The sequence below is a fragment of the Dermacentor variabilis genome, chromosome 5, assembly GCF_050947875.1.
Source record: "Dermacentor variabilis isolate Ectoservices chromosome 5, ASM5094787v1, whole genome shotgun sequence".
Classification (NCBI taxonomy): Eukaryota; Metazoa; Arthropoda; class Arachnida; order Ixodida; family Ixodidae; genus Dermacentor; species Dermacentor variabilis.
In genome coordinates, this window is record NC_134572.1 from 433,474 (window position 1) to 577,652 (window position 144,179).

General features: G+C 47.6%; 1 protein-coding gene across 2 annotated transcripts; it reads left to right on the top strand.

Moving 5' to 3' along the window:
• The first annotated feature begins 7,022 nt into the window (after positions 1-7,022).
• Positions 7,023-79,526, top strand: LOC142582167 (inactive peptidyl-prolyl cis-trans isomerase FKBP6-like). Of its 2 annotated transcripts, XM_075691561.1 has the most exons (6): positions 7,027-7,221; positions 13,130-13,263; positions 40,218-40,467; positions 43,256-43,459; positions 57,075-57,298; positions 79,123-79,526. In XM_075691561.1, exons 1-6 carry the CDS (start codon positions 7,183-7,185, stop codon positions 79,430-79,432), a joined length of 1,161 nt encoding a protein of 386 aa, XP_075547676.1. In that variant the 5' UTR covers positions 7,027-7,182; the 3' UTR covers positions 79,433-79,526. The 2 variants fall into 2 exon arrangements, with proteins under 2 accessions (XP_075547677.1, XP_075547676.1); XM_075691562.1 differs by lacking the exon at positions 43,256-43,459 and having other exon boundaries at positions 7,023-7,221.
• The last annotated feature ends 64,653 nt before the right edge of the window (positions 79,527-144,179 follow it).

Below are 144,179 nucleotides of genomic sequence, written 5' to 3' on the forward strand. Positions count from 1 at the left end.
GATCCCTCTTGCGACGCAAATTTCACGGTCGAGCAGTAGATGTTGGTCGCCCTCGATGACGCCTTCTACGTCAGCGGGTGTTTCAGTGCCGACGGAAATAATAATGCTGGAACGCGGCGGGATGCTCACTTGATCTTCGAGCACACTCAAGGCGTGATGACTTCGACAGCTCTCCGGCGGTATCGCTTGATCTTGTGACAGCGTTATCGATTTCGACTTCAGGTCGATGACTGCGCCATGTTGATTCAGGAAGTCCATGCCGAGAATGACGTCTCGTGAACACTGTTGGAGGATAACGAAGGGTAAGTCCGGTCATGAATGGTAATTCTTGCCGTGCAGATTCCAGTCGGCGTAATGAGGTGTCCTCCAGCGGTCCGAATTTGGGGGCCCTCCCATGCAGTCCTAACCTTCTTCAACTGGGCGGCGATGTGTCCACTCATTACGGAGTAATCGGCACCTGTGTCGACTAAGGCAGTGACTGCGTGGCCGTCGAGAAGCACGTCGAGGTCAGTGGTTCTTTGTCTGGCATTGCGGTTAGGTCGTGGCGTCGGATCACGGCTGCGTCGTGTTGAACTGAAGTTGGAACGTCGCGTCGTCAAGTCGTCGTTCGTCGGTGTAGTCTTGCCTTCCTGACTTCGTCGGGACGGCGGCGTGTCGTTATATCGTCGAGGTAGTTTCTTCGGCGTCTTCGTCGGCGGCGGAGGATCTTCGTCAGTTCGACGAACAGCAACCGCACCTCCATCGGTTGCTGCTTTTAGTTTTCCGGATATGGGCTCGCTGACCGGCCCCGGACTGGGCCAGTGTATGGTCGGCGCTGCGGCGACAGGTAGCGGCCTGGTGATGGCGAACGCGATGGTCGTCGAGTGCTCCACTGAGTAGCGGCGAGGTAATCGGCGATGTCACGAGGTCGTTCACCTTCCCTTGGGCGCTGTGCGTTGACGGCGAAGCCTCGCAATCCCAGGTCGCGGTATGGGCATCGGCGGTACACATGGCCGGCTTCGCCGCAGTGGTAGCAGAGCGGGCGGTGGTCGGGGGCGCGCCAAATGTCCGTCTTCCTCGCGTAGGTGCGCTGGGAGACGGGTGGGTGTGCTGGCGGCGGCGGCGGTGGACGACGGAATTGCGTCGTTGCAGGGCCCTGGCGTGGTCGCGGAGGGGGACCTGGACGGCGTGGGACGGCGGCGTATGTCATCGCTTCTGGCTGGGGCTGCGGTAATTGTGGTTGCAGTTCAGGAACTCCTAGCGATCGGTGCACCTCTTCTTTCACGATGTCGGCGATCGAGGCCACTTGAGGCTGCGACGATGGCAAGACCTTGCGCAGTTCTTCGCGCACAATGGCCCTGATGGTCTCGCATAGATCGTCCGTGGCCAGTGATTGAATTCCGGAGTAGCTTGTTGGCTTGGTGCGTCGGTCGAATTGCCGGTTCCGCAATTCCAGTGTCTTCTCGGTGCTCGTCGCCTCACGAAGAAACTCGTCGACGGTCTTCGGTGGGCTTCTTACCATACCGGCGAAAAGTTCCTCTTTTACACCACGCATCAGTAGACGTACTTTCTTCTCCTCGGACATTTCGGGGTCGGCGTGGCGGAACAGACGGCTCATTTCCTCAGTGAAGATCGCGATCGTCTCGTTCGGCAGCTGCGCTCTTGTCTCCAGTAGAGCTTGGGCTCGCTCTTTTCGCACGACGCTTTGAAATGTTTGCAGGAAGCCGCTTCGGAAGAGGTCCCACGTCGTCAAGGCGGCTTCTCGATTCTCGAACCACGTCTTGGCGGCGTCCTCCAATGCGAAATAGACATGTCGTAGCTTGTCGTCGCTTGCCCAGTTGTTAAACGTAGCGACCCTCTCATACGTTTCCAGCCAGGTTTCCGGGTCCTCAAATGTGGAACCGCGGAACGTCGGTGGTTCCCTGGGCTGCTGCAGCACGATGGGGGACGCTGGGGCTGCCATTGGGGTTGCCTTGGCCACAATCTTCTTGGTCTTCTCAGGTAGAAGTCCGTGCTCCGGGGGCAGCTGTTGAAGACGGCGGCTTGCTCGGTGGTCCGGGACTACGTTGGTGTTCTGTTTGCGGTCTGGGCTGGGATCACGGCTTGTCGGGGGCGTCCCGTACATGAACGAAAAGCACCTCCACCAGATGTCACGTGGTAGTGACGGTGAAGAAAGAAGCAGTACGGTGGAATACAAAACTAGCTTTTATTGGGCGAACCTGTGCCCACAAAACAGGCTACACTTATAGCACAACGATAGCGGCGAACACGGTCGGCGATCGTCGGAAATCTGATCAGCGGGTCAAGCGCGTCGGCTTTTATAGAGCAGTCGTCGAATGTTCCACACTAATCGTTCGGACCCGCGTGCCTTCCACAACGTTCTACACCATTCGCGTTACGCGATGGAATCAGATAACACAAGGTTCGGCGACAACAGACAGCCGGGTAGAAGCATCGATAACTTTTCCAGAAACGTCGGATACATGCAGGCGCGTCCCACGCTGTGCGATTACATTTAATAATATTTGGGATTTAACGTGCCAAAACCACTTTCTGATTATGAGGCACGCCGTAGTGGAGGACTCCGGAAATTTTGACCACCTGGGGTTCTTTAACGTGCACCTAAATCTAAGCACACGAGTGTTTTCGCATTTCGCCCCCATCGAAATGCGGCCGCCGTGGCCGGGATTCGATCCCGCGACCTCGTGCTCAGCAGCCCAACACCATAGCCACTGAGCAGTGCGATTACATTTGTTAAGCGGCGAAACATGGTCGCCCGATAAAGATAAGTACACGTGTCAATAAACAGGAAATAGCCATGGACTCATTGCTTATGTCCGCTCATGTCTTAGTCTTTAGTGAAACTGGATATTACCCAGGCGAGTGTCCTTTGGATATGCGTGGTTTCAACTTTGTGGGTGCAGCCAGACGTGTTGACCAGACTAGAAATGCAGGAATGGCTATATATGTAAGACAACCTCTGCAAGCTACCGTTGTGACGCCTCCAGTACCGACGGAACAAGGAGAAGCACTGTGTATAGCAATTTCTGCCTTTGACTTAGTTGTGGCTGGTGTTTGCATCTCGCCCCAAACAGGAAATGATGCTGCTCTTAACATCTTGGCCAATGGTCTACCGGAACGAACTGACAGAAGAATGCTCGTCTGTACAGGAGACTTCAACAAAGATCCTACAAGAGACCCATCGTTCATCGAAGCCCTCGACACCAGATATTCCCTTGACCTATGCCCACTACAGCCAAAGTCTACAACTCAGTGGGGAGAGAGAGAGAGAGTAAAACTTTATTCAATGGAAATAAAATAAGGCACGATGGTTGGAGCCCCTATTCCAGGGCCCCACTGGCACGAGCGGCTCGCTGGGCTTGGTCCAGAAGAGCCAACTGGCTCTCCCGACCCTCGTCCGCAAGCCATGCCTCCCACTGCCTATTCCTCATTAGTGGATGTTGGTGTAATATGGGACTGTCTATGTGCTGAGGCCTCCTGGGGCACTCCCATGTGATGTGTTTTAGTGTGGGTGTGTCTGTGCACCACGGGCACTCGTCAGAGAACCTCGTGGGGTGTATTCTGTGTAGGTGGTGCAGGTTGGGGTATGTATTCGTCTGGATACGACGCCAGTCCCTCTCCTGTTCGCTGTTTAAATCGGAGTGAGGATGTCCAAAACGTCTCCGCTCCTGCCTTTGCTGTAGGAGGATGTCACGAGAATTCGGTGGAAGGACGTCGCTAGGCCATGCCGTTGCTCGGACGTTCAAACCTCGAGCAATACGGTCTGCCCTAGCGTTTCCTGCCAGTCGCTCGTGTGCCGGACACCAGACGATAGTGTGGTGCCCCTCTAGTTGAGTGCCTAAAATTTTGATTATTGATTTGGGTGCCGTTCCTTGTAAAAACAGGCGGCAAGCCGCTTGTGAGTCGGATAATATGACAGCCGAATTGGTTTGGCGCTCGGCGTCCTGAATGGCCAAGGCAATGGCTGCAGCCTCTGCCACGCATGCCGAGGCGGTTTTGAAGGATGCCGTTGTTACGTTGTTGTTGCATGTAGAGACTATGGTGAAAGTGTTTGAAGCAGTTTAGATTTAATCATGTACAGACATTCTGACAAATATGTAATAAGCGATGTACAAATCAAAAGTCATTACTTCACAGATCACCAAAGCGTATTTATAGGTTTAAATAAAAGATGAAACAAAGTAACACGTGTGTGTCGTCATTCTTTACTACGACTTGGTAAAAACTCCGGCGTTGGGCAGCGGGTGCCATTCCCAAGATGAAATTCAGCTAAAAACGCGCGTGGTAATTGACGTTCTAGAGATAATCGCACAACTCTACTAATACGTTATGACAGACCCAGGGCCCACGATGCTCGATTACTACTACATCAATAAATACGCCTATCAGAAGTTGCTCGAACATCGGCGCGCCAAGGGAATCGACGACTTTAAGTTTTTCGGCGACGACGCCGTAACGTGGGAACCCCTTCCAGTGGATTACCCGTGCCCGGACGGTTTGACGTGTAGCAACGGTCGATTCGTGTTCACGAAAAGTGGGTGTGAAGCCACGTCGTGCACGCCGTTCGAGCCATACCGTCGTCTCGGCGGTCCGTCAAAGACGCCGCCCAACCCCATAAAGCGGTCTACTCGAACCATGTTCAACAAAAACAAAATAAAAACGCGTTTTGCTACCTGGACGAGGTCTCTATAGGCGACGCGTACGAGCGCGTACCGCGCTACAAGAACTACATTATAAGACGCAAGATGGGTCTACCGCCGGACCCCGGGGCAACCAGCGACACGCCGGACACGCAGATGCACAGGTGGGGCAAACTTAAGATGACCGACGAACGATGGGGGTGTTATGCAGTAGTGATTTTTAAGATGAAAGGAAGAGAAAAGTGCAGTGCCGTAACTGTCTCTCAAGGGAGGGCACCTCAACAGCACTGCACGTGGTAAGGGGAGTGGGGAGAAAAAGATTAGAGAGAGAACGAAAGAGAGCGAAAAAAAGAAAACCAAGAAGGTTAAAGAAGAAGCAAAGCGGGGCTTACAGCCGCGCTCTCAGCTGAGTCTCGTCACAAAAGCCAAGGAGGGCAGCAAGCGCTCTCTTGGCGATGGAGGCGGGGGCTGCGGGAAATAGGAGATCACCCTCCGTGCTGCACGGTAGTCCGACTCGGCGATATGAAGCACAGAGCGCGGTGCGCTCAACGTCGAAGGATGGGCAACGCAGGAGAAGGTGTTGCAGTGTCTCATCCTCGCCGCATTCCGCACACGCGGGGCTGCCTGTTCCGTGCAGTCTGTGCAATCGGGCGGCCAGACTGCACGGAACAGGCAACTTGGCCATCTACAACGTGGCCGAAACATACAAGCTACCGCTAATGCATCGTGAACACGACGAGGAGGCGTACAACAAACTGTATCGCATTTTGGACGGGGACAATAACCCCAACATTTATTACGGCGCAACGCTAGCGTACTTTAACGAACGCTACTGCAAGCACCGAGTGGGCATATCTTACGACGCGGAGAAAATGGAGTGTTACCGCACCGTCGGCCAATCGATACTGGAAGATTTTGTATTGTCGGCATACACGGATTCGACGGATGACTTCCTCTTAGATGATTCACTGTAAGCCGTAAGACTAGCATAACCCAAGACTACCACCAGCCATACTACCAGCTGATCCGAGAATAACACACTATTGCTTCGCAATCACCAGGCTTAACCAAGCTAAGCCACGGCCGTTTTTTCTCTCGCACCCTCTCTTACTCGCGCCTGCGCAGAAACGTCGAGCGCCGTCAAAAGCGCCACGCCCCGCTGTACCCGGCCTGGGGCTCGGCCCATGTGGCTGGCCGCGTGCCGATGTAGCTGGAAGTAGACATCGGGCCGACTGTTTTCGGAAGTCGGGTGGCCAGTGAAGCCGGCTTCCGACTATTTCTCAACAATCGGCCAAGCATCGGCAGTCGGCTAGGGTTGCTTGGGTACCCACTCTGATTCCAAAACAATTATCTCCGACTCGCGAGGGGTCTGTCGGAACGTCGAGCAAGGCTGGGCTCCATACTTAGCCCACCGACTACTTCAATGTTGCACCTACACCGGGGACCCCGCTCACCGGAACATAGTATGGGATAGTATGGGCTCCTGCTCATATGGGTCTCTAGGGGAACGAGGCAGCCGATGCCGCCACCCGCACGCTCTCTCTCCGGGCCTCCTTTCTCGACTCCCTAGATCAGGATCTCGAATTCAATCCCGCGTATTCTTTTAAAGACATTGTCCTGCATTATCAATCTGGCCATAGCCATTACCCTCGCCCGAGTAAGGGACTATCGAAGACGGAGGAGCGGCTTCTACTCCGTCTCTACACGAACACTCTGATGTGCCCGGCAGCATGCTCAAACATTTTGATCCTACCACAGCTACCACATGTTGTGGGCCTGCCCATGCAACGCAGCTATTGCCCCTCACCCCAACCCCGCTGGGGAGGACTGGGCTCTAGGCGACCCTGCTCGGCTGCTATGACCTGCAGGCCCAAAGGGCCTTGGTCAAGCGCATCCGGGCAGCAGCCGAAGCCACTGGGGTCCCGTACTAGGTATCCCACCTAGTATCTTAAGGGCCGGGACCTTAAGGACCGGCTCATGCATACCTCCATGTGCTTCTCTTCTGAGAGCAACAAAAGTTTTTCACCACCACCACCGCGACGCGCATTTAGCCACCCCAGATCACGATCTCCCGACGGTTACGAAGCGCCTGCCGCTCTCGGCACGGACGGACTCGAGAGTCGAGTCCGGCGTTGGCCGACGCTTGTTTAGGTGGTGATGTGCTGGCGCTTCTTCCATAGTTGGTACCATAGAGTTTCGTAGTTTCGTAGGAAACTCTGTGGTTGGCACGGTCAGCCGTGCTCTCGCTTAGCCACTAAGATGATGATGATAGTGATCTAAAGAAAGGAAGGACGCATGGTAGCCACTAAGCGCACTTCAGCTGCTGCAGCATACTCCAGTGAGAGGAGGAAAGCGGCGACCAATGGCAGCTACGCGATCCTGCTAGCTCCTGCCAGTGCCTCCTCTGTCGTGTACCTCTCATTTTCCTCCTCGCCCGCGAAAAGAACCGACAGACAACGACCGCGAAGGACGAGACTTACGTCCTTATTGCTTCAAAAGAAGCGTTTTTACAGTAGCTGCGAGTGGTGGAGGTGCTTAATCAATGGAACAGTTGACAGAAGACGGCGGGGTGCTGAAGGAGGTGGGTGCCGACGTGCTGTCCTTTTATCGTTACGCGCCGTGCACAACTGTACACGCAGCTCGGTTCGGCTCGGTCGTTGCGTATACGTTCAGGTTGCGTTTCTCGCTGTGATTTCTACATGGTCGATTTAAATGCATGTGGCAAGGAGGATTGATGTCATCTTATTACAACTAAATGAGAATTTGTACTATCATGCAGGGGTAGTTGCAGCTAGGTCGCATTTAAACCTTGTAACTGTGAAAGAAAGCTCCACAAGGATTTACCCGAGAAACGCCGATCGGCGTTCGAGGTTCGACAACCAGCTAGCACATAGTTGCTTCGTTTTTAAACTGCAGCGACTGCCCATGTTGGTTGACGTAGTGATGGTCAATAAGCCATCATAAGGCGGCAAAGTCAAAGCGCGCGTCACCGTACGGTTTCAGCCCCACATAACTTGTCCCCCGTAACTTGAGCGAAATACTAAAAATATGCAAATGCCACGTAGCTGGACAGAACCAAGGGAATGTCGTTTGCCGTAGCTTGGAGATACTCAGATTATTTCTTTTTCATTCCGCCTAATTAGATAATTAGCATTAATTAATTAATCACCTTCTCAAATATTATAATTATATAAAAAGTGTCGATGAGAAAATTGCAGAGCAACATGAAAAACTCCAGATACAGCTTTAAGTTGCTCAATACGTGCTACATAAAAGTTTTTCCGAGTGCGAAAGAAGCAATTGCAAATACACGCAAAATCGCCGCGCCACTTGCCGCTCGAGCACTGCCGCCTTTACATTGGCTCGAGGCACCTCGCGTGTATTCGCGGGCCTCATTCACGCTCGGAAAACTCAGGTGTAAGAATGCGGAGAACACTTTCATGTAGCGCGTATATCTTGCAACAGAAAGCTGTTGTTCATGTTCCACAGGTTTCTCATTGACATTTTTCATCCAATTATATTTTAGAAGTTGATTAATTAATTAGTCTAGTTATCTAATTTGGCGGAATGAAGAACATAATTACAGGGTCTTTTAAGATCCCTCATAACTGGTGAACGGCGAAAGCCTACGCTCTTAAGCAAAGTTACACCCTTTGGGGTGTATCCCTGCCACACAACGGTAATCGTCATCTGCCTTGCTTGCGCTTCCTTTCTTGAAAACGCCGCGCCCGCTACTTTCCTGTGGTAAATGATATGTCATGCTGATAACGCGCATACCGTTCGTTACTGGGAAGTACCGGGCTAGCCGCGTTAAAGAAAGGAAATGCGGACAAGACAGATAACGATTATTGTTGTGTGGCAAAAGGGTGTAATTTTTCTTAAGAGTGTACTTGACTACAATTGGTCATTTCATACCCATTACAAGTCATTAAAAGCCATTTCAGTCATTTTTAGTAATTACTGCTCACTACTAAGCATTTTTAGTCATTTGTAATCAATTGTGATCCTTACAAGCCGTCATTAGACATTTTGGTCATATCATTATATATAGTCATCTTAGTGGTCATCACAAGTCATTTCAGTCATTACTGGTCATCACTAAACATATTAAGTCATCTTTAATGAATTGTGTTGGGTTGCTGAGCACGAGGTCGTGGGATCAAATCCCGGCCACAGTGGCCGCATTTCGATGGGGGTGAAATGCGAAAACACCTGTGTACTTAGATTAAGGTGCACGTTAAAGAACCCCAGGTGGTCGAAATTTCCGGAGTCCTCCACTACGGCGTGCCTCATAATCAGAAAGTGGTTCTGGCACGTAAAACCCCATAATTTTTCTTACATTTAATTTGTTTTTAATGAATTGTAGTCGTTACAAGTTGTCGTTAGACATATTGGTCATTTAGTAGTAATTACAAGTCATTTCAGTCATTATTAGTCATTACTGCTCACTACTAAGCGTCTTTAGTCATGTTTAATCAATCCGCCTCTTTCATTATCTTTCATGTTCCTGTGATGCACTCTGACGCATGCCGCTGGAATCGTTTTGGAAGGGTGCCGGGGATTTCGCCCATGTTGAGTGTACGTCGGTTGTGCGTTTTGTGGATCGCGATTTATTATTCATGGCTTCTCCGGGGCAGCATGTCGTTCACCCATCGACTATACTGGGTGAACAGGCCCAAGTGCACTGTTGTGGTAACAGTGTGGCCGATAAAGGTACGCTGAGTTACGTCTGCCGACGCGGCTGCCTTAGAGTTCATTGTTGCTGATGTCAGCGCTTGCACATCACTTTCTGTATTCCTTTTACTCATTCACTAAACAGATTGCATATTCAAGAAGCCTTTGAGCGCAGCCTTCCATGTCGGATTTGCCAAAGCGGTGCATTTGTTTAGATCTACAGCTACAGATCGCTGTTAGCTTCGGATGTTGTAGAAACGGCACGTCACTTTCTCAAAACATAGCAAAACATACATATCTGCGCATATGAGGCGTATTGTTCCACCTTGAGACGGATCAATATGAGCAGCCGAGCCACTGAAACAACTGCAACTGTCATCTGGACACATGTATGTTACAGGCTGTTAATACTGATTCTTAATGCTTTTGTTTAACTTCATCATACTTACAGTTTGCGAGTACCATAACCTTTTATTAGAGAAAACTGTGCTCGGCATAAGCCCTCACTCATAGGCCATGTAGTTTTCTTGCGAAAACGTGGATGCCATCGCTGACACCATTGGTAACTGAGCGAGTTTATGCTGCTGTACTGAATGCACCGTTTTTTATTTCCCATTTGACGTAGAGGTAAAAAGTGCTTCTCTGGAATTAAGAAATGTGTCAGCATAACAACACACACAGACTCACCATCTGCGCGACTGCGACCGGCAGCGTCAGGGATGGTGACCAAAGTGCAAGATATTTTATTGTCGCCGCTTGCCGCTTATTGTGTGCGTGCCGTGTGAAGTGAAGAGTAGTTGTTAAATCCCACAAATGAACTATGAGAGTGGTTTCTTCATCCTGACTGCTTATTTTTTAAGTTCAGGTCCATTGGTAGCGAGTGCACGAACTCGACGGGGTGAGGCCTAACTTAACCTTCGCTAAACAGGATCAACTTTGGCTCAAACTTCATGTGCAAGGCTTGAGAGGACTGAAGCTCGTGCATTTCAACTTCGAAGGCATGTCGACGCATTTTGAGGGCGAATAATTATATATACAAGGGAATGAGCGCTGCAGCTATCGCATTGTCGGTTCGACGGCTGATTGCGTAGGGTTCTGCAGTCAAGCTATCATATGGTCGGCATGCTGATTTTGTCAGTGCCGTTGACAAGAAAGCCCGTCGCGCTGTATGGCAACTTGCACCCGTCTGTTGCGTCGTTGTTGGCCTGTTATGATCAGATGGTCTCAGTGACACTATGCCTGGCTAGTCATTCGCCTGTTGCTAGGCGACGGAAGTAAGCTGCAAAGTTTAATTTAATTTATTGCAGATATTTTTACTTTTGCCAGGAAATAATGAAAAAAATAAAACAATTTCTGTTAATCTCATTTCACATTCTTTTTTTTTTTTTTGATGCTCGCGGCAGCAAATGGTTGTTGTTAGTATTATAGCGTGACATATTACCTGTTGCCGCTTTTTGCCGAGTGTCTCCTCTTGTTATATTTCTTTCTGTATGGTGACACAGTGCTGAATAGTCATCCAATCGTCGCAGTCAGCGTCTTGTCGGTCTTGTATCGACCGAGTGTTACCAGGCCTTAAACGAGTATGTGCAGTCAGGCATGCGCTGCCATCACCAGCAAGAGTGTGCTGATGCTGCAAGAAAGCTGTGTCAGCAACATGTTTATGAAGTGTCGCCCAAGTGTAATGCAGGGATTTATCGATAAATTTGACAGCCGTCAATGCAGGACGGCAACTACGTGCTTCAGGGTGCAGTCTGGACGAAGCCCTTGCCCTTTTCTGTTTTAAAGTGGAGTTGCAGTCTTACGCTACGCATGTTTTCTGCACCGCGCCGACGTCGAGCTACCAGTAGAGTTTCAACGCGGTACACAGCACAAGTGTTCGCTGCAGTGAGCGTCCGTGTGTTTCTATTTCTTTTTCCGGGGTACCTTCTCTCGAGATCTGGCCGCTAGGGCAGGTATCAGGAGGGCAGATATCTTCATTCTTATGCCTTATGGCATAAGAATGAAGATACGCATCTTATGGTAGAGGCATGGCATATCTATAATGGTGGAAGTGCATGCGAGAGTCAGCCTTCGATTACTTTACATAAGGAAGAGATTAAGTGCCTTAACAGTTCTCTCACGTAGACCGGCACATGTACTCGACTGACACGTGGTGATACCATTCCTGAGCTTGCGCAGATGAGTTTTTTGTCTTTTTTCTTTTTCCGTCTCAGTGCTCCCTTCAGTTGATAGTCGGCGTTCGTGTTGTCCACTTCTCTACTCTTGCGTCCTGTCTGCATGCCTCACCTCTTTTCTGCATAATGAATCCTTGCCAACTAGCTCAGCTTTCTGTCGTTCGAAGAAGTAACAAAATTGAACTTTGACCATGCGACAATTCGCTGCTTGCAACGATGTCTTTCCTTTTTTCTCTTGTGGGGGGGGGGGGCACCAAAATGAAAGAAACCTGAAGGAAAGCATGTTGGTCACAATCGAATGCCTACTTTGGGCACATAATGTGATTACCGAAGGAATAAAGAAGAAAACGTCAGACACTTGGTCCACAGAGAACCATATGCATACTACTTGGTATCCTACACCGGCAAGACTAGACTTTCCGGAGAAGTTGCACTCAAGAAAGCACGTTGCAATCCGTCCGTCACAGTGATGGCAGTGAGCGACCATTATTTCTTTTTCTCGTCTGCTAGCCGGAGAGCATGTAAAACTTTGCCAGGCAAAAATCCACTCGGCCAGACAAAAACGAACGTGCACCAAAGTGGCCACGCTGTAGTTGGGGCAACACTAGAAAAAGGTAAGTGCTCTGGCTGGCTCTGGCAGCCCGTGGGTACCGAGAACAAGAAAATTAAGGAAGCTCAATGTGTCCTCGTGAATAAAAGTCAAACTACAAAAAAAAAAAAAAGGAAGAACGTAGGTACCTTTGCTGGCTTTAATGTCTTGACATGGATGCTTTGGCGCACGTGAAAAAAATGTTGATATTCTTTTCTGTGACATGACGGCACAACTGAACCACCACAATGCTTCATCTAATCGGACCTCACTGCATGCTTTGTCAAGTTGTCTGACAGTGTGTTGATTTGGCTTGTTTCGTTGTATGGGCGTTTGTACAACTTTAGAAAACTCAATGCACCTTCGGCGTGAAACGTTTATAACAACATTAAACCCCCGAATGTTCCAGAAATTAAAATCTAAAGCACAAGTCAATGCACCTTTTACATCAAAAGTTTATGGGAACTTTATACCCATTAAGTTTCAGAATTGAAATCCTCGCGCTCCGTAGATTCCATGGCCTCTGCGAGACACCGTGACGAGCCCGCTTGCCATCAAAACGCCCTTGAAACTTTGTGCTTTGATGGGGCTTCTTGCATTATGCGACTCCAGGCACATGGGCATTGCCACAAAATCCAGCCCAAGTTTGCAATGTTCGAGCTGAAATGTCTATGTCTTTTCGAGCACGAAAAAGACATTCTAGATAAAATCCAGAATGATTTCCAGCACTGGGGGTTGTTTTGGTCTGCGGTGCATGGCAGCACGAAAAAATTTCGGGAGGGTGGGGGCTGAAGCCCCGTAAGCTGTCCCGCTGGCTACGCCCCTGCATCTTGCCTAATCCTCAGATCATGCCTCTTCCTTACTGCAACATTACCCTACCAACACAATGTTTTCCTCTTTGCAATTGTTTCTTTTCAGTTTTGCTTTTCTTTTTCAATTTTTGGTGTTGTGTTCATTTGTTCTGACACTTTCACATGGAATGAAGCCCTCCCATATGTAATGCCTCCGGGCCTTTAAGGCAGAAATAAATGAAATGCAATACTTTTGTGCAGGTGGTTCAACCTGGTGTGGGCCCATTGATCCCTGAAAATTGCACCGTCATCTTCCACTACAATGCCTATGTAAGTGACAATGAGAGTGAGCCCTTCGACTCTACCTGGCTGCGGAACCAGCCTCACAGATGCAGGTCAGTACGCCTGCTGCACATCATAATTCCACATAGAATCTCCTTAATCATAAAACACTAGCTTACTCATTTGTGTATGTCACATCTGGCCAACCACTGCCTATAGACAGCAAAACTCGTGCATTGGTGGCTACTTATCATGCACTTAAAAGGCATTAATTTTTACCCTGCATTGGCTTTGTGTCCCAGCGGTAAATGATGCCCACTATTCATAGTGACTGTAGTACTGATGCCTGTATTTTACTTGCTAGCTGGGAACTAACTAGGAGCTTTTAGCTTGTGCTATTTCAGTACTTCACAATCATCTTGCATTAATTAGTCACTATAAAATCCTTTTTCTATTGAGTGGAAACGTTTCGAGTTGGTGCATTGATTGTGGAAGTGTTTTTGTCACTGTCAGTTTTCAAGCTTGGTCCCAAAGAACGATGTTATTAAATAAGCCCAGCAATAATTCCAATACAAAAGCTAATAGCCCATCAGGGTTATTGATGCCAATAAGCTACTAGTTTAGCATACATATTATTAGTCTACTTTTCTTCTGTGCACAAGTTATTTCAGGACGTAATGACAAGTTTAGGACTAGCAGCAATAGTTCAGGCAAGATTAAATATGTTCATTCCAAATATATTACAGTGATTCTTTTGCTGCTTTTTTAGTAGACTGTTAAATAAAACGATCTTTAGCCTCAATTATTGACTGAATTCAGCTTTTATAATAGCTGCATGCCCACATCAAATAATGCATGTTGATGTTGGGCAGCGCTTCCGCAATCACAGCCTTCTTTGAGTTTTTATCATTGTGTGGCTGCTTATTAGTCTCCTTTTCAGTGATACCTGGCACACATAGTAGCACACATTTAGATATTCGGAATTCGGAACTAGGAAGCTTATGTACATAAAGGGTGATGTGACCGCGGAAGTTCGCAACCAGACATCCTTGGATTGTGAGGCACTGTTGGAGAAAGCAAACCCATTACTTAGGAGTGGCGCCTAATGAAATCGTGCATAGGAAGCTTTAATATTGACTCTGGCACTTGAAGCCGCTTCGAAATGCCTGTAATCAATCCTTCAGGGTTCTCACTCATCACGACCTCCACCTGCTGGAGAAACTCAATAGCCTGTATGGCTATTGAATCTCACCAGTGGTAGGGCCTATTTGTCTTTTTCACAGATTATATTGACCTAAAGCTCTTGTCTCACATCAAAAACAAAGGACTTTGTGACATTCAAGAAAGTCGCAATCTCCAAGTCGCCGTGGTCAGTGTGTAAGGAGGCTACTGGAATGCACGGCTTCATCTCCAGCATCAGACTGAAAGTACATACCCTGGAATAAATGTGCTAGATAGATGACAGAGGAGTTGGTGTGGACCATGGAGGAAAGAAAGCGTAGAAGAGGCCCTGGCTAACACGGGTCAGTTGAAGAGAGTGTGGCGGAAGTCACGGGGTGTTTTTCGCAAAGGGGCACTGAAACTGGTGTGCCAAACATCAACGTTGCCATAACAATAGCGCACCTGAAGCTGTTGCTGCCGCTCTCAGCCTCTGAAAAGTGAGATAAGGTTTTCCGGCTTGTGTCTTTCTCTCAGCACACTCTGTTCGTGAGCCAAGCTGACTTTGGAGTGTGGTGTGTAAGCTTGAACGTTGTGTTTTGGGCCTGTGAGTGCGAGTGTCAGCTAGCAACACACACACTCAAGTAAGCACAGTGCGGGTCTTCGTCATCATCTTCAATGTGCTGCGGAAAAAAATGGGGTTGCGTCTGCTTCACTAAAATTGTTGCAGAACTTTCGTAGGTTTTTTTCTGATGCGCTTCAGCAGCAGACACTTCGGACAGCTCATGCCAATGCAAGTTCAAAGCTCATACCTACCTGCTCCAGCGAGCTGATTGGAGGTGCAAAGAGAGATGGCACACCAACATGGCTGCACTTCCGGCTTCAAAAACGTGATGTCAGGGCCTCTCCTATTTTGTTTCTTTCCTTCATGGTGTGGACGGAGTAAAGCACCTAGGCAGATGGAACACAATGTTTATGTTTATAGGAATTCGAAGTTGTGTCCTCAGAGACCCTCCGCACCCAGTAAGTGCTGTGGGCATGTCCAACAGGTAGTGCACATATGAATTGTAGCTGAAGGGCGATGAAAAAAAAGCAGTGTTTGGATGACCATGTTGTTATACACTTACAATCTTCTACCCTAGTAAAAATTCCAATAGAAATACTGGTAGCCTCTAAGTTTAATGACAACTAAGAGCTTACTAACAAGTCATAAGGAGAACCTAAGTTGCTACAGGGAGAACCAATAGTCCATTTGCTTGTTGAAAGTCAATAGCCCCCAGTCAAAGAAAACACCGATATTTCTAATTCGTCATCTTAACACAACTGGACACACTGATCCCAAATGGTCCAACAGATGTTTGACACCCAATCTGAGATGCTTGTATACTCATATGCATGAACACATTATGGCAATTTGCTTCAGCGACTTACCCACCATTTCCCTATGTGCACTCTCTCTCACATGCTATATATGGAAGTTAAATTTTGGTCACCAAGTACTGCCAGTGGTGCAAGACAAATAAGTTTTATGGCAGATTTTCAACTTTAAGGAGCCCTGAACCACCCCCTCGGGTTTGGTGAAATAACACAGCCTGCAGGTAGCATACGCTGCTGTGAACATCTCAGCCAAGTTTCGCTGTCGTATGCGGTGCGTGGAGATCGCAAGCAGATCGCAGTCGCTTTTCTCTCAAACGCTCTCTTTTAAGGAAGAAGAAGAAGTGATCATAGCGAGCAGCTTCAGCTTCGAGCTCTCTGCATTTTCTATTTTATTTTCTGTGATCTCTGCAATCAGTGACAAGAAAACTGGGGGACGTCGTCCTCTGCAATGGGGGACCCAAACCCCGCCCAGCAGTTTTGTCCTGAACGGCCAGTTCATTATGCCGGTGACGTGAGTGACCGCTTCGACCCCAGCATGGTCCCGATTGAGTCATCTGATGGCTCCTCTACTGATGAGATGGGCTCGGACAGCGATTTTACCGTGGTGTCAAGCCGACGCCTGAAGAGAAAGATACGAAGAACATCACCGACCAGTCGCCAGGCGACGAAAAAGGCAAGTGGCAAGCAATCATACACTATTGCATATGTACCAACAACGACAACAGACAACCTCAACTCACTGAACAGGCAGAGCCTGTCGGAATATTTTGAACGAACTGCCCATGGTCACGTAGAAGAAATACGTATAAACGCTCGAAAGAACATCCTCTCGGTGGAAGTCAATACACCGACCATACTGGAGACACTGAAAAACATCACTCAGTTGGGAAGCATCCCTGTTCGCGCATTCCCCACATACGGCAAGGAAGCGACGACAGGCGTCATCTACGATGTGGACATTGACATTACAGACACTGACCTGGCCAAACTACTATCATCGTCAGCTCCTGTGCTCAGCTTTCACCGTTTTGGACGTTCCCGATGTGTGAAATTAGTGTTCCAATCGGAAACTTTGCCAACACACGTCAAGGTTGGATATGTGAGGCATCCGGTACGTCCTTACGTGCCGAGGCTTTTACAGTGTCACAGGTGCATGAAACTTGGGCATGTCAGCGCAGTTTGCAAGGGTGCAATAACATGCAAACGATGTGGTGGACCTCACGGAGACAGCAATTGCAACGTTGCTGCGAAATGTCCAAATTGTTCTGGTGCTCATGACGCAACGTCAAAAGAGTGCCCAAAGATCAGGAAGGAAATGGGTATTCTGAAGAAGATGGGTAGAGATCGTTCCACGCACAGGGAAGCGGCAAGGGCTATCCGCCACCGCAGACGTCGTTCACGAAACCGACATCAACGGGATCGCAGCCCTCCTCGCGTTGGAGGGACGACAGCTCAAGTGCAACATCCACCCCCTCTTCGTCTCAGGAATGAAGAAGCACGTGCCTCAAAGCCTTTGTATGCCGCGAAAGTGCAAGGCGACCCATCATCGGCACTAGCCACATCGGAGACTCAGTGGCCCTCGTTACCGTCAAGGTCTGTGGGAACGCCCTTATGCACCGCTCCTACACGTACTGAAGAAAACGAAAAGATGGATGACATTGACGTCACGAGTATGGTGAAAAATTTGATGGGCTCCATGCGCAGGATTCTTTCCGGCCTAAATACCCCGGCTGCCAAGGCTGCCGTGCAGCTACTTGAAGTCTTGGAACCACTGCTAGTGGTTCTTCACTAAGCAAGTATGGCGATAATGTTTGAAGAACGGATGCGTCAATCGTTTGTTATGCAATGGAATGCTCGCGGTCTGCGTGGTCGTTTGTCGGATTTCCGACAGCGGATATTTAAATACCAATTTCCAGTTATTGTTATCTGTGAACCTAATATGGATTCTTCTTTCCGTATTTCTGGTTATGTCCAGATGTGGTCTCGTAACGACCAAACCTCGAGCAAAGTATTAGTTTGTATACGTCACGACCTGGTGTATTTCAGACATGACGTCCCATCGCATACTACTAATGATTACGTATGCCTCACCATAAAATACAGATGTCGCACAGTTACAGTGATTGGAGGATATATCCACCCAAGAGCGAGGATCGATTGCTCGCACCTGATGTCTCTGCTGCAAGCATCGCAAGGCCCTCATATTGTGATTGGTGACTTTAACGCGCACCATCCCCTGTGGGGTAGCACTTCGATGAATCCTCGTGGCAAATATTTGGCGGACTTTATGTGTAGTCGGGGACTAAATGTGCTCAATGACGGGTCTCCTACATTTATTCGTGGCACGTCCTACAGCAGTTGTCTTGACCTAACGTTTGTATCAAGGAGCCTTCTGTCTTCAGCATCCTGGTCGACGGATCTAGAGACTCATGGTAGCGACCACCTCCCCACTTACGTTCACTTTAGCTGGTTTCGCCGTTCAGCCTCACGTTGCATTCGTCAAACAGACTGGATTGCATTTAAGACCTCCGTCGACACCGCCTGTCAGAGTATGACATCTCCATCCGAAATAGAGGACATCATTGCCTCTACCCTGCGGGACAAAACTAGAGAAGTCAGCATACCGAGGCACAGGTCATCGGTCGACATACAATATGAGGCCCTTCGTGCGATCCGTCGCCGCGCAGAACGGCGATACAGAAGAACAAAGTCACCGTCCGATCTTTCGAGCAGTCGCCGAGCTCAACGACATGTTCTTCGACATCTGGAGAAGCTTGACAGACAGCGTTGGAGGGCTTTCTGTGGATCCCTAGATCCAAGACAGCCTCTATCTAAGATATGGCGGGTCATACGAAGTCTCCAGGCAACTCCACAACAAAGACACCCATTCCATGCGGTGGCTCTACATCAACGCCGGACCGAATTGGAGGTAGCAGAGGACTACTGTAAACTGATTGTGGACGCATCTAATGCAGTGACTTCATCCCTTGTCACCATCGCACCCCCGTCACCTGATGAGCGGCTCGAAGTACCGTTTACGATGCAAGAGCTTGACGCTGCGCTTTCAGTTTCTCGACGCTCCTCGGCACCAGGACCAGACGGAATCACGTACGCTGCACTCTGCCATCTTGGCACCGAATCACGACGTCTTCTCCTATCTTTTTATAATACGACGTGGGAGAAAGGAAATGTTCCAGATGGTTGGAAATGCAGTCGCGTTGTAGCGCTGCTTAAACCGGGAAAGTGCCCCAACGAGCTTTCCTCCTACAGACCGATCGCCTTAGCCAGTTGCGTCGGCAAAGTAATGGAAAGAATGGTTTTGTCAAGACTGGAATGGTTTCTAGAGAGAAATAATTGCTTTCCTGATTTTATGCACGGATTTAGAAGAGGCCGTTCTTCGATTGACGGAGTTATCGACTTGGTCTCCACTGTTGAACAGGAAAGAAGTCGACGTCGGTTAGTTGGAGCTGTCTTTCTGGATATTAAGGGTGCATACGACAATGTACTACATTATGCAATCCTTGATGCACTGGAAGATTTAGACATCGGTGGCCGACTATATACATGGATTGTTAGCTACCTCAGTGGCCGCACGGTGTATATGTCGACAAGTGATGGCGACACCGGACAGTACCATATACATCGAGGTGTTCCACAAGGGGGAGTTCTCAGTCCAACTCTTTTCAATGTTGCATTGATTGGCCTTGCATCCGAACTTCCTAGCACGGTAAAGATTAGCACATATGCCGACGACATATGCATATGGGCATCTGGAGCCACCCGTCCCCAAATGCGTGCTAGGCTTCAACGTGCAGTGACAATCACAGCTAAGTATCTTCGGCGTCAAGGCCTCCGACTCTCAACTGAAAAATGTTCTGTGATTACGTTCACGCGAAAACGAATGACCAGGTATCCGATCATTGTTGACGGCGTAGCGATACCTACGGTTACACACCACAGATTCCTTGGCTTAGTCATAGACCGGGGATTATCTTGGTCAAGACACGTCGCCGCACTGAAGTCAAAGCTGAAGACTTTTGTTCACGTCCTTCGCGTCGTGGCAGCAACAAGATGGGGCCCCTCGGAGTCGTCATTACTCCAATTGTACCGAGCCCTATTCGTAGGGTATATACGGTACAGCATGCCGGCGCTCTCAAGCATGGGACTTAGTTGTGTGCGCGCGCTCGAGAGCATTCAAGCTCAGGCGTTGCGCACATGTTTGGGCCTCCCACGATGCACGTCAACCAATGGAACAATAGCGGAAGCTCGTGCTTGTCCTATTCGGGTGTACTTGCTCTGCGAGCCTCTTCGAATGTACCTCCGCGTGTTGACCCGACACAGGCACCATCCTCTGTCATCGCTCCCTACCACACACCCAGGTTCCAGCTTTTCAATGACTATATCGCGGCATCAGAGTGTTTTGCCGTCGAGATTCTCTCCCGCCTGTATTCCGAGAACACCCCCGTGGGTTCTGCCTAAACCTGTCGTTACATTGCAGATCCCTGGAATTACTAAAAAGTCTTTCATTGCATCTATTGGCCTCAGGCAACTCACCTTGTTGCACATTTCTACAGAGTACGGAGATACTGTACATGTGTATACCGATGGCTCTGTCACACCATATGCCTCCACTGCAGCCTTCGTCATTCCACATATGATCATCGCTCGCCGGTTTAAACTAGACCATAGCTCAACATCAACTGCCGCAGAACTTGTTGCTATCCGGGAAGCACTTCGATTTCTCTCCGAGGAGCGTCCTCACGCATGGACGATATTCTGCGATTGCAAGCCAGCTCTGCAAACGATTGACTGTGTCCTCAGACGGGGCCCGTATCATTCTATGGCTATAGAAATTACAGAGTATCTCGACCACGCAACTAGAAATGGCCACAATGTCACCTTTCAGTGGATACCGTCACACTGTGGCGTGATAGGGAACGAACAGGCAGACGCTGAAGCAAAAACTGCTTTAGATAATGCTTGTGAAGTGCGCATTCCGTTCTCACGAACAGACACAAACGCCCTACTTCGTCGCGTAAACCACAACTCTACGTTGGAACACTGGGCCCAACCTGATCGACGACACAAGCGATTACACAAATGGGACCAAGAAATGCGATTTCGTATGCCTCAAAAGTTCAATAGAAACCACACGAGCATGGTGCACCGGATTTGCCTTGGTGTCGCATTCACCAACCGTTATAGAAATATGATAGGTGCCAGTGATACTAGCCCAAACTGTGAATGCTGTGAGGTGCCAGAAACACTTGAACATATATTTTGCTTGTGTCCCGCGTACGCGCAAGAACGACAGCAACTTGTCTCTTCCATAGCAAACATCCATGAGAGACCGCTATCGGACGAGTTTCTTTTAGGTCCTTGGCCTAATGCAACCAGCGCAGCCCTGGTCACAAGAGCCGCTGTAGCTTTTCTCCAAGCCACTGGGCTGGACGCACGCCTTTAGAGATACCACAACTCTGTGAATTTGTATATACGCATCTCTTCCTTATACCATCATCATTCATCAGCCCTTTCCCTCCCCGTCCCTTTTCCCCAGAGTAGAGTAGCAGGCCAGAGCAAGTTATAGCTCAGGCCGACCTCTCTGCCTTTCTGTAAATAAATTTCTCTCTCTCTCTCTCTCTCTTTTAAACAGAAGGCACTGTCCTCAGTCTCTCCTATATGCTTTATTTCATCATCAGACACTTTATTTCGTCATTCCTTTAGACGGCTGCTATTGGCCGATAGCTGACATGAAGCTGCAATCGACTACATGGGTAGATACAGTGGCCGGCACAGGGTGCCACCATGAGCCCACTGGCTAAGCGCACTGCAGCTCGCTGAGGACAACCGCGTTTGGCTTGTGTTTAGCGCATTGTAGGCACCAAAGACAGAAATTGTGGCATCTAGTTAACATCCAAAATGAAATTTGAACTGCTCGCCACAGTGACCTCTAGAAGGAGAAGCGTTGTGGGCATGCCCCACCACACCGTAATCTTCGCAATGCAAGGCATTGAAGAAGGAACGGGAGCACAGCAGAAGCCGTGTTTGATTGCAAATAACTCCACTTCTGCTCAAAGCATTGAAGTACGTCTTGCGCAAGGTATTTCTAACATAGCCTATTTAATTCACTTCAAATGCCTTTCTCCACTTCGATAAAAAGAGGTTCAAGGCCCCTTTAATAAAAACCTAAATGCTGCCCTTTGCTGATCATGCCAAACTACAAAGATCTCTTATGACCACTTCCTTCTTTCCTGTGCAATCGTTTATTGGAATGCGCTCCCTGACAACTTCGTTACCTGTACTGACCAAAAAAAAATTCGTGAATACCTAACAAATCACTTTGAATAACTTTCTGTTCCCAGTGTACATTGTTCATGAACCCATCATAAACCACTCGGAATAGTCTATTCTTGTCAACCCTTCCACCTAGTTTTTTTTCTTGCGAATGTATTGCGGTGTTATCTCTTTAAATTCGAAATTTTTCTTTGATTGTTTAAAGTCATGCAAAATCAGCAATGTTTCTTTTCTTGGTTGTTTTGTACGTAACCACTCTTACATGTGTTTGTATTGTCCCCCCCCTTGTGTAATGCCTTCGGGCCTTCAAGGTGATAATAAATGAAATGAAATGGAAGACTCATATTATAATTCTGCTGTTATTATTTATGTGTTTTATAATGAACTATTTTGTTGTTTCATGGCATTAATTATCCAGTGGATTCCATTTGGGACCTACTGAAATTAGCTGACATATCGAGATTTATCAAAAGTGATTAGCATCGATAGTCGAGCCCAGGTATAACACCTTCGTTGTACTAAATGTGTTCCATATATCAGAAGTTTGTTATAGCTGAACTGTCGCTCCGTACTGCTGTTTAAGATTCATCTAAGATTTGGGCTGGTCCTATTAGACAGGTCAAGGTTTATGCTGTGCTGCAACAATATTAATTATGAGATTCTGCTGTCATACGGATTGTGTTACATCGGCCAAACGGGTCAATGTTTCATAAGAGGTTGTAAGAGCATTCTTTTAGAATTCAGATTGAAGAATGCAGGTCAGGCACCCTTGGCATCGCATTGCTCAGTGTTTGGTTGCACGCCTGTATATTATTCTACTTGTGTGCTTTGGAGGAACGAAGACGAAAAAGCCTGCCTCATAGCAGATGTATACCGAATCTAAAATATGCGACAAGCACATAAGTGAGGTGTTGATAGTACATAAGTACATAAGTGAGTGCTACACTGCAAATAAATACACTTCCTGGATACATATAAGGATTGAACTTGCAATCGTGTCTCTGGGGTGTCTTTATCATATTTCGAGTATTTTTTTTTTGCCACTTTCAATTTCGTTTGTGTGCACGAGTGAGTTGTTTTGTTTATATTGGATTTATTAGCAATAAACATTGACTTGAGTCAACACTCACATTGCGTTGTCCTTTATTAGTGTCCAGTATGCTTAATTAATTTATTTATATTCAAAACCTACAGTACCCATTGGACTTGCCAAGGTTGAAGACTGGGCGTGTTGGTATAGCATGTCAGAGGGCAATAAAGCTATTGTTGCAAGTAGTGCTGTATGGTGCTTGTTTCTCTTCTGTGTGTCTCGTCAAAATGTTGCGCAATCCAACCTCTAAAAGCCCATTGGACATCATAGTAGGGGGATTTTGTTTGTGCTGTAGGTAAAGATGCAATTGCATTGAATCATCCGAATGACTACGATAGCTTCACTTGAACAGCTGGCAGTAACCCGAAAGTAGCAATTACACAGCGGGAAAAGTACTGTGTGGAGGTCACAGCGTGCCAAGTGATTCTCACTTTATACCTGCACAAGTGCTGAGGGTTGCATGTGAAAGCACCACTGAAGGTTAAAACACGTTGGCGGGCTAGTTGGTTAGAATCCATGATAAAATGTGCAAGTGTGACTGAACGAGGACGTAGGATGGAACAGACACACAGAGGCAGTGCTACTCTCAACTATAGATATTTATTTTCGCGTGACCTGATAAATATATACCGAACGAATGGAAACGAAAAAGCACACCAAGTGGTGCGTATCGAAGAACTGTTCATGTGTCCAAGGCATGATCAAAACATACACTGCAATAGTTAAAGCAATACACCGAGGAATTGTATCTCTTTTTCAGATAGTAACACTTAAGGCTTGCTTATGCATCTTTTTTCTAATTTTGCAATTTCATAGGCCTCCACAATCTCCTGTGTCATCCTGCTATGAGCCCTATACAAAATAGAAGTACTTTCAAACATGGAATTGCAGCCACAGTCTCAGCAGTGAACACTCAAATGTCATGTATTGCTCCCTGCTTGGGACTTATATCTAGGTAACTATGACCATGTTCTTGAACACCTGAAAAATAACACCGATGTCCTGAAAGTATTCGACTGATGTCTTGACGATCTTTTTATTCACGAGGGACGTTCCGAAAGTAAGTTTCATAATTTATTTTCACTTGGAAACTTTATTGCCAAAAAAAAGATACACCATGGCATCATGGACTATACACCTTGCACTATTTTTCCACATAGTAACCACCGACATTGAGACATTAGTCATAGCATGCAATCAGTTTTAAGAAACCACTCTGGTAAAACTTGGTGCCCTGCGATGCAAGGCATCAGGCTTGATCTCTTCATCATACATGATCTGTAGGCATTCATGGATGATGGACACACCAGTCCTACGTGCCCATTCATACCGGATAACAGCACGCACTTCCATTAGCGACCACGTTGTGAGGACACGTCTGTCTGCCATTGTGTTTTGTGCTCGAATAACCTTGGGCACGCTGGTCTGCTGCTACTCTCTGGCGCTCTGTGCATGCGTCATTCCTCCTCCGCTGGTGCTTCTTCAGTCCTTGAACCAGCAACGGGCATGGATTCTTATGGCGATTGTTTGTTTCACCTGGTGTACCATCTTCTCGTAAAAAAAGAGGCAATGAAATTTACTTTCGGAACGTCCCTTATATCTTGAATAATGATTTGGGTAATTTTGACTCGGTGGTTTCAAAAGCCCTAACCTCATTCACTGAAGTGATGCATGAAGTCTCCCCGTAGGCAATTTCATAAGGTTTTTAGACTTGGAATTGTACTTTTCACCACAAAAGGTCTGCTGGAGTCATCAGCCAAGAGGCAACAAGCCAGTCCTACCATTTTCTTCAGCTCACTCAAAACTTGTAAAATGTGCGATAGTAGCATCTTGTTTCAATAATTTTCTCATGAAGTCATGTGACCACGAAGTGGAAACAAGTTCCAGGGATCAGGCCAAGTGCCTGGCAGATTCTGGTTACCCGTTGCATCTGCTCACCTTGGTCGCAGAGGGCTTGAGCAGGAAGTATAAAAACGCATGAAAAGGGAGCAGTAGCACTGCTAGAGCAAGGAAAGTTGCTGTGGAATTCGTTCTATTTCACTTAATCTCGGAAGAATAGCAGGGAAGTCTGGGGTGGACATGGTTTTCTTCTGCTCCTTAGCGTCTACAGAAGCTATGCAAACAGGTTAATTCAGAGAATAACAAGACGAACACATGTTCTGTGCAACATTGCAAACATTTTGTAACCTGCGTCCATAATGTTGTCTATGCCATTCCGCTTTCACGAAAAAGAATCTGTGTTGGTTAAACTGGCAGATACATCGATCTGAGACTAAAGGAGCGTCAATATAGCATCACTAGAGTATTCTTGAGCCATTTGGGCATTCATTGCCGAGATTGTGGCTACGATCCCATGTTTGAAAGTACTTTCATTTTGTATAGAGCCCATAGTAGGATGACAAGGGAGATTATGGAGGCCTATGAAATTGCAAAATTAGAAGAAAGGTGTGTAGGCAAGCCTTCAGTGTTGCTATCTGAAAAAATTCAGAGCCACTCCACTATGTGAAGGTGGATGACTAGCGGAGCTGTATATAACAATAAAGAAAATAATATAAAACAATAAACAATATTGCACAAGTATGCACTTCTTTTATGTTTATTTGTATTAACGTTTATCTCGTGACCACAGTAATTATTGCTTTATGGTCACTATGATAGACGGCCGTGGGCTCTGTGACAACATTGAAGATCTTACTGAACGTTAGGTCTATGCACGACTGATGGTGCGTCATGGAGACATTGGTCTTGGGGTAACATTGAAGGCTGAACCTTCCCAAGAGAAACGCCAAGAACCACTTTCTGTCGGGAGGAGACACATTGGATGTTAAATTCACCCACAATGGTGATGGGATTGGGGTCCACCAGGAGGATCCACCCAATTGTGTCATTCATGAATTCTTCAAAGCCCCTCTTTGAGGTTCCATTATGAACGTATACGGTGGCAACAACGATTCTGTCCCCAGTATGTATGGTGACCGCACTAGCTTGAACGACCAGAAACTGCCTTCGTCAGCAACTCAATTCAGTCTTTCCATCCAGGGTGAGGCGAAGGTATGCAACTCGATGGGCACCCAGTCAGTCATGATCTTGATCCCCCATCCCCGAGCAGCATGTGTGAGGGGCTTGGCTTTGATCTAAGCCAGATGGCCAGTATGTGGCACATCAAATTTTACCCAAATGCACACTGCATCGCGCTAATCACCTTCTATGTAATTGATCTCTCGAAATACACCGATGGCACCGTTCATGAGTTTGACCTTCATGTCAGTGTTGGATGTGACCACATAGGGCTTGTCCCGAGCAAGCACTATCATATGGGGTAAATTGCCCATTTTGACATTCGTCATACCGGCCACCTCGGCCTATGCCCGAACACACTCGTCGTTGGATCTGTATCCGAGGTACACATCAACTGCTCTAGCCTTGTGTACGTCTCCCACACCCTATAGGGCAACATCGGTGTTGAACGCATCGGCGTCCTTATTGGAGTAGAAGATTCGCACAGCACCGGGCACAACCACCAAGGCTCGATCAGCGCTGACAAACCGACTCTCGATGATGCGCACCTCTTCCGGTTGGAGGGCCCTCCCATCCCTAATTTTCGTGAGGATTGCCGAGAATGCGGCATACTTTTGATGCACAACCTGCTGCAACTGGAAGTAGGAGAGATGATGCCACTTCACCTCTGGGCGAAACACCTTGTTGTGATCACCGCTTGAATGCCTATAAAGACCGGAGGCAGTTGTCGCAGACAACCGAATGGCTTGTCGTAGTTGTGCATGATCTGTCCGTTGTTCGCTATAGAGTCATACCCCCTACAGGCTCGTAGCCCCTCAAGCCATGGCTCATACCCCAGTAAATGTGGCTCACATGATGATAGCTTTTGCACACACACATCACAAAATGCTGGAAACTAACCTAAGACAGCTCTGCTGTAGAAGAGATTTGATTCTTTGGTTTATCGCTGTAGCTATTGCAGTGTATGTTTTGATCATGCATCAGGCACATGTACGGTTCATTGATATGCACCACTGTATGTTCTTATTTGTCTATTTTGTTTTTGCTCGGTCGCTATATACTCACCGGTTCAGGCGAAAATAAATATCTATAGTTGAAGAAAGCGCTGCCTCTGTGTGTTGGTTTCTTTCTACGGCCTCGTTCAGTCGTGCTTGCACATTCTATCATCCACCACTGAAGGCTTGCGAGAGGACACCTCATTACAACACAAACACAGAAATAGCAGGTGCCTGCATGTAAATAAAAGTTTGCAATCAGCAGCAATATAGCATACATAAAGCTCCATACATAATGCAACCATGCTCAAACTGTGACTATCAGAGGATTGCTATAAAAGTTTTTCGAAGTAACCTTGGAAGCACATCCTTTATCCTGCTGACTGCACCTAACCCACGAGTGAGACATTCTTCTGTATTCTTCAATGCTCATAATACCATATTTTCTGGACTCCAGTCCGTGGACATATGTGTTTACAAGTGTAAATTTCACATAATGCAGACTATTGCTCACTGTGGGCTCAGGGTGTCTACCAACCGGGAAAACCAGGAAAACCGGGGATTTTCAGGGATATTGAGTAGTCTGGAAAAAGACAGGGAAAACTCAGGGAATTTGGGCCTCTATCAGGGAAAATTAGCGCCAATTTTATTGAAAGGGTCGAAAGTCGCAGTAATGCTGGCTCGAGCAACAGACAGGAATCGTAATGAATCGTCTTTGACGCGCTGTCGTCGGCTGGAGGAGTTGCCAGTGTGCAGTTAACGACCGACTTTCCGGATTCCCGATAATTCGGACGGCTTCGCGGCACCGCCACGTAACCCATAGAGTCAACGTATCAGAACGCGTGAAATTTCGGACGCAAGAACTCTTCGCCGTCCGATTTTCCGGACGTTTTGCCGTGACCGCGGGTCCGAAACGGTAATAATCAAACGTACCACCGCTGTCGTTTTGATTACTTCGCCGCCTCGAACCGGCACTCTCGCACGTAGATCCGCTGGCAGCCGTTGCCACCACTGCGGCAACGCTAGGCCTAGCTGCTTCGACGTTCGCTATGAAGCTTCTTGCCGTTGGATGCCGAGTTTTTTATTGAAAGAATTAGCTGCTGTCAGCAATGGCACGGACTCTGAATTTGTGGTCCTTGTGATTGGCTTAGGAACTTAGAAAACACGGTGCGTTGCATAATGCCGGTTCCCGAAAGTGAGCTTCGCCTCTGTACAGAAATGTTACATGGTGAAGCATACGCAGAAGTATTGCAGTGAAGCATAACAAGCGTGGGAAGGGGCTATTGGCACGGAACACAGTACGCATTCCTTAATTATACACGCGTGCGCCCTGTATTTCCTGTCACAGTACGAGCGCCGATATGCCTAATATGTGTACCGACAGGCCTTCAGAGCGTTTTCGAACGTGCCTGTCGCGGTTTGAGCCCCTAAGGGCAGTAAATGACACGCATTTATTCTTTTCCAACTGGCCGATTTTTCGAACGTTTTCCCGACCCCTAGGGAGTTCTAAAAATCGGTCGTGGACTGTGCAACTGGCCAAGATGCTTCAAATGGTCCTTGGGGTGAACGAGTGGCAGAAGGAGGACAAGAACAGGAATGATGTATGCATTGAGGAATAAACGGGAAAGGAAGCTTGCTGCCGCCGTTTTGAAAAAGTTTGAGCTCAAAAAACAAAATTTTGGCTGATGCCGAGATGCATGTGTCCCTCATCCAAACCAAAATAAACTCTTTAAAGCAGTGAAACACAACACTCAGGCGTCGTGCGCGGGCTGAGAGTGTGTCAGGACAGTTGAGGTTGAACTACGAGCGGTTAAAAGAGAATCTCAATTGTGACAAAGTTCGGGCCTCATACCACTGCATGAGCTTGCTATCAGCTCATAGAAATAGCTCATATTTGAATATATTTGCTTCTATGTGCATCTCCTTTTTTATTCGTATTTGTGAATGTCCGACTTCATTTGCAATTTTTTTCGAAGACACTTTATTTGCTGCGCATTTTACTGCCTTCTATTCTCTTTTTGAATAACATAAACACTACTCCTTAGTATTCAAATTGGATTAAGTCACTTTTTTATTTTTTTCATGTGCTTATTAGAGAGTGACAGCATCAGGCGATATGATTTCAGCCCGTCTTGACATAAAACATAGTTCTGCGTCACTCAGTGAAGTGTGCAACGGCACTCAGGGAAAACCTGGAAAACTCAAGGAATTTGGAAATGTCAACTTGGTAGACACCCTGAGGCTGTACTTGATTAATTTTTTTTAAGATTATAGACACACTTGGAATAAAACATTCAGCATAGACGCTTAAGACTGCTTATGTGTGGGAATGTGAAAGCATTAGACCATTTGTAGACCACGGGACATCATGAACACGCTCATTGCACGTGTCAATGCGCTCATAAACACACGCACTAGGCACATCTTTTGTCAACCGGAACTGTGGAGCTGCCATGGCGTTGGGGAAATGTGCTCATCTCACACCTCATATGCCCTGGTTCAGTTCTAACCCAGACCAAAATGTACCAAATTTTCTTTTCAAAGCCACTTATTTACCTTGTTTACTAGAACTTTCCTGAGAAAATTGACCTCAACCTGAGCATTTTTTTACATGTTTTTACCCATTGCACCGTCGACCATTTTTGGTACAATCTTTGAGTCACGCAGACACTGATGGATATTCGTGTAATGTGGGCTGATAATGCTTTCGCATTAAAACAAACCCAGGCTCGACTAATTCTGAAACATTTTGCTGGTACGTGCTATACACATAGGAAAGTTAACTGTATAGCTGGTTGCTGACAATCTATTTAAAAGTATACATATTTCCAGACAAAAGCCCTCCTTGCCCAGGAAGGAAACAGGTGCAAACTATCTGAAGAACTTTTTTACTTTACACCCAGATTTGTCCCTGTGGAATATACACCAGGAGCAGACTATTGTCCAGAAAATATGGTAATGCTTGTATACAGTAATAATTGCTTGCACTGTTAAAGCTACAAAATGTTTTACATATGCACCATTGTATCACCAGTTTTGTAATATATTTGATGACAAATGAACTAGTTAAGTTTGCCTAAATGGAATGCACACGGATAGAAAAGCTTATCTCATTTGTGCACAGCTTCATGTGAGTGAAGGACAATCAATGCGTAAATTAAAGTATGGCTTTCTCCTAAAAGCATTGAGTGATGCCACTCTTACTGAGGTGGGGAAAATACATAGTTGTGATTTACTTTCGGTTGCACAGATTATTTTGCACACAATGCGTGCCTGTGCTTGAAAAGTGTTATGTGCATGCAAGGTATCGCTATTGCAAACATTATTGTTGCTAACCTCTTGCTCTTCTTCACATTCATGCCTTGTTAGCTGATTGCAACTAACTGCTTTGATATTCGTTATTGTAGGAAGGATAAGTGCTTTGGACATTTCTTTTCGTTTTACTTTTCCATCGGTCATGGTTTTGTGACCATGGTATCCTAAGTAAAGTTAATGCTATGACAGAGCTGGCATTGCAAAATGGGATGGGATGGATGAGATTTTTTTGATAACTTCACATTGTTTTAATAAGTGTTGGATTACTGCTGTTGTGATATCTTAGTGAGAACAGTACAGAAAAAAATGGTGGGAGAGGGAAAAATACAGGAATATGCACCAATGCTTACTCACAACTGAACAGTTGACTGGACACAGAACATCACATGTAGGTTACATTTATCACTGGTGCATAAAAAATAAAGTTTCAACAGAGGAAGTACTGCATTAACATCAATTCACTTGCAGCCATCCTTTATAGACATATTGAAATGAATTAAATGTCTCAGTAAATGATAGTCTTTCCACTGTTAGAGTGATGGATGAATTTTAAATGTGTACATGTTTGTTATTCTCAATGTGATACCTTTCAACAATAAGGCTATAACATCATTGTTGTCATTCCTTCCATGTCTTTTGTCTTTATGGCTAATGCTCTTTGCCTTTATGCCAACACTCTCATTTTGGAAGGCTTAGCTGTGATCACCATGTCATATGTGTGAAAGGATTGATACATTTATGCCTGAACAGAGTTTCTGCATTAAAAATAACCGGTTTCTCATTGCAGCAGAGATGTGCAACTATGGTCTGCCTGCATCAATACTTTCAGGGGATGTAATATTCAATATTTATGAATCTAAATTGCTGGACAAGAGATAAAACTAATTTGCATTTGTTTTTGTTGATACACTTTCTTCTCCACTGTGTCACTGACTTAAAATGATTGTGCAATGCAAAATGCATAGTCTCATGCCTTTTTCAAATGAAATTTATTATGTGGAACATGCAATGCCATGCAGCTAATCAGTTAAAAGTAGGTGTGCAAATGTAAAATCTTCTATTTCGAACTGAACTCGAATAACAAAAATCAAGTGCGAATTGAATTTAATATTTTTCGAATATGAACACTATTCATTTTGCAAAAACTTTCCACCAACCAGAGGTATGAAAAAAAGAAAAAAAACTCAGTGCCCTTCCACTCTGTGAAGAAGGATGACCAGCAAAGTTATGTAGAATATGGGCTCCTTAATAGCGAACTGCACGTCTACCATGGGTGGGCCCGGTATTGCGCTATCTTCGAGACCGGCCCATGTATGGAGAGTGCTTAATGCCTGCTTCACCTGTGCTGCGGATCGGCCCAGTATTGCACTATCTTTGGGATCATCTCACGTATGAAAAATTGTTGATTCATGCGCAGACGTAATCCGCTAGATCCTAGCCATAGGCAGCTTCGCTGTAAAAAAAAAAAGAAAGTTTATTGCACAGTAAATGATGTACAGGAAAATTATGCTTTGTGGTCAACAAAATTATCTAGTACAACACTTTTGCTTGATAATACCATAACTGCAATTATTTAATGCTGTCATGAAGGAAGCATAGCTGGTCAACAAGTTTGGGGAGCAGCGACACCTATTTGCATGTCATAATTCCTTCAGACACCAAAAAGAGCCCCTCACTGGACACATTATATATTGACACGTACATGTACTTGTCTTTATCGGGTGACACGTTTCACCGCCTAACAAATGTTATCGCACAGTGCAGGACGCACTCGCATGTGTGAGAAGTTTCTGGAATGTTATCGATGGTTCCATCCACTGTCTGTGACCAAAACTTGTGTAATCTGATTGCATGTGTGCACGACGCGAATAATGTAGAACTTTGTGGAAGGCGCGCGGGTCCCAGCGATTAGTCTGGAACATTCGACAATTGATGTATAAAAGCCGACGCGCTTGACCCGTTGCTCAGATTTTCGCCGATCGCTGACTGTGTTCGCCACTCTCGTGCTTTAAGTGTAGCCCGTTTTGTGGGCACAGGTTCGCCCAATAAAAGCTAGTTTTGCTTTCACAGTATTGCTACTGTGTTCTTTAACGTCACGACCACGTGACATCTGGTGGAGGTGCTTTGCGTTCATGTACTGGACGCCCCCACAAAGCCGTGACCCAAGCCCTCACGCGGAAGACAACACCAACGTCGCCAAGAACCAGCGAGGTAGCCGCCGGCTGCAAGGACTGCCCCTGGAGCACGGACTTTTGCCTGAGACGACCAGGAAGATCCCCACCAAGTCCACCCCAATGGCAGCCCCAGCGTCCCCCGTCGTGCTGCAGCAGCCCAGGGAGCCTCCTACGTTCCGCGGTTCAACATTCGAGGACCCGGAAAGCTGGCTTGAGACGTATGAGAGAGTCGCTACATTTAACAACTGGAACAGCGACAAGAAACTGTGACATGTCTTCTTCGCATTTGAAGACGCGGCCAGGACGTGGTTCGAGAACTGAGAAGCCACCTTAACGACCTGGGAACTGTTTTGAAGCGGCTTCGTGCAGACATTTGCAAGCGTCGTGCGCCGAGAACGAGCCCAAGCGCTATTAGAAACCGGGGTGCAGCTACCTAATGAGACAACCGCGATCTTCACGAAGGAAATGGACCGTCTATTCCGCCACGCCAACCTTGAAATGCCCGAGGAGAAGAAAGTCCGCCTACTCATGCGTGGAGTGAAGGAGGAACTTTTTGCCGGAATAGTACGAAGCCCACCGAAGACTGTCGACGAGTTTCCTCGCGAGGCCACCAGCATCGAGAAGACACTCGAGATGCGAAACCGACAATTCGACCGCCGCACGAACTTGACAAAATACGCCGGAGTTCAGTCACTGGCCACCGACGTCCTACGCGAGGCTATCCGAGCGGTCGTGCGGGAGGAGCTCCAGAAGCTGTTCCCATCATCACAGCCTCAAGTGGCTTCGATTGCCGATGCCGTACGTGAGCAGCTCCAACAGCAACTCCAAGTAGCCCTGAATCGCCGCAAGCGATGACCTACGCCGCCGTCACCCGTCGTCAAAGTCCCCCTCCACAACTGCGCCAGGGCCCCGTAATGCCGCAATTCCGTCGACCACCACCGCCGCCGCCAGCACGCCCACCCGTCGCCCAGCGCAGCTACCCAAGGAAGACAGACGTTTGGCGCGCTCCTGACCACCGCCCGCTCTGCTACCACTGCAGAGAAGCGGGTCACGTCTACCGACGATGCCCATACCGGGAGATGGGACTGCGAGGTTTCGCCGTCAACGCTCCGTGCCCACAGCAAGGTGAACGCCCTCGCGATATCGCCGACTACCTCGCTGCTACTCAGTGGAGCTCTCGACGACCGTCGCGTTCGCCATCACCAGGCCGCTACCTGTCGCCGCAGCGCCGACCATACACTGGCCCAGCCCGGGGCCGGTCAGCGAGCCCATATCCGGAAAGCTAAAAGCAGCAACCGATGGAGGTGCGGTTGCTGTTCGTCGAACTGACGAAGATCCTCCGTCGCCGACGAAGACGCCGAAGAAACTACCTCGACGATATAACGACACGCCGCCATCCCGACGAAGTCTGGAAGCAAAGAATACGACGACGAAAGACGACCTGACGACGCGACGTTCCAGCTTCAGTTCAACACGACGCAGCCGTGATCCGACGCCAAGACCTAACTGCAACGCCAGACAAAGAACCACCGACCTCGACGTGCTTCTCGACGGCCACACAGTCACGGCCTTAGTGGACACAGGAGCCGATTACTCCGTCATGAGTGGACTCATGGCCGCGCGCTTGAAGACAGTTAAAACTGCATGGGAAGGCCCTCAAATTCGAACCGCTGGAGGACACCTCATTACGCCAAGTGGAATCTGCACGGCAAGAATTACCGTTCATGACTGGACTTACCCTACCACCCTCGTTATCCTCCAACAGTGTTCACGAGACGTCATTCTCGGCATGAACTTCCTGAACCAACACGGCGCAATCATAGACCTGAAGTCAAAATCGATAACGCTGTCGGAAGATCAAGCGATACCGCCGGAGAGCTCTCATAGTCACCACGCCTTGAGTGCACTCGAAAATCAAGTGAGCATCCCGCCTCGCTCGAGCATTGTTATTTTGGTCGGCACAGAAATACCCGCTGGCGTAGAAGGCGTCATCGAAGACGACCAACGTCTACTGCTCGACCGTGAAATTTGCGCCGCTAGAGGAATCGCTCGACTGCACGGAGGAAACAAGAAAGTGTTGCTGACAAACTTCAGCCAGGAGTTCAAGCACATCAACAAGGGCACGACGGTCGCATGCATCGAGGAAATTCTGGAAACCAGCAATGCGTTTGTCCTCTCGGATTCTGCCGCATGTACCCCGACGACCGTAGTTCCCGAACCAGACTTCAACATAAATCCAAGTCTCCCCATGATTAAGCAACAACAGCTGAGAAGCTTACTTCGATGATACAAAAAGTGCTTTTCGACGTCATCAAGGATTCGACAAACGCCAGTCGCAAAGCATCGCATAATAACCGTAGAGTGTGCTCGACCACTCCCCCAGAGCCCTTATCGAGTTTCTACATGAGAACGTGAGGCTATAAGGCACCAAGTTGATGAAATGCTGCGCGACAACATCATCCAGCCGTCCAAAAGCCCGTGGGCATCTCCTGTAGTCTTGGTGAAGAAAAAGGACGGAACCCTACATTTCTGCATCGATTATCGTCGTCTGAACAAGATCACCCGAAGAAGGACGTATACCCCCTGCGCGACTAGATGACGCATTGGATCTGCTCTGCAACGCTAAATACTTCTCGTCGATAGACCTCAAGTCTGGCTATTCGCAAATAGAAGTCGACGAAAGAGATCGCGAAAAGACGGCCTTTATCACCCCAGACGGCCTGTACGAGTTCAAGGTTATGACATTCGGGCTGTGCTCGGCGCCTGCAACGTTGCAGCGCATGATGGACACGGTTTTAGCAGGACTGAAGTGGCAGACCTGTCTCGTTTACTTGGAGGACGTCGTTGTCTTCGCCGGAAATTTCGACGATCACCTCAGGCGGCTTGTGGCAGTACTAGAGGCCATCAAGTCATCAGGGCTTACTCTGAAGCCGGAAAAATGCCGCTTCGCTTACGATGAGCTTCTGTTCCTAGGCCACGTAATCAGCAAATCTAGTGTCCGTCCAGACCCGCAAAAGGCAGCTGCCATCGCACAGTTCCCGCAACCCATCGACAAAAAGGCAGTGCGTAGATTCCTTGGCATGTGTGCCTACTACAGGCGCTTTGTCAAGGACTTTTCCCGCATCGGTGAGCCATTGACACATCTAACGAAATGTGATGTTAAGTTCAAGTGGGGAACGCTGCAGGGCAGTGCATTTGAAGAACTCAAACGACGCATGCAGTCGCCGCCGGTACTTGCGCACTTCAACGAGTACGCCGATACAGAAATCCATACTGACGCCAGTAGCCTAGGCCTCGGTGCCGTTCTAGTCCAGAGGAGAAACGGAGTCGAACAGGTGATAGCTTACGCTAGCCGGTCGCTGTCAAAAGCGGAAGGCAACTATTCTACGACCAAAAAGGAATGCCTCGCCATCGTTTGGGCTACAGCCAAATTTCGCCCTTATCTTTATGGCAGGCCATTCAGTCATCAGCGACCATCACGCGCTATGTTGGCTAGCGAATATAAAGGATGCTTCAGGACGACTGGCGCGGTGGAGCCTCAGACTACAAGAATACGACATCACTGTAACCTAGAAGTCCGGACGAAAACACTCCGATGCCGATTGCCTATCATGCGCCCCCATTGACCCGTTGCCGCAAGATGACGAGAATGACGACGCCTTCCTTGGAATGATAAGCGCGGAAGACTTTGCTGAACAGCAACGGGCAGACCCGGAGCTAAAAGGCCTCGTCGAATATTTGGAAGGGCACACCGACGTTGTCCCCAGGGCATTTAAGCGCAGATTATCTTTCTTCACGCTTCAAAACAATCTACTCGTGAAGAAGAACTTCTCACCAGTCCGCACCAACTACCTTCTTGTTGTTCCATCGGCATTGCGTCCAGGAGTACTGCGCACCCTACATGACGATCCGACCGCCGGGCACCTCGGCTTCTCCCGGACCCTATCGAAGATACAAGAAAGGTATTACTGGCCGCGCCTAACCGCCGACGTTGCCCGTTACGTCAAGACATGCCGAGACTGTCAGCGACGCAAGACAGCATCCACAAGGCCAGCCGGATTACTACAGCCTATCAAGCCTCCTTGCCGACCTTTTCAGCAGATCGGGACGGACTTGTTGGGACCGTTTCTGACGTCACTGTCTGGAAATAAGTGGACAATCGTGGCGACGGACTACCTCACCCGCTTCGCTGAAACTAAAGCTCTGCCAAAAGGCAGCGCAGCCGAAGTGGCAAAATTTTCCGTTGAAAGCATTCTGCTGCGACATGGCGCCCCAGAAGTCCTCATCACCGACAGAGGAACGGCCTTTACAGCAGAGCTCACCCAAGCCATTCTTCAGTACAGTCAGACAAGGCACAGGAGGACAACTGCCTACCACCTACAGACGAATGGTCTTACGGAGCACCTGAATAAAACCCTCGCCGACATGCTAGCAATGTACGTCGACGTCGAACATAAGACCTGGGATGCCGTCCTGCCATACGTAACATTCGTTTACAACACGGCGGTGCAAGAAACAACACAGATCACGCCATTGAAGCTGGTTTACGGCAGGAACCCGATGACGACGCTCAATGCTATGCTGCCGCACATCACTGAGGAGGAGAATCTTGACGTCGCTACCTATCTCCAGCGCGCTGAAGAAGCCCAACAGCTCGCCCGCCTACGGATCAAGAACCAGCAGCGTACCGACTGCCGACACTACAACCTCCAATGACGCTTCGTCCAGTACCAGCCCGGTGACCGTGTTTGGTTTTGGACCCCAATACGTCGACAGGGACTCAGTGAGAAACTGTTGCGACGTTATTTCGGACCCTACAAGATCATCCAACGTGTTGGCGAACTGGACTATGAGGTCGTGCCAGACGGCATTTCGCAGACACAGCGGCGCCGGGCGCAATCTGAAGTGGTCCACGTAGTGTGTCTGAAGCCCTTTTACACACGCTGACGAACTTCCTTATTTTTGTTTTCTTTGCTATGAGTGCTTTTCTTTATTACTTTTGTTTGTTTGCAATATTGGGTCGATGCTTTTGAAGAGGAGGGTATTGACACGTGTACTTGTTTGTAGATATCGGGCGGCACGTTTCAGTGCCTAACAAATGTTATCGTACAGCGCAGGAGGCGCCTGCATGTATCGGAAGTTTCTGGAATGTTATCGATGCTTCCATCCGCTGTCTGTGACCGAACCTTGTGTAATCTGATTGCATGTGTGCACGACGCGAATAATGTAGAACTTTGTGGAAGGCGCGCGGGTCCCAGCAATTAGTCTGGAACATTGAACGATTGATGTATAAAAGCTGACGCGCTTTACCCGTTGATCAAATTTCCGACTATTGCCGACTGTGTTCGCCGCTCTCGTTGTGCTTTAAGTGTAGCCTGTTTTGTGGGCACAGGTTTGCCCAGTAAAAGCTAGTTTTGCCTTTCACAGTATTGCTACTGTGTTCTTTGACGTCATCACCACATGACAATATGTAGTGTCTGGTATCAGCAGGTATTTCTTTGCAAGCCAAGCCAACAGTGGGCGCCATGCTTGCACCACCAATCACGTGGATCTCTTTTTGGCCTGAAATTTCATTATGCAGCTATCTTTTAACCTGTGCTTGTGGCAGTGAAAACTGATGCTACAAGCGAGTGAAATTTGCTGCTGGTTGATATCAATATCTTTCCAAATTGCTGATGTGGAAGAAGCCTCTTCAGAAGCTTTCATTGCTGAGGACATAGCTGGGTTCCTTGCTGTTGAAAGTTTGCTTGCTTCTTCTAAAGCCAGGTTTTTAATCCTGTTTGCCACTGAAGCGTCCTGGTGGTACTCAATTAATTTAGAATGAGGGTCTAAATACATCACCAGGCTTGCTACTTGGTCAAATTTGTAGTTTGAAAACTGTGTCTTTAGCTACTTAGCCAGATTAGTAGCAGACACAGAAGTTTACACTTAGCGGCTGGTATTGTCCAAATGCATGAAGAGGCAGCACAGTGTGCGTACTTGAGCTGATAGTGTCAGGTAGCCATAAGCACCAGCAGGGGCCCCTTGAGTGTGTCCATTCTTACTTTTTTATATGCTTCACTGTACGGCAGATATGTTTCACACAATGCAATTTATATGCTTTGCCGCATAACATAGTTGTATGCAGCGAAGCGGACAAGAAATCGACGTCAACAGTTTTCAGGAGTTCAAATATTTCAAATAGTAAAACTGTCTTCATGAGTGTCGTTTGACAAGTGTAGTAAAAAACAATTAAAGATACCATGTTTGCAGGAAGCAATATTTTATTTTTCTACATAGTTCCCTTCCAGCTCCACACACTTCTTCCAGCAGTGCTCAAATTTTTTTTATCCCTTCAGAAGAAAAGGATGGCTCGAGGCCCTTGAAGTAGTGATTTGCCACTGAGATAACCTCTTCATCTGAAGAAAATGTCTTTCCACCCAGCCAATTCTTTAGGTTTGGAAAGAGGAAAAAGTTGCATGGAACCAAATCCGGAGAATAGGGTGGATGAGGCACAACCTCAAAGCCTAACTTGCGCTATTAGGCTATTGCAACAAGTGATCTGTGGGGTGGTGCATTGTCTTGCTGAAAGAGGAGTTTTTTCCGTGCTAACCCAGGTCATTTAGCACGCAATTCTTTTCTCACTTGATCTGGGAGTGTTGCATAATATGGTCCTGTTATCGTTTTGCTATTTTGTAAGCAGTCTACAAAGATTATTCTTGTAAATGCCAAAAAACATGTCCATTAACTTTCCGGCTGAACAAACAGTCTTTGCCTTTTTTTTGGAGCACCTTCATCAGGCCCAGTCCACTGCTTTGACTGCTGTTTAGACTCTGGAGTATAATGATGCATCCATATCTCGTCAGCTGTCACAAATCAACGCCAAAAGTCCTGCGGATTGCAATCAAGCATCGATAAACACTGCTTCGAGATGTCTGCCCTCATGTGCCTTTGGTCGATCGTCAGCATTCGTGGCACCCAACGTGCACAGACTTTCTTCATCTGCAATATCTTATGAAGAATATTGTGAACTTTCTCTGCCGAGATGCCTAGAATTTCAGCTCACGTACCTTCACCCGGTGGTCTTCCATGACAGTTACATGAATTTTTTTATACCATTCCTGCTGTGGTGACCTCCACTGAACACCCAGGACGTGCTTCATCTTGCGTCTAAGTTCAGCCATGTTTGAATTCATTTATCCGGTAGTAAATGGTCTTCAGTGATGGCGCAGAGCCTCCGTAAACTTCGCTGTACTCGGCTGTAATTTGGGCAGCCGTCCAGTGTTCTAAATAAAAATGTTTGATCTCTGCTCGAAATCTACCTTTTTCCATTATGGTGGGAACCACCACACAGTGCAGTGCCAATGGCTGTTAAAAGCTTACTAACTGTTGGTACGAGTGTAAACAAAGCTCTGTGGTCATATGAAGAGTGCTTCTCGCGTGCCACCTAGAAGCAAACAGAATTGTAGCGCCATCTCTTGTATTTTTACCATACATCAAATGACCCTTGTAGAATCGAATATACTAACCGATTCGAATAGAATATTTGAAGTTTTGAATATTTGCTTACTGCTAAGTAAAAGTGATGGATTGGGTTATTGATATCAATCATTGGCACAGCCTTGAAACATGCCATTCTCTCTTCTCTCTCTCTCTCTCTGCAACAGTCTCGAAGAGCTGGTGGTCCCTGGTTTGGCAGTGGCAGTACGAAGTATGCGTCGAGGTGAACAGTGCCGTGTAGTCGTCTCACCTAAATATGGGTTTGGCGATCTGGGTTGCCGACCTCGCATCCCGCCACATGCCACTCTGCTCTATGAGTTGACGCTGCTTAATTTCATAGAGATCGAGTTTGATGGCGACATGGATGGTTTGGAGCGTGAAGACTACAGGGAGCTTCCCTATAATGTTGTGTATGAGGTAAAATTATTGTCCTTCTGCTTTTTCATGCTGCACAATAGGCCTTTCCTGTATAGCTGTAGGGGCTAGCTGTTCATCATATTTATTAATTAGAAGGGAGTTGGGTGACTAGAAAGTGAGTGTGCTCTAGGGGAGGAGCCAAAAAAAAGATATTAGGCAGATCCGCTGCAGTTGTAATCTAAGTGAAGCAGAGCTTTGTTTGGGTGACAAAGAGTGTGGAAACCAGTGTTTATGGCTGTGTCCTTACTCAACGATAATGCGAGGTCACATTCAAAGCCATTTACACAGTCTTTTAGGAGCCCAGTAGATTGCCTTGTGAATGAAATAAGCTGTCTTGTGAATGCTCAATGTTATGTGTATTTGGCACCAACCTGTGTGAGGTATCTGATGCATCTTCTCAGGCACCTAGTTTTGTATGGGCTATAGAATGTGTGCATGACGTAAAGCTGCCCTTGCTGTCACCATGCACTATCCCTCACCTAGCCACACCATCCACGTTACAGCCTACAAAGCACAAATTGCGTGCACGTTTCTCTCACTTGGTGCCCCTCCGCACCTATAACTGCAGATCCCTTCAACTCTTATGCATAGTGGTTGGAAACATATGCACCAAAAAAACAAATAAAGCACACGTGTTTCTCCCTGTTGGCAACCTGCAACATCCTTTTACATTCTTGCCCATGCATTTTATTCACTCTTGCATGTAGTGCTTAGAAACATGTAGTAGTGTTTTTCTGTATCCTGAGCTTGAGCCACACTTGCATTGCACTGTTTTGATATAAAACCTGGCCGAGATGCAATAGGCCGTGGGGTAGGCTGGGAAAGCCTTGCTTTAAAAAGCAAGCGTGTGTACACAAATATAAGGCAAAGCAAGGACATGCAAAGCCACAAGCATCACAGTACAGGTTGACCTGTTTCAGATTGGAGTGGGTCTGTAGGGCTCCCGGTTCTGCTTTCTGTATTGGTTAGAGAGAGAGCCACACTGATTTACTCTGTAGCTTGGTGTACTAGCCTAGAAAAGTTTCTTTAAAAAATACATTCTATTAAAAATTAAGAAACTGAAATTAAATTGGTGCATGGTCTACAACTTTCAGGCACATCCCCCACTGATGTCAACCTGCTGTCAAGGCAGTGGCAGATTTAAGGGTGGGTGGGGCAAAGGGCAACAGCCTTCTCTGACATACCTTCACTTTTTCTAAAAGAAAAAAAGGTCATCTGTAATGTATGATAACATGTAATAGCATTCTCTCTCAGGTATTTGTGGCACCTGTTTAATTAAGCATGAATGATTCACATCGACAGAATAAATCGAACCCTAAACATGATTCATCTGTGTTTGTCTAAATGTTTATTCATTGTATGAGCAGTGATAGTTTCAAATAGTTTATAGTTGCATACTTTTACTTTCAGCAAGTGTATTGCAAGAGATGTGTGATTCAACTATAACACCAACCACAAAGAAAAACGCAGTGTATTATTTTACGTGTTAGAGATGAAAATTTTCCAAGGGCAGCAAAAAGAGAGGTTTACAACCCAATCATACATCACTTAACAAACAGGTTTTCTGTATACTGTAATGATGTGGTCAGCATTTGAAAGTAGATGAGTTTTAATATATATATATATATATACGTGCTACAGGTCTTATTTGCTTAAACTTATTCGTAAAAGAATTTGCTGATGATTTTGTTACTCTGTAATGCGAAATTTGAGTGCATCTCTATATGTGTTTTCATTTCGCGATATATTGAGGCAAAGAAATTGAGAGAGACATGCAGCAGAGTCAGCAATCGTCGGAAATCTGATCTTCGGGTCAAGCACGTGGGCTTTTATGCGTGATTTGTCGAAGGTTCCAGTGTAAATGCTGGTGCCGCTTGGGTTCCAGAATGTTCTACACAATTCGCGTCGCACATACAATCAGATTACAAAACAATCACAAACCATGACGGTTGAACAAGCGCGAACGAGACCAGACCAAGCAAACCAAACAAGCGTATGCGAGAGCTGACGTGAGCAGACAATGGTTTTAAACTAGTGGTCCAGCTGAGACCAGATACGAGTATGCATCAAGCGGTTGGCCGCGTCCGCATGAAACCAGTTTCCAGTGCCCACATCACTGAAGGGCCGCTCTCATTGGTGTCTGCCATTCGCGGCTCGCGTCTTTCTTCATCTGCCACTCTGCATTTGCTCTTTTATCCTTAGCTGTTGTGCTCATTCGCTCAGTTATGCTGAGACCGACGCTGACGCTTGCCGCAGGAACGGGCACCTAAGATCTGCACTCTACAATCAAACAATTGGTGTAAAGACAATGAACAAACGAATAAAGACAGTTCCTGTTGCCCCCACTTGGACGCAGAAAAGATTTATTGGTTAGTCTATGTCAATTAAGATATGATGCCTGCTTCAGGAAAATGTTTTTTGGAGAAGAATAATAATAAGGATTAATAATCTACCTTATAGAGCACGTTTTCCTAGGCAAATTGAAGTGTTATACCAGAATGTGTACAAAAATGTGAAAATTATTTATTCAAAAATTGTTGACAAATGTGAGTTGCGTGCCGGCACTTATAACATAAATTTAGCTCAACATAATAAAAAATGTGTGGCAGCCACATAGGAGAGACATTGATCTGTGCAACGAACCAAAACTAACGAGATCTGAACGATCTTGGGATAGTAATGATGAAATAACCAAAAAAAGCATGCTTCTCTGACAGGCGCGCCTTGCAATTTTAGACAGAGCCTGTTCAATGACTGGACACCCATTGCTGCCCCTGTTTGAGTGCAGATGTGCTGCCGCAAGCACCGAAATGGAAACCGCTTCTATGATGCTGATGAATATGCAAGTGCAGCACGCTGCTATGCTGCGGCTACCAAAGTTTTGGAGTGGACACAGGAGAATGCAGACAGCATGGACCGCCAGCGGGAGCTGCTCTTGAAGCTCTACACCAACCAAGCACAGTGCGCACTGCGGATGCGTAATGCAAAACTGGTAGGTTCCGGAGATGGGGGCTTACAATGGAATGGAATACCTATTAACAACTGAGATAACCAAGGCATTCTACTTATTGTAGCATGTAGTAGTGAAGTACCAATTCAATGGACCGGTATGACCACAGAGCAAGGCCACGTGTCATAGCCAGGCGAGCAATTGCACAGCTATTGTGTGTTTGTGCTGTGCGTCTCTAGAGTACTATAACCACCTCAGGTGCTGCACATGCTGTTTGTTGTACACTTCAAGGTAGTATTTAAAGACCACAAGCACCAATAAAGATAGTGATGTTTAAAATGCATCGCATACATCTCGCATACATCGCACCATCTACAGTTCAGAGGACGACAATGTTTTAGCTCTGACTGGTGCTAGCAAAACAAACTATGCCACACCAGCTGTGTTTTGGAGATAAAAGAAAAGGGGAGTGCTGCAGTGGATTATCATTCGGTGGACACAAGAGGAACTTGCAGGCAAAAGTCTCTATGACCTTCGAACTTTTCATTCCGATGGTTGCGGTAACATTAATTCACTCAGGATAGTGGGAATATGTGTGTGCATTGTAGGTATACAGGGTGCACCAAATAGTGTTAGGCAACCCACTGAAAACACTTTGTCCATAGGACATCTAAGTCATGTCCCAATGTCTGTGCACCATTTCGGAGGCAAATAGAACATCTGCCAGACGTCTAGAATTGGATATCCTACCACGGATGTCCCAAGAATATTGCACATAGACTTGTTTTGGATATCCTGTCCGAACGTTATCCCCCAGACACCTTTCTTCGCCACACACATGAATGTTTGTCCTCCAATTGAGACTTTTTCAGACTTTTTCCTCATTACAGAATTATGTTTTTTCACATGTTCAAATTACAATCCAAAGCTATCATGTATAGCTAGTGTGTACATTGTATTTTACGAATTGCCTGGTGAAATTTACTTTGGAAACTTCAGTTCATTGAATAAGCCACTTGCGCTTGGTGGAAAGCCTAGAAGAATGAAGAGTATACTGCACTGCCGCACTTGTGTGTGCATGCATAACATGTGCGCACAATATCTGTTTAGATGCGTGGGCACTCTGCCTGTTGCATCTGTACATAGCCTGTGCTGCAACTGAAATATACATTATAATAAACTATATGCAAAGCTTTCTGGCTCATGTTCATCAAATGTACTGTCGACCAAAAAAGTAAACGGACCACGACTTAGGTGGCTGGAGTGGCTGTGGGGCTACACCAGGGCGCTGCTATCTCGCTCCGCACACTGACGGCGAGAGTGCCCCGAGTGACGCCAGACTTCGCCCCCACTCTCATGCGGGGCCTTGTCATGCTTAATAAATTTCTAGCGCGCCGTTCGGTTGCTCTGGTGCGACAAAGGGGACCATGCATTGCCGGTAGTCTAGCATATGGTGCTGTAGCAACAGTAGCGGGCGGCAGCGGGGCATCAAACCACGGCACTGAGAAGGAACGAAGACCAGTTCTGATTGCTGTTTTGCTTATATTCACCTTATGTTTCATATTAGTGCATGTCGCCAGTGTCCACTGCTGCTCGATTTCAGGCAACATAACGCAAGTAGCTGCGACGGCGGCTACGGTGACGCGTGCTCTTTCATGATCGCAATGACTTGGCTTACTCGCCTTGGCATCGAGAGCTTAAAACCGAGCAACAGTGGACGCTGGCGACATGCACAAATATGAAAGATAAGGTCAATATAAGCAAAACAACAATCAGAACGGGTCTTCGTTCCTTCTCAGTGCCGTGGTTTGATGCCCTGCTGCCACCTGCTACTGCACGTCAGCGCCATGTGCAGGACTACCGGCGATGCATGGTCCCCTTCGTCGCAACCGTCAGCAGCAGAGCAACTGAACGGTGCACTAGAAATTTATCAAGCATGATGAGGCCCTGTGTGAGAGTGAGGGCGAAGTCTGGTGTCACTCGGGCTCGTCATCAGCGTGCGGAGCGAGATAGTGTTGTGTTTCGAGGGAATGTCTCGGTAACACAAGCGGAAAAAGCCTCTTTTAAGTTGCGTGGATCATCTTTATATGCTACTATGGTGACGTCACGGTGATAGGCAGTATGTTGTCACTCGAGGTGTCATCACGAGATAAGCTTACTGCTGTCGGTTGATGACATGCTTGCATGACGCAGCATATCTCTCCCTTTTACCAATTAAGCCTTTGAGGTCGCCATCGTTGCCTGATGGACCAGCGAAGCGGCTGTGGCTCAGAGCTACAGTGGGTGGGTTGGGGGTGGCGATCTTGCCGGAGCGGGGTTCGCCATGCCGGCTGGCTTGGGTGAGGTTTGGTCAGTGGTGGTGATTGCTGTGGTGCAAGCTGGCTGCTTTGTGTCAGAGTCCTTGGGGTTGTGCGGTCACAGCTGGTCCACATGACGACGTTGCTCGCCGTTTGGTGAGGACACAGTCGTCATCTGAGCCCTTTGGGTGCTTGTGACAACTCCAGGCAACCATCTCGGCCAGCAGTGGAAGCTTCTGAGTCACACTGGCTGTCCTGCAAAGAACGGCATGGTAGACGAGCACGCATCAAAGTGCGGTTCATTGCCTGCATTTGGAAGGCAACAGTCCAGCCTGGTAGCTGGTAACCCAACAGCACTTCGGATGGAGACTTCCCAGCCTTCAGAGGTGTCTGTCGGTAGCGGAATAAAAGCTCACTGAGGCAGTTAATGAAGCTGCCCCTTGAGCTTTTTGAAGGCCTTCCTTGATTGTGCGGACTGCATTTTCTGCCAGGCCATTGGACTGCGGATCGTAAGGCGCCGTCGTCACATGGTTGATCCCGTTCATTCTTACGAATTTCTTAAACTCTGCTGAGACAAATTGAGGCCCATTATCTGAAACCAGTGTATGGAGCAGTCCGAACCTGGCAAATATGGCCCTTAATGCTTCCATGGTGGATTCAGACATCGTACTCTGCATCGGTATGGCCTCTAGTCACTTGGTCTCGGCATCCACGATCACCAGCAGCATGTGTCCCTCGACGGGGCCTTCATATTCAACGTGCACCGTGTTATGTTGTTTGGGTTTGTTGCGTAGGGTTTCAAAGATGCAACGGCACGAAGCCGCGAGTGACAGACTCCATTTCTTGAGAACAACAACTCTGGCGGCCACAACTGGCCTAGCCTTTATTAAAAATGTCGGATTTGTAGGGGGCGCCAGGAGATACATAACACGCCCCTTTTTGAGTGACGATTACAACAATAAAACACTCACTTCATGACGTTCAGTTCTGAAATCTGGCCAGTGGCCGTATGGCTCTTCCAGCCCTTGTCACGTATGTCGAAGCATGTCTTGCTTCTTCAGGATAGTTGTGAGGCATAGCATCGTTGGCACTTGTTGGCCCCGATTCATCCAGGGTGTAGTCTTCTGCTGTGCGAGTGGCTTCACGGACCACCTGAGTGCGTGGCCTCAGGTGCACACGGTTACGCACATAAATTCCTCCACTTGTAGTTTGCACTGTGTAGCGCCTTGGTTGAGGACTAACCTGTACGTGTGACCACTGCTTTTTTCCAGTCATTCTTGTGCCTCACCCATACAGGTTGATGTTTCTTCAGAGGTGCAAGTATGCGAGTGTGGTTGTCTCCATATCTGTGCTGTGCACTCTGTCTGCGTTTGAGGAGCTTCTGATGTGCATCTGTGGGGTAGTGTGGTTTCAGATTATTGGGCAAGGTCGGTATGAACGTTCTCAATTTCCTGCCCATTAGCAACTCTGCTGGGGAAGATGCTCCAATGGTTGGGGTGGCACGGTAGTTGAGGAGAACCAAAGACAGATCTTTGCCATCGCTGTGCGACTTGATCAGCATGGACTTAACAGCCTGTATTGTTCTCTCGACCTGCCCATTGGACCTCGGGTAGTGGGGTGATGATGGTTCATGAGCAATATCCCATTCTTGCAGGAATGCTCTGAATGCCTGCCAGTCAAACAGTGGTCCCTGATCAGAGATAAGCACATTGGGGAGTCCAAACCGTGAAAAGATGTCCTTCAGGACCAAAATAACTGAAGTTGACGTAGTGGTTTCCATACGTTTCACTTCAACGTACTTTGAAAAGTAGTCAACAACAAGGATATATGTATTGCCTTGACAGTGAAAGAAATCAACGGCCAACTTTTCCCATGGTCGTGCTGGCAGATCTCTGTCAAGCAATGGTTGCTGAGGGTTGCCTTCTGGGTGGATTGGCAGGTGTCGCAGCTTGAGACAAGGGTGGCAATGTCCTTGTTGAGTGTGGGCCAATAAACACTCTGGCTTGGTAGTCTTTTACAAGCCACTATGCCACGATGTGCCTGATGGAGTTTCTCAAGAACATCAGCCTGGAAAACTGCTGGAATGACAAGCCGTTCCACTACAGCAAATGAAGCCGTCTGTGATATACAGTTCACTTCTTATGTGAAAGTATGGTCTTGCCATAGGATGAACATAACTAGGGCGATCAGGCCGTCCTTGTTTAATGTACTTGGTTAGTTGTTGCAATACTGGATCCCGACTTGTTGCTTCCTGGATCTGGTTGAGCTTGGTGGGCGACGCTTGAACCAGACTGGACACCAACAGTCCTGGATTACTGTCTGCAGTTTCCATCTTGGATTCGGAGTTTGGGGATCTTGACAAGGCATCAGCCACAGTTAGCTGTTTCCCCGGTACATACACTAGTTTAGTGCTATAGCACTGTAGCCGGAGCAAAAGTCTTTGCAGTCTTGGTGACATTTTTGTTATATCCTTTGTCTGCAGTCCAACCTGAGGTTTGTGGTCTGTTTCCACTGTTAGAGCGTCCAAAAGTGTAATAGTGGAACCGCTCGCATGCGAACACCACAGCTAGAAGTTCTTTCTCTATTTCAGCATACCGTTGTTGGGGAGGTGTAAGGGCTGCAGAAGCATATGCGATTGGTCTGCCTTCCTGCAAGTGAACCGATCCCAGGCCGTATGAGCTGGCATCTGTTGAAATTGTGATCGGTTTGGATGGGTCAAAATAACGCAACACAGGCGCTGTTGTGAGCTTCTGTTTGATGAGCTTGAAAGTCTCTGTGTGCTGGCTTGTCCAGTGCCACGCTACATCTGCCTTGAGAAGCTCACGCAGAGGACTGGTAGTTGCCGAAAAATTAGGGATGAACTTCGTGAGATATGTCACCATTCCTAAGAATCTTTGCAGTTCTGACTTGTTTGATGGAAATGACATGGCCTCAATTGATCTGACCTTGTCAGAATCTGGGGATAGCCCATCTGAGGAGAGCTGGTGACCCAGATATTTTATGGCTGAAAGTCCTAACTTCAGTTTTGATTTGTTAAGCTTCAGGTTGTTTTGTCTAGCTATGGTCAGAACAGTTCTGAGATGGGCTTTGTGTTTTTCTGGAGTCCTTGAGGCAACCAGTATGTCATCAAAATACGGCTTCAGAATGGCCTGCCCTTCAAATACCTTGTCAATGGCCTGCTGGAACAGCTCGGGGGCTGTCGCAAGCCCAAATGGTACTCGAAGAAAATGGTAACAGCCCCATGGTGTTGCGAATGTGCAAAGCCGTGAACTTGGTTGATCCAAAGTCAGTTGCCAGAAAGCACTCTTGGCATCAAGGACAGAGAAGACTGTTGAGCCATTCAGGCTTGCAAAAAGCTCTTCTGGTACTGGTATGCGGTAGTGTTGGCTTTTTATTGCTGCGTTGAGGTTCCGTGGATCCAGGCACAAACGAACAGTTCCGTCTTTTTTGGTTATCACCACTATGGGATGGACCCATTCACTATGTTCTGACTCTCGCGTGATTACGCCATTCCTCTCCATGCGCTTCAGCTCTGCTTTGACCTTATCCTCGAGTGCACTAGGTACTCTGCGAGGAGCACAAACTGTCGGCACTGCACCTTCACGCAGCTGGATGCTATAACGTCCCGGAAGCTGGCCGATTCCTTCAAATATGTCAGGGAAATCATTCAGTACTTTCTGAAACTGTTCTTGCAACACTGTGTCAGTGGACTTTGTCGTTGCTTGAAGGGTCTTCACACGGGAAAGCAAGTGCAGAGTTGTGCATGCAGCGGCCCCTAGTATCGGCTTGAAGGGCTCCTTGTCGCACTTGTCACCGAAGTCACATTTCTGCGCCTGTCGTCGAAGGTCAGTAACAAAATCGTCAATTGACTGACCTGGCTTTTGTACCATCGAGTTGAACACTGCCGCTGCTTGTATGACGTTCTTGTACGGGCGATATAACTCGTCAAACTTGTCAAGTATGTATTTCACTGGGTCTGCGTCTTCGTTTCCGGCAGCAGGGTCTGGAGGGAACGTCTGTGCAATGCGATGAGCATGCGGGCCAAGTACATGAAGCAACAATGCCTTCCGCGCTGATTTAGGCTTAGTGTTCTACTCACAAGCCAGTTCATATATGGTGAATGCTTCCCGCCATTCTTCCCATGCGGTCTGAGGAGTGTCACCAGGTTCGAAGTGAGCCGGGGGCTGGATGAAAACGTTGGCCATTTTGTTGATTTCAGGCGTTGCGGGGACGATCTGCTTACACTTCTGACACCATGTTATGTTGTTTGGGTTTGTTGCGCAGGGCTTCAAAGATGCGACGGCACGAAGCCGCGAGTGACAGACTCCATTTCTTGTGAACAACAACTCGGGCGGCCACGACTGTCCTAGCCTTTATTAAAAATGTCAGATTTGTAGGGGGCGCCAGGAGATACATAACACACCGAAGACCATTTCTGGCCTGTTTCAGGTCACGGTGCTAGTATCTGCGCGGGAGGCATCGTACTGGATTGTGCACATGTCTCACACTCGCGTGCCATCCTCTTGATATTGGCATCCAGCCCTGCGTACCAAAAAATTGTTTGTGCAGGGTTTTTCATCACAGCCATTCCTGGGTGTATTTCATGAAGGAGCCTCAGAAGACCTCCAGCAGCCGCTGACGGCACTACTATTCTATGTCCCCAGTAAATGAGGTCAGGGGTCCTATAACGTAAAACTATTCCAATATTCTTTTATTCCAATCTCCTGACGTCATATTTGCGTAATCGCCGACGCAAGCATCAGGCAGTCACCCGCAGGGTCGTCTGAACAGACCAATCAAATGCTGTCCTCGTTCATAGGAGGTCACTTTTGTTTCCTTGAAAAATGAATAAGATTGCCTACACTGAGCGGCTTGTGTTATCTAATTCGCTGACAAGAGGTGAAGAGCACGCTCAAGTGGAGAGGGATTCGATGGGGCCGAGCCACTGTACTGAAAATCGATAACCGGATTAAGAGGGTGATGCCGGCATCCGCATTGGTCCGCTTTCCCTTACTGAGCTTGAGGTGGCTGGTAGAAAATTGCGGCGGCGTGCAATGGAAGCTTAAGAATGACACTAAAACGGATCCTCAGCAAAGAAGAGTTGGCAGAGCGAGGTCGTAAACTTGCCGAAAGTGCTCGAAAAGGTTACACGGCCACACAGAAAGATTTATTGTACGAAAATAAAGTGATGCTCTCCGGCAGGCGCGAATAGCCAGTGCCTGAGCGATCGACGGCAGCCATCTTTTATTCCTTTTGGAACGGGGCAACCTGAGGCTATTCAGAAGAAAATTCAGTTTTGTTCGGCATATTAATGCTTCTTTAATGCATACACATCACTTTGACGCAGTGAGTTTTTGCGGTTTTGTGACGTTGCATGACAGGCAGGTGAAGTGGGTACAGCCCGAAAACTTTTTACCAATAGCCGAGGGCTAATGGCGAAAAGGTGTCGAATCAGAAATAACTGTGTTTCTTTGGTTCGGTCAAATCATGATAATCAGCGTGTACACGTCATATCAGATGGGGAGCTATTGTGGTTTTCGTGACGCTGCGTGATGGACAGGTGAAATGGGGATGGTCCAAAAAAGTTTTTAACCAATCGCGGAGGGCCAGTTGCAGAAATGGAATAGAAAAGTTTGGAATAGTTTTACATTATAGTGCCCCAGGACTTACAGTCAACTCACACTTTTTCTGAAAGAAAGGCTGGAACCGCCCCTCTGTCTCTATCAGGTAGGTTGGCCAGCCCTGCAGGATTAATTTCCACGCTTGCTGTAACATAGGATCACGGATGGTTATAGCCGCCAACTCTTTGGCACTGATGGGTGCCACATTCACAGTCTCAGCGTAGAATACATACTCGGGTGCATGTTCCTGTTCCTTATCGGGCTGCCTCAGGGAAATAGGGAGTTGGCTGAAGGCATCGGCATTCACGTTTTCGGATCCCTTATGGTAGGCCAGACTGTATCGATATCCGCCCAACAGCAAGGCCCAACGTTGAATGCGGGTAGCGGCCATTGGTGGAATCGCCTTGTCCGGGCTGAACAGTCCCGTTACTGATTTGCGGTCTGCTATCAGCTCGAAGTGGTTCCCATACAGGTAGTCTCTAAACCTTGTCATGCTGAACACGAGAGCGATGGCCTCCTTCTCTAGCTGGGAGTAGTTATTCTCAGCTTTCGTTAGGGTTCGTGACTTAAATCCTATAGGGTAGTCAACGCCGCCAACTCGATACGACAACACTGCTCCCAGACCTACTGCTGATGTGTCACACTCTCAACGAAGGGGCTTGTTTGGGTCAAAATGCACCAGAAGTTTTGCATTCTTCACTGCCTTTTTGGCTGCTTCGAAAGCAGTCTGCTGCTGTTTGCCCCAGAACCCCTTCATGCCCTTTGCCAACAATACGTATAAGGGCGCTAGTAAAGTTGACACATGCGGCAAGAACTTGCCTTAGTAATTTAAAAGTCCCAAAAATGCTTTTAGTTCACTCATTGTGGTGGGTCGTGGGGCATCAAGCAGCGCTGTGATGTTATTGATTTTAGGGCGCAGGCCGTTGCTATCAGTGCAGTGGCCAAGAAACATAACTTGCTCTTGCTGGAACTTGCACTTCTCATGCCTTAGACGCAAGCCGTGTTCCCTCAGACGCTGTAGCTCTTGCTCCAGGATCATGTAGTCGTTCGCCTTTTCGGCTACAATAATGTCGTCTAGATACACTTGCACCCCGGGGATCCCGCTGAGCACGGCTTCCATGCGTCGCTGGAAGATTGCCGGCTCTCACGACACCCCAAAGGCCAGTCTGTTGAAACAGTATAGACCCTTGTGAGTGTTCAGAACGGCTAGCTTCTTCAATTGTTCGTCTAGGGGCAGCTGATTATAGGCGTTCCGCAAATCCGTGGTGCTGAAAATTTATCCGCCGTTGAGATTCGCAAGGATATCGTCAACCCGCGGCAGCAGATATTGGTTCATAAGGGTCGCAGCATTCACCGCAAAATGGAAGTCATCGCACAACCGCAGCCGCCCATCCTTCTTGACTACAGGCACGACAGCTGTGGCCCATTTAGAAGATTTCACCGATGATAACACCTCTTCGTTGACTAGCCTATCTATCTCTTCTGACACCATTTGCTTGAGCACGTAAGACACCATCCGAGCTTTACAAGACTGAGCCCTGTCGTCTTGTCTGATGGTCAGGTGGACCGGTGGCCCTCGAAGCAAACCCAGACCTAGAGCAAAGACGTCATTCTACTTTGATAACAAGGTGTCCAACCTTCGGTCTGTATTGTCTGCTTGTATGCATGTCACAGCATTTTCAGTGAGTACCGGTACACCTGCTGTATTGAAGCTTTGGGTAGTGTCACGGCCACAAAGCCTTGGTCCCAAAGAATCAGCGAAGACCAGTTCTGCTTGAATTGTCGCGCAACCCATGGTTGCATTGAGTTGTAATTTCCCAGCGATAGGAAGTGGGCCCTTGAAACACGACAGCTTCATTGTTGTTGCCTGCAGATGTGGCCACTTGCCTCGATGTTGCTCGAACACGGCCCGTGGAATCACACGCATAGGTGACCCCCTGTCTACCAACATTGTGAGCGGCACTCCGTTCCAACTTATTTGACAAAGAATAGGCTTAACGTGAGCCGTTCGTTGCTTGATGTGCAATCAGCGTGTACAAAGCTTCGCAGTTTTCTGAATTATCTTCTGGGCTTTGAGAAAGCGCATACGCTTGTCGTCTCCCCTTAATGCCTTTGTCCGACGCTCTACACATCCGAGCTAAGTGGCTGCATTTCCAGCACCGTTGGCACACTGTTCTGAGATGACAGCAATCATCTGCTTGGTGCGAGGACGCGCTACATCGGGTGCAAGGCCGGTGCTCATTGCAAGGTAGCCTGCTTGGTTTCCTAGACTGCGGACGTGAGTGGACCGGCCGAACAAAATTAGCTATGCCTGCCTCCTGGGAGGGTAGTCTCTGCATGTGCTGCACGTTTTCTGCTGCAGCCTCAGCAGAAATTGCGAAGTCTTCTGCTTCCTTCAACAACAGGGACCTACATGTCAACAATAGACGTCTTATGTCTATGCTTCTATACTATGCTGTCCCGCAGCATGATGTGGTGCAGCATGTTGCCCAAATTACAGTCTTTGGCCATGCGACGAAGTGCGGCTACGAAATCCCAAACTCTTTCACCTTCTGCTTGTGTGTGCATAAAAAAACCGGTAACTGGCTGCTGTTTCGTTGACTTGTGGCTCATAGTGGCTCTGTAGATGCTTACGACATCGCTGTATGTGAGGTCATTCACGCTTTTGGTTGGCATCATCCCTGAAGTACCTTGACAGCGGTGTTGGACAGAGCGGCTACCAGCAGTGCTCTTTGTTTTGCTGTAACCATGATTTATTGTGCTTGAAAGTAAGCATCTAAGTGCACCTTATAGATGGACCGGCCTCCTTCCTCTTTGGTGAGTGCGGGCGCTTGCCCTGGTGCCATCGCTGCCTGTTTCAGTAGACACACTTCAAGGCACTCCCCTACCGCGTCGATCCCACCCTCGTTGCCACTGTTGTGTTTCGAGTGAACGTCTCGGTAACATAAGCGGAAAACGCCTCTTTATTTTGCGTGCATCATCTTTATATGCTACTATGGTGACGTCACGGTGATGGGCAGTATGTTGTTGCTCGAGGTGTCGTCACGAGATATGCTTCCTGCTGTCGGTTGACGACACGCTTGCATGACGCTGCAGATAGCAGTGCCCCAGTGTGGCCCTGCAGCCGCTTCGGTCACCTAAGCTGTGGGTGGTTTACTTTTTTGGCCGATAGTACACATCATGTCCCCACAATGTCGCTCGCAGACATGCTAGGGATGTCCACGGGACACAAAAAATGTGGCCCGTTAGATACGGACAGCAGAGCATCTGCTTCCACTGCTTCTGGCCAGGAATCACCTGCTGTCGCAACTGCACTCCCAAGTATTCGACACGGCTAGCCAAGTGACAGCTGGGCACTTACTACCACTGCTCGTGGCCAGGAATGACTCGACGTCACACTGCGCACCATTGTTCATCAGCAACCTATGCTTGTGTGGTTTGTCAGGCTCGCATCCCCCTAAGTGCATATGCTCTTGGATAAGTGGCCTGAATGTTGACCCCACTCCGTTGTTTGCCTTCCAAGAACCACCCAGAGAGCTGGAGGCCACCATGACTGCTGGGCTGATGTCATGTGTGGGGGAGTGGGTGGAGACCCCAAAGAGAAAAAGCCCTTTTTCCTTCCGGCAGGAGAAAAGGGCATAAAAAGCTGCAGCGCGAAGGTGTGAGGAGGCACTTCCTGAAAATTTTCAAGCCCAGCGCGCATTTTGCTGCCGTCTCATATTTCTTTGCATATTTATTTTCCTTCTTGACCTAATGCCGGCAAAGTTGTGAAATAAACCAAGTTAATTTTTCCTTCACCAAGCATCAGCGCTCTTCAGTACGCAGCATCTCTGTCCGGAGAGCATTGGAGGTTTCTGGACAGCGACCTGGGCAGGGGAAACTACCGTGTGTCCTGGAAGAAACTTCCAACTTCAGAAATCCAACTGGCCAAACAATTGTGAGGGATGTCCGCTGGACATATTCAACACATCCCTAGGATATTTATGTCCCAGCACTGGAGGTCCATAGGATATCCATGGGATGTCATAGTTGTCACTGGGAAGTTGCTGAAGAGGCTAATACAGTATACGGTTTTGGGATAAATAATGCTTTTTCAGGAGGTCTCCTCTGCCACCAAGATAATATTTGTGTACTGATTGCCTTTATAATTAGAAAAGGTTATGTGAACAAGTTTCTCATTCTTTTTATCTGATCGAAAAGCTGTTATTGCTTCCTAAAGCATCCCATTCAGTGGTCACCACTGCACTGCATCCTGTGTAATTATTTTTTCCATGCTTTACTGGTAGCATGCAAAATATATGAAAAGTGCCACATGTTTGAGCGCCCTTAGCTACAGCATCAGAGGCCTGAAAAGTTATTTGAAGCAACTAACTCCGCTCATTGCCTGACTCAGCAGTTGCCTTGAAGTGTGCAGTTGTCAGTGTTGGTGCTGGCTTCCATTGATTGTGAGCTGCGCCCTCTGAATGTCAGTAGCAGTTTACACAATGACCACACAATTGCAGAGTCAGGCAATGCGTGGTGTCAACTCGAAACAACTTTTTGGGCTACTGCTGTCGTGGCACACTAAATCATGCGGCACTTTCCACATTTTGCATGCACGGTTCTAGTATAGCGAACAAAAATAATTATATATTTATATAATTATATATAATTATATAATTGTATATGACAATTATATATGAAATAGCATATTGAAAATGACTGAAAGGGGTGTTTAAAAATAACGGCTTTAAAATAGGAAGTCATGCCCTCTAACTTATAAACTTAGGTAATACTTGTTCAAATATTATTTTCTAATTACCATGTAATTAGAACACAAACATTCTCGTGGCAAAACACAACTGATGACTGAAAACTGTTGGTCTTGTAATCATGTATTGTGTGCTCTGCCATGGGCTGCTTTAACTCTCACTTTGGTTAAAGCTAAAAAGCTGGCACTGAAACAGAGAAGTTGCCCAGCTAGGATTGAGAAATAAGCTTAGTGCTACCCAGTGTGGTTCGCACTTTTCTATAAATGAGCAAGCATGTAATGCATGCAGGTCTGTACAAGAAGATGTATGCGATGCATTTTAGACATTGTTATCTTTATTGGTACTTCTGGTCTTGAAATGTCATCTTGAAGTGTACAGCAGTATGCACAGCACCCGAGGTGGTTATAATACTCTGGCGGTGCTAAGGCTGAAAGACACTGCACTGAAAGTCATTCCCGTACTGCCTTTAAATGTGGCAAATGATTTTCACAGTCAGAGTGGCATGCCTGGGAATTCTTGTGATACATGCACATAGAATTGCTGCTGTCTCTAACAGTGCAGGTAACTTAGAGCAACCCAGCAATAAATACGAAGAGAAAATAAATAAGTGCTGCCATCGAAGTAACAAGACAAGGTGCTCCACTTTAGCCTATTGAATTGCAAGAGTGTTAAGTGAATGCTTGATCACAACAGCCAGAGATTGTTAGGGTTGTGTGGACCAGCAGCTCCTTGCCTTGCTACTATTACAGTGGCATGGAAAAATTTCGCTGAAAACTGCGGCATTGCCCTATGCCAAGTTTGCAATTGAGGTCAAGCAGCTGTGAAGCCGCCCTTGCCGATAACACATTTGGCGGTAGGAGCTGTTGGCATTTAGTTGCTCTGCATCCTTTGTCACTAGAAACATGGAGAGCACAACAGGTTAGCTCCACATGTACTCTTTGAGTGTTTGTCACGCTGGAAAGACACACGGTTCCTCAATTGCCTGCAGGCAGTGGCCAGTGCGCGGCGTGCACTGCAGTTGGACCCCGATTCTGCCAAGGCGCTGTACCGGTGTGCGGTAGGGCTGCGCATGCTCGGAGAGTTTGAGGAGGCGGCTAAGCTGCAGCGGCGAGCCTATGCTCTGATGCCCAACTCGTTGCCGATAGAGCGCGAGCTCTGCGCTCTCAACAGAGGCCTCTTCAACCAGAAGCAGGAGGTCGCTCAGCTATGCCGGTATGCTCACTTGCTGCATGCCCTTTGCGTGTCAGCAGAGGCTTTCTGTTACATAAGAGCACCCACCAGAAGCAGTGTTGTGTCTGTAACATTCAACAAAATTTTTGTTCTATTCCACAGTGCGGGTTGCTGTATGTGTAAGGAATGAAGTTAAATCTGATGTCTTGTGTTGGTAAAAGTGTTAGCATACAAACACATATTAAAGCAAAAGCGTTAGATGATTCATGGGACAAAAAATCAGATGTCCGGTGTTACACCGTCTGGCGTTATGGCACCAAAATCCATAGGGAGTCGAACCCTCTATCTTTGGTGGGAGTCAAATCAACTGCTTGTGGTGTTAATTAAGGCAAATTTAATTAAGACCCTTGGCTTTTGGTGGGAGTCGAATGCTCGACCTTTGGTGGAACAAAAATGCAATGGTACCAAAATTGATAGAGCCACCACTGACGGTCGAACCCACAACCTTTGGTGGTAGTCAAACCCATTACCTTTTGTGCTAATTAAGGCGAAGCTAATTAAGATAGAGTTCATTATGGCACCCAAACCCACAACCTTTGGTGGGACCAAAAGTCAATGGCACCAACATTGATTGTGCCACCATTGATAGTTGAACCCATGGCCTTTGGTGGGAGTCGAGCCCACGACCTTTGGTGGGAGTCAAATCCTTGACATTTGGTGGGACCAAAATTCAATGGCACCAATATTGATCATGCCACCATTCATGGTCGAATCCGCGACCTTTGGTTTTAATTGGTACTGTTGGAGGTCCCTCCCCAGTCTTTGACTATGGGACCTCCTAGAGTTACTTTTTCTGTAAAACATTTCAAGCGCATCAATAAACTGAAACTGAAACTGAATTAAGGCACTCGAACCCATGACTTTTGGTGGGAGTCGAACTCACAGCCTCTGGTGTTAATTAAGGCAAAGTTAATCAAGGGCAGATAATCAAGATAGAGATAGTTAAGGATCTCATGTCCACAACCTTCGATGGTAGTCAAACCCGCTTGGAGATATGAGTGAAATGGCCGTTTCTCCAAGTTGGATTCCGATTGACATTGTGAAGGTCGAGAGTATGCAACCGCCAAGGAAAAATCTCAATGACGCTGTCCTTTGTTTCAATGTGTTGTGCAGGAGTAGCTGTCTCCGGTTGTGTATTGTGAGTAATTGCACCGAAATTATAGTCGCAATGGAGCACATAAAGAAAGCAGGAGTTCTGCAATATATACGAGGGCAAGTCAAATGAAAGTGAGAAAATGTGAATATGTGACAAACGAGGTACTTTATTTAAAAGTGGTCTCCATGAGCAGTTAGACATTTGTCCCACTGACTAAAGAGTCGTGTGATTCCCATCTCATAAAACTCTTTGGGTTGCTGCTTCAAAGAGTCTGTTACTGACTCTTTCACGCCATCGTCGAACACGAATCTGGTTCCCTTGAGCTATTTTTTTCATTTGCTCCAAAATGTGGAAGTCGCAAGGCGATAGGTTTGGGCTGTATGGCGGATGCTGCAGCGTTTGCCACTTGAACTTTGTCAGTTTTGTGTTAACCACATCAGCGACGTGGGGACGGACATTGTCGTGGAGCAACACGACCCCATTCTTCAATTTTTCACATAGTTTGTTGTTGATTGCGACACGCAGCCGACCCGGTGTTTCACAATATCGCAAGCGATTAATAGTCTCTCCAGGTTTATCAGATTCGATCAGTAATGGCCCCTGACGATCAAAAAAAAAAGTCAACAACACCTTTCCGGCGGAAATCTTTCTTTGGAGTGGTGAATTCGAATGTTTCCACTGTAAGCTTTGTGTCCTGTTTCAGTCTTGTAGTAGTGGCACCGTGATTCATCCCCGGTCACAACTGCATACAAGAAGTCGTCACCTCCATTGTGATACCGGATCAGATGAGTCAAGGCAGCGCCGAACCTCTCCGTCTTCTGGCAGTGCTTCAAAACCTTGGGCATTCATTGCGTGCACAAGAGCAGATAACCGAGAGAGAGAGAGAGAGAAAACATTTATTTATCATGAGTTTGGGCGACTTCCTCGCAGGTTAGAGCCCTTAGTTCAGGGCCCCAGTGGCTCACGCCATTCCGCGTGCCCGCTGGATCAGCCGTCGCTGCTCTTGCGGGTCTGAGCTGGTCAGCGCAGTCTCCCAGGAGGAAGGGGAAGGTGAAGGAATAGGGGAGTAGCCTGGAGGGTGTGGGCACTGCCAGGTGCAATGATATACTGTGGGCTTTGCTCCACAATTGGGACAGTATGAGGGATATTGTGTGGGGTGGAAGAGGTGAAGATAAAAGAGGCAGGGAAATGAATTAGTTCGAAGCTGTCGCCACGCGACGGCATCTTCTCGATTAAGGGAATTATGTGGTGGAGGGAAGTGTCTCCTGGTATCTCTGTAATATTGTAGAGTTTCAGTGTAGTTCAGTGGTTCTGTCGGTGCGTCGTCTGTGTTGGACAGCTCTTCCAATGGCGCCCGGTTTGCGAGCTCTCGGGCTACCGCATTAGCGCGTTCATTACCATGGAGAGAGGTGTGTCCAGGTGTCCAGATGATACGCACCCTGTGTAACGCTGTGGGGTGTAATGATGTAAGGATGCGGTGTGTGTGTAGGGTGTCATCCTCCCTTGTGCCAAAGTCCTGCAGGCGGTCTGAGAATCAGTGATCACTGTGATAGGTCCATCCGGCGCCGGCATGGCTGAAGCGTGTACGATGGCTAGGGCAATAACAGCCTCTTCCGCCGTGCCACTGTCCGCAGTGTTGAGCGTGGCCAAAGCTCTCAGAATGTCTGCACTATCTAGTACGACTAGACATAGGGCACGTTTCTCTGGGTAGCGCGCCACGTCGGTGTATAGGACTGGAGTGTTTGATTTGTCATCGCCAAATAAGCGAGCCAGGGCTTGTGCTCTTGCCTTTCGTCGACCTTTATGACGGTCAGGGTGCATATTCCGGGGAATTGGGGCCACGCGAATTTTGTTGTGAATGCTAAGCGGAAGAGGTGTGCGGTTTTCCTGTTGTGGTTTTCATGGCATTTGGTATCTTAGCCGGGATAGAATGTGGCACTCTTGCATTGTTCGTTGCAGAAGTTGCAATTGGCTGTTAAGATGACCTTCCAACTAGTTCGCGGATGGCGTTGTGCACCCCCAGTCGTAGTAGGAGCTGCGTAGACGCATGTTGGGGTAGTCCCAGCGCTGCCTTCAGTGCCGTACGGAGGAGGGTGTCCATCTGGTGAATCTCGGTCTGAGTCAGGTTATGATAGGGGAAGTGGTAGGTTAATCGGCTAATTATGAGGGCTTGCACGATTCGGAGTACGTCTTTTTCTTTCAGTCCTTGTCGGCGGTTTGTAATGCGCTTTATCATGTGCGTTATTTGGGTAAGTTGTTGGCGGAGCACATGTAGGGAATGTGTGGCCTTCCCGTTGTGTTGTATGTGAAGTCCTAGTACACGTAGTCTGTCTACCCTTGGAATAACGTTGCCATTGAGATGCGATGTGATGGCTGGTGGAATATCGGCCTTGTTTCGTTTTTTGAATGCAAGCAGGAGCTCCGACTTCTCAGCTGCGCATGTGAGTCCTCCGGCTGTTGCATACTCTTGAACTATATTTACGGCTTCCTGTAGTGCATCTTGAATGGCGCCGTCTGACCCTGTGGTCACCCAGATTGTAATATCATCGGCATACAGGGCATGCTGCACGTTCGGAAGTTTGTCAAGGAGCGGTGGTAGCTTTGCCATCGCCACGTTGAACAGGGTGGGTGAGGGAACCGAACCCTGGGAAGTCCCTCTGCCGGAAAGTTTTATGATATCCGACCGAATATCACCTAGGCCGATGGTGGCTGTTCGGTCAGATAAAAATGCTCGGACATAATCATAGATGCGCTTTCCGCATCGGGATAATGCAAGGTTGTTTAGAATGAGGTCATGTGAGACGTTATCAAAGGCTCCTTTGAGATCCAACGCCAGAATGGCTCTTGTTTGAGTTTTACTTGGACCATCCACAACATCCTCCTTAAGTTGTAGGAGTATGTCCTGCGCAGACAGGCCTGGTCGATAGCCGAACAAGGTATTGGGAAAGAATTGGTTCGCTTCGAGGTGAGGCTGGAGGCGATTTAGGACTACGTGCTCGAAGAGTTTGCCAATACACAAAGTCAGGGAAATGGGTGTGAGATTTTGGAGGGACAGCGGTTTCCTGGGTTTCGGAATTAAGGTGATATCAGCGTGTCACCATTCCTGTAGAAGCGTTCCGTTTTGCCAATTGTCGTTGTAGCATGCATTGAGTTTCCGTATGGCCTGGTCGTCGAGGTTGCATAGCAGTGCATAGTGAATGCCGTCTGCTCCGGGCGACGTGTTTCGTCTTATGCCGTGTAGGGCTGCCCTCACTTCTGCCTCTGTAATATCGCCGTCCAATTGGGTTTCTTCCTCGTGTGGATTGTCTTTGTACTCCGGTCGGTGGCCTGTAGCAATGTATCTTTGTTGCAGTGTTTGGAGGAGCGTGTCATCATTTATTTGTTCTTTGTGGATGATAGTGCGGACTGTGTTCGTTGTGTGCGTTTTTGTGTGCGTTGGGTCGAGTAGTGCTCTGAGGAGGGACCAAGTTTTGGAACTACTTAGTGTGCCATTAAGGCGGTCGCAGAGGTTGTGCCAATTGCTATTAGTGAGGCTGGTGGTGTATTCTTCAGCTTCTGCTGTGATCCGGGCGATTCTTTGTTTCAGCCTACGGTTGTGCCTCTGCCTCTTCCATCGTTTGGTCAGGCCTCTTCGAGCATCTCAGAGATGGAGCAGATGTCTGTCCGCATCCGGTGTCTCCGTTGTTGCAGTAAGTTGCTTAGTGGTTGCTTTAAAATCTGCTTGTAGCTGTTGTGTCCACTCGCGTAGAGATGGCGGGTCGTGTTGTTCAGATTTGGTTCTGCTGCGCCGGAAAGTGTCCCAGTTCGTCATTTTAATTGAACGTTCTGGGGTGCGTATGGCCACCAGTTGGACGTCTGTGGCTAGAATGCTGTCGTCACTGCCCAGATTCTCCATTAGGTTGTTCCAGGTGCATTGAGTTAACCCCTTGACCATTGTTAGGTCAGGGCAGGTATCCCTGCTTACACTGTTGCCCGTTCTGGTTGGTTTGTCAGGTTCTGTCAGCAGAGTGAATTGATGAAGGTTCATGGCGTGGGCTAGACGGCGGCCTTTTGAAGTTTCTATTTGGTACCCCCAGGCTGGGTGGGACGCATTGAAATCTCCCAGAATAATCAATTTTTTGGCTTGTTTACTGGCGGCCGAAAAAAGTTGTCCGAAGTCGTCTCGTCGCGATTTGGGTGCACTGTAGATATTAAGTAAAAACAAGCTGATTTCATATCGATTCCTAGGTACAATTTCTAAGAGCACATGTGGAATGTGGGAGCTGTCGAGCGTACGTGTGCTCGATCACTGTGATTTGTTTGGACACAAGGGTGGCAACTAGTGGTTGTTTGGTGGTGTCATGCTTGTCGGTGTATGCATTGTATCCACTGAGTGTGGGAGTGCAATGTACTTCTTGAAGTGCTATAACGTCTGGTGGGTGAGGACGTGTGGCTAGGAACTGTGTGAGGGAACCCTTCTTCCTTCGGTACCCTCTACAATTCCATTGCCACACCCGGAAGGTGGTGGTAGTGCGCCTCTTAGGTTTGCTGGCCATGATTGGTTGATACCGCCTCGCTGGTGGGGGCAGGTGTTGTTGTACGAGCCAGACGGGTATAAGGGTGTGACCTTCTTGGTTCTCTAGTGGTGTTAGTGTCATGTGGAAGTGAGTCGTATTGATGGCTGAAAGTTGAGCTAAAAGTTGCACTGATGAATTGTTTCATGTCAGTCATGGCTTGTTGTATGACCTGTTGTAGCATGTGCTTGACATCAGCCATGATCTCTTCCTTCATATTTTGCATCTCCACTCTTAAAACAGTCGCCATTTCCTCTATCATTTTGCACACTTCTTATTTGGTGCAGGAATTGTGAGGGAGTTTCTCAGGTGCGAGTGTGTGTGTCTGGGTGAGTGAAAGCGTCGCTGTGGGAGACAGTTTGTTTTGTTTGTTTGTTTGCTGTGTGGACGGAGGTGAGGGAAGGGAGGAGGAAAGAGGGGGAAACTGCGCTGACCAACTCACCACTGTCGCCTTCCTGGTGTGATGGTCGGGCGTTTTCGTCCACGCGGCCTGAGGTTTCTTCGGTGCCTGTTTCTGCTGCATCAGGCTGCGACTCCCAGATCGGCTTCGACCACGTGGTTGCTTCTGGTCCTTGGACGGCCTGCGGACCCTGGACCTACTGCGACTTTGGGACTGGCTGTGTCTCCGGGATCGGTAGCGAGGACGACCACGTGTTGCATCAGTAGTCGCAGGTGCCGCACCGTTGAATGTCGTTACCTTGCAGGATTTCTTGTTGTGCTGGAGTTGTTGCTCAGCCATTTTCTGCTGCTCTCGGAACACGTGGCTCTTGTTAAAGGGTTTGCGTTGCCTTACAGGACATCGAGAGTCAGTGGCGGGGTGCTCACCACCACAATGAAAACATTTCAGCGTGCAATCATGTCCTTCGGAGGGGTTGGAAGTTCCGCACGCAGCACACCAGGGTTTATCCGGAGTTGGGCAAACATCTGCTCGATGACCCGTGGAGAGGCACACGCTGCACAGCTGCTGTCGGGGTTTATGAATGTAGCACCGGTATTCTGCTCCGTAATAGTAGATGTACCGGGGAACCCGAATGCCAGAGAACGTGATGATGGCCATGGCTGAATTTCCCATCATTCTTGCATGCAGGACCTGAATTATCGGTGATCGGATATTTGTCATCAGCGTTGTCAGCATTGTGTTCTTTTCTATGCCGGAGATGACTCCTTTGCAGGAAGCATCCGGAGCAGCCACCATAGGCCACCAGCCACCATAGACTTGATCAGCTGCAGTCTTGCCGCTAGTTCTTCGTCCGGTGTGCTGACCACTGCGACGTTCTGCTCTCGGTATATGCGGATGGTTAGCTGGTGGTGCGTGCTCTCGTTTAATTGAGCCGCTGTACCTATAGCTCTAGATCTGGCTATAGAGTGCTGCGGCCACTCACCGAGATTCAGTCCATCTCTCGGTCGGAAGACCACTTTCAAGTCGTTGATCGGTAGCGGGGGCAGCTGCGAGCTCTTATTGCGCAATGTCAGATGTAGGGGGTCCTGCTGTGCGGGTTCGGTGTTGGGTGGCAAGCTCGACGTAACTTGGACCTGTTTCTTGCGCTTTCGGGCCACGAGAAACCAAGTCCCGTCTTCGTTGTCTTGAGTCGGTTATTGATCCATAGCGGCGGCTGGTGTGGTTTCGTCCAATGCTGCAGCAGGCAGGGGGTCTCGGGCAGCCATCGTCACGATAGCAGTGCAGTGGGCATGTGCGGCACGCTATACTGTCACGCCGTAATCGCGGCGCCTACGTTAGGCCTAGCGCTGCGGCCTGCTCGCCTCGAAATGTCCAAGGGCCGAGGTCTCACCGGATCTGGCAGATCTTGGTCTCAAAAGATTTCACCTGTTAAGATCCGTCGACTGGTGGTGGTAAGCACGTTGTAGAAACAAAAGATCAGCTGTGAGGTGTTCCAAGAGCCGGAGCTCATTTGGAGTTCGTCCTTCACACGCGGTCTTCTTCTTCCTCCAGAAATCTGTCTGTGTAATGGGCTGAATTGATACTCGAAATGGGCACCTAGAAAATCAGCCTGGTCTTCAACCGAAACATTCATGAATTATGGTGTGAAACAAACCGTGACTTACGTTCACATGCTCTGCCAGTTCATCAATGCTTATCCTCCGTTCTTCCCTAATCAGCTCATCAACATATGCAATTGTGTTGCGGGTGATTGCGCGGTGGCCTTGGCCCAGTCTTGGATCGTCTTTTCAACTTTCACATCGTTCTTTGAACAGTTTGCTCCAACGCTTCACAATGGCAAATGAAATGCAGTGTTCAGTGTACACAGCAGCCATATGACGACCAATTTCTTTTTGGGAAACACCTTTAGTTGTGAAAAACCTCACGACACCACACTGTTGAACTTTGGAGCATCCATTATGTCACGCAACCATGTTCAGCCCAATGTATGAGAGCATTAAAGAACGTTTATCCTCACACCTGGGTGTCACTTCTGTAAATGAGAGATGTCTATGTGCTACGCGCATGCCTCACAGATAATGAGCCGAACCATTATTCTGCGGGCCGGGTTGGCTCGATTTCGTTTGACTCGGCCTCGTGCATTCGAAATGCAAAGATACAATGCAATATACAAATGTGAAGATACAGTTGATAAAGCGAAAAAAAAAATGTCACGGGAAACAAGGTTCACTGCACGTATACACAAAACATTGCAACAAGATATTTAAATATACGTATAAGTGTCCAATAAATCTACGCATCTAAGAAAAACTCTTGGTATATAATGCGTCAAACAAGGCAAATAAACATGTTGTGCAATCACAGAATCATAAGGCCCGCCGCCCCTCCCTCCACTCCCCCTGATGTATCGCGCGTGACGGAAGATGGCGCGCTTCGTCCCCGCTTTTCTTCCTTGAGCACGCAATACTGAGTCACCATGGTCGGCTCACCCATGTCACCACCACCCTCCTAGGCTTTCACTCGCACATGTAGCATGCGGTGCGCGGTTTTGATGTTATCGCCCTTGGACTTCATACGGACCATAAGGGTGACGGCAACGGCAGGGACTTTGCCTAAGTGTCCATATAATTGCTATCGCAATAATATGATAAGAGTATCTAGCAGCTGAAGTGTCCCGTGGCCCATTACTTCCCGGAAAAGAAGTAACCAAATCGAACTTTCATTATGCAACAATTCACTGCGCCGCACAAGATATCCTTTTATTTTGTGGGGCGGAGGCACCGAAATGAAAAAAAAAAACAGATACGTAAAGGAAAGCATGTTGGCCACAATCGAGGGCCTACTTTGGGCATCTAATGTGGCTACGGAAGGAATATTAAAGAAAACGTGAGACGCTTGGTCCACCGAGAGCCATGCGCATACTGCTCGCTATCCTACACCGGCGAGACAACACTTTCCGGACAGGTTGCGCTCAAGCGGATGCATTGCAATCTGTCGAGTCACCACAGTGATGTTGGCGAGCGACCATTGTTATTGTTTCTTTTTCTCATCTGCTAACCAGAAAGCGTCCAAAACTGCCAGGCGAAAATTCACTCGGCCAGAGAAAAACGAATGTGCACCGAAGTTCTCTGTGCAGTGGCCGGGGCAACACGAGAAAAATGCATGCGCTTCGGCTGGCTCTGGCAGCCTGCGGGTAGAGAGAAGAAAAAAATTCAAAAGGCTCAATGTGTCCTCGCGAATAAAAGTCTAAGTAGAAAAATAAATAAGAACGTAGTTACCTTTGCTGGCTTTAATGTCTTGACATGGATGCTTTGGCATAGGTGAAAAAATGTTGATATTCTTTTCTGTGACATGACAGCACAAATTAACCACCACAACGCTTCGTCTCATCGGACCTCGCTGTGTGCTTTGTCAATTTGTTTAATAGTGTGTTGATTTGGCTTGTCTCGTTGTATGGTCCGATATACGACCTTAGAAAAGTCAGTGCACCTTTGGCATGAAATGTTTACAGCAACATTAAACGCACAAAGTTCTGGAATAGAAAATCAAAAGCACGATTTTGGAAACGTCAATGCACCTTTCGCATCAAAACTTTATGAGAACTTTATATGTACCCATAAAGTTTAGGAATTGAAATCCATGCGCTCCGTAGATTCTGTGGCCTTCGCGAGATGCCGCGACGAGCCCGCTCGCCATCAAAACGCCCTTGAAACTTGGTGCTCGGAGGGGGCTCCTTGCGTCATGTGACTCCCGATGCATGGGTGTCGCCGTGAAATCCGGCCCAAGTTCACAATTTTCACACTGACATCTCCTTTTGGGCGTGAAAATGACATTCTAGACAAAATCCAGAAGGATATCCGGCGCCGGGGGTTGTTTTGGTCAGCGGTGCATGACAGCACGGAAAAATTTCGGGGAGGGGGAAGGGCTGAAGCCCCATAAGCACCCCCCCCTCCCCCCAGCTATGCCTCTGAGACCAGAGCTTCAGCCCTTCCCCCTCCCCGAAATTTTTCCGTGCTGTCATGCACCGCTGACCAAAACAACCCCCGGTGCCGGATATCCTTCTGGATTTTGTCTAGAATGTCATTTTCACGCTCAAAAGGAGATGTCAGTGCGAAAATTGTGAACTTGGGCCGGATTTCACGGCGACACCCATGCATCGGGAGTCGCATGACGCAAGGAGCCCCCTCCGAGCACCAAGTTTCAAGGGCGTTTGCCTCTGGTCTCAGAGGCATTGCGTAATCAAAGGGAACAGGAGGCACACGTGAATATTTTGAGAAATAAATACAAAGATTGCACAACTACCTTGAATCTCCACAAGAAAAGTAGAAAATTACCTACCAAGAAAAGGGTCAGGCAAGGAGACACAATGTCTCCAATGCTATTCACGGCCTTTGCTTTCTTTGGGGGTGGTGAATTCGAATGTTTCGAACTGGAAAGGCTTAGGAGTGAGAATTAATGCCTAATATCGCGGCAACCTTTGGTTTGCAGATGACATTGTCCTGTTCAGCAACACTGGGGACGAATAGCAACAAATGATTGAGGACCTTAACAGAGAAAGTGTAAGAGTGGGGTTGAAGAATAATATGCAGGAGACAAAGGCAATGGTCAATAGCCTGGCAAGGGAAGGAGAGTTCAGGATCACCAGTCAGCCTTTCTGTACAGGAGTATGTTGAGTATGAGAAGGAAACTTACAGAAGAATAAAAATGAGTTGGAGAGCATATGGCAGGCATTACCAATTTATGACTAGGAGCTTACCACTGTCATTGAAAAGAAAAGTATATAATCATTGCATTCTACCAGTGCCAACATACGGGGCGGAAACATGGAGGTTAATTAACAAAAGAAGCGCGAGAACAATGAAAGGACCACACAAAGTATATTATAAAATGAAAAATGTTAGGCCTTACGTTAAGAGACAGGGAAAGAGCGGTGTGGATCAGAGAGCAAATGGGGATAGCCGATATTCTAGTTGAGATTAAGAGAAAAAATTCATGCAGAAGCTGCTTTGGGAGTTGTCTAAGTATGGGTAAGAATTTTGCCACTTGCTCATTTTTCCATGCAGCCCGGTGTCATTATCTATGTTATGAAACCTAATGGGGCCAGTACTAATAGCAGTGTAGTGGCGACACGAACTGGTGCCGATGGCAGCGCAAGGAGCATTGCTGACGCAAGCAAAGTACTGTAGGTGGAGGTACCAGGTGCACTGATGATATTCCGACCAATGTAAGCCGTTATGACTCTTTGGCACCTTATCAATTCTTGTCAAACGATATGAACCGTAACCAAACATACTCAAGCGGTGGCTTAGTATGGCACCATTGCGTTGGCTGCACCTTGAAAGCGATCTGCGATGCCGACAAAGAGTGTCGACTGCTCATAGCTTCTGGCACTGTGTTGTCGCTGCTTACTTAGTGTTGAAGAGAGGATGTGCATGCCTGTATCTTGAAAGCCATCTGCGAAAGTGACAGAGTGAGGTGTGTGCTGAGAGCTCCATGAGCGCTGTTTCTGCTGCTTCATTGGCATTTCTGTGCTTACCCGACAAGAAAACCATCCAGTTTTCTTGTCGGGTAAGCATAGAAATGCTTACGCATTTGAAGAGTAGAGCTGGGCGAGCCATGTAATGCGTAGGGCAGATAACTGGTGGACCATTAGAGTTAAAGAATGAATTGCAAGGGAAGGAAAACACAATTGAGGATGGCCGAATATTAGGTGCAGTGATGAAATTAGGAAATTCGCTGATGCAAGTTGGAATCGGCTATAGTCGGATACAACTCAAGTCTGAAATGAAGCCCTGCCCATGCCCTCATAACCGCCAGTCACTGTTCCTCCGCAATACTGCAAATAGTTCATACTTCAAACTTTCCCTGTTACCTAAATAAGGCAGCAACGACAATAATAAAATTGTAAGCACGTAACTTTGTATGTTTTCATTAGTTTATTATAGTGGAACGTTGAAAGCCTAATTGTTTATTGAACTGAAATAAAATGCTTGCTTCACTGCAACTATCTGCAAATTATTCCGTTCTGCAAACTCTAGTAATAACTCTCCCCTGCTATTCCTATAACTTATGCCATATTCCCCCACTGACTTGTCTCCAGCCTGCTTCTTGCCTACCCTGGCATTGAAGTTGCCCATCAATATAGTGTATTTTGTTTTGACTTTACCCATTGCCGATTCCACGTCTTCAGAAAATGTTTCGGCTTGCTGGTCATCATGACTGGATGTAGGTGCGTAGACCTGTATGACCTTCAATTTGTACCTCTTACTAAGTTTCACAACAAGACCTGCCACCCTCTCGTTAATGCTATAGAATTCCTGTATGTTACCAGCTATATCCTTATTAATCAGGTATCCGACTCCTAGTTCTCGTCTCTCCACTAAGCCCCGGTAGCACAGGAAGTGCCCGCTTTTTAGCAATGTATACGCTTCCTTTCTCCTCCTAACCTCACTTAGCCCTATTATATCCCATTTAATGCCCGCTAATTCCTCCAGTAGCACTGCTAGACCCGCCTCACTAGATAACGTTCTAGCATTAAACGTTGCCAGGTTCAGACTCCAATGGCGGCTTGTCTTGATCCAGAGATTCTCAGCACCCTCTGCTGCGTAGTGTCGCAGGTCTGACCGCCGCCGTGGTCAGTTGCTTCGCAGCTGCTGGGGACTGAGGGCCGGGGTTTGATTGTTGTAGTCCTATAGGAGGTTGTGGCCAAGTACTGCACCAGGGTGGCCAATGCTGCTCTGGTGAGGGATTGCATTACCGGTTCTGGTCACCGGGATCAGGCCGCACTCCAGGCCTGTTTATGCAATTTTATCAACACGTGGATTTTTTTTTAATACGGTAGAAAATTGTGCAGCACCGAGATTTGAACCACGGTCCTCTTGCATGCGAGGCGGATGCTCATCCTACCTCTACAAGTACCTACCCACCAACAAAATGTATGTAATCACTGCACTATGAAATGGTACAACAGCAGTGATGCTGAATGCTACAGTTGCTCCAGTGGCACCTATTTTGCACTAACAGCACATTATAATAAAGGGGAGAAAGAGTGAAAGAAAAAGGAGACAGGAATAAAAGAGAAAAAGAAGAAAGGGGACCAGACTTGGGCATTTTCTGCACCTTGCTTAAGTAATATTTCAGTTGAGCATATTGGCTACTTCTTAGGTTACACTTCAAAAGTATTTGCTGTAACTACAGAAAAGCAATATCCCGGTGGTAAATGTTCCATTATATCTCATTTGCATCTATTCGGCTGTTTGACTCAGTTATGTTAGCAGCAAAAGGCTGTTGTCACCACTGAGCTAATGCTGCAGGCTGAAGTATTTTTGCATACTTCTGTCAATTGATAAAGCATTTGCCAACCGTGCAATCCAGTTGACTTTGTGGGTGCACCTCTGCACACAGTCGGTATTTTTCTCAGCATGTCCAGAAGGCTGCAGTAATGGTTAAGCAGTCTTCTAAGAATGTCTTTCCCTCCATTACCGAAAAGGTCACATTCTTTAGCATCATTATCAATATGATAACCATGTGCCTCATTACAGTCACTGTTCGTGAACAAGTATTTTGCACCTCTAGTTTAAATTTCAAATGTGCCATTCCCTTACACCTTCAGCCATTCTAGTGTTAAACAGCAAGTTTAAATAGACACGTATGAACGCCAATACTGCGTCATGATTGTTCCTTGCATGGAGCCCTTAGGCGCTTATAATCAAAAACGCTGTCTGCAGTCGCCTAGACTCGGCTGCTGAGGCTTACTATATAAGCAGTTTGACGCTGTGCCCAGCAATGTAAGCATTGTGCTCTTTTTAAGCAATGCATTTGAACATCAACACTGCAAAAGAAATATATATGCGCAGAATAGATGGTGGTGGTGGTAACAACTTTATTAACAATCCGGCAAATTCGTGGCCTGGGCCTAGGCTGCCCCCGAGGAGGTCTTGAGATCCTGTCTCCTCGCTGCCTCACGGGCTTGCTGGATGGCCCATAGTTGATTTTTGAGGTTTGAGCTGCGCAACGCGGCCGTCCATCGCGCCGCAGCTTCATCTGGGGAAACTGCATTTTCTTTGCATATAACCTCACATTCCCAGAAAATGTGTCTTAAGAGATGCGTGAGCCCTGCCACATAGTTTGCAGTTATCGTCTGAGTAGATGTCCGGATATATCCTCCTGAGATGGACGGGGTTGGGGAAGGTCTTTGTTTGTAACTGCCTCCAGTCTACCGCTTGCGCCCTGTCGAGTTTGGGGTTAGGGGGCAGATAAACCCGCCTTGAATTTTGATAAAATTTTGTAATATCACAGTATCTGGTCATTCTGTCCCTATCTGTCCATGCCTCCGTTGGATTTCCAACCCCAAGAGAGGATCCTTCTTCGCGGGCGCGGAACGTGAGACCTCGCGCTACGCGGTGGACCTCCTCGTTGAGGTTGGGTATGGGGGTGTCGGGGGACATGTGAGCCGGGAACCATATAATGTGTCGTTCCTCCGTGTCCTCGGAGGTGACATAGTTCGCGTTGGCTTTGAGTATAGCCTCAGCCTTCGGCGAAGTTCTGCCTTGAGCATAGTTTCTGACCGCCGTCTGCGAGTCACTGAGTACATATCTACAACTGGGGTTAACGATGGCTAGGGCTATTGTCACCTTTTCCGCTACCTCAGGGTTTTTTACACGTATGGTACAAGAACTGACCAATTGTTTCTCGGTATTGAGGACGGCCACTGCAAAAGCACGTCGATCCTCGTATTCTGCCGCGTCTATGTACAGCGCTTCCTTGTCCCTACCGAAGGCTTGGAGTAAAGCCTTGGCTCTACTCTCTCTTCGACCCTGACTGAATTCGGGGCTCATGTTCTTGGGTATATTAGCCACCTGCAGCTTTTCCCTGATCGCGCTTGGAAGGGATGTCTTGTCGCCCTGCTGCTTGTGATAACTTATCCCGAGTTTGTCCAGGATGCTCCTGCCCATTCGTGTCTTCGCCAGTCTCTCGAGTTGCGAGATTTGGTGTGCCTCAATTAACTCTTCAAGCGTGTTGTGGGCGCCCAGCTGTAGCAGAAGTTCCGTGCTGGTGCTGTCTGGAAGGCCCAGTGCCATCTTGTGTGCTCCTCTAATGAGGGTGTTCAGTTTGGCATATTCGGCCGTGTACCAGTTGTGGTAGGCGGCCACATAGGTAATGTGGCTAATAACGAAGGAGTGTATGAGTCTGATGACGTTGGCCTCCCTCATACCCTGATGTCTGTTGGTGATTCTTCTGGTGAGCCTCATCGTGTTCGTGATCTTAGTCTCCAAATGCCTGACCATTTCTCCGTTGTTGCCATTCGATTCTATGATGAGTCCGAGCACCTTAATCTGCTTCACCCTGGGTATTTCTTGTCCGTCTTTGGTGTGTATGCAAATTTCTTCGTATGCATCATGCTGGATGTAAGCCTTGGAGGGTCTTCCCCTAAGCTTCGGGCGGTAGAGGAGGAGTTCCGATTCTTCTGGTGAGCAGATGAGACCCGTTCCGACGAGGTACTCTTCCACCACCTCGACCGCGGTCTGTAATCGCTGTTCGATTTCTCCGTCGCTTCCCTCGGACACCCAGATCGTAACATCGTCCGCGTATATTGTGTGATGCACTCCCTCGATGGCGTTGAAGCGCTCGGGGAGGCCGATCATAATGAGATTAAAGAGCATTTCTCTCTGGACAGAGACTTTGGCAGAATAGATTTAGTTAATTATTCTGTAAAGCATTATGAACACAAGGCAAGATTTACAAATACGATGACGAATGCACTTATCTTCGTTTAGAGCTCATCAAAATAACCTGGAAAACGGCAGCATGCAGTGACGACCATCATCTCAATACTCGCTGCAGTTTCAGGATAGCAACTAATCGCCCTTCTGATCTTTAAAGAAGACCCGCAATCGAACACGGGTGACATAAAGATAAACATAAAGCCTGGAGTTTAAACAAAGATGTTTTACCATCTGCGCATTGTGTAGCATGGAAACGCGCACGGTTTGCTACAGCCGCAGCGCGCTACACCGCCGCTACACTGAAGCGATGCGGGAAACAAGCACCAAGTCTTGCCGCAGAGCAGCCGCCATTCCGACATGGCAACCAAATGCTGACGTACAATAATGCACTGGAAGACTTTATTGTTTGGTAATAAATCTCCTGCAACGCAGCACTCAAGGCGCGGTCAATTAACGACTCCATTCACAATAAGGAGCGAAACACTCATCACAACCGCTAAATTTAGTTCGTTATAGGTGAACCTGAGTATATCGAATTATCTGATATAGTAATTGAACTGTTTTTAGCACATAAGCTTTTTCATTATTATCATCATCATCATGACCCTCAGCCTATCTTTATGTCCACTGCAGGACGAAGGCCTCTCCCTGTGATCTCCAATTACCCCTATCCTGTGTCAACTGATTCCAACTTGCGCCTGCAGGTTTCCTAATTTCATCACCCTACCTAGATTTCTGCTGTCCTCGACTGCGCTTTCCTTCTCTTGGCACCCATTCTGCAATTCTAATGGTTCACCGGTTATCCGTCCTACGTATTACATGGCCTGCCCAGCTCCATTTTTTTCTTTTAATATTGCCAATTAGAATATTGGCTATCCCCGTTTGCTCTCTGACCCACAGCCCTCTCATCTTATCTCTTGACAATACCCCTAACATTTTTCGTTCCATCGCTCCCTGCGCGGCCCTTAATTTGTTCTCAAGCTTCTTTGTCAACCTCCAAGTTTCTGCCCCATATGTTAGTGCCGGTAGAATGCAGTGATTGTACACCTTTATTCTCAATGATAGTGGTAAGCTCCCAGTCAGAATATGGTAATGCCTGCCGTATGTACTCCAACCCATTTTTATTCTTCTGTAAATTTCCTTCTCATGATCAGGGTCCCCTGTGAGTAATTTACCTAGATAAACGTCCTCCTTTACAGACGGTAGAGGCTGACTGGTGTTCCTGAACTCTAGTTCCCTTGCCAGGCTATTCAACATTATCTTTGTCGTCTGCATATTAATATTCGACCCCACTGTGGCACTCTCTCTGTTAAGGTCCTCAATCATTTGTTGTAATTCGTCTGCAGTGTTGCTGAACAGGACAATGTCATTTGCGAACTGAAGGTTGCTGAGATATGTGCTGTTGATCCTCACTCCTAAGCTTTCCCAGTTTAATAACTTGAATATAGTACTTCTTCAAAGGATGCACTGAATAGCATTGGAGAGATTGTGCGTCCTTGCCTGACCCCTTTCTTGATAGGTAACTTTCTAGTTTTCTTGTGGAAAACCAAGGTAACTGTGGAATCTGTAGATATTTCTGAAGATATTCATGTATGCTTCCTGTGCTCCTTGATTAGGTAATGCCTATATTACTGCTGGTATCTCTACTGAATCAAATGAATTTTCATAATCTATGAAAGCCGTATAATTGGGTTAAATTGTATATAAATAGTCTACTTCTGTTAATTTGACCGTAACTGGACTGACGAAATCGGTTGAATTAAACAATACGTCAAGGAGGCGGCATGTTCTCTTAAACTGTTGTTCAGGCAATGCTCTGTCTGGCTGAAAAATACCTAATCATCTATGGATGTGTATATGTCAGCCTGCTTGCCAGCTTGCCTGAATGACGAGCTAAGGAAACAGGCCGCCTCCTAGACCATAACTTGAGGAGCACCATTTGGCCTCGCACTGCAATTTTTGGGGCTGTCGCCCCCCATACCACGAGACTCAATGTTTTACATTGTGCTGATAAAAGATGGCAATGGGAAATATTGGAGGCAGCTGAAATAGAAAAGCTAGGTTGTGATATTTGTGTAAGTGCACCTTCCGTGGTTTTGATGTAAAAAGGATGTCTCTATCTTCTGAGGTGGTAAGGACCCTGATTCTGTGGCATGACCTAACTCTCACGTTCAATCAGCTGCCTGTCAGATGTTATCACTGGGGGGAAAAAGGGGGGGGGGGAGTGCAATAAAAGTGTATATTTTATTCCCCTTTCGGTGAAAGTGTGTTACTGAAAATAATATGCTGATATCACTGCAGCAGTGACTTCTACTACTAGACAGAAAAAAAAAGGAAATCTGCCAGAAGACTTGATGTATGTGTGTATGATGGTTTGACAAAGCCAAGGTTTCCCATTGTACATTAATTTGGTTGCAAATTAACGCTTGTGTTGTTTCGTCTTGCTGTCTGTCCTTTTTGTTGCGCTATTTTGTACCTGACAATGCTATAGGGGGCAAGGACTTGTGGAGTCGCCGTCTGTCGGAAGCGCCTCGCTTGCGTAGTATGAGGGATAATGTGGCGCGCTCCTCATAGATTTGTCTTACGGCACTCAATGAAAACACCTCACGGCAGCCCTCCTGGACGTTTCTGTAAGTATTCCCAAAACGAGGGAAGTTTTTTTACTGTCAAAATAATAATCTTGGGCAAACTGAAAGCACAGTATCCTTGACAGACACTATCTATTTACTGAATACGTACAGTGAACGCCACTGCATGCGGTTGCCGCGATGGAGTCTCCCGAATCGGCTTCTTACGTGAAAGGTAGGCAAATGCTGAGAGCAAGCTATGGGAAATATGTTCTTGTAGTGGGCTGTCTGTGTAACTGAATAGAGCATAACAGAATGAAGCCTCAATGCAGCGATCGCATGGGTTCGCAGCAACCGACTGCACATCTGCATGCATGTCCGTTTCACACCATGCCGTGAGCTTTAGGCCACAGAGTATGAGCTGTAACAGACGTGTTCATCTCAGCAGCATGGGCACGGCCTCTGGAAAAGGGCCACTAACACAAGGCAGCCACAGCCCGAAAAACTAACAGAGTGAGACACACACGAACGCCAACTTCTTCCTCCGTATTGGCACAGAACTGGCGCCGAAGTGCTCCCAAGCAGAGCATTTGACAGTACACAAGCAATCATTGCTGCATAAGCACTGTCAGAGCTGTTCAAAAATAATTTTGTTATAGAGACTTCGACACCTACGACAACTGTGATGTGCCGTCGCAACGATTCAATCACATTTTTTCTTCTAAATTTTTGGACATTTCAATATTATTTCTCAAGTTGCGTCGCACTGTATGTTTGTTGGTCTTCTCAGTGTGCGATTTCCCACTGCTTCTTTTTTGTAATACAGTACATTAATTCTTAACACAAACACGACCATATACCATGCCTTTTTTTTAATGTGCTTCTTACCGCTCCCTTTTCATTCCAGTGAACTTGCCAGTATCTAGCATCAACAAGTTCATAGACCAAAGTGTCACGACATTGGCTGGACAGTGGGCGCGGACAAGCGTCTCAGTGCGCGTCTTATGCTATTCACCGAACATCACAGTCCCGACGCCGTAGCAGAAATCTTCCTCGCATCTGTGCTTGCTGCATACCCGTGTTGTAGCTGATGGCTGTTTGCCGGTTCTCAGTTAGGCGAGCCAAACTACACACAGCTTCTTGCCCTGCAACTACATGGGAATAAGGCTGACACCGGGCTTCGTTGCGTACATCTGGTACCGTGGCACCGAGCAGTAGTCTACCATGCTGCATGCCTCCAAAGGCAGCCACTACCTATTATATAGTGCTTTCGAATGTTGTCAAGCAGATACTCAAGGCGGCAAAGCCTCACTGCTTAATCAGAACTGCAGTGCAGGTGGGACTTTCAACTTCCATTTTCAGCTTGCTTTGGCACTTCCGAAGCAGTCGACGCGGCTGATGTGTCCACGTGATCCCTCATGCCACTACACGCCGACGATGGTGCAAGCTTTTCCAGTGGTGGAGCTCAACCCCAATACCAATTGGCCTGCATTCCTTCACTCAATAACAATGCCTTGCTTATAAGCAATCTTTGAATCTGCTGTCTTGATTCAAGTGAAACAATTCATTACTTGGGTAGTTGCTATGTGTGCATACCATTAGAACAATGTGGTGCTTGTCGTATGCTATATAATAGTCTGTCTCTACTATATCAGAATGTATTTGCACATGTACCTACAATGATGTTTATTTAATCTCCGTCTACTTACACCAAGTTGCATCACAGCTCTCAAATGATCAAGGTCACCCACCAGGGGGCAGGACCTGTTAACTCCCTATACCACAGTGCTGTAGTAGTGCACAATTATCTCCTTCAATGAACATTGTGCTTGCCATGTATCAGATTACTATTGTTATGGTGCATGATATAACTGAATGCAGTTGTATAAGCTCCTCAGTTGAACCAATGTTCAGTTGTGAATGACATTACATGTATGTATCAAATATTGTGAACAAGCCTTTCACACAAAATGAACCCCATGCTGACTTTATACTTTGCCTTGTTTAGAAATGAGAAAATATTTGGTGTTCGATGGCAGTTCTTCTCGAATATTCGTACAGTCAACTTCTGTTAATATGACCCTGACGGGACCAATGAAATTGATTAATTATCCGGTGGCTCAAATTAAACAAGATGCTGAAAAATAAAACCCACAACACGCTGCCGATTCATTTGGCAGTATATTTGGTCGAGTCTAACACGCCTTCAACTCAAATGCCCGCCCACTTTCTATGTGTCCGAAGTAGAAAACTAACATAGAAATGACATTAACGCTCCTAAACAAAGTACAAATCTAACGTGCGCCCAATTTTTTAGCAAGACATATGGGTGAGAGTCTAATTATTAATGTTTTGAACAATGGTGGCCAGTTTGCAAAAGTCAGCTTGGCTGCCAAGATTTTAAGGTTAGTTTCACTGCAGTAAATTTTTGTTATGCAGTAAAGCATACAGACACCACGACTGTTGTTTTAATTTTGTATTTGATTGCACCAAGCAGGGCAGTTTCCGGCCAAATTTTCTTGAAAGAAAAGTGTGCATTAAAATCTGGTAAATGCGGTGATCAGACATTGTGAGCTATGGTTATTGCTTGAAAATCTTCCTGGGGCAGGCTGGAAATAAATATTTTTGATGGGAGATTACGTATGTTCAACGCATTCACTGTCCTCTAAGGTCCACCGAGACAGACACTGCCACTAAAGGAGTCACTATCGGAGTCACCATATGGGTCAGGCGCATGCGTGCTGACTGGTCAAGTTTAAATTATCCAGCGAAGTCAAATTTTAGGATCAAAATAACGAAACTGTGGGTCCATAGAAATGCCTGGGTGCCAAGCCAGGACCTTCAGTTAGGGTTGAATTAACTGATAAATCGAATTGAACAAAGTCAAATAACAGAAATCTACTGTATTAAATTTGAAGGGGAAATCAGTATTTGAACACCCCCTCCATAGAAGTCGTCGTTGACATTAGTACATATGATTCTGATATATCGACTTAGTATGCACAACTGTGGACAGAGTGCCGCAAAGGATTAACAAGAAGCTAGCCAAATGAGAATTGTTAGTTGATCGTAAAGAAAGAGCTGTTGATGAAAAAAAAAGGGGAAAGGCTGTGTGGGATATGCTTTCTCAATACTGCATTTGTTAGCAGCATGTTGGCTCCCAATCCAGGCGTAGTTTTGGGGACATGATGCATCATACTTTCTTTTTACCTGTAGGAGACGAGAATCTCTAATGCACATGCCGAGTCATGAAAAATGGGGGCCTTTTGGTCATTCTGAAACTGGTACTGCGATTAAAGAGGGCTGTTGGTGCATGCGGTAATTTCACTATGGAGATGTCACACCACCAGGTGCCTTCAATTTTTGAGTGCCATTTCTGCTGTAGGAAATGCTTTGAGGCATGTCACGCACCAAGACACATTTTTGGATGAAAAGATGATCACATGATCCGTCCTTTTCGAGCAGCGACATGATGCGTGCACTGGGGACTGACAGCAGAGCCTGTGAGGAGCGCAAGGCCAACCGGAGGCGCCTGCGCCTGACCACTGAACAGGCTGTGGAGCCACTCACCCGTCACATGATCCGCAAGGCAGTCGAGGCACTGGCTGCTGCAGAACCTGGCACCGAGCTACCGTTCGTTGACGACTTCAGCAAGGAGGAACTGGCATATGTGCAGATGCTGTGCGACGACCTGGGTCTCCCCTGCCGTGAAGTTGACGGCGGGCTCAAGGCACACCAGACAGCACTGGTCCGCGACAATTTTGGATGCACCTGAAAAGTGCGTCATGTACATTAACACATCGCTAATAGGTTGACATTACAATGAAGCTGGAAATACTAAGTGAAATAAAAGAAGCAATAGACGTAAACTCTGTGGAGTGTCGGTGCATAATTTTAAACTGATACTGCTCAAACAGTGCATTGCTCGCTGCTAAACTCTTGAGGTGCAGAACAGCTAGATTACTTAAGGAAAGGACTTCAAATGAGTAGCATGTGGAAATGTAATTTTCGTTGTCAATGTACTGCAGGCAAGAAGATGACGATAGTGGGTCTTGGAAGACACATGCTCACTCATCCATAGCTTTGACTACCTTTTACGAAATCTGTTGTGTAGCTTCGCTGAGAAATGGCAGCAGACCAACACTCTCGTTATATCAGTTTTTCCAAGGGCCAGATGCTCCAATATCATGAAACTGTTGATTTCGATTGAATACAACGGACTTTCATAGCTCATATGAATGGGAAGCATTTGAAAAATTAACGTTCTCTGAAACAACTTGCACAAATGGGTAAGCACTACCAGCTAAGTTGAGATAAAGGCTAACAGCAGACTCTTAGACCTACCACACAGTTATCATTTGTATCTGTGCTTGCCTTGTAAACTTGGAATATCAAAAGCTGTTAAATATTAAACCTTTCATGGAGTTCAAATCGAATTGCAGGAACTATATTCAATTCGTGCACATCCCTAGTTTTTATATCCAGGCTTTTGCAAGAGAATCCAGGCTTCTACACCAGTTGAAGATCCTGCTCCTCATAGTGCAGCTTCTCCTTTCCTTGTATTAGGTAAAAGAGCCATCTCTTCAAAAATAAGACATTTCTTAAACTCACTCAATCATTCAGATGTGCAGAACTCCATAGAAAAAGCATGTCACACAGTGGCAGGCTTGTATGCATTTTGCTCTGTACGTAAATACTCTACTCAACTTGCTGTAACTTAAAGGGGTGCTGACATTATCTTAATTTTTTGCATCATGTGACAGTCCTGCAACTCAAAACCCTAGAAAAAGTATGCAGGCCTCAGAATTCCCTAAATATATTATAACAGCTTTTCTATGGCCAAGCTTGGTTAGGTGATGTATGTGTTGTGACGTCATGACACAGATGGTCGTCACGTGAGAGCAGCACGGTGTGACGTTATGGCACCTGCTCGGCCGCCCATCATGCTGCTCTATCGGGCCACGCAATAAGTGGCAGCATTGTGGATGGCCGAATGAGCTGGAGTAATTCCAAAATGTAACGATGGCCTGCTTTCATGTGACCACACCTTCAGCGTCATGACGTCACGACACATATACAGATCCTGGGAAAAGGACATCGAAACTGGCCATAGGAAAGCTGTTTATTGTAAATTATTTAGGGCACGCGATGTAACAACGACAGTTGCAAAGTTCAAATAAAGATTTTCATCAAGTAAAAAAAGAAAAGGTTGTAGTTTGCGTCCATTTATTTCTTCTACATTTGCACTTATATTCGTTTTCGCGGGTTTTCGTTTGTACTCCTGTACATCACGAGCATGCATTCGCAATGGTGAAAGGTCATCGGTACGCTTGTATGGTTTGCCTAGCCGAGTTCACAGCCGCCTACACACGTGAGATTCCAGAACTACTAGGCCAGAACCGTTTAGAAATCATTCTATATTGAGTTACCCATCACGATCAGGAAAATACACCGTGGAAAAATCAAAAGTTTTTAGGCACGTAGGGCCCTCTGGGCTGTACTTGTCGACGATAATGTAGCCTTGCCGCCTATGGGATTATCTGACTGAGCTATGTTGAATGCTCGGTTGCCATAGTCGGAAGTTCGAATCCTATAAGGTGGTTCTTTCTTTAATTTGATGATGGTGAGGTTGAAATTCACCTCCTCCAGTGTACAACATCTGCAGAAATGGGTTTGGAGTGATGCCTGACACCGGCAAAAGATGCTGAGAGCGAGTAGGGCTATACTAATCCAGGTACAACCAAATTAGGAAGGCCCGCTAAGCTTCAACAAAGACACTCCCTCACCAGAACAGGAATTGGCCTCCCTGGTACAGTATTCGGCCACTACCTCCCAAATGATTCATACAATTAACCCATGGCCCTCAGTCCCCAGCAGCTGCGGAGCACCTGACCAAGGCGGCGGTCAGACCTGTAACGCAGCAGAGGGTGCTAAGAATTTTTGGGTCTGAACAGGCCGCCAATGGAAACTTTAGTTGACGAACTCTCTTGAGTGAGGCTGGCTTAGCGGGACTCTTTGACGAACTATCAGACATTGTTTGGGATATCACCGGCCTTAGCGAGATTAGAAGAACTGGTGAGGCTTATACATTGCTGAATAATGGACACGTCCTCTGCTATAGAGGTCTCCCAGATAAGAAGCAACACGAGGTAGGATTCCTAAGCCATAAGGACATAGCGGCAACATTCACGAATTCTACAGCATTAGTGAGAGGGTAGCTGTAGTCGTAATCAAACTTAAAGGGACACTAAAGTGAAACAATAAATCAGTTTAGACTAAGGAAGCATTGTTTGAGAACCCTGCAGGCAATCATATAAAAAAAATAGTTTGATTATTAGATGAGAAAATGAAGGTCCAAGTATCAGTATTTGAATTTCACGCCAAAACCCCAGCGCCAGTATGTCAGCTTGACGTCAGGGATTCCAAAGTATGTTTTCGCATTTGGGCCGTGTTGGCTGAATAAAGGTTCCCGAAACTTGCCATGTTTAATATTTGGTTCCTTTAGAACACGATGTAGTCAATCCGTACCGCTATGTATAATTAGTAGGCCCTAGGAGATGCCATCAAAATCCAAGACGTCACAGCCCCCAGGTGCGGGAACTTATGTAGGCGTTGCCACTCGTATTTCGTTCTTGCACTTTTTCTGGATTACCAAACGTCTTATCGTTGTAGGAGCAGTGTTTTTGGTGTTGTAGAACGGTAATTTACTGATTCAGAAAAAATGATTTTTCACTTTAGTGTCCCTTTAATAAGAGGTATAGATTAAAGGCAGTACAAGCCTACGCTCCAACATCTAGTCAGGTTGATGTTGAAGTAGATCAGTTTTATGAAGATGTTGAATTAGCGACGAGAAAAGTGCGAACTCAGTATACTGTAGTAATGGGCGAGTTCACTGCAAAGGTGGGTGAAAAGTAGGCTGGTGAACAAGCAATTGGCAACTAGGGCGTTGATTCTAGGAATGCTAGAGGAGAGATGCTGGTAGAATTTGCAGAAAGGAATAAGCTTCTAATAATGAACACCTTTTTCAGGAAGCGTAGCTACAGAAAGTGGACTTGGAAAAGCCCTAATGGGGAAACGAGAAATGAAATTGATTTCATACTTTCTACTAATCCCAGCATAGTGCAGGATGTAGAAGTGTTAGGTAAAGTGCAGTGGTCTAGGTTAGTGAGGGCTAGGATTCACCCCAGTTTGAACAGAGAAAGAGTGAAATTGGTAAAGAAGAAACAGGTCTACCTAGAGGCATTAAGGGCAAAAGCAGACAAATTCAGGTTGGTACTCGCAAAGAAATATGCAGCCTTAGAACAGAGATGAAGATTACATAGAGGTGCTGAATGAAACCGTAACTAGGTTGGCTTCAGCGGCAGCAACTGAAGTGGGAGGCAAGGCACCAAGGCAACAGGGTGTCTAGCAACCGAGAAAACCGGGAATTCTCAGGGATTTTGAGTAGTCTGGAAGTACTCACGGAAAAGTCAGGGAATTGGTGCTTCTATCAGGGAAAATTAGCTGTAATTTTATTGAAAGGGAACGAAAGTCGCTGTAATGCTGGCTCGAGTAAGAAAGAGGAATCGCAACGAATTGTCTTTGACGCCGTGTCATCGGCTGGAGGAGTTGCCAGCGTACAGTCAATGGCCGACTTTCCGGATGCCCGATAATTCGGACGGCTTCGCGGCACCACGACGTATTCCATAGATCGTCTCTGAAAACGTATCTGAAATTTTGGACGCAAGAACCCTTCGCCGTCCGATTTTCCGGACTTTTTGCCGTGACCGAAGGCCCGAAACGGCGTCAATCAAAGCCACCACCGCTGCCGTTTTGATTGCCACGCAGCCTCGAACCGGCGCTCTCGCACGCAGATCCGATGGCAGCCGTAGCCACCACCACTGCCGCAACGCTAGGCCCAGCTTCTTCGACATTCGCTATTAAGCTTCTTGCTGTTCGGTGCCGTGTTTTTCATTGAAAAAATTGCCGCTGTTAGCAATGGCACCGACTCCGCCTTTGTGGTCATCGCGATTCCATGGCTTCGACGCTCGGAAAGCACAATGCGTTGCATAAAGCCGGTTTCCGAAAGTTAGTTTTGCCTTTGTACAATTGCACCATGCGGTGAAGCATACGCAACTGTATTGCGGTGAAGCATAACAATAGTGGGATATTGCTGTTCCGGCTGTTCGGTGTGCTTTTCTTTTTCAGTCATACTAGAGTGATGAAATGTAACGTTATCCACCCTTCATGAGATATTGTAAATAAATCCCATATTCCTCGTTCTCGATGAGAACAAGTCCCTCCCTTCAACAACGTCCTTAGCGTGGATGAGTCGGACGACGGCATGGGCCAGCTACCACCCAATTCATGTCCGATCCCAAGTCTTACAACTGGCTGGCAGCGGTGAGACGGACTTTGCGACGTGGTGCTGTGTCTGCGGTGAGTGCTTGGTTCTTGCTTTGACTCTATAGGCTTCATTTTATGGTTGTTCTATTTAGAACAGTAAGGAAGCTGGATTGTTGATTGTTCGCTAGGTTGTATTTACCTACGTAGGTTTAGCGAGCAGGACTAAGGAGTAAAGGAGCAATCATGAAGTTTAGGATACTGCTAAGAGACGAACTGTTGATTGTTGGTGAGGCACTGGGCCTAGAGGTACACAAGGAAATGCTAAAATGGGAATTATTGAAGCTGATTTTCGAACAGGCTAGTGAGGAGGACATTGAAATTGGGTTAGAACTTTTTAGGAAAAGAGAGAAACGGGACAGAGAGAGAGAAGAACGGGACAGAGAGGAATGTGAGAAAGATCGCGAGTTAAGAAAAATGTAACTTGACCTTGAAAGAAAACGTTTGGAGTTGTCTTATAAGGAAGTGAAGGGGCTCTGGAACGATCAAGTGAGGCAGAATCATACCGCGTGGACAGGCTGTTAAAGCCATTTGAGGTCGGGAACGGCATATGCTTGTTCGTACGAAATTTTGAAGGGACTGGCGAGATGATGAACTTCGCTCCGAGTACATGGCCACATCGGCTGCTGTCTATGTTGCCGTGTGAGGCTGCGGAAGTAAGCGCCAGACACTGCACAAGATGCATATGATTACGCGAAGGTTAAGACTAATCTTTTGAAGAAGTACCGCCTTTCAGCCGAAGCTTTCCGGCAAAGGTTTAGAAGCATGGGCAAGAAGGATAGCTAGGGGTATCCGGAGTTTGCATACAGCTTAAAGGCCAACCTAGTCGAGTGGTGGAAAAGCGCGAAAACGTAAGAGAGCAGAGACATGATTATTGAATGCATGTGTAATGCAAAAGCATCCCACAATCTGTGAAGCTGTGGGTGCAAGACAGAGGAAACGTAAACACTGTGGAAAGGGCGGCTGAGGAGTACGCAACGCGTAGAAAGCTGAACGCCGGGGAAGGAAATTGGGATGGTCGGAATGGACCGCGGAAACCATTTACGTTCAAAAAGGGTTCGCAGACTAGACGACCGGAGTCTGTAGACGTAGAGGAAAAGACATCAGGAAAGGGCGAGGAGAACAAACGGGCAAAGCGCACAAAAAGAATAGAAAAGAACAATCGAACCTTTTAGACCGATCCGCTGCTATAAGTGCCACAAACTAGGACATATCGCTGTAAACTGCGGGGAGCCTAGTGTAGTTTTCTCCTACGTGGATGAAAAAGACGAAAATATGGAACTTTTAAGCCCATATCTTCACGACCTGCAAGTTAATGGTAAACCATGCCGGGTGCTGCGATGACAGTGCCGCCACTATGGACACTGTCCATCCGTCTCGCGTGACGGTAGATGACATTCACTGGAGAAGTAGGATGGATCAAACAGGTTGTAGAGAAACACAGCGTGTTTCTGCCCATGGCCAAAGTCAAAATCAGTGGACCGTTCGGGGAGCTCGTGACCGAGGCTGCAGTTTCCAAATTCTTGTCGCTGCAGTACCCTTACATTTTCTTGAATCGGCCGGATCAGTTACTGCGGGACAAGGGGCTTAAACTGGGAGAGGGCGTAGTGCAGGCGTTGACGCGAGGCCAAGCTCGTAAAATCGCGTCGCTTTCGGCTGAAAATGCAAAAGCTGGTCCAGCGGAAGTAGCAAAAGAGGTAACTTCAGTAACCAAATCGGAGCTAGGCTCGAGGGACGAAAAAACGGTTGAGGAAGCCCTGCCAGCTGACCAGCTCAATGAGAGCGTATCACTAGGGTGTCAAAGTTCACGCCTGCAGGAAGCGCCAGCTGACGCAATCGCAAGCGATACAGGGTCGTTACTATCATCGGCCTCAAGTAACTTTGATCGGCTCTTACGTGTGGACAGAGGGTCACTGGTAGCCGAGCAAAAGAATGATGACAGCTTAGCTAAATTGCATCACACAGCTAAAGAGAGAGGAGGATTATATTATCGGCACTCGAGACCGAAAGGGCAAGATTCTAGATGAGTTAGTCGTACCTAAGTACAGGGAGGACCTTTTGAGTCTCTGTCATGGAAATGGGTGGTCGGGCCACCTAGGCATAAACAAATCGAAGGAAAGAATGCTTATGGACTACTACTGCCCTGGCTGTTTCACAGACGTAGAAAACTTCTGACTGGGCACGGCGGCTAGCTTCCACAACATGCGGCTGCTTCACAATCCGCTTCTCTTCTATACGAAGTTTCTTGGCCTTCTGATGCAACCGTATGACAACTGCCGGGATGTCATTGCGATCACCGCCTTTGCGCATGACCGCGACGCCCCACCACGACACGTGCATGAAAATCCGATATGGATGCCAACGGATTACCTGTATCATCGCATCACGTCAGCAAGCACTGAGCGCTTCCTGTGGGACCTGCAGTGGGCGTCACTGTGCCGAGATGCTGTAAAAGGACTTCCAGCAAATTTCCTTGCCACTGGGCACGGCGGCTTCCACAACATGCGGCTGCTTCACAATCCGCTTCTCTTCTTTACGCAGTTTCTTGGCCTTCTGATGCAACCGTATGACAACTGCCGGGATGTCATTGCGATCACCGCCTTTGCGCATGACCGCGACGCCCCACCACGACACGTGCATGAAAACCCGATATGGATGCCAACGGATTACCTGTATCATCGCATCACGTCAGCAAGCACTGAGCGCTTCCTGTGGGACCTGCAGGGGGCGTCACTGTGCCGAGATGCTACGCGAGAGCTTTAAGGGCGATAGCACAGCAAGTCCAGATCGTGGTATGCACAGTGCCGGAGGTGCAAGGAAGGAACGGAGAAATTGCCAAGGACGTTGTGGCTGTTAATCGTGAGATAAGAAAGCTAAGCCAGGAGAAAGGATTTGAAGTGGCAGACATAAACAGAGAAGTGCATAGAGCAGGCTTTGGCGGAGGCTTTACAAGAGATGGCATCCACTTTACTAGGAGGCTAGGAGCCGAGATCGGCTGGCGCCCGGCAGGTCGGGCAGTAGCTTTTTTAGGGGGTCCACTGCGCCTCAGGGCGTAGGGGCAGGTAGAAACAGTGTAGAAAGTGCAACAATAGAGGCTGACGCCAATAAAATGGCCACTAGGAGGTCCAGGAAGAAAACTACAAAGAAATTTAACACCAGGATCAGGTACAGTCGCCCAAATCTTTAACTGGTGTGCGGGAGCGGCGACTTTTCCGGGCGTTTTCCGGGCGTCAGCGCCGTATGACGCGGCGAGGCTGGAAACAGCCTAGTAGACGATGGGCCCAGCTGAGCGCGCTTTGTCCGCATGCGCTTAGCCTCAGACTGTTTCCAGCCTCGCCCCGTCAAACGGCGCTGACGCACGGAAAAGTCGCCGCTCCCGCACACCAGTTAAAGATTTGGGCGACTGTACATAAACATGCAAGGCGGTAGAAAGAGAGCGAGGTGGTTAGAAATAGAACAGCAGTTAAAGGACGAAGAAGTAGGTGTATACGCGCTATGCGAAACACATCTCAGGGATCTAGAAGACCCACCGTTTATAGAAGGCTACGTCTGGGAAGGGAGCAATAGAACAACAACGGAGAGGAAGGGAGGAGGAGTAGGTATGCTCATACACCAAGGAACAAATTGGCAAAGAATAAAGTTAACTTGCAAAGAACATGTCTGGGTATCAGGTACAATTGCCAGTAAAAAGGCATGGCTAGGAGTAGTTTATTTAGGGACAGGGGACAAATGCAGGCAAGAGAACAAAGACATAGTGAAGTGTCTCGATGACGATATAAAGCAGTTTGGAGAAGGTGCCGATATTTGTCTGTTGGGTGACATGAATGGCCACATCGAGGATCTGGATAGATACACAGATTGTAATGGCAAGTTGATGCTAGACTTCTGTGAGCGACACAACCTAGTTATAGTAAATAGAGAAACTAAGTGTGAGGGACAAATCACGTGGGATTCCCGTAACAGACAAACGACCATTGACTACTGCTTAATGTCGCAGGGGTTGTATAGCAAGCTCGCAATAATGGAAATAGACGAAGAGGGGAAGTACAGCCTCGGAAGTGATCATAAGCGTATTAGTCTACAGTTGGGAACCCTACTCAAAAGAGAAATGCAAGGAAATCAAAAAGAGTACGCAAAATTAAATGACGAACAAATAGCGCAAATAGCGGCTGGCATAGAGGAAACAATAGAGAAAAATCCCATGGAAAGGTGGGATTATAATCAGAACTACTCAATAGTACAAAAATAAAAGAAGTAAAAGGAGTAAACTGCTGGAGAGGAAAGAGGAAACCACGAAGTTGGTGGAATAAGGAAATAAGAAAGGCCATCGAACAACGACGGTGGGCATCTCGGGAACACAGAGAAGCAAAGAGGGCGCAGTTATCTGCAGAGTAAATAGGCCAAAAATGGGAATATTATCGACAAAAGAAACAACAAGTGCAGGTCCTCGTCCAGGCTAAAATAAAGCAGTCCGCTGATCGCTGGCTGGCTGAAGTTCGCGATGCCACTAAAGGGGGGTCAAGAAAATTCTGGAACCATATAAGCTGGCTGGGTAAAGCGAATCACAGAAAACAGGAACAGATTCACGATGCCGAAGGAAATTGTTTAGAGGGAGATGACGCCGTGAACTACATTGGTTCAGTTATAGCAGAGTCATTTAGGAAGGACGATAGGGTAATCGCCCCAAATGAGGGAGCAACACAGAATAGCATAATAGAAAGCAGCTTAGCACTGACCAATCTTAACTGGAAAAAGGCGGAAGCAAATGTTCCAAAATGCACGTCCGCGGGGATGGACGAAATTCCAATCAAGTTAATTAATGAATTTGGCCCAAGAAGCAAGGAAACGCTGATACAAGCATTGGAGGCAGTCATAACAAACAAGCAAATTCCGCACAGCTGGAAACAGTGTAAAATGAATTTGATTTATAAAGGGAAAAGTGATAAGAAGAACATAAAATCCTTCCGACCAATTACGATAACATCAGTTATATATAGGCTGGCGATGCAGGCGGTGAAATTAAAAATGCAGTTATGGGTAGAAAGTAATAGAATACTCGGAGAACTTCAGAACGGTTTCAGAAGTGGTAGGCGCTTAGATGATAGCCTGTTCGTGCTTACCCAGTGCATAGAAATAGCTAAGGTGGAAAATAGACTTCTGTATTTAGCCTTCCTGGACATAAGTGGTGCATACGACAATGTGAACAGGGAACTTCTGTGGAACATATTAAAAGCTGAAGGTATCGGTCATGAGGTAATTGATTTTCTACAGGAAATATATCGAGAAAATAATGTTGAAATAACATGGGAAGGAATTAGGAGTACGACAACTGTCGAGGTTCACAAAGGATTAAGCCAAGGTTGTCCTCTATCACCGCTGCTGTTCATGCTTTATATGACAAGCATAGAAAGAAGGTTACAACGAAGCAATCTAGGGTATAATCTTTCGTACAGATTAGGCGAAAAGGTTGTGGAACAACGACTACCGGGTTTAATGTATGCGGACGATATTGTACTGTTAGCAGATAGCCAGGAAGATTTGCAAACTCTGGTTAGTTACTGTGGAGACGAAGGAGACAGTTTAGGTTTCAGTTTTAGTGCAGCTAAGTCCGATGGGATGTTTTTCAACGATACAACTGATCAGGAACTTACAATACAAGGCCATGAAATACCCCGAGTGGCCGAATACAAATATCTCGGGGTATGGATAAACAAAGGGCAGATGTACACGGAAAAGCACGAACAGTCTCTCATAGCAAAAGGGTGAAGAGATGCCGGGATAATGAAACATAGGGCATTGTGGGGGTGCGACAGGTATGAGGTACTGAGAGGTATTTGGAAGGGAGTAATGGTGCCGGGGCTTACTTTCGGGAATGCGGTCCTGTGTTTAAGGGCAGAGGTTCAGTCGAGACTAGAAGTAAATCAGAGAGCTGTGGGAAGGTTAGCACTAGGTGCCCACGGGAAAACCACAAACGAAGCAGTACAGGGGGATATGGGCTGGGCATCGTTCGAAGCACGGGAAGCTCAGAGTAAAATCCTATATGAAAAACGTCTGAGGAAATTGGACGATAACGGGTGGGCAGCTAAGGTGTTTAAATACCTATACAGAAAGAGCGTTGACTCACAATGGCGGAAAAGAACTAGGAAGCTAACCAGTAAGTACGCCAGACACGAGGACGAAGAAAGACAGAGCATTAAAGGACAGGTTAAAAACGCGGAAGGTAAAAATTGGATAAATTCAATGGAAAAGAAGCATAGTGTGGAACTATATCGATACTGGAAACAGCAGATCGGGAAGGAAGCGTTTTATGATAACTCAAGAGGTAGTGCCCTACTCTTTGAAGCTAGATCAGGATGTCTTAGAACGCGGAGTTATAAAAAGAAATTTAACGAAGAAGAAAAGACATGTACTGTGTGTGGTAAATATGTAGAAACAATGGAACACCTCATACTAAAATGTGATGGTATCAAGCCCGATGTCGATCCGGCCACAGTCGCCCTTCCTGAGGCCCTAGGGTTCAGAGATAATTATAGTAATCTAAATAAATATGCGGTGGAAATTAGTAAAAGGCGATTGGAGGATTGGTGGCTCAAAAGCAGAGAGGTAACATAAGGTTAAAAGAGTAGGAAGACGTATTTAAAGAAAATCGAGAAATTCAATAACACACAACACAGACAAAAATAAAAATCTGAGCATGGTGGCAACTGCCATCACCCCGTTTCAAAGGGGACGCTCCTACCTTCCATCCATCCATCCAGCTATAGAAGGACTTCCAGCAAATTTCCTTGCCACTGGGCACGGCGGCTTCCACAACATGCGGCTGCTTCACAATCCGCTTCTCTTCTTTACGCAGGTGAGAAAGCATCATGATAAATGTTTTCGATCTAGTAGCCCATGTTTGCTGATGCTGCCGTGCCCATTGATGAGTTTTGTATCGCATGTGGTACTGTATTCACTCCGACTGTTGTTACTTGGAGGGGATATTGAGTCAAATTCTGGTCCTGACTTATCACAAATTGCGAATCAACTGAAATTGATGGCGTCCGACATCAAAGAAATCAAAGACATTTTTTTATTTTACCCAGCATGGATTCAGAAAAGGCTTATCTTGTGAAACTCAGTTGCTTGAATTTACAACAGAATTACATTCCAGCATGAACAACAAACAGCAGACTGACTGTGTATTCTTAGATTTTTCCAAAGCATTTGATCGTGTCGCTCATTGTCGCCTCATCTCAAAAATATCCGCGCTCGGGCTGGATTCATCAACTTTATCTTGGCTCCGAAACTTTCTCTCCTTGCGGCAATAGTTCACTGTTGTTAATAACCACTCATCGCTTACTTCTGACGTTACATCTGGCGTACCGCAAGGCAGTGTCCTTGGTCCTATTCTTTTCTTAATTTTCATTAATGACCTTCCACAAAACATATCATCGCAGATAAGGCTTTTCGCCGACGATTGCATTTTATACCGTACCATAAAAACATGTGATGACCATTTAGTATTGCAGAACAACCTTAACCTTGTCAGTTTCTGGTGCAGTACGTGGCAGATGACCCTGAACTCAGACAAATGTAAAGTTATGTCCTTCTCGCGAAAACATTCACACTCTCACTTTTCTTACGTCCTAAATAAGACCGCCGTACCTCCGACATTGTCCTACAAGTACCTTGGCATTGAACTTACAACTCATCTTTCCTCGAGTACACACATAACAGCTATCTGCGCAAGAGCTTCGAAAACTCTGGGTTATCTTCGACGGAACTTGCGTAAATCCCCTGCTACAGTTCGTAAATTAGCATATCAGACTTTTGTTCGCCCACAGTTAGAATTTGCGTCATCAGTATGGTCACCACATCAAAATTATTTAGTTGATATGCTAGAAAAAATTCAGAACAGGGCATCGCGCTTCATCACAAGTAAGTACGATAGAACTTGCAGCGTGACCAAGATTAAAGCAGATATTTCGCTCCAGCCACTTGAAACTTGTCGCACGATAAGTCTTCTTTGCCTTTTCCATAGATACGTCCATGGTAATCGACCTCATGTGTTGCCGCTTGAAGTACCAGCGCGCACGTCACGTCGCCTTAACAATACCCATAGTTTCATGCGCATATTCGGCAATACACTGTCATTTAACGTATCAGCGCTGCCACGTGTCATAACCGTATGGAACAGCCTTCCTGATAACATTGCGAGCATAACAGATCGTGACGCTTTTCGCGAGGAATTGCAAAGTTTCCTGTAGAAACATTGTATAAGGATGTTATTGACCTGCTTTCCTTCCCTGTTTCTCACACTTGTATTTTTGTATTACTGTGTTTACGCTCTGTAAAGCTTAGCCTAGACAAACATTTATTGAACTTCGCTTTACTTATCTTGTGAATGCCTGTATTGATATTTATATTGTTTAATCCTGTACTGCTTTACTTATCTTGTGAAAGCCTGTACTGATGTTTATATTGTTTACTCCTGTTGAAACACTTACTTTGTGTCCCCCCTTACCCAATGCCCTTAAATGGGCCTGTAAGGTATTTTAAATAAATAAATAAGATTATCCGCTATTGATGTTGAATTGGACGCTCTGGCTGTCTTGGAAAAGAAAGTTTCTTCATGCCAGAATCAAATTGCACACATGAGTAACACAGTTCAGTCACTTGAGGCGCGAATTGACGATTTAGAGAACCATAGCAGACGATCCAATTTAATCATTTATAGTCTTCCGGAATCTGAGAAAGAGGATACCGAATCACTTGAAAAGGCCGTCAATGAAGGCATATTAAAGAAAATTCTTGAAATTAATGACATTGATATAGAGCGCATTCACAGGTTGGGCCGACCAAACACTAGAAAGTTAAGGCCAGTGATTCTCAAGTTAACAGACTCGCGTAATAAAGTAAAAATTCTAAAGAAAGGTTATAAACTAAACAATACTGAATGTTCTATTGGTGAAGATTTCTCGCTTAGGGTACGTGAAGTCAGAAGAAAGTTATGGGCAAGTGCAAAAACAAACCGTGAAAAGCATGATAAGGTTTCTTTGGCTTTTGATAAACTGTATATCAATAACGTGGCCTATGTGTGGGATGAGAACAAAAATGATAAAGTACTTCTGCAAAAAAACGAAAACAACAAACCAAATCGCCCTTTGACGCGCAGTTTCATGCAAATGCAGCACAAAACTTGAGCAGTAGTATCCAAAGCAGCACTTCATCACACTTCTACAATGAAACCGTTAGTCATGTTACTCGTGCTAAGCCAAAGAAAAAATACCTGAGACTTTTAAATATTAATGCCCGGAGCATTATTAATAAGAAAGATATCCTGGAATTAAAGTTAATTGAACATTACTCACACATTTCAGTCCTTACTGAAACTTGGTTGCACAGCGACATAGCAGACGACTTAGTCTTTCCTTCTTCTTATAAAGTTTTTCGAAGAGACAGAGAAACGAGGGGCCAGGGCGTAGCAATCCTTGTTAAATCTTCAATCGAGGCAGTGGTACTCGACTGCTTCCGCGACCTTGAGTGTTTATGCTTAAGTATATCTTGCTGGGGTCATAGCTTCATCCTGATAACATGCTACAGGCCTCCTGATTGTACTCCTGTTTACCTAATTAAATTGCGAGAGTGTATGTACTTCTGTCGCAATAAGAAAGTTTTTTTTGCTGGGTGATGTTAATTTGCCCAGCGTCGACTGGGAGCGACTGCAAGGAACTAGCAAATTCAACAAAAATATGAATACTGTCTTTGATATTATGCTCACTCATGACCTGGTTCAAATTGTCAAACAAACCACTCGCATCCAGGGTTCATCTTGCTCGATATTAGATTTGGCCTTTATCAACGGTGATTTTACTGAACACACTGTCATAGTTGAAGAAGGTTTATCAGACCACTGTCTTGTATATATGTCAATTCCCCTAGTGAAATTTGCTTCTCATAAAACTAGTAGCATACGCTATTTTAGAGATTACGACTGAGCTAATGATGCTTCTGTGATTGCACATATGGAAAATTGCCTGATTGATTTTGCTGAAGAGCATCATAATGTATCTTTGCTATGGAAAAAGTTTGCTGATATGTGCAATTATTGTTTGAATACGTTCGTGCCAAGCAAGCGAAAGAAAGTGCATAAACGTACACCCTGGGTAACGCGAAAAATTATTCATTTGAAACGGAAACTAAAACGGGCTAAAAGGTCTACTCCAAATCCTATTATCATTAATGGTATCAGAAACGATCTCACACGTGCAATTCACGAGCCTAAGGACTTCTTTTTCACAACAACTTTGCCCAACTTTATGAATAATGAACCAAGAAAATTTTGGGATTACTTGAGCGATGCTGACAGGCACGTGACGCAGGTTTCGGTTGATGGCATCTCTATTACAGATCCACAAGTCATCGCTGAGTATTTTAATATTTATATTACTGGAGTGTTTTCAAAGGCAAATACAACCGTGAATTTGCTTCACGGGGCATTTTCAGCATCCCAGGTTGATTTTATTTCATATCACGGTGTAGTCGCAATGCTGTCAAATCTGAAAACAAAATCGACTTGCGGTCCTGATGGTTTGCCCAATATTTTTCTTCGTCGTTATGCCGAAACTATCGCTAAATTTCTTGTGACCTTGTTTCGATGTTCACTATTAAGTGCGAGGCTACCTGATGAATGGAAGACAGCTCAAGTTATACCCGTCTCTAAAAAAGGTGACCGTTTGTTATTAGAAAATTATCGTCCAATATCCTTAACATCTTCTTGTTGTAAATTGTTGGAACACGTTGTAGCAAAACGCATCACTCAATTCCTTGAGGAAAACTCTATACTCTCAAGCTTTCAACACGGATTTAGAAGAAATTTCTCTACTGCAACACAATTGGTCACGGTAGTACATTCATTTGCAGCATGCATAGATAATTGTGGACGAATTGACGCGATATTCTTAGATTTTAGTAAAGCATTTGACAGAGTTATCATGATAAATTGCTCAATAAACTCGTAAATATTAACCTTCCCGACATTTTGGTCTCTTGGGTTTCCGATTACTTACATAACCGAACGTAGTTTGTTTCAATTGACGGTTTTGATTCCTGCAGTCTTCCTGTAACATCAGGTGTGCCTCAAGGAAGTGTTCTGGGACCCTTGCTGTTTCTTTTATATATAAATGACATTGTCTCCGTAATTACTACTGGAACTCAAATTAGGTTATTTGCAGATGATGTCTTATTTCGTGAAATCAGAGGTGTACATGATCAGGTTGAGTTGAATTCTAATCTCATTACTGTATCTAAGTGGTGCACAGATTTTGGCATGACTGTTAACACCGATAAAACTGTTTATCTTTGTGTAACGCTTAAGAAAACTCCTCTAAAATATATTTATAACCTGCACATCTCATCCTTTGAAACAGGTTACCAGTTACAAGTACCTAGGAGTGACAATCACTAACAACATATCTTGGAATCTGCACATTGATAACATTTGCTCTTCAGCTTTCCGCAAACTTTGTTACTTAAGACATAAACTTCGTAATTCTCCTCCTAATGTCAAACTTCTTAGTTATTTCACGTTCATTCTACCTAAGCTTGAATATTCCTCTATTGTTTAGGATTGAATGAATGTGTGTTGTTTAGTGGCGCAAGGGCCAGGTGTGGCCAAAGAGCGCCATGACTTATAATGTTGGGTTAAGCGCTGATTTGTGAGTGGCGATGGTGGGATGTAGCATGGCTGTAAAGTGGCCTAAAATCAATCCGTATCATAGAAGCGTAAAATGATATATGGAATACAATTATTACAGTGATACATGTAGTTGTCTATGGAGATAGTATGCATGATAAATGAACATGGTGCTAAAATGCAAGAACATGGAAATAGCACCTGTGCCTCCGGGAGGCCTTTGAGCCCAAAGGCTGGGAGGCAGGTGCTTTCTCTTAATGCAGTTACCGCAGCCGAGACCTCAGGTAAGAGGCCGTGCTACGGACTTCCTGGTGATATAACATGAAAATTTTGCACATCTTTTAAAAATTTTAACAAGGATTGATATTTAAAGAGCGGTTCTATGCCTATGATCATAAGAGGATGAAGTGGAATTTGTTGCCGGTGTGGTAATGGAAAATGCTTTTTCCTATTTGCGTCTAATTCAGTACATTGCAGCAGGATGTGAAGCACGGTAAGTGGCTCACCACATTTATCACACATGGGTGGATCGCCACCGGACAAGAGGTATGTGTGTGTGCTGTATGTGTGTCCTATCCTGAGTCTGCAAAGTGTCACTTCTGTATGGCGATTCTTTGATACCGGCGGCCAGTTACCAAGATACGGCTTTATAACATGTAGTTTATTTTCTGTTTGTTTGTCCCACAAGCGCTGCCAGAAAGCCCTTAACTTTTTTCTTATTGAGGGCTTGAGGTCCATTACAGGGACAGTCGTGGAAGAGTTGGAAGCGTTCGCGTGGACGGATGTGGCTAGCTGATCAGCCACCACGTTTCCCTCTATCTCTCGGTGCCCCGGCACCCAGCATACCACGATTTGCTGCTTGGACGCATAGGTGGTTAGTAATGCTGAGTAAAGAGCTACAATGATAGGGTTTTGATATTTTTTGACAGTTTTCAAAGCGTTTACGACGCTCAATGAATCTGTGTATATAACTGCTTTTGGGATATTATTTTCTTTAATGTGTTTAACGGCGGCCAATATCGCGTAGGCCTCTGCTGTGAAAATACTTGTACTAGGATGCAGAACACCGTAATCAGAAAAGGATGGGCCGACGGCTGCGTAAGACACGCCAGAATAACACTTCGATGCGTCAGTAAAAAATTCAGGAGAGGAATGTTTGTGCTGTAATTCGAGGAAGTGCATTCGGATATGCGCGACAGGCGCGCGCTTTGTAACAGCTACGAAAGATGTATCACAGTGTATAGGTTGCCACTGCCAGGGCGGCGGCCGTATAACAGGGGGCATAACGTGGTATTCAAGCAGTGGAACCCTTGTTTCTGCAGCTATGTCTCTAACACGCAGTGAGAAAGGCTTTGCCACTGTGGGCCGGTTGCGGAAAAGTTGAGAACTGAACAAATCATTCATAGTGGAATACGCGGGGTTGTCACTGTTTGCGTTCACTCTCAGAAAATACATGAACGACGAATATGTTCTCTGCAGATGAAGTGACCACTCATCCGATTCAACGTAAAGGCTTTCCACTGGGCTTGTTCTAAAGGCCCCTGTTGATAGGCGAATTCCTAAGTGGTGTACAGGGTCTAGCATCTTCAGAGAAGTTGGAGTAGCCGACTGGTAAACTATGGCTCCATAGTCTAGTCGTGTGCGTATGAGGCTTTTATATAGGTTCATGAGACATTTTCTATCACTGCCCCAGGTTGTGCGTGACAGCACCTTTAAGATATTCATTGTTTTCATACATTTGTTTTTAAGATACTTTATGTGCTGTATAAAGGTTAATTTCGCGTCTAAGATTATGCCTAAGAATTTATGTTCCCTGCTTACGGGCAGACGCTCACCATGCAACACAATTTCAGGATCAGGGTGCAGGCCTCTTTTTCTAGAGAAAACGACACATGTGCTTTTTTGTGGGTTCAGTCTGAACCCGTTCTCATCAGCCCATTTGGAGACATTGTTAAGACCAAGCTGGACCTGTCGCTCACAGATTGCGAGAGAACTTGATTGAAATCCTATCTGCACATCATCAACATATGTTGAATAGAAGATGTTACGTGGTATGTGTAGACGAAGAGAATTCATTTTTACTATAAAGAGCGTGCAGCTGAGCACCCCGCCCTGCGGCACTCCAGTTTCCTGTACAAATTTCCGTGACAGAACGTTGCCCACTCGAACACGGAATGTGCGATTAGACAGATAACTTTCGATAATATTGAACATATTTCCGTGTATACCTAACTGTGAGAGGTCTCTCAGTATCCCAAACCGCCACGTAGTGTCATATGTTTTCTCCTTATCTAGGAATACTGATACGAAAAACTGCTTATGAACAAAAGCTTCACGGATACGTGCCTCGATACGTATGAGATGGTCATTGGTGGATCGACCCTCCCGAAACCCACACTGGTATGGGTCGAGTAACTTGTTTGATTCGAGGAAGTGTAGTAGGCGACAGTTAATCATTTTTTCGAAAACTTTGCAGAGGCAACTTGTTAATGCTATTGGTCTGTAACTTGATACAGAGGAAGGATCCTTTCCGTGTTTTAGAATTGGAATTACAGTAGCCTCCTTCCAAACAGAGGGGATTTCGCCCGAAAACCATATACCATTGTAAAGGTAAAGGAGGGTTTTTTGTGTTTCGGAGGGTAGTTGTTTCAACATCTCATATATTACGCGGTCTGAGCCTGGGGCGGATGTATTACAATCATTCAGTGCTGCCTGCAGTTCTGCTATGGAGAATGGTTCGTTATACGCCACACTTTTATCACATTTTCTTTGTAACTTTTGCTGTTCTATTCGCGTTTTGTACTTTAGGAAGGTTTCGGAGTAGTGCGAGGAGCTTGATATGTATTCAAAATGTGCACCAAGAGAGTTGGCTTGATCTTCCAGGCTTTCTCCGTGGCTATTTACTAAAGGCAGGGAATATGTTTGTTGCCCATTGACTTTTTTCACTCTATTCCATACTTTGCTGTCGTCTGTGTACGAGTTGATGCTTGCTATATACTTCGCCCAACTCTCTCGTCTTGCTTGTCGGCGCGTTCTCCTCGCCTGGGATTTGATATGTTTAAAGTTTTCCAGGTTTTCTGCTGTTGGAGAATCGCGAAGTATCGCCCACGCTTTATTCTGGTCCCTCCGTGCTTGCCTGCATGCATCGTTCCACCAGGGAACACGCCGTTTGGAACCCATGCCGCTCGCTTGAGTAATACATTTGCATGCGGCATCAAGTATAAAAGCTGTAAAATATGCAACAGCTTCATCTAAGGTTATAGCGGACATCTCAGACCAGGTCATATGTGTAAGAGTGCGGTACTGCTCCCAATCGGCTGAGTCAACCTTCCACCGCGGTACCTGCGGGGGAAGTTGAGCTTGTTTCGGCGTAGTTAGGATTATTGGGAAGTGGTCACTCCCATACGGGTTGTTAAGCACATGCCATTTAAAATAGGGTAAAAGTGTCGGCGATAAAATGCTAAGATCTATGGCAGAAAATGACTTGTTAGCCAGGTTAAAATACGTAGGCTCCTTTGTATTCAAGAGGCATGCTCCAGAAGAGAAAAGCATCTGTTCAATGACGCGCCCTCGCGCATCACAGCGTGGATCGCCCCACAAACTACTGTGTGCATTAAAATCACCGAGAATCATATAGGGTTCTGGGAGCTCGTCTATTAATGATTCTAAATCGCGTCTGTGAAGCTGATAATGTGGTGGTATGTACAAAGAGCAGATGGTAATGAGTTTATTTAAAAGTATGGCTCGAACGGCCACGGCCTCAAGGGCCGTTTGGAGCTTTAAAAGCTGACACGCTACACTTCTGTCAGCAATAATGGCTACACCGCCAGATGATGCGACAGCATCCTCGCGGTCTTTGCGAAATGTAACATACTTTCGGAGAAAGTTTGTGTGTATAGATTTTAAATGTGTTTCCTGTAAACACAGCACTTTTGGATTGTGTTTGTGGATGAGTTCTTGTACATCATCAAGGTTTCTAAGGAGACCTCTGACGTTCCATTGAATTATCTGTGTATCCATGTTGATAGTAAATAGGTGCTGTGTGTACAGAAACAGAAGTAGTGATTGTGGAGATTTCAGAGATTAAATTACAGAGCCCTTTCGAGGCCCTGTAATCGGGGTTTTGCCCTTTCTGGAGCGTTCGAGGGAGCCTCGCCGCTCCTTAGGCGTTTGGTGCGCCTTCAGGACAGGTGTAGTGTCCATTGCCTCTAGTGAGGCTCCGGACACGTGCTCTTGCGAGCAAGAGGTTACCAGAGAGAGGCCCGCCTTGGAGGGCAAGACCCCTGCGCCCACCAGCCCGGAGGTCGATGGGGCTCCCTGAGGGATTTGGCTGCGCCGGCTGTTGCCAGCGCTGGAAGGGGCCGGGGAGGCCGGGGCAGCCTCGGCTGCGCCAACCTTCGGGGTCGATGATCCCTCATTCTGGGTTGACGGAGCAGCGCTAGCTGCAACCGCCGCGGGGGCAGATGGAATAGCTGCCGACTCACTGCTTGTGGGTCGGACAGCCGCCGGAGACCGTTGTGGCGCTGCCCCCTGACGCGCCGCATCGGCAAAGGTGTGCTTTGGCAGGAAGGATACCCGCCTGCGTGCCTCTTTGAAACTTACGTTTTCCTTGACTTTAATTGTAACAATTTCCTTTTCTTTTTTCCAGGATGGGCACGACCGTGAGTACGCGGCGTGCTCGCCTTCACAGTTTACGCAGTGGAGAGAGTTTTCACAAGATTCAGAAGCGTGCTCGTGAGCACTGCATTTCGCGCAGGTTTGGCGGCCTCGGCAGCTCTGTGAACTGTGACCGAAACGCTGGCATTTGAAGCAACGCAGGGGATTAGGGATGTATGGCCGAACACGGAGCTTGATATACCCGGCCTCAATTGACTCGGGTAGGATGCTTGTTCCAAAAGTAAGTATCAGGTGTTTCGTCTGTATTTCTTTGTTGTCACGCCTCATCTTAATTCGTTTAACGTTGATGACGTTCTGCTCACTGAAGCCCTCCAAGAGCTCAGCCTCAGTCAGCTCCAAGAGATCATCATCGGAGACTACGCCACGGGTGGTATTCATAGTACGATGCGGAGTTACTGTCACTTTGGCGTCACCAAATGAAACTAGATTGGGTAGGTTTTCATATTGCTTCAGGTTGCGGAGCTCCAAAAGGAGATCACCGCTTGTCATTCTGGATGCTTTGTAACCTGTACCAAGAACTTGGGTCAGAGACTTGGACACGAGGAATGGTGATATTGTTCGTACGGGTTTGTTTGGTGTTTCGGAGTGGACAACGTGGAAGCGAGGAAAAGTTTCTTTTTGTCGAGCGAAAAATTCTAAAACATCATCGGTGCGCCCCCTCTTCAGGGAGCGATCAAGTAGTGGAGGAAAGGAAGTAGCCATAGGAGATTGTAATTTCGGCAGTAACGCCAGCCACCCACCGTGGAGTCCTACAAGGGGACGCTGCAGTACACGCGAAACACGGCCTGCAAACGCCAGCTGTACGTTACCACTATAACCAAATATGAAGTAACCTAGGTTGGCTATTCACACAAGGTTAACCCTTGCTGCCTGGAAAAATTGGAAGTAAAGAGAAGCGAGGAGAAGACAGGAAAGATGGAAAGTGAGAGAAAGACGAAGGTTGGAGGGAGAACGAGAGACAGGAAAAGGCAACTACCGATTTCCCCCGAATGGGTCAGTCCGGGGGTGCCGTCTACGTGAAGCAGAGGCCAAAGAGGTGTGTTGCCTCCGCCGGGGGGCCTTAAAGGTCCGAACACCCGGCATCGGCTCAACCCCCAGGTGGAAGCGAGGAAAAGTTTCTTTTTGTCGAGCGAAAAATTCTAAAACATCATCGGTGCGCCCCCTCTTCAGGGAGCGATCAAGTAGTGGAGGAAAGGAAGTAGCCATAGGAGATTGTAATTTCGGCAGTAACGCCAGCCACCCACCGTGGAGTCCTACAAGGGGACGCTGCAGTACACGCGAAACACGGCCTGCAAACGCCAGCTGTACGTTACCACTATAACCAAATATGAAGTAACCTAGGTTGGCTATTCACACAAGGTTAACCCTTGCTGCCTGGAAAAATTGGAAGTAAAGAGAAGCGAGGAGAAGACAGGAAAGATGGAAAGTGAGAGAAAGACGAAGGTTGGAGGGAGAACGAGAGACAGGAAAAGGCAACTACCGATTTCCCCCGAATGGGTCAGTCCGGGGGTGCCGTCTACGTGAAGCAGAGGCCAAAGAGGTGTGTTGCCTCCGCCGGGGGGCCTTAAAGGTCCGAACACCCGGCATCGGCTCAACCCCCAGGTGGAAGCGAGGAAAAGTTTCTTTTTGTCGAGCGAAAAATTCTAAAACATCATCGGTGCGCCCCCTCTTCAGGGAGCGATCAAGTAGTGGAGGAAAGGAAGTAGCCATAGGAGATTGTAATTTCGGCAGTAACGCCAGCCACCCACCGTGGAGTCCTACAAGGGGACGCTGCAGTACACGCGAAACACGGCCTGCAAACGCCAGCTGTACGTTACCACTATAACCAAATATGAAGTAACCTAGGTTGGCTATTCACACAAGGTTAACCCTTGCTGCCTGGAAAAATTGGAAGTAAAGAGAAGCGAGGAGAAGACAGGAAAGATGGAAAGTGAGAGAAAGACGAAGGTTGGAGGGAGAACGAGAGACAGGAAAAGGCAACTACCGATTTCCCCCGAATGGGTCAGTCCGGGGGTGCCGTCTACGTGAAGCAGAGGCCAAAGAGGTGTGTTGCCTCCGCCGGGGGGCCTTAAAGGTCCGAACACCCGGCATCAGCTCAACCCCCAGGATCCCCCTTTCCCCGGACACGGCTAAGCCGCGCACGGTTAGACGCGGGAGGGTCCAACCCTCGTGTGCTCGGGTACGTGGTGTCGCAACACACCAAACGCCTGCTGACGCAGACGCCCCTGCGGGGATTGTTTAGGATTCTTATACTAAGCTTAACATTAAGAAGTTAGAAAGGATTCAGCGAAAAGCTGTCAGGTTTATCTATTCCAAATTCAGGTATACTGATTCTCCTTCTGAGCTCATGAAAGCTAACAACATAGAGCTACTTGAATTGAGAAGAAAAAAAATGTTTGAATTTCTTAAACTTACTTCTTAACGGTAAAATGGCTATTGATCAGACGCAGTTTCTTTCCCCTTTGGCCACAAGACCTACGCGACATTACGAAACACACTTTCTAACCACTTACTTCGCAAGAACACACATTTATAAGTTTTCCTTTTTTCCGCGTTCTGTGCCCGACTGAAATAGCCTAACAGAACCTTATGACGCACTATATGACTAGATGTTTGTCTTTTTGTGTTTTTTCCTCTGGTACTACCATGCTTCTTTTCTTGTTGTTGTTCTCCTTTTGTGTAAAACAGATACTCTGCAAATTGTATTGCCCGTCCTGCTTAGACCAGATTGGTCTGCAGTATGTATTAAATAAATAAATAAATAAATAAATAAATGAATAAATAAATAAATAAATAAATAAATAAATAAATAAATAAATAATATCATGCGACGCCTACCAGCGCTCGGGTAAACCAGGAGAAACCTGGAAAGCTCCACTAAAGGTAGCGCCCTTAATTTCAGAACCTTTCAGAGGACTTGCGATAGACATGGTAAGGCCTCTACAAAAGACAAAGTAAGGTTACAGGTACTTATTTACCATGCAGTGTCCGGCTACAAAGTTTCCGGAAGCAATCCCTCTGGAAGTGCTCAGCTCCACCAAAGTAGTAGACGCGCTTTTGTCAGTATTCGCACGAGTTGGGTTTCCAGCCGAAATTCGGGCGGATCAAGGGTCAGTATTCACCAGCTCGCCGACTTCCACATTCTTACAAAAGTGTGGGGTTAACTTGACACACAGTTCCCTCTATCACTCTTAGTCAAATAGTGTAGAGAGATGGCATTCAATGCTTAAGCGAGTTTTGCGGGCGCTCTGTTACGAGCACAAGGAGGACTGGGAGAACTGTCTTCCAGCCACTTTGTTTGATTTGCGAACGGTTCCTCATGAGGCTACGCAGTTCTCGCCAGCAGAACTAGTGTATATGGGAGGACACTCCGTTCTCCACCGAGAATGTTAAGAGAGATGTGGGAGAAAAGAGGAGAGAGTCCAACAGTGGTAGAATACGTGCTAAATGTGCTGGATCGGCTAAGTGGAACCCAATAACTAGTCGAAAAGAACATGGGAGTAGCTTAAAAGAACGCCAAGTTCTTTTACTTCAAGAATGCAAGGCTTCGTACGTTTAACGCCGGAGACCAGGTAATGATCCTCAAACCTTCAAGAAAGAACAAGCTTGAAGTTCACTGGTACGGACCCGTTAAAATGTTGCACAAGCTTTCCTATACTAACTATGCTCTGAAAGTGCCCGGTCGCGGGAAGGAGGTGAGTATACACCACTGCAGTTGATGAAACCGTACGTAGAGTGGGGTAGAGTCGTTAACTGTACCATCAATGAGCAGGATGACACTAGTACCGAGTTTAATGAGTATAAGGCGACCTCCAACTCTGAAATCAGCCTGGAAGAAGTCGTAAAACAGTCGCTAAGCTCGCAAGCTCTTAGACTCGAGTAGCTATAGATGAGCTAAAAGGGATGTTAGGGGAATATCTCGACAGATTCAGCGATCGGCCAGGCAGAACCGAACTAATAACGCATGAAATAGAGCTGACGTCAACCGAACCCGTAAGATCAAAGCCTTACGACAGAGAGAAATTATGGAGGCAGAGATACAGCGCATACTAGAGTTAGGAGTTATTGAGCCCGCTGAGAGTGACTACACGTCACCGCTAGTACTTGTAGGAACCCCTAATAAGGACCCTCGTCCGTTAAATGCCATCACTAGGGATCAACTGCGCCCGATACCCAACATTGAGGAACGAATCGAAAGGGTTAGCGCTGCTAAATACATTTGAACTATAGATAACGTGCGGGGATACTGGCAAGTTTCCCTTTGAGAAGGTGCCAGCCGCTATGCCGCATTTATCTCAACTATAGGCACTTTTCGCCCTCAGCTTCGGGCTGAAGAACGCGCCGTTTAGCTTCTCTAAGTTAATGGATATTGTCCTAAAAGACTTACAGGAGTTCGCTTTGCCATATTTTGACGATGTAGCAATTTTTTCGGATAGCTAGTAACAGCACGTATCGCACCTCAAACAGGTGTTCTCACGGTTGAGGGAAGCAGGCTTAACGATGAAGGCGGAAAAGTGTAGGTTTGGCTGCTCGCAGGTTACTGATCTGGGCCATGTTGTCGGTCAGGGCACGAGACGGCCGGCTGAGCTGAAAATAGCTACGACCGGAGATTTTTCACAGCCGCGCACGAAAACAGAGATTCGTTCATTTTTGGGACTTGTGGGGTACTATCAACGGTACATTCCGAATTCCTCGCAAGTGGCAAGTCCTTTAACGGACGCGCTCCGAAAGGGAGCACAGTAGCGTGTACTGGGATAAGGACAAAGAGAACGCTTTCCAAGGTTTGAAAACGCTATTGGTTTCTCGTCCTGTGTTTCGCGCGCCAGACTACACGACGAATTCATAGTTCAGTGCGACGCAAGCGACAGGGGTATGAGCGTGGTACTTAGCCAGGTCGGCGACGATAATGAGGAACATCCTATCCTCTATGCCAGTCGTAAACTAACTGTAAGAGAGGAAGCCTACAGCGCTTCAGGGAAGGAATATGCTTGTTTAGTTTGGGCAGCTCAGAAGTTGTCGTGTTACTTGTACGTAGCGAGGTTCATCTTTGAGACCGACCACTGTCCTCTGACGTGGCTCAATCAAATGTCACACAAAAATGGCCGCTTGCTCCAATGGAGCCTGACTCTCCAAGAGTACAACTTCTCCGTTAGATATAAGAAGGGAAAGTTGCATAGCCATGCGGATGGTTTGAGCAGGCTAATTTGAATTCTGCGTTTAGGGATCCCGCCTAAATTTTGGGGTTGTTATGGTTAATTTTGTTAAGCCGAGAAGATCCCCTCTAATTTAGCAGGACTCCATCCATGATTGCTGAATTTGTCAGCACGAAATTCCTTCAAAAATTGGCGTAGCGAAATGCAGGATTTTGTTTCTGCACTTATGTTTTCTTTGAAGCCTAGTAGGTTTAAAGTTAGATCCAAGATACGTCATTTCGGTGCAGAGCAGTGTTGTGGGGTTCGCTTTGCATTTGCCTGTCGTTGTTCGATGTTTTGGGGAGCTGTCATCATTTCATAGCTGGTCGCTGCAAGCCACGGTGTACGAATATACTGAGGTGTTGACACTGCGCCCGCCGGCGCGTCCACAGTATGTTCGGCCGCGGCGGGGCGCACCCTGTAGTTCTACTGCGAGACGACAGATAGCGCCGCGACCAGCGGGCTCATAAATTCCAAGGGTGCCTCGATGCGCGCGCGGCGGAGGGGGGCGCGCGCATCGAGGCACCTACGGGCTCAGATCAGTGGGCTGGCGCCTTGAGATTCCACTGCCCACGCTCGATTTTCGAGTTTAGTCGCGTGAGTACAACTGAAAGCGCTAAGAAAATGCTTTACATGTAATAAAATCATGCGTGTGTCAGGCCTAATGCTTTACTGATACGAAAGTATCTGCTGTACAGCAGTTAATTATGTCATGCGGATCGCGAAGCACTTAAAGCCCATTTCTCAAGACGCGGTGTCGCTTGTTGCCTGTGTCAGGCCGTGGGAACGGGCGAAGAAGCACAGCGATTTCGCATCTAAGTCAGCGATTTCGCATCTAAGCGATTTCGCAGCAGCTGAAGTGCACGGGGTTTTGGTCTCTTCGAAAACACGTTGGGCATGTCCGGCGCCAAGGGCACCGGCTGCACACAGCGGCACCGCTCGCTACTGTCGAATTGGCTCTTAAAGGACATCATCACATTTCCCAGTCCTCTACACAGATAAGGCTGTCGAGTTTCTGCTTCACCGCATCTACGAAGTCATTTGCTGATGTGACATTGTTCGGGTTTATAAGGGCCCTGAAATCGGATATGTCTAGTAGCGGCTTCTCTCCCTCAACTACTCTGCAGTTGCCAAATTTAGGAGGCTTGAGGAGGGTGTAAATGTATAATGTCTGGTACAGCTGCAAGAAAGTAGGCATTGACGAGTGGTCATTCTGGCTTCCAGCCAATCTTACCTTACCAAAGAAACGTTCAATTGGATCTTTATTCATCTTGCTTGTCAAGACATATTTAAAATTGTAATCGTGCAGGAGAGCATTGCAAAGTTCTTTTGTGGATTTTGATGTGACTCGAAGGTCCTCAGATGTGCTCTTGGTGAGGAACATGTATTATGTTATCAAGCCACATTGAAGTTCCTTCTCCCAGCATATTGAAGATGATGTCGCTTAGCCGCTGGCTCCAAGGCTATTTCCGAGTCCCCAGGTGTCGCAGCGGGCAAAGCTTGCAGATGCTGCGTCGCACTCTTGTCGTCGACTTTCGGCCAACGTCGCTTGGGTGCTCGCCCAGGAGGTTCCCTCTTAAAAGGCTGCTTTCGAGGTCTGTTTGGCCGTGTGAGGTACTTTGGGCAATTTGGAAATAAGGTGGGAACTGCGTCTTTAGACAGTACAGGCCTCTTTTCGGCGTTAAGCAGCACTTTTCCATTGAGCTTCGCGTAATATGTCCGGGATATCACGTCCTCTGAAAAATGCTTGGCGCAGACATGGTCGGTAGATGTCAAAGTCCGGTCTGCCCTCGGAATCGCACATGCTACTGCTCGAAACGGACATTGTCGGACGGAGCTATGAATAGGGGCACACGCTCCGTGCAAGTCCGGTAGCGCGATTTGCAGTTCGGGACGGAACACATTCTTCCCATTAATTGCAAACACGTCTAAAAAAAAAAGCGCTGCTACTTTCGTTTGCGCAATGCCCACTATAGGTGAGCCTCTATTGCGATGAAAGCCAAACACAAGGCCATCAAACACGGGAATAAAAAAAACGTGTTCAAAACACCAAGGAAGTGCAGCCGCACCAGCAAAAACTGCGAGGTAGCCACGGAGCAAGAAACATTTAGGAAACTCCGCTGTTTGCGGCGACCAGAAAAGGTCACAAGCCCGCGGAGCCGTTATCGTGCTGGCGGCACCTGGCGGCCTGGAAAGAAATTACCGCCGTTGAGAGCGCGCCGGAGCAGCCTGCCCGGGCGCGTATTTAGAATTGCTCGTAGATACAGCGGGGCGTGCCACTTTTGACGGAGCTCGACGTTTCTGCGCAGGCGCGAGTAAGAGCGGGCGCGAGAGAGAAAATCTGGGGGCTTTTGCTCCATGAATATGTTACTCAGCCTAGGCACTACGGAGGAGGTTTCTTGTGCGTTGTATTTGTTTGTCCCCTAGACATGCCGGCGTTGCGGAGTTCGGTCGAGTCGCTGGCTGCCCGCGCGGTGAGGCAGTGGGCGCGGACGCCGTTTGGTGATCCCTGTGTCTGAAGGGACAATGTTCTGACTGGTGTTTTATAAGTCGCGGGTCGCTTTTTTCATCGCGACGATAGATCGGATTTTTTACAAGCACTGCTCTATGAGGGCACATGTAACCGGCAAACGGACGCCTCAGGAGAGCACCTGAGGTTATATTAAAGCAGGCGGCGCAGGATCTCCGGGGCACCCAAGCGGTAGCGGGGGGATCAAAGCTGGAAGCCGGGCGGCCCGTGGGTTGGGCCGCAGAGGCCGAAGCGTACCTGGGGGTGTTCGCATAAAACATTGGCTGTCCGCGATAGCGGACAGCAGATCTTATACTCCCCTGGCACCAGTCCGGCTTCTAGCTTTGATATCCCCGTTGCCGCTTTGGTGTCCTGGAGGCGCCTCCAATAATGCTAAATAATGACACGTTGTTTTCATTAGTAAAAACATGATCGATTAAATAATTGCGTCGAGCCGCCAACTTGCGATGCTAAGTTCAGCACAACCGCGCCCCGCGACTTCTGCCGGCACGCCTAGGGACAAGCGCATACACCGCGCGCCAAGAAACTCCTCCGTAGTACCCAGGCAGAGTCGTATTTTCAAGGAGCAAAATTCCCCACATTTCCTCTCTCGCACCCGCTCTCACTCGCGCATGCGCGCAAACGTCCGTCGTCTCCGCAAGTTCCACGCCCCGCTGTACCTACGAGCAGTTGGAAATACGCTGCCCGGGCGCTGCATTTTTTTTTTTCGCTGCGGCTTCTACGACACGCCGCATGGCGCCGCCACTGTATACGGCCCCGTCGGCGCATACAACAATTGTGACCTTATCTGGTCGCCCGCGCTTGCTCGCGCTGATGGGAGTCAACTCCTAAATGCCCGTGGAGGTAGCGCAGCACCGCATTTCACAGCGCCCTCTACGTCGGCTGTGACCATGCCCTCTCTCCTGGCTCGTTATCCCCGAACATACTGTGGCCGCCCGCTCGCGGCCACAGTATCTGGCCGCGAGCGGACTCCTAAATGCCCGTGGAGGTAGCGCAGCACCGCATTTCACAGCCGACGTAGAGGGCGCTCTCGCACGCTGCGAGGGGAGAGTGTCAACACCTCTCTGCAAGCCAAGGCATCCACCCCCTTGCCACCATCCATTCTCTTCCTGCCCAGCGGTTTTGTCAGCACTGACCAGTCGAGATTTTCCGGGCCATGGCGGAGCTTTTACGATCGGCCTGCAGGGGTACTGAACTGCAAACTCTCCCCTGCCCGCTTGCAGTTGTTTCGGCCGATTTGCAGGGGTGGCGATCTTCGGAGAAGTGACCTTCGAACCCTTCCCGGCCCGCTGCGCCGAGTCCCTTTGGAAAGCCAACAATGCGCCACTTCGGACACCCCAACGGCGCCGGCAAGTCTAGCCACGTTCGGCGGACCGAGTATTGTTAGTTCGTTCGCTGTCGCCTTCACGGTCTACTTGGAGAAAGGGAACTCCTGGAAAAGGGTGCTTTGCTGTGCTTTCTCACGGGCCCCAGACATCGTCACAGTCAATGAACAGACGCGGCGTCTAAGTACGAGGTCAGCTCTGAAATCAAGAGGCGCCTGCTTGGGTCAAGCGTATCAACCTCTATCTACGAGAACCCTCTCACATCGGTGTGTTAAGTGAAACCAAAGTGCGGAAGTGAGTGTGTGAACCCCTCACTCCTCCTCAAAGGCGGGTAGACAAGAATTACTTTGGACGCTCCCATTGGACGAAGGTTGAACGGCAGTTTTTCCTCACCCAGGGATCTAGGGAACACAGAGGGTTTTTAAGCAGCCGTTTCCGGCTGTTCGGTGTGCTTTTCTTTTTCAGTCATGCTAGACTGATGAAATGTAACGTTCTCCACCCTTCATATAGATATTGTAAATAAATCCCATATTGCTCGTTCTCGATGAGAACAAGTCCCTCCCTTTAACAACGTCCTTAGCGTGGATGAGTCGGACGACGGCATGGGCCAGCTACCACTTATTTCATGCCCGACCCCAACTCTTACAGCGCACGGCTACACGCTTGATGGTCCAACCCTCATGTGCTCGGGCACGTGGCGTCGCAACACATGAAATGCCGGCTTACGCACACGCCCCTGCGGGGATGGAAAACATGAACAGCTAATTACATCTAAAGAAAAAGGAAACGCGGATACAATGAAAGCGCTATGATCGCGCTGGAACACCGCTTTGTTCTGCAGATCCAAGACAGTGACGAGTTATCTGGCTCCCGTCTATTATTGTTTTCGATCTCTTCGTTTATTCAAGTGCTTCCCTTCTTTCCCCCGTTGGGTTTGCAAGGTCGCAAAGAACGACAAGGAAACTTGATGCATCGGAGATGTACTTCAAAAGGGGCTCTGCCGATTGCAGCCACGTGTGTTTACTCACGCTTAGATCATGTGGAACGGGCTTCCAATAAAAAAAAAAGTACGTTCTTTTTCGTTTTCAAAACACAGAAATTCGAGATACTTCTAGCGAAAACTTGAAACGATCAGTTTGCAAGGTGATCTGGTGGCGTATTCTTCAAAAGCATTGCATTGTAGCGATACCTTTGAGCCGTAACCTAATGCGACCGGAGCGAACGCCGTATTTCCTCTCTCAGTGATTTTCAGAAACCACGGCATGTATTTCTAGAACACTACACTGCTCAAGCACGTATCTTGTACCATTGGCTTAGACTTCGCGCATATTTTTTCAATTGCATCACTTTAGAGGCTTGGAAGCGTCACTGAGAGAGCAACACCGCATTGACCTTTGAGTCACAAAACGTCAGTGTGCTTCTTGCGCTCCCTTGTTTTCGTCGATTGGCAAGTGTGAATGCATCGGCACCGAAATATTTGCTAAACATGACTCTCATAGTGAGGCTCGGCAGTCGGCGCCAAACTTGTATATTTTGAATTACAATTCAATACGTCCAATCAATTAAAACTTATTGCACATTTGAATATGCGCATATTTAAGCAAAACATTTATAGTATATTAATTCTTTTGAATAATATGTTACTAGTAATTAGTTACCGCCACCAGAAAAGAGTATTGTTAACCATCAATAGCACATCGATCATCTGAATGTGGCGGCGAATGGTGACGTCAGCGGAGATCCAAGACGGAGCGACAACAAACCTCTTAGGAGAAGTGTTGCGCATGCTCGATGGAGCAGATAATTGAAATTTCCTTGCCCAACTCGCCTACCCACGCTGCACTATTAGATCGCGAGTCTTATTGAGATCGGATATGAAATGAATACATGATTATGAGGCACTCATAATCATAGTGTGGTTTTTGTAAGTAAAACCTAAAAATTTAATATTAAATCTTGCGATTCGCTATAGTGTCGATATAGTAGCAGGTTTCATTTTACCGCGATAAAGTGGCTGCAGATGGGAATGCTAATGTTGAGAGCATTTTAACTTGGTTTACTCAGATGCATTGGTGAAAGGTTTCATAAGAAGCTACAATAACCATTATGTAAGTAGGTGGCGTGCTTACAGGTTTAATCAGCATTGATCGCAGAACTTTCTTTGTACGCAAGCGACAGAGTAACGCTGCACTTCATATAGAAGACATCAATGCATCGCGTAATCATGAATTGGAGTTGCGATAGCACATATACAGCATCGCCCTGGCCACGATTGCATGTGCTGAGAGTGTTCTCATTGCGGCTGCGAACATATCTGCAAGAAAAGCTGGTGGCGAAAATTGTAGAAATAGCTGCTCGCGTACGTCCACTATGTTTCAATAAAACTTGGTGCTGGGCTAGTTGGTGATGCATTCTTTAAAACTGATGGTAGCGCTAAAAAGGATGGACACACGATGAAAAGACGACAGGACGACGAGGAAACGCTTCCGACGAGGAGACGTTTCCTCGTCATCGTGTCGTCTTTTCAGCGTGTGTCCGTCCTATTTAGCGGTACCATCAGTTTTAAAGTCCACTATGTGTCAACTGATATATGTAGGCCACACACGAAATAGCAGGACGAGCTCGTATTATTCGTTCCAATAGATTATAAGGAGAGTAATAAAGAAAACAATAAGTCGATTACTTCTCTGCAATCTTACAGTTCTAATTTTGAAGTTTTAATTGATAAGTAAAGCCAAGAACATTTTGGAGTCGAATAATTGCATGTGTAATTTGCTCTGTTACGTACAACGCTTGTCTACGCTGTGGTAAAGGACGTCTCAATGCGGCTTTAAGAGAATGCCTTCCCGAGAAGCAACATGAGCTCGTTATGCCAAACATAACCACCACTTTCCTAACCATGTGGTAGCAAGCTACGTGGTGTACATATATATTTCGGTTTTTCGTGCTCAACAACGCGAACACCATGTGCAGTTTGATGAAAAAAAAAATTACAGTCACTTTAGCATACGCCAAAGAGGGTTAAGGCGAAAGCCTGCGCGCTCGAGACATATCCATTAAATTGACATTCACATTCAAATGCGTTGTTACTTCTTATTACTTACTTTCTCCCACTAAAGGTCGTGAGTTCGAGTACCTTAATTAAAGCTACCTTTATTAACTACGCTTTAATCAACTTCGCCATAATTAACACCAAAAGTCGTGGGTACGACTACCACCAAAGGTCGTGGGGTCCAGTGCCTTAATGAACTCTATATTAATTAACTGTGCCACCTTTGGTATGATTAGCGGCATCGATGTGGCAGCGATGCAGAAGAAGCGATGTGGAGGACGACGACGACAAACGGCGCGAGCTGTGGTACGAGCGCTCCCATTAACTGCCTGTTTTTGACTTGACTACCAACATCGATGTGGTAGCTATGTGGAAGAAGATTACGACAAATGCTTGAGCAGTGGCACGAGCGTCACAACGCGACCTTGAAACATAACAAATTTAAGGCCTTTCACCTTAAAAAAACCATCAAGTTATTAACTTGAAAGAGACCCATTGGGATGCTCGCATGAACGTACCATATTTTAAAAAAAAGTTGACAGTGACTTTAGTATACGCGAAAGAAGATGAAGGCCTGCGGGATCACGTGACATTCATTAAATTATTCGACATTCTAATTCGAATGCGTTATTACCTCCTATTGTTTTCTCCCACCAAAGTTCGAGGGTTCGACTACAACCAAAGATCACATGTACGAATGTCTTCATTAACTTGGCCTTAATGAACACCAAAGGTTGAGGCTTCGACTTCCACCGAAGGTCGTGGGATCGAGTGCTTTAATTAACTTTGCCCTACTTAAAACAAAATATTGTGGGTTTGACTCCTATCAATGGTCGTGGGTTCAACCATCAATGGTGGCACCATCAGTTTTGGTTTCATTAAATTTTGGTCCCACCTAAGGTAGAGGGTTCGACTCCCACTAAAGATCCTGGGTTCGAGTACCTTTGTTAAAATTATAGGGTACATAGGAGATATCGCCTTCAATTGGCGCAGGCTACACTTCTTCACATGGAGAAATGAGAAAAAAGTCACAGAGTGGCGTTCAAGATACAGCGGTCATATACGATGATACGCAACGTCTGGTTAAGATTTCTCGACAGGAGGGCGAGAATCTAGGTCTGAAATTCAGCGTTAAAAATCAGGTGCTATGGTATTCAACAAAAACAGTGAACAGACAGTGTCAATTCAGGGCCAGGAAATACCGCGGGTAATAGAATATAAAAAATATGCAGATCCCACGCACTGTGGCAGTCGATGTAAGCGAAGCTTTGACTGCGTTCATCGACGTTATTTGGCTGTGATATATTGACGGCATACGACAGTCGTTACGTGATGTGAAATGTTACCTTGCCTGCTCCGCTCGACGCTTTATTCGAGCCTTCGTCTCCTCAGCACTAAGTGCACGCTTCGGTGCCATTCTGGGTTGCAACGTTGTAGGTAGCAAAATTGCCTTCTCTCTCTCTCTCTCTCTCTCTCTCTCTCTCTCTCTCTCTATATATATATATATATATATATATATATATATATATATATATATATATATATATATATATATATATATATATATATATATATTGCCGCTAGTTGTCACGCGCCAGCGCTGAAAAAGAAGTGACTTGAACGCGCGCTCGGCACGAGGTGGGGGCTAAAGAAGAAGAAGCAGAGGCTGAGGACGCCAGCTTGAGTTTTGTGTACGCCATCTTGTACAACTGTCTGTCTCGCCGACGCCGGGTACATCTTCAATTGTCTTTTCGTGACAAAACTGGTGGAGGTGCTGGGTACGGTTCATCCGATGCCACAAACTCCTCCTGGTAGCCGGAGTACCAGCCCTATACTAGTGGACACCCCTGTTCACCGGGCCAGCAGGAGAATCCGAGGATTACATCCGGAGCTTGATCACCTCTCCGCAACAACATCGACGCCCCCACGGACCAGTATGGAAGGAACATCGACGTCTCCATCGACCATTATGCAAGGTACGGCCACAATGGCAACTCAGTAACTGCTCCAGAATCTCAGAGTACCGAAAGTGTTCCACGGGGATGTCTTCGAGGATGTTGAAGACTGGTTAGCCCAGTTTGAGCGCGTTGCTGAGATAAACGAATGGAGCGACGCGGCGAAGCTGAGAAACGTGTACTTCAGCTTGGAGGACGGTGCTCGCACTTGGTACGAGAACCGAGAAGGGCTCCTGAAATCGTGGCTCGAGTTCCGCCGTGCCTTGCTGGAAACATACACCAATGCTGATCGCCGCGAACGAGCCGAACGGGCGCTCCAATCCCGCATTCATCTGCCGAATGAGAGCGTGACGTCGTACGTAGAGGATATGACGCGCCTCTTCCGTCGGGTGGACCCTACCATGTCAGAAGAAAAGAAGCTGCGCCATCTAATGCGGGGAGTTAAAGAACAGCTATTTGCTGGCCTGGTTCGAAGCCCGCCGAAGACCGTGGGTGAATTCTTAACCGAAGCCACCACGATGGAAAAGATGCTGCACCATCGCTCAGCCTTCTATGAAAGGCAAATGAACGCTGCTTCACCTTCGGACCAGCGCTCAGCTACCTATGACAGGCACGCGAATGCTGCTTCACTAACGGACGCGGTTACCTTTGGAAACCTGGACGTTCTCCGAGACCTTATCCGCTCTGTGGTTCGTGAGGAGCTTCAACGGCTCAGCTGCCCGCCTCAGCCCACGCTGGGTTCCATTTTTGCCCTCGTGAGAAGTGAAGTGCAGCAAGCGATCCAAGGTCCCGTCCCAAGCAGCAATGCGCCACCTGTGACAGCACAGTTGCAGCGGCCGTCGTATGCGGAAGTTTTGGGGCGAGTCCCTGTCCGCGCTCCGACCCATTTCATCCCCGCCACGTCTTACGCCGCGTCATACGTCCCGCCGCTCCCATCAGTGCAACCGATCCAACGTATGGAGGATCGGCGCCCGCTCGGAAGGAAATCTGACGTCTGGCGTACCCCGGACAGAAGGCCTCTGTGCTATCACTGTGGAGAGGCCGGTCACGTATACCGCGAATGCCCATACCGCCGCCTTGGACTGCATGGTTTCGCCGCGGATTCACCAAGGCCCAGATATGGCGAAAGGCCTAGGGCGATTGAAGAGTACTTGAACCAGCAGGGTATGCCACTGTTCCCGCGGCGGCAGTCGCGCTCGCCGTCCCCCAGGCGATCTTCCCCAGCTCCTAGAAGCCCTCCAATGGCAGCGCAGGGACGATCGCCAAGCCCTCGCCAGGAAAACTAAGAACAGCGACCTTCGGGGGCGAGGCCGCTGATAATCGCCCTTCCGAAGACCTCCCATCGACGCAAGCACGGTCTATCCAGCACGATTCAGCGACGACAGCAGCCGAACTCAGCGACAGACTCTCGCTAGACATACCTGTTGTGCTCGACGGCCGCCACGTTAGTGCGTTACTGGATACGGGTGCCGACTATTCGATCTTGTGCGGAAAACTAGCGACGGAACTTAGAAAAGTTATCACGCCTTGGTCTGGAACGCAAATTCGTACTGCTGGCGGGCATATCGTAACACCGTTGGGCATGTGCACGGTCAGAGTACAAATTCGTGGGTCCACGTTTCCAGCCAGCTGCCTTATACTCCGCGATTGCTCTCGAGACCTCATCTTGGGCGTCGACTTTCTGCGAGAGTATGGTGCCGTTATAGACCTCCGGGCACGCACAGTGACTTTTTCGACAGAGAGAGCAGCGAACAGCCGCGACAATTGCCGACGTAACGCGCTTCGGGTTTACGCCGACAGTGTAACTTTACCACCACGCGCAAGTGTCCTGGTAGCGGTCGTATGCGACGATCTGCGTGACGGCGAAGCTGTTGCAGAGGGCAATTCCTCCCTTATGCTGACTCATGGTGTATGTGCAGCCCGCAGTCTCATTATGCTTCGAGGTGGGCATTCTGCGCTCCGCGTGACGAACTTCAGCCAGGAACATCGGCACCTGTTTCGTCGTACTACTATCGCTTTTGCTGAGCCCTTAGCAGACGTTGCTGAATGCTTTGCGTCTATGACAAAGGACAACCCAGCTCACACACTCAGCAACATCGACATCAATTCAGACCTTTCGGAGGAAAAGCAAGAAGCGCTGCGTGAGTTACTACTTCGGTTCAAGGAGTGCTTCGCATCTACTTCTAAGGTACGCCAGACGCCCATCACGAGACACCGAATAATCACGTACGACGATTCTCGTCCCATACGACAACTGCCTTATCGCGTATCGGCAAAAGAACGCAACGTGATTAATGCACAAGTGAAAGAAATGCTTGACGATGACGTCATACAACCATCCCAAAGCCCTTGGTCGTCGCCGGTGGTCCTTGTCAAAAAGAAAGACGGAACGCTTAGGTTCTGTGTTGACTATAGAAAGTTGAATAACGTCACAAAAAAAGACGTTTATCCGCTTCCGCGGATCGATGATTCGTTAGATCGGCTGCGGCGAACCAAGTATTTTTCATCAATAGATTTGAAGAGTGGATATTGGCAAATCGAAGTTGACGAACGAGATCGCGAAAAAACTGCCTTTGTTACCCGGGATGGACTGTACGAATTTAAAGTACTTCCATTCGGCCTGTGTTCTGCACCGGCCACATTCCAGAGAATGATGGACACTGTTCTTACGGGTCTCAAGTGGCACAGTTGTTTAGTATACTTAGATGACGTCGTCGTGTTTGCGGCGACCTTCGAAGAACATCTGAAGCGTTTAGAGGCGGTACTTGAGGCGCTCCACTCCGCTAATCTCACACTAAAGCCAGAAAAGTGTCACTTACGAAGAGTTGAAGTTTCTCGGTCATGTCGTGAACGCCGACGGTGTCCAGCCTGACCCAGACAAAACATCTGCTGTTGCTGCTTTTCCGACTCCTCGTGACAAGAAAGCAGTACGCCGCTTTCTCGGTCTGTGTGCGTACTATCGGCGCTTCATCGCAAATTTCTCCCGGATCGCCGAACCACTCATACGCCTCACGCGAGAAGACACACCCTTCGTTTGGACGGATGAGCAGGACGCAGCTTTCACCGAGTTACGGCAGCGCCTGCAGGAATCACCCGTTCTCGCTCACTTTGACGAGGACGCTGACACCGAGGTGCATACCGACGCAAGCAACATCGGTCTTGGCGCTGTTCTCGTTCAACACCAGGAAGGCGTCGAGCGAGTGATCGCTTACGCCAGTCGCACCCTTTCACGTGCCGAAATTAACTACTCCACTTCCGAGAAAGAGTGTCTAGCGGTTGTGTGGGCCATCATGAAATTTCGGCCTTATCTCTACGGTCGCCCTTTCAACGTGGTGACAGACCACCATTCCTTGTGTTGGCTAGCCAACCTACGAGACCCGTCCGGGCGACTTGCTCGATGGAGTCTCCGTCTGCAGGAGTTCGATGTTACCATCGTATACAAATCGGGCCGCAAACACGAAGATGCTGACGCGTTGTCGCGCGCTCCCGTCAAAACTTGCGATAAGGACATGGACGAAGACGGCTCATTCCTTGGGGCCCTCACCGCTTCTGACCTGATCACACGACAGCGCGAGGACGCCGACATACGCCCTCTCATCGATCACCTAGAAGGCAAGAATGTTACACTTCCACGATACCTTTCTCGCAGTCTCTCGACCTTCTGCCTCCGAAAGGGCGTCCTCTACAAGAAAAACTCGAGTGCTAGCGACAAAGAGTATCTATTGGTCGTACCTGCCACCCTCCGTGATGACATTCTCCTAGCCTGCCATGATGAGCCCACGTCTGGACACTTGGGATTTTCACGCACTCTTGCAAGAGTACGCCAGACGTACTACTGGCCCCGACTTTCTCCCACGGCGAAGCGTTACGTCCAAAGCTGCCGTGAGTGTCAACGCAGGAAATCGCCGTCTTTGAAGCCCGGGGGGTTACTGCAACCCATCGCACCACCTAGCGCGCCGTTTGATCAAATCGGTATGGATCTTCTGGGACCCTTTCCCTTGTCAGCCAGCGGAAACAAGTGGATTATAGTCGCTACAGACTAACACGCTACGCCGAGACGAAAGCTGTACAACGTGCCACCGCCTACGAAGTTGCCCAGTTTTTTATCGATCAGATAGTCCTAAGACATGGTGCCCCATCACATGTCATCACCGACCGAGGAACTGCCTTTACGGCCCAACTGATAGAGGACATATTCGAGCTGAGCTGCACGCAGCATCGCAAGGCCACTGCCTATCATCCGCAGACCAACGGACTGACGGAACGGCTAAACAAAACCATTGCTGACATGCTGTCTATGTATGTAGACGTCCACCATAAAACATGGGATCAAGTCCTTCCGTACGTTACCTTCGCGTACAACACCGCCATTCAGGAAACAACACGCTTTACACCGTTCCGTCTTGTCTACGGGCGCGAGGTCCAGACCACGCTAGACGCAATGCTCCCGCACGACATCGACGCATCACTTACTTCCGACGCCGAGCAACTTACTCAACACGCCGAGAAAGCTAGTCAACTCGCGCGCATACACATCACGACGCAGCAGAGTGCAGACGCGCCACGCTACAACCTTCGACATCGGCAAGTCGAATACCAGCCAGGTGACCAAGTCTGGGTGTGGACTCCAATTCGTCGCCAGGGGTTGTCTGAGAAGCTGCTGAGTAGATACTTTGGACCGTACACAGTGATACGCCGCGTTAGTGAGGTGAACTATGAGGTCATTCCCGACGGTGCCGCGTCGCCTCGGCGTCGACAGCACCACTCAGAGATAGTGCATGTTGTTCGCCTCAAACCGTATTTCGCGCGTTCAGGCGGCGCCAACTAATCTCATACGACTACCACACTTCCACTTTCTTTTAGTAAGCATCGTAGTTTAGTAAGCATCGGGTCGATGCTTTTCTTTTGGCGGGGGGATAATGCCGCTAGTTGTCACGCGCCAGCGCTGAAAAAGAAGTGACTTGAACGCGCGCTCGGCACGAGGTGGGGGCTAAAGAAGAAGAAGCAGAGGCTGAGGACGCCAGCTTGAGTTTTGTGTACGCCATCTTGTACAACTGTCTGTCTCGCCGACGCCGGGTACATCTTCAATTGTCTTTTCGTGACAATATATATATATATATATATATATATATATATATATATATATATATATATATATATATATATATATATATATATATATATATATCCTCGTTAACATTCGCCCCACCTCCTCCCTCTACTGTCCTTGCTGTTGCGGTTTCGCACGAAGACAAGCGCGGCAGCGCCTGCACTGCATTTGGGGGGGGTCACGCCTAGTTACTATATTATATATATATATATATATATTTTCCACGTCTCAATAATTTCTCTCGGCGTATTCGAGTACTGATTGCCGTGTTATAGTTTGTTAACGAAGCTTTCCCTCAAGTCTAAATATTTTAAGGCAGTTTTCCTAGTCTCTAAAGCCGCTCAAGTCCGCTCTTCTCCTCGGGCGGCCATTTTTCCAAGAAAGTGTGCCTTCCAAAAGCGACTATCCCGGACAACGTCAGTCCATTTCCACGTAAGTATGAGGCTCGGAGGAGGAGCTATGGCGCTTGAAGGTAACCTGGGGCCTGACGAACCAACCGACTGAGCTATCTTTCCGGGCAACATCCAAGGGTCACGAGTTCAAATCACCTCCTATGTTCCTTTTTTCCCCCAAATTTTTTTATTTTTTTATTTTAATGTCTTTTCCTTTATTTTATCACTGTACGGGAACCCTCCTTCAGAAAAAAGATATATATGGTCAATTATATATGGCCACACATGTGCAGGTCATAAATACCAGGTTCTCTAGCCGAGTGCCATTCGTGCGGTATAACCGAGCTCAGATTGGTCCACCTTGACTGATCAAATAGAGCACCACTGTAGGTGAAATGAGGCGCACAACTCCTGCGGGACCCGCCGTGGTTGCTCAGTGGCTATGGTGTTAGACTGCTGAGCACGAGGTCGCGGGATCGAATCGCGGCCACGGCGGCCGCATTTCGATGGGGGCGAAATGCGAAAACACCCGTGTAGTTAGAATTAGGTGCACGTTAAAGAACCCCAGGTGGACGAAATTTCCGGAGTCCTCCACTACGGCGTGCCTCATAATCAGAAAGTGGTTTTGTCACGTAAAACCCCATAATTTAATTTTTAATTTAACTCCTGCGGGCACGGTAGAGTATCCGCCTCCCGTGCAAGAGGACCGTGGTTCAAATCCCGGTGCCGCGCAATTCTCCACCGGAAAATAAATAAAAAAAGAAAATTGCACAAACAGGCCTGGAGTGCGGCCTGATCCCGGTGACCAGAACCGGTAACGCACTCTCTTACCAGAGCAGGATTGGCCACCCTGGTGCAGTAGTTGGCCACAACCTCCCATATGAATACAACAATCAAACCTCGGCCCTCAGTCCCCAGCAGCCGCGAAGCAACTGACCACGGCGGCGGTCAGATCTGTGACGCTGCAGAGGGTGCTAAGAATACCTGGCTCCGGACAAGCCGCCATTGGAATCTGAAGCTGGCAACGTTTAACGTTAGAACGTTATCTAGTGAGGCGAGTCTAGCAGTGTTATTGGAGGAATTAGAGGGTAGTAAACGGGATATAATAGGGCTCAGTGAGGTTAGGAGGACAAAAGAAGCATATACAGTGCTATTGATTGATTGATTGAAAACATCTTTATTTGCAGGATATTCGTAGAACTCGTGGGTGGGCCGCCTATTCCGGTAGCCCACTGGTTACTACTGCTGCGCTGGCCCTCCCCACCAGCCAGTGCTGACGGTCAGGATCATCGCTGAGCAGAATAGCCTCCCACTGCTCTTTTGAGGGGTTTGGAATGGGGTCAACTATGGGATTAAATTGGCAAGCCCACACCATATGGTAGAGGTTAGCTACCTCTCCACAGTGTGGGCATTGAGGGGAGTATAGTGTAGGGTACCACTGGTGTAACTTAGCTGGCGTTGGGTATGTATTAGTTTGTAGTCTCCTAAGAGTGTTCTCTTCAAACTTATCGAGGGATTTATGTGGTGTTGGGTACTCCTATTCGTGGCTGTTCTGTATGGTGCGAGATTGTCAGCATACACTGCTAAAGCAGTTAGGTCCCAGCACTCTTCACGGTCATCAGGGGGAGACGCCCGGTATAGAAGAGCTCGGGCATGCCTGTGAGCGGCTTCGTTTCCTCCTGGTAGTTCCAGGTGACCGGGAAACCAGATGACTGGGGCTTGGCTGGGTGGATGCTTAGTCAGCAATGACAACCCTGACCTGTGAATTAATCCATTATTGAAGTTGCGACAGGCGTTCTGGGAGTCAGTGAGCACATCGGCGTTGGGGTTAGATGCTATAGCTAATGCAATAGCTGCTTCCTCTGCGTGAGTGGGGTTGGATGTTTTCATAGAGGCGCAATTCACCATCAATCCTGAAGGCGTAGAGACCACAATGGTCATCACTCCATTCTTTGGCCCTGCGGCGTCCACATAGAGGGTGTTAGGTTGCTCGTCCCATTTCTTCTGCAGGGCTTCCCCTCTTGCTTTTCTCCTTTCGATGTTATATGCGGCATGCATGTTCCGCGGAATGGGGTACACGTTGATGCGTCTCCTCACATCACGTGGTACCTCTTCCCTTTGGTCTATCGTATAGGGCAGATTAATATGGATCTTTTCGAGGAGATCTCTACCTGGTTTTGTGAGTGCGAGCCTATTGAGTTGTGAGAGGTATTGTGCTTCCCACATCTCTTTGAGGGTATTATGTACTCCTAGAGCCATGAGCTTTGCCGTTGGCGTGGAGTTTGGTAGCCCCAGTGCCGTCTTGTAGGCCTTCCGGAGCAGTGTCTCCAACTTTTCAATTTCCGACTTGGAGAGGTTAAGGAATGCCGTCCCGTACATTATCCGAGAAATCACGAAAGCCTGCACTAAGTGGATGGCATCCCTTTCCTTCATGCCATGGTGCTTATTTCTGATATGATGCATCATCCGGAGGATTTGCTCGGTGGACGTTGTAAGCTTCTTCATAGTGCTGGTATTTTGTCGCCCCTGCGGGATATACAGCCCTAGGATCTTGATCTCCGTGGGTTTCGGTACTGAGTGGTTGTCTATATACACCGTGATGTTCTGTGCCAGGGGTGTCCTCGGATTCTTCAGGATGAGCAACTCGGACTTTTCCGGCGCACACTGGAGGCCTCTTTCCCTGGCGTACTGGTCCACCGTGTCCGCTGCTGCTTGAAGACGCTCCTCGATCTCGGCGTCACTCCCCGAGTTGCACCAGACAGTGATATCATCCGCATACAATGTGTGTTTGATACCCGGGATTTTGGAGAGAAGGCCTGGGAGATCTTTCATAGCCAAATTGAACAAAAGGGGTGACAGTACCGCCCCTTGCGGAGTTCCTCTAGGGCCTAGAGTGATGGGATCTGATTTTATTCCACCGAAATTTATAGTGGCTTGCCTTGCTGATAAGAAGTTTTTGACATAGTTGTAGGTTCTGGCGCCACAGTTGGTGTCGGCGAGGCTTTGAAGAATATTTTTATGCAGAACGTTGTCAAACGCTCCTTTCAAATCAAGTGCCAGGATGGCCCTTGTCTGTGACTTGGGGGGTGTCTCAAGGAGATCCTTGTACAGGTACAAGAGGGCGTCCTGGGTCGATAGGTGAGGGCGAAAGCCGAATTGAGTGTTAGGTAGGAGGTTGTTCTCTTCTAAGTATCTACTGAGTTTCGTGTTGATGACTCTCTCTATGAGCTTGCCCAAACACGAGGTCAGCGATATCGGTCTAAGATTATCCAGTTTAAGGGGTTTGTTCGGCTTCGGAATGAAGCGAACCTCGGCCGTCTTCCAGGATATTGGTAGCGTTCCTGTAGCCCAATGCTGCTCGTTGAAGCATTCCACCAGCGAGGTGATGGTGTCATCGCTGAGGTTAAATAAGAGCTTTGCTGTTATTTGATCTGGACCTGGAGCTGCATTTTTTCTCATGGCCGCAATTTCTGCTTTGATCTCTTCTTTCGTGAGTGGGATGTCCAGCTTCGCATTCGGCAGCCCAGAATACTCCGGTTGTTTCACGACTGGGTCCGTGCATAGATACCTGGTCTTGAGCTTTTCCATCAACTCTGTGTCCGTACCCGGGATGGTGTGTACAATCTTCGTGAGCCTGTCTTTAGTGGCCGACTTGCTGCTGCTGGGGTCGATTAGGACACGCAGGAGCTTCCAAGTCTTTGACACACCTAGCTTCCCCTGAATACCATCGCAGAGCGTATTCCAGTTCTGTCTCGCCAAGGATATGGCGTAGGATTCTGCCTTTTTGTTTATCTCATCCATTTTTTTCCTGAGTTTGCGGTTAAGCCGCTGTCTTCGCCGTCTCTTTGTCAATGAGTGTCTTGCTTCCCATAAATGTAGAAGGTGCGGATCGACCGCTGGGCAATCTTTTTTTTTCTTTCTTTATTGTTTCACGGATTCTCTCCGTGTAGGGGGCAGAGGTAAAGGCAAAATGCCTGACAGAGCCTCTGCGCCCCTACAGTTCAAGGCAGGTTCTGTCGTGCAGACCTCTTTCGTAAAGGCTTTCAAAGCTTGCACCTCACCCTTAACCCATTCCTCTAGGTTTGTAATAGGGTTTGCAGTAGATGCTCGGGCCTGTCTCCACCTGTCCCAATTCGTAATTCTTGCGATACCTATTTTGCGTTTGCACGCGTTTGTGCTTATCTCCAGAGAGAGGATGAAGTGATCGCTTCCCAGGTGCTGTTCGGTATTCTTCCAATTCTCGCTGTTTATGTTCTTGGTGAACGTCAGGTCCGGACACGTATCTCTACTAACACTGTTTCCCAGCCTCGTAGGGTAAGTGGGATCGGTGAGGATCGATAGCCCTTCTTGCGTCACTACTTCTTCCAGTTTTCTGCCTTTTGGTGTCGCCGCCCGGTAGCCCCATGAAGGGTGCGGTGCGTTGAAGTCGCCCCCAATCACGCAGGGGGCATGGCCCGCTAAGCTCAGAAATTTCTTTATGAGGGAACCCAATATTGCGTGCCTGTCTTTGGGAGGGCTGTAAACATTCAATACATGCGTGCTTGTCGCTCCTCTTTGGAGAGGAAGAACAGTAATATAGCAGTGAGCAATATCCGGCTCGAAAGGGTCGTGCAGTATGGCAGTGTATAGTTTGTGCACTAACGTGGCAGTTAACTGGTCTTGCTGATAAGCCACATAGTCTTGGAGTTTGATAGGTATTAGGTGGGGTTCTTGAATTAGGATAGCTGCCGGTGGGTTGCTAAAAAGCGGGCATGTACTGTGCTACCGGGGCTTAGCGGAGAGACGAGAACTAGGAGTCGGATTCCTGATTAATAAGGAAATAGCTGGTAACATACAGGAATTCTATAGCATTAACGAGAGGGTGGCAGGTCTTGTTGTGAAACTTAATAAGAGGTACAAATTGAAGGTGGTACAAGTCTATGCCCCTACATGCAGTCATGATGACCAGGAAGTCGAAAGCTTTTATGAAGACGTGGAATCGGCGATGGGTAAAGTCAAAACGAAATACACTATACTGATGGGCGACTTCAATGCCAGGATAGGCAAGAAGCAGGCTGGAGACAAGTCAGTTGGGGAATATGGCATAGGCTCTAGGAATAGCAGATGAGAGTTATTAGTAGAGTTTGCAAAACAAAATAATATGCGGATAATGAATACCTTTTTCCGCAAGCGGGTTAGCCGAAAGTGGACGCGGAGGAGCCTGAATGGTGAGACTAGAAATGAAATCGACTTCATACTCTGCGCGAACCCTGGCATCATACAAGATGTAGACGTGCTCGGCAAGGTACGCTGCGGTGACCATAGGATGGTAAGAACTCGAATTAGCCTAGACTTGAGGAGGGAACGGAAGAAACTGGTACACAAGAAGCCAATCAATGAGTTAGCGGTAAGAGGGAAACTAGAGGAATTCCGGATCAAGCTACAGAACAGGTATTCGAACAGAAATTCGACGACGAGTCACAGTCACGCATTGGGATAAGTTTCGGGAATCATCGATTGATAAAGTACCCTCAGAGCCCTCAGAAATTCTTCCCGCTTTGCAAGAACTGCTACGGAGGAGTACCACTGTAACCACAGTTGACGAGGAACAACCTCAACCGGACCTCACCCTTTTGCAACTTTGGGCAAAGCGACGTCAGGCAGAATTGTATGCGTCGCGGAATCCCGATGCACCAGGTAGCCGTGCACGTGCTAACCATATAGCGGCGAAGGCGCGTCAGCACGAAAAGCAACTTTCTCGACGACGATGGTATGAGTGGTGCGAGAATCTTGGATCGGGCATTGGAAACAGAGCACTTTGGCGTACGTTCCGGTCAATGGAACGCGGTCATAAGCGACCTGACCCTGCAGCGAGCGTTAGGTTAGCGATGCAGAGTTCGCCGCATCAATTTGCAGAACACGCTGCTAGAGCGTTTTTCCCGAAATACGATCAAGCGTCACCTATAAACTGCCCCGAAATTGATGAGTCTGTCACAACCTCCAAACCCGATATATCCAGCCCTTTCAGCATGGCCGAACTAATAGCGGCGATTGAAACTTCGAAGCAACGAACAACACCTGGTCCCGATGGTATTCCTTATGAGGTTTTCAAGAACATGGAAGGAGCTGCTCTCGACGCACTTCTTCAGGCTATTAATAAAGTATGGGAGACTGGAAACGTTCCACCTGATTGGAAGCATTCAATTGTTGTCGCGATTCCGAAACCAGGAAAGTCTCCAAATAGCCTGCAGTCTTTACGCCCAATTTCACTAACCTCAACTGTCTGCAAGCTCACTGAAAAGATGCTGGCCACACGAGTTTCCTGGTGGCTTGAACGCCACGATAAATATCATCCTGCTCAAATTGGTTTCCGCTCTTACTTGGGAACTGAAGACGGACTTTCTATGTTATCAGACGATGTTTTACAGGTTTCTCCACACAGTCACGCTGTGCGCACGGTAGTAGCAACAGACATAACGAAAGCTTATGACAATATAGACCATGCAATCATTATAGCCAACCTCATCGACCTGGGACTTCCACCGCGGGTGATAAGATTCATCTACTCTTTCCTTCAGAATCGCACATTTGCGATTAGAGTAGATGGAAGGCAAGAAGGATACTTCACATCGAACAGAGGAGTCCCACAAGGTTCGGTTCTGGCTCCTCTTCTATTCAACGTTGCTCTAATACCTCTAGCCTGGCAACTACATCGGATTCCAGATGTGAGGTTCTTAATCTATGCGGATGACGTCACTTTGTGGTCCGTGCATAAAGATCTATCTAGACAAACTCAACAGCTTCAAGATGCCCTTGATGTGCTGAACAACTACGCTCGGAAAGCAGGATTGGACATTTCCGCCCAAAAATCAAGCTATGTTGTGGTGGCCAACAAGAAAGGACGCACAAGAATCACGCAGCACCCCTTTACATTCAGACTCGGCGCAGTGACAATCCCTGAGGCTTCTGAGGTACGCATACTGGGTCTCGATATTCACCAATCCGGCAGTGGTGCACACTGGCTCCGTAAAACCAGACAGAGTTCGACAAAAACACTTCACCTTATTCGTCGCATTGCAGCAAAAGCAGCTGGAGCTCGTACTGACGTAGCTCGACGGTTGGTGCGTGCAGTATTGCAGCCACGAATTTTATATCAAGCACAATTTCAACGGCTGACTTTGGCACAGCTGGTACAGTTGGAGACGATTAATCGTGATGCTATGCGCACAATCACAGCACTGCCCCGCATCACTCCGATACCAACCTTACAGGAACATGCCCAGCTCAACACAATTGCAGAGCTAATTTTGCAACGTGAAAAAGCACGTGAAATAAAAAAGCAACTTATTCCGGCTGTCGCTGCGTTGCATGCTCATTTTCACCGCGGCTCTCGGATTGACGATCAGCCCTATCCAATGCCTCCCTGGGAATTCACCAGCATCACAACTAATAAGCCAACGAAGTTACGACGCAGCGATACAACAGGTACTATTGACGAACACAACATCGTCGATGCATCATGCGTTAACACCTGCAAAGTCTATACGGATGCTGCCATTCTCCCAGACGGCGGAAGGACATCATTCCTGAGTACTACACATAATTTCATCAGCGGCCACCAGCGCTATTTATCTACGGAAGCCAGCGCTCTAGTAATGGAACTTCAAGCCATCCACGACGCTGTGCAAGATGCGACATCTCAGCTGCCTACCATCAAGCAACTAGATATCTTCACTGATTCTTTAGCGGCTATTCAGGAACTCAAGAATGTTGATAAGGCGATGGAAATCTGCGAGAGAATACACACTATGAATAGTAAGACAGCTACTTCCGTCAAGGTACACTGGATTCAAGGCCATTCAGCGAACCCTCACAACATTGCTGCTGACCAGCAGGCACACTGCCCTCCTAATCCTGATCCTCCACCTATTCCCCTCCCACCCCAACCCCGTAACTCGCTGCGAGCCCGTAAAAATGTTCTCCGGCAGGACACACGCGCTCTTATCCCACCGTGTGTCTGCTCCCTCCCCCTTCATCTTACTAGGGCGGAGGAAGTTGTGCTTAGGAGGCTTCGGGCCGGGGTGGCCCTTACACCGGCTGTTGTCTCAAGGTGGAACTGGTCGCATTTACCACTGGGTGCTACGTGTCCATACTGCTCCGTTCCTGTGGTGGAATCAGATGCATACCACCTAATATGGACATGTACGGGTTTACAATCGGAACGCTCGCGTCTCCTACTGCAAGCCGGCCTCCGCTACAGTGTGACAACCAGCTATGACCGCTGGATACATGACAACAGATTCCACAAAACACTGCTTCAATTCATACACAACACAGGCCTCACAGCACACATATAATACAGATATACGCTCCACGAATTATGCCTTAAGGGCAAGCCTTCATCGCAATAAAAAAAAAAAGGTATTCGGCTTTAACTCAGGAAGAGGACCTTAGTGTTGAAGCAATGAACGACAATCTCATGGGCATCATTAAGGAGTGCGCAATAGAAGTCGGTGGTAACGCCGTTAGACAGGAAACCAGTAAGCTATCGCAGGAGACGAAAGATCTGATCAAGAAACGCCAATGTATGAAAGCCTCTAACCCTACAGCTAGAATAGAACTGGCAGAACTTCCTAAGCTAATCAACAAGCGTAAGACTGCAGACATCAGGAACTATAATATGGACAGAATTGAACAGGCTCTCAGGAACGGAGGAAGCCTAAAAACAGTGAAGAAGAAACTAGGAATAGGCAAGAATCAGATGTGTGCGTTAAGAGACAAAGCCGGCAATATCGTTACTAATATGGATGAGATAGTTCAAGTGGCTGAGGAGTTCTATAGAGATTTATACAGTACCAGTGGCACCCACGACGATAGTGCAAGAGAGAATAGCCTAGAGGAATTCGAAATCCCACAGGTAACGCCAGAAGAAGTAAAGAAAGCCTTAGGAGCTATGCAAAGGGGGAAGGCAGCTGGGGAGGATCAGGTAACAGCAGATTTGTTGAAGGATGGTGGTCAGATTGTTCTAGAGAAACTGGCCACCCTGTATACGCAATGCCTCATAACCTCGAGCGTACCGGAATCTTGGAAGAACGCTAACATAATCCTAATCCATAAGAAAGGGGACGCCAAAGACTTGAAAAATTATAGACCGATCAGCTTACTGTCCGTTGCCTACAAAGTATTTACTAAGGTAATCGCAAATAGAATCAGGAACACCTTAGACTTCTGTCAACCAAAGGACCAGGCAGGATTCCGTAAAGGCTACTCAACAATAGACAATATTCACACTATCAATCAAGTGATAGAGAAATGTGCAGAATATAACCAACCCTTATATATAGCTTTCATTGATTACGAGAAAGCGTTTGATTCAGTCGAAACCTCAGCAGTCATGGAGGCATCACGGAATCAGGGTGTAGATGAGCCATATGTAAAAATACTGGAAGATATGTATAGCGGCTCCACAGCCACCGTAGTCCTCCACAAAGAAAGCAACAAAATCCCAATAAAGAAAGGCGTCAGACAGGGAGATACGATCTCTCCAATGCTATTCACAGCATGTTTACAGGAGGTATTCAGAGACCTGGAGTTGGGGATAAAAGTTGATGGAGAATACCTTAGCAACTTGCGATTCGCTGATTATATTGCCTTGCTTAGTAACTCAGGAGACCAATTGCAATGCATGCTCACTGACCTGGAGAGGCAAAGCAGAAGGGTGGGTCTGAAAATTAATCTGCAGGAAACTAAAGTAATGTTTAACAGTCTCGGAAGAGAACAGCAGTTTACGATAGGTAGCGAGGCACTGGAAGTGGTAAGGGAATACATCTACTTAGGGCAGGTAGTGACCACGGATCCGGATCATGAGACTGAAATAACCAGAAGAATAAGAATGGGCTGGGGTGCGTTTGGCAGGCATTCTCAAATCATGAACAGCAGGTTGCCACTATCGCTCAAAAGGAAAGTGTATAACAGCTGTGTGTTACCAGTACTCACATATGGGGCAGAAACCTGGAGGCTTACGAAAAGGGTTCTGCTGAAATTGAGGACGACGCAACGAGCTATGGAAAGAAGAATGATGGGTGTAACGTCAAGGGATAAGAAAAGAGCAGATTGGGTGAGGGAACAAACGCGGGTAAATGACATCTTAGTTGAAATCAAGAAAAACAAATGGGCATGGGCCGGACATGTAATGAGGAGGGAAGATAACCGATGGTCATTAAGGGTTATGGACTGGATTCCAAGGGAAGGGAAGCGTAGCAGGGGGCGGCAGAAAGTTAGGTGAGCGGATGACATTAAGACGTTTGCAGGGACAACATGGCCACAATTAGTACATGACCGGGGTAGTTGGAGAAGTATGGGAGAGGCCTTTGCCCTGCAGTGGGCGTAACTAGGCTGATGATGACGCCTAGTTACGGCGTCAAGAGCGCATTGTGAACATCATAGGCGAAGAGGTCTCATTTTTACGAATGGTGGGGTGGGAGGCTGGGGCCCGAGCAGCTTTCCGTACCACATTATATATATATATATATATATATATATATATATATATATATATATATATATATATATATATATATATATATATATATATATATATATATATATATAGCCACGGCTCACTGGAGACAAGAGCGGAGAGCGGTATTTAATCGAGATAATAAGGACAATTGCTCAGTTCAGCCTTCTTCTCTAGCACCTCGCTTGCACACACGAGGTCGTCGTCTTCGTGGTCAGCGTGGTCGGGCACAGATGGCGTGGCGGCATTTGCCCCCCTCCAGTAGGAGCATCGACCCGATGCTCGGCGGGTAGCATCCGATGTCCAGCGAACCAGAGAGTGTCCATGTCATTCAGAAAAATAAGGTTTCATGCGCACCACGTGCACAGTCTCAAGCAGGTCCTGACGGCGCCTTGAGCGGGATGGGCTGTCAGGAATGACTTCATAGTTGACGTCGCTAAGGCGTCGTAGAACCTTGAACGGTCCGAAGTATCGGCGCAGAAGTTTCTCCGCGAGGCCTCGGCGGCGTACTGGAGCCCAAACCCAGACTCTTTGGCCGGGCTGATAGACGACGTATCGATGGTGTTGATTGTAACGTTGGACATCACGGTCTTGCTGGCTAGTTAGCGAACGCGCGAGAGCTGTCTTGCTTCTTCGGCGCGCTCTGTAAAATCTGCGGCGTCAGTCTCGGAATCGCTGTAATCCTGACGAAGCATAGCATCCAGCATTGTAGTCACTTCTCGACCGTGGAGGAGACTGAATGGCGTCATTCTTGTTGTTTCTTGCCGAGCGGTATTATAAGCAAACGTTACGTAGGGTAATATTTGGTCCCAGTTCTTGTGTTCCACATCATCATACATGCACAGCATGTCTGCGAGAGTCTTGTTGAGGCGCTCCTTAAGACCATTGCTTTGGGGGTGATAGGCTGTCGTCCTTCTGTGTGCCGTGCCACTGAGGGTGAGTACAGTTCGCAAAAGTTCAGCCGTGAACGCGGTTCCCCTGTCGGTTACTATGACCGCTGGAGCACCGTGCCTCAGCACGAGGTTTTCGATGAGGAACTGTGCGGCCTCGGTTGCTGTGCTGCTCGGAAGTGCTTTGGTTTCAGCATATCGCGTGAGGTCGCAACTATTATCTGTCGCAACTATTATCCACTTATCACCGGCAGCAGAGATTGGGAATGGGCCCAAAACGTCCATCCCAATTTGTGCAAACGGCGTTTCCGGCCCTGGAACGGGATGTAATAGTCCGGCATGTTTCGTAGGTGGCACTTTTCTTCGCTGACAGTCAAGGCACGTTCGAACGTAGTGCTTCACCTGTGCTGCGAGTCGTGGTCAGTAGTACTTCTCTTTGATCCGAGCTAATGTTCTTGTGTAGCCTAGGTGACCTGAGGTAGCTTCATCGTGACAGGCCTGCAAGATATCATTGCGGAGAGTTTTAGGGACGACTAGTAGATATCTTTTCCCTGTTGAAGAGAAGTTCCTCCTAAAGAGAACACTGTTGACTATGTAGAATGATGACAGGTGCCTTAAGAACAATCCGGGCTTGTTTGTGGTGCGTCCTTCTAAGAAATCAATTAGTGAAGCAAGTTCCTGGTCCTCTTGCTGTTGTTGAGAGATGGTGGCCGCATCAACAACTCCTAAAAAGCCTGCCGGGTTCGTCATCATCTCCGCCTGCTGACTCGATCGGCGATCTGTAAAGGCAGTCAGCGTCTAAGTGCTGCCTTCCCGATTTATAGACCACTGTCATGTCGTACTCTTGAAGCCGTAGGCTCTAGCGTGCCAAACGTGCAGATGGATCTTTCACGTTTGTAAACCAACAGGGAGAATGGTGGTCACTTATGACTTGAAATGGGCGGCCGTATATGTACGGGCGGAACTTGGTAACTGCCCATACTACAGCCAAGCATTCCTTCTCTGTGGTGGAGTAGTTCGACTCGGCACGTAACAGTGTTCTACTCGCGTAAGCGATGACTCGCTCAGCGCCGTCTTGCCGCTGAACGAGGACGGCGCCTAGACCTACGTTGCTGGCATCGGTGTGGATCATTGTCGGTGCATCCACGTCAAAGTGGGCAAGAACAGGCAGAGGTCGTAGACGGTGCTGCAGCTCGTTAAATGCCGCCTCCTGCTCCTCGCCCCACACAAACGTGACATCTTCTCCGGTTAAGCAGGTGAGCGGTGAGGCGATGCGTGCAAAACCCGCAATAAATCGCCGGTAATATGCGCAGAGGCCCAGGAAGCGTCTGAATGCCTTCTTGTCTGTAGGCCTTGAAAACTTCGCGACGGCTGTGATTTCCTCAGGATCAGGTCTGGCACCTGTGTGACTCACAATGTGGCCCAAAAACTGTAGTTCTCCATAGCCAGAGTGGCACTTTCCAGGCTTTAAGGTAAGCCCAGCCGACCGTATGGCTCGAAGAACCGACCATAGTCGTCTGAGATGTTCATCAAATGTGGCAGAATAAACAATGACATCGTCTAGGTAGACTAAGCAAGTCTTCCACTTGAGGTCTGAGAGAACAGTGTCCATTAGCCTTTGGAACGTGGCTGGGGCGGAGCACAAACCAAAAGAGATAACTTTGAATTCATAGAGCCCATCAGGCGTTACAAAAGCAGTCTTTTCGCGATCCCGCTCATCGATCTCTATTTGCCAGTATCCACTTTTTAAGTCCATCCATGAGACGTAACGTGCATGCCGTAGCCTGTCCAGGGAATCGTCGATGGCTGTACGGGATACACATCTTTTTTGTAACCCGATTGAGCTTGCGATAATCGATACAAAACCGCAGGCTACCATCCTTCTTAACGCGTACCACGGGCGATGTCCAAGGGCTTTTTGACGGCTGGATGACATGATCTTCTAACATCTAACATTTCCTTGACTTGCTGCTGTTTGCTTCACGCTCTTTCTCAGCCACGCGATACGGATGCTGTCGGATGGGTATTGCCGTTTATTCCGTAATGATGCGGCGTTTCGTCAGTAGTGTTTGACGCACTCGGGACCATTATATTTATATTTCACGTACATTCAAGGCCCGAAGGCGTTACAGAAAGGAGTGGAGTCAAAACAAGAAGTAATGCACTAAAAATATAAACAAAAAGTATTAACAAAATATATTAACAAAAGGCATTCTGAACAGCGGTCTTGAAGTTGGTAGAGTCGGTGATGAGTGCGATTGATGCGGGAAAGTGATTCCAGTCCATGCTTGTCCTAGGGATGAATGAGTCACTGTACCGGTTTGTACGACTCAATGGCACCCCGATTTTAAGGCTGTGGTCAGTGCGGGCCGAAATATAAGACGGAGGGGCAAGAAGGGTTTCTTTTAAAAGGGGGTTCAAGTGAAAAACCTTGTGAAAAAGGGAGAGACAGGAAGATTTGCGACGTGACGAAAGATCAGGTAAGTTAAGAGTTCGTTTCATTGAAGAGATACTTGCATAGCGAGAATAATTGGATAATACTGACACGTGTACTTATCTCTATCGGGCGACCACGTTTCGCCGCCGAACAAATGTTATCGCACAGCGCGGGACGCGCCTGCATGTATCCGAAGTTTCTGGAAAGTTATCGATGATTCTATCCGCTTTCTGTTGTCGCCAAACCTTGTATTATCTGATTTCATCGCGTGACGCGAATGGTGTAGAACTTTGTGGAAGGCACGCGGGTCCGAACGATTAGACTGGAACATTCGACGACTGCTGTATAAAAGCCGACGCGCTTGACCCGCAGATCAGATTTTCGACACCCGCCGTGGTTGCTCAGTGGCTATGGTGTTGGGCTGCTGAGCACGAGGTCGCGGGATCGAATCCCGGCCACGGCGGCCGCATTTCGATGGGGGCGAAATACGAAAACACCCGTGTGCTTAGATTTAGGTGCACGTTAAAGAACGCCAGGTGGTCAAAATTTCCGGAGTCCTCCACTACGGCGTGCCTCATAATCAGAAAGTGGTTTTGGCACGTAAAACCCCAAATATTATTATTATTATTAGATTTTCGACGATCGCCGACTGTGTTCGCCGCTATCGTTGCGCTTTAAGTGTAGCCTGTTTTGTGGGCACAGGTTCGCCCAATAAAAGCTCGTTTTGTCTTTCACAGTACTGCTACTGTGTTCTTTAACGTCACTACCACGTGACATCTGGTGGAGGTGCTAGTGCGTTCATGTACCGAACGCCCCTGCAAAGCCGCGATCCAAGCCCGAAGCCCGAGGACAAAACTAACATCGCCCAAAACCAGCGTGCTAGCCGCAGACTGCAAGGACTGCCCCCAGAGCAAGGACTTCTACCTGAGTCGACAAAGAAGATCGTGGTCAAAGCAACCCCAATGGCTGCCCCAGCGTCCCCCGTTATCCTACAACAACCTCGGGACCCACCGACCTTCCATGGAGCAGCGACTGAAGACCCAGAATCCTGGCTGGAGACCTACGAACGAATCGCGACTTTTAACAACTGGGACTCCGACGACAAGCTGCGGCATGTATACTTTGCCTTAGAAGATGCCGCCAGAACATGGTTTGAGAACCGGGAGTCGACCTTGACGACATGGGACCTCTTCCGTACCGGCTTCCTGCGCACCTTTACGAGCGTCGTGCGCAAGGAAAGGGCCGAAGCCATGCTGGACGCCCGAGTGCAGCTACCTAATGAGAACGTTGCCATCTTCACGGAAGAAATGAACCGTCTGTTCCGCCATGCCGACCCGGATATGCCCGAGGAGAAGAAAGTCCGCCTTCTCATGCGTGGTGTGAAGGAAGAACTCTTCGGCGCAATGATACGAAGCCCACCGAAGACCGTAGAAGAGTTCCTTCGCGAGGCCACCAGCATCGAGAAGACACTCGAAATGCGGAACCGGCAATTCAACCGCCGTACAAGCTCTACCCACTACGCAGGAATTCAATCACTGGCCACGGACGATCTGCGTGAGACCATCAGGGCCATAGTGCGCGAAGAACTGCGCAAGGTCTTGCCTTCGTCGCAGCCTCAAGTGGCCTCGATCGCCGACATCGTGCAAGAAGAGGTGCACCGATCGCTTGGAGTTCCTCAGGTGCAGCCAGAATCACCACAGCCCCAGCCGGAAGCGATGACCTACGCCGCCGTCGCACGCCGTCAAGGCCCCCCTCCGCGACCGCGCCAGGGCCCGGTGACGCCGCGATTCCGTCGTCCGCCGCCGCCGCCGCGCCCACCCGCCGCCCAGCGCACCTACGCGAGGAAGACGGACGTTTGACCACCGCCCGCTCTGCTATCACTGCGGAGAAGCCGGCCATGTGTACCGCCGATGCCCATACCGCGACTTGGGACTGAGAGGGTTCGCCGTGAATGCGCCGCGTCCACAGCTTGGCGAGCGCCCACGTGACATCGCCGATTACCTCGCCGCTACTCAGTGGAGCCCTCGACGGCCGTCCCGTTCGCCGTCACCAGGCCGCTACCTGTCGCCGCAGCGCCGACCATACACCGGCCCAGCCCGGGGCCGCTCTGCGAGCCCATATCCGGAAAACTAAAAGCAGCAACCGATGGAGGTGCGGTTGCTGTTCGTCGAACTGACGAAGATCCTCCGCCGCTGACGAAGACGACGAAGAAACCATCTCGACGACCTAATGACGACACGCCGCCGTTCCGACGAAGTCAGGAAGCCAAGACTACACCGACGAAAGACGGCTTGACGACGCGACGTTCCAACTTCAGTTCAACACGACGCAGCCGTGATCCGACGCCGAGACCTAACTGTAACGCCAGACAAAGAACCACCGACCTCGACGTGCTTCTCGACGGCCACGCTGTTACCGCCTTAGTGGACACAGGGGCTGATTACTCCGTCATGAGTGGACACATCGCCGCCCAGTTGAAGAAGGTTAAGACTGCATGGGAAGGCCCTCAAATTCGGATCGCTGGAGGACACCTGATTACGCCGACTGGAATCTGCACGGCAAGAATAACCATTCATGACCGGACTTACCCTGCCACCTTCGTTATCCTCCAGCAGTGTTCACGAGACGTCTTTCTCGGTATGGACTTCCGGAACCAACACGGCGCAATCATCGACCTGAAGTCGAAGTCAATAACGCTGTCGGAAGATAAAGCAATACCGCCGGAGAGCCCTCGCAGTCACCACGCCTTGAGTGTGCTCGAAGATCAAGTGAGCCTCCCGCCTCGCTCCAGCACTGTTATTTCGGTCGGCACCGAAATACCCGCTGACGTAGAAGGTGTCATCGAAGGCGACCAACGTCTACTGCTAGACCGTAAAATTTGCGTCGCAAGAGGGATCGCTCGACTGCACGGAGGGAAAACTGAAGTGTTGCTGGCAAACTTCAGCCAGGAGTTCAAGCACATCAACAAGGGCACGACGATCGCGTACATCGAGGAAATTCTGGAAACCAGTAATGCGTTTGTCCTCTCGGATTCCGCCGCATCTACCACGACGACCATGGTTCCCCAACCAGACTACGACATTAATCCAAGTCTCCCAGTGATTAAGCAAAAGCAGCTCAGAAGTCTGCTCCGACGATACAAAGGCTGCTTTTCGACGTCATCGAGGATTCGACAAACACCAGTCGCCAAGCATCGCATAATCATCGGGGAGTACGCTCGACCACTCCGCCAAAGCCCTTACCGAGTTTTGCCGCGAGAACGCGAAGCTATAAGAGAACAAGTCGACGAAATGCTGCGCGACGACATCATCCAGCCGTCGAAAAGCCCGTGGGCATCCCCTGTTGTCCTGGTGAAGAAAAAGGACGGAACCCTACGTTTCTGTGTCGATTATCGTCGTCTGAACAAGATCACGAAGAAGGACGTATACCCCCTTCCACGGATAGACGACGCATTGGATCGGCTCTGCAACGCTAAGTACTTCTCCTCGATGGACCTCAAGTCTGGCTATTGGCAAATAGAAGTCGACGAAAGAGATCGCGAAAAGACCGCCTTCATCACCCCAGATGGCCTCTACGAGTTCAAGGTTATGCCATTTGGACTGTGCCCGGCGCCTGCAACGTTCCAGCGCGTGATGGACACGGTTTTAGCGGGATTGAAATGGCAGACCTGTCTCGTTTACTTGGATGACGTCGTTGTATTCGCCGGAAATTTCGACGATCACCTTAGGCGGCTTGCCACAGTACTAGAGGCCATCAAGTCATCAGGGCTCACTCTGAAGCCAGAAAAATGCCGCTTCGCTTACGATGAGCTTCTGTTCCTAGGCCACGTCATCAGTAAATCCGGAGTACGCCCCGACCCCCAGAAAACAGCTGCCATCGCAAAGTTCCCGCAGCCCACCGACAAGAAGGCAGTGCGTAGATTCCTTGGCATGTGTGCCTACTACAGGCGCTTTGTCAAGGACTTTTCACGCATCGCCGAGCCGTTGACACGTCTAACTAAATGTGATGTTGAGCTCAAGTGGGAAACGCCGCAGGCCGACGCATTTGAAGAACTCAAACGACGCATGCAGTCGCCGCCGGTATACTTGCGCACTTCGACGAGTACGCCGATACAGAAATCCATACTGACGCCAGTAGCCTAGGCCTCGGTGCCGTTCTAGTCCAGAGGAAAAACGGAGTCGAACAGGTGATATCTTACGCTAGCCGGTCGCTGTCAAAAGCGGAAGGCAACTATTCTACGACCGAAAAGGAATGCCTCGCCATCGTTTGGGCTACAGCCAAATTTCGCCCTTATCTTTATGGCAGGCCATTCAGTCATCAGCGACCATCACGCGCTATGTTGGCTAGCTAATATAAAGGATGCTTCAGGACGACTGGCGCGGTGGAGCCTCAGACTACAAGAATACGACGTCACTGTAACCTACAAGTCCGGACGAAAACACTCCGATGCCGATTGCCTATCACGCGCCCCCATTGACCCGCCGCCGCAAGATGACGAAGATGACGACGCCTTCCTTGGAATGATAAGCGCGGAAGACTTCGCTGAACAGCAACGGGCAGACCCGGAGCTAAAAGGCCTCGTGGAATATTTGGAAGGGCACACTGACGTTGTCCCCAGGGCATTTAAGCGCGGATTATCTTCCTTCGCGCTTCAAAACAATCTACTCGTGAAAAAGAACTTTTCACCAGTCCGCGCCAACTACCTTCTTGTTGTCCCGTCAGGACTACGTCCAGAAGTATTGCACGCCCTACATGACGATCCGACCGCTGGACACCTCGGATTTTCCCGGACACTATCGAGGATACAAGAAAAGTATTATTGGCCGCGCCTGACCGCCGACGTCGCCCGTTATGTCAGAACATGCCGACACTGTCAGCGATGCAAGACACCGCCGACAAGGCCAGCCGGATTACTACAGCCAATCGAGCCTCCTTGCCGACCATTCCAGCAGATCGGGATGGACTTGCTGGGACCCTTTCCGACGTCAACAACCGGAAATAAGTGGATCGTCGTGGCGACGGACTACCTCACCCGCTTCGCTGAAACTAAAGCACTGCCGAAAGGTAGCGCAGCCGAAGTGGCGAAATTCAGTGTTGAAAACATCCTGCTGCGACATGGCGCCCCAGAAGTCCTCATCACCGACAGAGGAACGGCTTTTACAGCGGAGCTCACCCAAGCCATACTGAAATACAGTCAAACAAGGCACAGGAGGACAACGGCCTACCATCTGCAGACGAATGGTCTTACGGAGCGGCTGAATAAGACCCTCGCCGACATGCTAGCGATGTATGTCGACGTCGAACACAAGACCTGGGATGCCGTCCTGCCGTACGTAACATTCGCTTACAACACGGCGGTGCAAGAAACAACACAGATCACGCCGTTCAAGCTGGTCTACGGCAGGAACCCGACGACGACGCTCGACGCCATGCTGCCGCACGTCACTGATGAGGAGAATCTTGACGTCGCTACCTATCTCCAGCGCGCTGAAGAAGCCCAACAGCTCGCCCGCCTACGGATCAAGAACCAGCAGCGTACCGACTGCCGACACTACAACCTCCAATGACGCTTCGTCCAGTACCAGCCCGGTGACCGTGTTTGGTTTTGGACCCCAATACGTCGACAGGGACTCAGTGAGAAACTGTTGCGACGTTATTTCGGACCCTACAAGGTCATCCGACGTATTGGCGCTCTGGACTATGAGGTCGTGCCAGACGGCATTTTGCATTCACAGCGGCGCCGCGCACGATCTGAAGTGGTCCACGTGGTGCGCCTTAAACCCTTTTACGGACGCTGACGAAATCCCTTATTTTTTGTTTTCTTTGCTACGGGTGTTTTTTTTTTCGCTTGTATGTAGCATCGGGTCGATGCTTTTTAAGAGGGGGGTATTGACACGTGTACTTATCTCTATCGGGCGACCACGTTTCGCCACCGAACAAATGTTATCGCACAGCGCGGGACGCGCCTGCATGTATCCGAAGTTTCTGGAAAGTTATCGATGCTTCTATCCGCTGTCTGTTGTCGCCAAACCTTGTATTATCTGATTTCATCGCGTGACGCGAATGGTGTAGAACTTTGTGGAAGGCACGCGGGTCCGAACGATTAGACTGGAACATTCGACGACTGCTGTATAAAAGCCGACGCGCTTGACCCGCAGATCAGATTTTCGACGATCGCCGACTGTACGTGTTCGCCGCTATCGTTGCGCTTTAAGTGTAGCCTGTTTTGTGGGCACAGGTTCGCCCAATAAAAGCTAGTTTTGTCTTTCACAGTACTGCTACTGTGTTCTTTAACGTCACTACCACGTGACAATACAAAGCGGGCACAACGGTTTTGAATACTTTCAAGAGTAGAAACTGATGAAGACTGAGTCGGATCCCAAATGGCTGAAGCATACTCCAATTTGGAGCGAAGTAGAGTATTGTAAAGAGTTGGCTTCAGGGAAGAAGGTGCAGAGCTAATATTCCGGCGCAAGTACCCAAGCATGCAGTTAGCGTTTTTAGTAACATAGTCAATATGCGAGTGCCAAGAAAGGTTATTTGATATGTGAAGGCCGAGATACTTGTATGAGGTAACTGACGTCACAGGCGCACCATTAATAAAGTACGTGTGCGTAGCAGTGTTACGAGATGTACGGATGGCCTTGCATTTATTTGAATTTAGTTGCATGCACCAATTAGAATATCACTCAGTTACGCGGTTAAGGTCGTCCTGCAGCTCTTGGGAATCTGAAAGATGCCTACTGGATGGCGTGGATACGCTTATAAGATCTACGACCAGCACTAACACGTTGGCTAGCAAAGATTCTATGGGAAAAGTCGTGTCGTATTTCAGGAAGAATAGACTCCGGCTTCTTCAAGCTGACAAGGATGGTGGGTTCGTGGTGCTCACAGAGGATGAGTTCCAAAAAAGAGCCGGCGAAGCAATTGCGAAGAACTTCATCCCTCTGAAAGCTAGTGCGACGCGAGTGAAAGGCAAGGCGACTGCGATCTGCAGAATTTGATCTGAGCAGGCTCGCCAATGACATTGGTAACAGCAAAAGTAATGCCCTTTCCGTGTTCTTTACGGCCAAAACGCACAAACTGTCCGTGCCATTCAGAACAGTGGTCAGCGAAAATGGAACTTGGCCGATTGTGTTAAGCAAGTTTCTCCAAAAGCACCTACATCCCTTGAAGTTGAAGATCCGTACGCCACAAAGAGTTCAAAAGATGTTGTTAGGTTTCTTAAGCAATGTACTTCCATTGGTTATGTGCTTTCAGTAGATGTTGAAGACTTGTTTTACTCTGTGCCCCACGATGTCTTATTTCGTTCTGTCAGAGATGCTATAGAATGTAACGGTGCAGTAGGGTTCCAAAACTCCTCTGGCGTGTCAATATACAATTTTATGAAAATGCTAGAATTTTACCTTGATGTGGCGTTCATCTCTTTCGAGAACAAGTTTTATCGACAAAGACAAGGGATTTGTATTGGATCCTGCGTAGCCCCGGTGCTTACTAACATTTTCTTAACCTGTATTGACAGCGCCTTGGAGCCAATTTTAACAGGAAAGGGTGTGCTAAACGTGTTCAGGTATGTTGACGATTTTTTAATAGTTTTTAACAAACTGAATGTGTTGACTTACACAGATGGTGTAAGCACTGTCCTAGACAGCTTTAAAGAGGAGGGACGGGGCTTGGTTTTCACGCATGAGCTACCCTTGAAGGGGCGATTACAGTTTTTAGACATTAACATTACTATGGGTGAAGATCATGTATGTTGGCAGTACGCACCTCGAGCGCAGAAGGAGCTTCTTCCTTATGCGTCGGCGCATTCAAAAACCGTAAAACGTTCCATTGCAAAACTTTGTCTTGAGTCTGCTCTTGTGAAATCGTGTGACCATGCAATGCGTGCGAGCTTTGACAAGCAAGTTGATACGTTGGTTTCGGCGGGGTTCCCAAGCACGGTTATCACAGCAGTGGCTGAAGAGATCTTGCAAAAAATCAAAGGTGCCATGGTTAAGAAACCGTGCGCGCAAGAAAAACTAGCTGCGAAGCCGGAAGTGGTTCCGTATGTACATAGGATAGCCCACAATATGAAAAAGGTGACAAACAGACACGGCGTCCCAGTCGTGTTTTCGGCTCCTCGAAAACAAGCTCAGCTCTGCGCCCGCGTCGCGAGCCAGGGTACCAGGAGCAACTGCACCAAAAAAACATGGAAAGCAGTTTGTAAAGTGCTGCACCGGTGTGGTATATGAAATACCTTTGACCTGCGGAAAAACCTATGTGGGCCAAACGGGCAGATGCGTGAATGATCGTGCAGCTGAACATGTGCGGTCGCTGAAAGAAGGAGGTGCGCATCTTTCGCATCTTTCACAACATTGCGCAACTTGCACTACGTGTGACCGAGCCGCAGAACATTCGCCACGAAAACAATGCCAGTACTGCAAGAAGTGTGAACCACGGTTCAGAGAGATAAAGATTCTTGGCAGAAGCAGGGAAACAAAGGCACGTGAGGTTTTGGAAGCCTTCCATATAAAGAAAAGAGGGAAAAACTGTGTTAGTGATACTTCCGTGACCCTCTTCAAAAGCGAAATGTCCTATCTTGAACGGTTTGGCAGATGATGCATTATGGTCATTGTGCGCACGTCTGTGATTTTCCTTATATTTGCTGAATTTTCGGTGAATAAAGATAGATGAAGTTGGCGCTTGTCCTGTGTCGTTCTCCCCACTTGTTATCGTCTTCGTTGGCGCTGTTCCTTCGTAATTCAAGGAATCTGAAGGATTAGTAATTTTACGGTAAAGAACACAGTCATCCGCGAAAAGCTTTATGGAAGAGGAAAGAACGCAGTTGGGAAGATCGTTAAAATAGATTAGAAAGAGAAGTGGACCCAGGACTGAGCCTTGGGAAACACCTGCTGGTACATTAAAAAATCGAGAATTACAGTTATTAGTGTTTACAAACTGCGTCCTGTTAGAAAGAAAATTTTTTATCCACTCGAGTACATTTACGTCCAAGTTAAGTTCATTCAGCTTAAGTAGAAGTAAATCATGGGTCACAGAGTCAAAGGCTTTGGCAAAATCAAGAAATACGCAGTCAATGTCGGTACCTAGATCAGAAATAGCAAAGAGATACTTAGTAAATGACAAGAGCTGTGTTTCACAGGAAAAGAACTTACGGAAACCATGTTGACAGGGGTTGAAAAAGGAGCTTGATTCTAAAAACTCAGCCAAATGTGAATATATTATATGCTCGAGAATTTTACATGAAATGCTTGTTAGTGAGATAGGCCTGTAGTTGCTGGGTAAGTGTGTGTTACCTGATTTGTGAACTGGAATCGCCTTTCCCACGCACAAGTCGTGTGGAAGCACAGACTGCTGTAATGACTGGGTGAAAATGTGCGACAATATAACAGCAGAAAATACATTAGTACACTTCAGAATTTTTGAATTCAGGCAGTCCGGGCCGGCAGAGGAGGACGTTTTTTGATTGTTAATTAGGGAGCTAACACCAACCCAGTCAATAGAGATTGAATCCATGGGCGAAAAACCAGAATTGGATACAAGCGGTAATCTATGTGGCATTGCGGTAACATGGGAAGAAAACACCCTCCCCCCCCCCCATCTTTAAATACATTACAGCATTCTTCAGGAGCAACAGGTTCACCATTGGGGTATGTTAATTGGATTATTTTGCGTGGAGTACCGTTAACTGTGGTCCAGAATTTACGAGGATTAGTTTGCAAGATAGACAGAAGTGTAACAGAATAAAAATGCTATTTCGCACTAGCGGCGGCTGCGTTGTAGTCACTTTCAGTGCGGTAGTAAGCGGACCAAGTAATGTCACTGCGTGAAGCTTTTGCGCGACGAAACAACATTTTTTTGTTACGTAGTTGGGGCTGAACCCAACTACGCAACTAAAGGGGTTGAACCAAGGGGACTGTGGCTTGCAAGCGACTGTTCTTTTCAGTACGAAACGTTCGATTAGTGACAACAATTTATTTTTGAAAATGCACCAGTTTTCTTCAACACAGTGCTGATCGCAATCAACGATGTAAGAAGCTGCGAAATTTTCCATTTCACCGGTAATGGAAGCCAAGTCGGCTTTGCTGTAATCGCGGATCACCTTCGTAGTTTTCTTAACAGGAGCCCGGGTGTTGATATGAAAGTGAGTGCAAGGTGATCACTTAAGCCTTTTAAGTAAAGAATTGGGGAAACTGCGTCAGTGTTCGTAGTGAGAATCAGGTATAGTATGTTAGATGAAGAGGCAGACACGCGCGTTGGTTTCAGTACAAGCTGGGTGAATTAGAAGTCTAAACAAGCGTTTATAATGGGCACTCTGAGAAGACTGGGACGTTGCCGTGTCGATATGCCAAATGATATCGTGAAAGTTGATGTCACCGAGAAGAAAAAGGGGTCGCTAGGGTAT

Bases quoted from the DNA above. Each gene is read 5' to 3' on its own strand.
- LOC142582167 (XM_075691561.1), top strand. From the start codon at position 7,183: ATGGAACAGTTGACAGAAGACGGCGGGGTGCTGAAGGAG. The intron at 13,264-40,217 runs GTCAGTACGCCT...TCTCTGCAACAG, and splicing joins AACCAGCCTCACAGATGCAG to TCTCGAAGAGCTGGTGGTCC. The intron at 57,299-79,122 runs GTATGCTCACTT...CTTTTCGAGCAG, and splicing joins GAGGTCGCTCAGCTATGCCG to CGACATGATGCGTGCACTGG.